The 144179-nt window shown below is 40.8% G+C and overlaps 7 protein-coding genes and 1 long non-coding RNA gene across 14 annotated transcripts in view; 3 read left to right on the top strand and 5 right to left on the bottom strand.

Annotated features, from left to right (window-relative positions):
* shoc2 (SHOC2 leucine rich repeat scaffold protein) overlaps positions 1-5027 on the top strand; it is a 12395-nt gene extending 7368 nt beyond the window's left edge. Inside the window, exons 6-9 of the mRNA XM_071503372.1 lie at positions 1-87; positions 719-856; positions 1990-2107; positions 3491-5027. The exon at positions 1-87 is cut by the window's left edge and continues 36 nt beyond it. Of these exons, the coding sequence (XP_071359473.1) occupies positions 1-87; positions 719-856; positions 1990-2107; positions 3491-3699 (552 nt within the window). The 3' untranslated portion in view covers positions 3700-5027. The remainder of the gene's footprint in view (positions 88-718; positions 857-1989; positions 2108-3490) is intronic.
* Positions 5028-9279: 4252 nt separating this feature from the next.
* On the top strand, positions 9280-11413 carry LOC139636735 (uncharacterized). The gene is made up of 3 exons (XR_011694453.1): positions 9280-9798; positions 10166-10286; positions 10964-11413. It is a non-coding gene; the product is annotated as an uncharacterized lncRNA (long non-coding RNA).
* Positions 11414-13474: 2061 nt separating this feature from the next.
* On the top strand, positions 13475-15849 carry adra2a (adrenoceptor alpha 2A). Its single transcript, XM_071505251.1, has 2 exons — positions 13475-13755; positions 13953-15849. Exon 2 carries the CDS (start codon positions 14134-14136, stop codon positions 15394-15396), a length of 1263 nt encoding a protein of 420 aa, XP_071361352.1. The 5' UTR covers positions 13475-13755; positions 13953-14133; the 3' UTR covers positions 15397-15849.
* Positions 15850-72299: 56450 nt separating this feature from the next.
* LOC139636985 (ependymin-like) lies at positions 72300-77022 on the bottom strand. Its single transcript, XM_071505437.1, has 6 exons — positions 76823-77022; positions 76147-76181; positions 75894-76028; positions 74100-74283; positions 73633-73720; positions 72300-72772 (listed from the first exon to the last, which is right to left on the bottom strand). Exons 1-6 carry the CDS (start codon positions 76896-76898, stop codon positions 72622-72624), a joined length of 669 nt encoding a protein of 222 aa, XP_071361538.1. The 5' UTR covers positions 76899-77022; the 3' UTR covers positions 72300-72621.
* A 1815-nt stretch (positions 77023-78837) lies between these two features.
* LOC139636872 (ependymin-like) lies at positions 78838-82798 on the bottom strand. The gene is made up of 6 exons (XM_071505252.1): positions 82649-82798; positions 82182-82216; positions 81935-82069; positions 80594-80777; positions 80239-80326; positions 78838-79398 (listed from the first exon to the last, which is right to left on the bottom strand). The coding sequence occupies exons 1-6, from the start codon at positions 82722-82724 to the stop codon at positions 79248-79250; spliced, it is 669 nt and encodes a 222-aa protein (XP_071361353.1). The 5' UTR covers positions 82725-82798; the 3' UTR covers positions 78838-79247.
* Positions 82799-86561: 3763 nt separating this feature from the next.
* pnpla6 (patatin-like phospholipase domain containing 6) lies at positions 86562-117659 on the bottom strand. 7 transcript variants are annotated; one of them, XM_071504011.1, is made up of 37 exons: positions 117577-117659; positions 113466-113554; positions 110421-110474; positions 110043-110130; positions 109858-109940; positions 109586-109677; positions 109328-109468; positions 108895-109054; positions 108136-108216; positions 107565-107693; positions 107328-107408; positions 106915-107050; positions 106705-106779; positions 105704-105804; positions 104971-105150; positions 103642-103719; positions 102996-103201; positions 102562-102693; positions 102260-102383; positions 101695-101808; positions 101530-101605; positions 101266-101415; positions 100960-101023; positions 100600-100768; positions 100279-100461; positions 99676-99794; positions 99124-99280; positions 98874-98990; positions 98682-98751; positions 95935-96051; positions 93812-93928; positions 91784-91932; positions 91430-91582; positions 90263-90379; positions 90049-90136; positions 89127-89266; positions 86562-88661 (listed from the first exon to the last, which is right to left on the bottom strand). In XM_071504011.1, the coding sequence occupies exons 2-37, from the start codon at positions 113511-113513 to the stop codon at positions 88587-88589; spliced, it is 4164 nt and encodes a 1387-aa protein (XP_071360112.1). In that variant the 5' UTR covers positions 113514-113554; positions 117577-117659; the 3' UTR covers positions 86562-88586. The 7 variants fall into 7 exon arrangements, with proteins under 7 accessions (XP_071360112.1, XP_071360113.1, XP_071360114.1 ...); XM_071504012.1 differs by having other exon boundaries at positions 89127-89263; XM_071504013.1 differs by having other exon boundaries at positions 106705-106776.
* Positions 117660-118312: 653 nt separating this feature from the next.
* On the bottom strand, positions 118313-122347 carry LOC139636825 (ATP synthase subunit d, mitochondrial-like). The gene is made up of 6 exons (XM_071505184.1): positions 122208-122347; positions 120863-120993; positions 119494-119590; positions 118974-119045; positions 118621-118683; positions 118313-118497 (listed from the first exon to the last, which is right to left on the bottom strand). Exons 2-6 carry the CDS (start codon positions 120982-120984, stop codon positions 118366-118368), a joined length of 486 nt encoding a protein of 161 aa, XP_071361285.1. The 5' UTR covers positions 120985-120993; positions 122208-122347; the 3' UTR covers positions 118313-118365.
* Positions 122348-124386: 2039 nt separating this feature from the next.
* On the bottom strand, positions 124387-126130 carry LOC139637097 (homeobox protein MSH-C-like). Its single transcript, XM_071505627.1, has 2 exons — positions 125606-126130; positions 124387-124949 (listed from the first exon to the last, which is right to left on the bottom strand). The coding sequence occupies exons 1-2, from the start codon at positions 126024-126026 to the stop codon at positions 124537-124539; spliced, it is 834 nt and encodes a 277-aa protein (XP_071361728.1). The 5' UTR covers positions 126027-126130; the 3' UTR covers positions 124387-124536.
* Between the last annotated feature and the right edge of the window lie 18049 nt (positions 126131-144179).

Raw genomic sequence — 144179 nt, 5'->3', positions numbered from 1 at the left:
ACATGGACTAGCATGGTTGAGCTTAACCTGGCCACTAATCAGCTGACAAAGATCCCAGAGGACGTCTGTGGTCTAGTCTCTCTGGAGGTGAGTCTTGCATAGACATAGTGTATAATAGGTTTTAAGGTTGCTAGTGCAGTATCCAGTGACTTCAGAGAAAAAGTAGAAAGTGTCAGTACATAAACTGTATATTTTGTGCAGTCAATAAGTAAGAATAGAAGTGACAGAGACATTATGTCTGTACATTGAAGCCCTCATCTTGTGTGTGAATCCTTGAGGCTAATGGCTGCTGTAATAAACACGGATGGGGTTAGGATTTTTCTTCACATCTCTGACTCATGGTTGAAAGTTTTGGGTTTGGTTTAAAACCTTATTACTACACAGACCTAGTACCTAAAAACTATTGTGACCTAAGTGTGCTGCAAATATGGCTGAAAAGTATGACCCAGTTTTTTCTCTTGATTCTTAAACATTAATATCAGTAGTTCAGCACAGTGGATAAGTGCAGTGCGATATAGCATACCAGTATGCTTTTTGAAATTTCCAATTTCTTCATGGATTTTTTATTTTTTTTGATGTCCTTTGAAAACAATGTGAAAAAACCATGTCAGGCGTGATTGCTGTATTGCTTTGAAAAAAAGATAAGCTGTGTATCATGTTGCCAAAGTTTTACTTAAGATCTGTTCCTTACTGTGAAAAAATTTCATTGTCTCCACAGGTGTTAATATTGTCCAATAACCTTCTCAAGAAGTTACCGCATGGTATTGGGAACTTGAGAAAGCTACGAGAGCTCGACTTGGAGGAAAACAAGTTGGAATCTCTACCTAATGAAATTGCTTATCTCAAAGATTTACAGGTAAAATTTCCAGACATGCAGCTCTCTCAATGATACTTGTGGCTCTTTGTTAGCAGGTTTTACAGAGTTTTGCTTTAGAATATCTGGTTTGTTTGTGTTGCCATTGGAAACACCAACTATTAGAGAGACTGGGACACATTCCATAATATTTTTATCCACATTTACTTCTCACTACGCTGGTCTTTGTTGCTTCTTGTTGCTTTTCATGGCGTTTGATAAGGCTTATTTTTGTTAGTTCAGCTTGAAAAATTCCAGTGGTAGTATCATAAATACATTGCAGCAAGCAGCGATGCACATCTGTAATATTGCAATAAATAAAGGTGGGATTATGAAAAAAAAAATGTAAATAGTAAAGTAGATATGAATGATATAAATGTGTCAATAAGAAATACAAAGTTAATGCTAGTTTGTTGGGGATAGAGTGGGGGTAATTGGGGATAGAGTGAGGGTAAATTGGTTTTGCTTGATCAGGCCAGTTTTATATAGTCTTTGTGTCATAGACAGAAATTTGTGGGGGAAATGAGGAGAAAGAGCGGGAGATGGTTATCATAGCTGGAGGCTATGGTCATGTATTTGGCTTTGGTTTTGGGGTGAACTCTGTTTTGGATTTAGAGAGCTAAAAAGATGTATTCTGGGTTTCTTTAAAGACTGATATGTTGTTCTTGTTTGTGAGCTGCTGTTAACTATATTGAAATGTGTTCTGTGATAAGGTTGATCCAGTGAGTGATATGGCAATTTTTTTTTTTTAGATTTTCAGATTTGAAAGATTATTTTCTTAGTGATAATTAGAGAGATGAGTAAAGGGTTTATGTGTTTCAGTGGGAGGGGGACTTCTGTAATATCACCGAGCAGGCAGAGGGATGGAGACAGTGGGATTCTGCAGCTCAAGATCGTGTAAAGTTTCTCAGTTACTGTCGTCCAAAAGGAGTGAACTGGTCGACAGAAAATAAACGTCAGTGCTACCCAGAGTGCATTGTGAACAGGTGTCTGTGTCAGCAAATCTCTTTTTAGACACATCCTGTCCTGCAGAGTTTTTTTTTTTTTTTTAACTTTTATGCGATATTCAAACTTTCACTGCCATGTAAAATGAATTTTCTTTATCACTGAGTCATCCATCCTGTCTCTCTCATTAGAAATTGGTGTTGACAAATAATCAGCTGACTACATTACCCAGAGGCATCGGCCACCTCACCAACCTGACTCATCTGGGTTTGGGGGAGAACCTGCTGCAACACCTTCCTGAGGAGATTGGTAAATACTTGTTTCATCAGCTGTTGTACTTATATCAGTGACACGCTCAGGGCTTCACACGCTATCACAACAGTGTCCTTTAGTGATGGTGTGGAACCACAACTGATCCAGGCACGATAATCCTGTGTTTGGAAATGGAAATTCAGACTATTGTCTAAAAACACAATCTTGACTTTTGCCTTATTTTGTCAAAACTGATTATTACTTATAGACTTATACACCTTGTATCTTTAAACTAAAGACAGAAAGAAAAATCATAGAGTCCTTTTAAGTATGCTTTAAAGTGCTCTCTCACTGAGGACCTGTGTGGAGCTGTGTGTGGCTGACGGGGAAGCACACCAAAATAAAATACCTTTCCATAATTCTTCTTCACCGTTCACGGAAACATTGTTTCCTGATAAAGGCTAAACTTAACCATCGGGATTTAAGAGCTTAACAGTCAACAGTATGTCCCTCCCCTGACCCTTCCTCCAAGTGATTGATCCAACCTGGCTAGGCTGGTTACTGCTGAGGTTAAGCTAGAGATTAAAATGTTTGTAGGAAGGAGCTAACGGTAGTTGTATTTTTAGAGTATTCCGACTGGGCCCAGAATTGAATGATACCTGTTGCGTTTTGACTTGTAATTTGTTCATTTTAAAAATTTGTGTCCTTACCACGACCTGAGCTGAGACTAGATGTCTCATGGTGGTCTCTCCAGCTTTCCTTTAGTAGCTTTAAAGATTACCCTCGACTGGTGCCATAGTTTAGCTTCTTTAAGAGCCTTATCATTTCTTTCCAGGGGTTGAACAAATAATTGATACAGCAATATAGAGAATTAGAGCTGAAATGATTAGACATAAGATTTATCACCATTGACTCTCTTTTAAAAGCAAGAATTGCAACAGTGAGGAGCTGCAGCTTTTTATTGTTACATTGGACTTTGAGTTTTGGTCAGATGATCAGATAAAACAAGGAATTTGGAGACATTATGTTGGGTCCCCAGAACTGTGACGACCATTTTTCCCCCCATCTTTTCCCCCCATATCATAGACCTAATGATAAATCATGAAAAAAAGTAGAATAATCAATGGTGAAAATAATCCTTATTTGCAGATATGAGTAACCACATCTGTTCTGTGTTATTCTGTTGTGACGTCAGAGGCCACTTCCCCCTTTCAATTGAATTGTAATCACAGTGTCATTTGTATTATAAAATGATCAAACTGCAGCAAAATTTAGTGTAACCATAGAATCGAGAGCAGTGAGGGGCAATTTCTTATTCCTAAAAATACTATTTTATTGACACACATTGCCTGGAGGCTGTTTACTTTAGACAGTTTCCCTGGATGATGGTGTCAGCTACAGTTTACACCCTAACTAACACTACCTGCTGTCTGTCCTCAGGTACACTGGAGAACCTGGAGGAACTGTACCTCAACGACAACCCCAACCTGCACAGCCTCCCGTTCGAGCTGGCCCTCTGCAGCAAGCTGTCCATCATGAGCATCGAGAACTGTCCCCTCAGCCACCTGCCGCCCCAGATTGTCGCAGGAGGCCCCTCTTTCATCATCCAGTTCCTCAAGATGCAGGGTCCATACCGTGCCATGGTCTGAGCCAAGAACAGCTCAATCCCAGTCCTACTTGACTCCAAACCCTCCACTTGCTCTGCACCCTCTTGCCTGCCGGCCCCCATTATGTGTACCATACACTGTAAAGAAAACAGACTCGCCACAATCAGTGTCGGGGCAAATGAAAGGAGGAAGAAAAGGAAAACTTTTCTTTCACCATCCTCGGGCAGAAACAAGGTGAATCTTTGGAGACTTGACTTCTGTGTTACTCCAGAGATTATCACGGTCATTTTAGGACCCCAGCCACACCCCCCCCCCCCGCTCATTTTTCATTCCGAATCATACAAGAGGAAAATATTTCCATCTCTTTGCCAAAACTGAAGATATATAAAGTTATATATATTGAGTAACTGTGAGCTAAGTGGCAAGTCTTTTAACCATATAAACCATGCTCCCATTGCCAATGTATTTACAGTAATTACAAGCATCTATTATGTGAGCAAGGATACAATTGTATGCAAAAACAAACAAAAAAAGTCTTTTGAACTTCACATTAACTGCTGCTGCCGTAATTTTAACTGTCATCTTTTCTTTTGATATTCCCTTTTTTTTTAAAAATCACCTTCTTCGAGATAACTTATGATAATTGCTTCTTGACCATAGAGAACAAAGGTCTAATGATGGTGTGTTTATAATTTTTTATTTTAATTTTATTATTTTATTTTTTTTTTTTACCTTTTATGTTTTTTTTTTTTTTAAACTGTGCCTATGTTTAGAGTGATCCAGTGGTTCATTTCTAAACACAATGTCCATGAGAATACAAAGATATAAATTATTTGAATAATTCTTTTTTTTATTACTGCTGTTTTTACTTTTTTTGTGTTCCTTTTGCTGTTGCATTAATCTGTTAAAGCAGGCGATATCAGTTGTAAAATAGGGTGATTGGAGATCTTTTTAACAAACAGCAGCAGTAGTTGTTCAACATTAAGCTAGTAATGTACACATATGAGAAATGCCAATCTTACATGCTTGGCGGATAAACAGAAAAAAAAAAAAAAAACGCAAGTTGGACTCAAAATATTGCTTTTGTGTGACAAAAAGGTATTGAAAAAAGTCAACCATGGTGATGGGATAAATGATAGGAGATGTTTTTATATATGTAAACAAATCCTGGTTGTTGCCTTGAGTGCAATTTTTAGTTCTGTTTACTTGTTTGATATTATCTTCAGTGTTGGGCTGCATAGCTATCATCCAGTTGATCATTGACCAACATATCAAGCATTTCTAAAAAGACGTTATCTGGGTCTCTGGAGCAAGTGGTGAGTGTATCAGAGCTTCAAACAAGATTTGATAATAAAACATTGACAGGTGAATTCTTCTTGACACTTCTTTTTTTGAATTTTTCTGCAGTTTGTTTTTTTTTGTTTTCTTTTCTTTTCTCAACAGGACCTCCCAAGAATCTTAATCACATGACGGAAAATGTTCCCTTGATTTAGAGAATTTAATTTTTTTTTTAATATCTCCTTTTGTCCCACACTGTCCTAGCAATGCTGCTGCTCTTATGCACTTTTTTAAAAGACATTGGCACCATCTATATTAAGACAAAAACACAGAAGCCTCTCATTGGTTATTTTGAATGGGGGCATTTTAGTTTCATAAAAGTATTTTATCTGTTTAATGGTTTATCAATTAAATATAAATGTTGAGTTTCACAGGCTCGGAATATACTAGTAATTTTCTTTGGGGAAGCTTTGTCCTGTCAAACTGTAAAAGGGTCTGTGGCTGTGGTATGGTTAAAATTCCCATATCCTGCTTTCTCCATCGCAAGTAAAATGGTTTATTGCAGTTCAGATCAGCATTGTTTATTTCAAATCTATTTACATTGAGTGTTTTTTTTCCTAAATGATGAAATGTGTATTCATTTAGTATTATTTCAAGTGACTGTACATTAAAAGTCCCAACAAACGTAATCAAACCAAACATTTTTTTCTTTTTTTTTTCTTTTTTTTTTTTTTTTTTTTAATGTGTTGCATCCCAACTCTATATTCAATCATGATTCTGTTTTGTATTGAAATGTGTGGGTCTACTATTTCTTTGCAGCAGCTTGGTGTGTTTTGTGTGGGCTGTGATCCGGTGTCCTCCACAGGAGGCCTGAGTGATGAGAGCACCACAGCTCACCTCTGCGTGGGGTCGGGTATTGGGGGGGGGGGGCAATGTACCGCTGCTTCTAATTTACCAGCAGAACCTGTTGCTGCTTTTCGTGGACTGAAACATATGCTGTACAAGACCGGGGCGGGGCGGGGGGGGGGCAGGAGGTGGGAAACGATCCACTCCCAACACTGATACAGACTTCACTCGGAAAAAAACCTGAAGAGGGACAAATCCACTGACCTTTTCGATTTGGCCCGGTGGTTTTCTCACAGATCAAATCGTTTGGACACAACGATGAGACGACACAACAAGGTGCATATTTGAGCTTAACGCAGTTACAGTACAAGACTGTCGGAAAAAGACAAAAAAAAAAATTGTAAAAAGGGCTTTCTGTGTTCATGCTCAACAACACACCGGAGGCATTGCATTCCTGGGTTTTATATAAAAGCTTTGGAAGTTTCTTTTTTTTTTGTGTATTTTATTTACTTTTAGCTGTAAACAATTGTGTGAAAAATGCCTTCAATGAGTACTCAAGGGTGAGATGTGCATTAGGTATGCAGCAAGAGTGCTGTGACCCATTTTTACATTCAGTCTCTCTGTTTTTACTTTGTTCATGTGCCATTCTGCAAGGTCGAGAATGCCAGTGTATGAAGACACAGAGGGTGATTTTTTTTGGGGGGGGGGGGGGGCAAACTGAGCTGGGCTAATTGACCGGAGAGCATTTATCAGATCCTGGAATGTAGTTTTTAATGTGCTATGGAGGAGATGGAGATCACCGACTGGCCCTTCCAGTCAAAGGTGTGACCTGTTGTCGGATCAAAGTGATGACGATGTATTGCATAGTGGTGCATCCAAAATGATCGGAGTATAATTGGTGTTTATTTTTCTATTGTCTGTGATTTTAGGCCATGGAGAGCATCGCAGAATCAAAGTCATGTCGCACCTTTTGCTTTTTCTTTTTCTTTTTTTTCCCTCCTCTGGATCATTCAGCTTCTCTTTTTCTTGCCTGGTTATTTTGTACAGGAAACAAGCATGTTGAACACATATTTGACATGATTTGGCTGGGTCAGAATCGGGCGTTTTTGCATAGAGGACTTCAATTTAGTGGCTGTTTGGTGTATCTGCAAATGCTCCCTTTTTGTATATTGCAAAGGGTATCGAAGCATTGTGTGGCAATGCTTATCCTACTTAATCTACATTGACAAGCAGCCTTAATGGTCTTTTTTATGTGTTTGTTTGGCTATTCCTTGTGTCTATGGCCACTGACTGTACTTGATGACAAGCAACTGGTCGTTACGATGTAAATTTGGGTCTAGATTCTTTCTGTCTTATTTTTCCTTTTCCTCTGTATAGTAATCTGACGTTACGGTAGACTCAGTATTACAAAATCTGTAATGTGATGAGAGTTTCACAAAAAGACAGAGTGCAATGGAAGATAATGCCATTATGCTACCAAGTGGATGTGCATTAGCTTGCGTCTCACTTGTCTTTAGCATTAAAGGGGAATTCCACCAAAACTGACTTGCATTGTTATTCTGCAGAGGCAGATCCTTTTCATCTTTTTTTTTTTTTTTTGAAGTTTTTCTTCACAAGTCATATCAGATTTGGGTCATGAGGTTGTGAGATAAAATAGGGGAAATACAATTATGTGACATCAACTTTATAGTATGAGATTGTTGAAATTTTTTAACTTTTTTTTTTTTTTTACCACATCTATATAAAAATTGCAGTTTTGGAAAGGAAGAAAAATACTTTGTGTTGAGAAAAGAAACAAACAGCTTTTTTTTTTTTTTTTTTTTTTTTTTTTTGTAGATAGTTCAGCTTGATGTTGTCAGATCACTAGTTCCTCATCTCGAGAGCACATAACCACCTGAACATACACTTTTTTCAGATTAAACCGATCCAGTTTTGGTGGAAAAGCCCTTGAATGTGAAGCTGCCTGCTCTTTCCCACTGCGTACCTACCTGAAACCCTGAATCCCACCCACAAGAACTTCCACTCACACACCCCTCTATACTATCTCTATACATTTACTTGACTGCCTTATGCGCACCAAGCAGAACCTTTATGACCATTTTGATTTAATCAACAGAGACAGATAATCACTTTTCTTTATTTCTTCCATTAACGTCAGTAAAGGGATCTGGGTCCACGGATTGTTGAAGCAAAGCTTTTGGGTCAGTTGTCTCTTGACTGGACGAGCAGATGCAGACATGACTACCTCTATGTGAGTCTCCATTGCTAACCACAGTGACCAAGATCCAGTCTGAGGTGTTTCTACCTGTGTACATACTGTACAAAGCCGCAGGTTGGCAGCAGGAACTTGGATTTGGACCAGCAATTCAACAACAATTTGTTTTAATAAGCATCCTTCTGTTGTTTTTATTTTGGTTGTATACCTTTACTAAGTATTATTTGGCAAATGAAAAAGAGGAGAAAAAAAATACACTGATTTGTGTGCTTGGTTGTAAATGACAAACTTAATCAATGCCGCCCCATTGTAAGACAGTTATCCTGAAACCAACTAGTTGCAGAGTGCTACTTTGCAAATGAGTGAAAATGACCATGTTTGGTGATGTTCTGTATGTACATACATCTTTTTAACTGTAATAAACCGATAAATATTTACAAATTTATGATGTGTTGTGTGTGTGTGTATATTTTAGTTGATGTGAAACAGGTCTGAAGTTATTTGTGCTACATCGTATCTTTTCACACTTCTTCACAGAAATCAGTATTTTATTTTTATGTCCACATCTGTCGATAGACAACGTGGAAAATTGACTTGGCTTTTGCAAAGAGGACTTTGAAGCCCAGATGTGAAAAAAAAAAAAAAAAAAAGTTGTCATTCTCATTTTAATGGCAATTATTAAAATTAACATTAAAGTTGATATTCAGTCAAAAAACTGATATGATAAATGATAAATATCTTTCATTTTGATGAGAGGATGAAAAGAAATGAAAGCTTTTTGTCATAAGTCACAAAGAACAGGTTCAGAATCACAGTGAAATGATAAGAATAAGAAAAGAAACTTGGAGCATGGAAACGTCACTTAACTTACAGCTTGGACCAAATCCTCATTATTACCAACATTTCAAAGGGAGATGAACAACTTCATCTGTGGTGACTGTCTATTTTTTTTTTTCTTTTAAAGTACTTTTATTGTTGAAAATCAATGAACACATGCGATGAGCGGCATCACTCAGACAGGGGTTACCACTGACCTGCAGCTGACCTGGACCTGATCCTGGACATATTGTTGTGAATCATTGTTTTTCCTGCACAGTTACAAAAATCTCTCTGGGAGAAAGAACCTGCTGAGAAGAGGCAAACGCATTGTTGCTCCTGTCTTGTCTGTTTGCATTTTCCATCCAGCATTTCTCACAAATAATTTACAGCTTTTGACGTTTGGATCAATGATTCCAAAAACGTGTGTTTGAAAATAAAGTTGTTTTGAAGATGTTTTGAAAATGTGTGTAGCTGCACCTCTCTCTCTCTCTCTCTCTCTCTCTCTCACCTAATCACAGATTGATCATAGCCCTCAGCAAAACCTTTTACACAGTGTGTTCATAATCCTGCTCCATTTATTGATTTAGGTTTTGGTGGTTAGTTTCCCATCACTTTGCAATACAGAATATGTAATAAAAATGTTCAAAGGGCAGAATGTTTGAAATCAGTCTTTTGTGCATTAGTTGCAGTGTAGAGTTTCCCAGCAGCGGCCTGAGCCGGGTCCCTGCTCCAGTGCAGCACCGCCCCCTGCTGGTGAACCGGAGTCTTAGAGCTGCTGAGAGGTTGCAGCTGAGCGTGTTTCTCTGACACTGACAGCATGATGACCTCCTGAGAGTCAGTCAATCATGTCCCAGGCGCATGAACGCAGTCTACCATGTTGTGTTGTTTCACTGACCCGTGGAGCCGTGGACTACTTTCCTCAACCTGCGCAACCCCCCTTTTTTTTTTTTTTTTCCAGAACGAAATCACCTGTAAAAACAAAAGTGAGTCACTTAAAAGAGAAAAGCCAGAGCGCAGTGGCCTCCGCAGCTCTCAGCGTTTTTATCTTCTTCTTCCTCTTCTTCGTTTCCCCCTGAAGCTGGGAGGCTCCTGCAGGGGACGACAGGTGTCACTGTACCGCTTTGTCTGCGCCCTCATGCATCAACAGGCGACAAGACAAGATGTTTACCCAAAAACAGCCAGTCAGTCAGTCAGGGGACGCACGGCCGCTGTTATTTCACCACCATGGACAGACAGGATTATCATGCTGATATGAGCTGTGTGTGTGTGTGTGTGTGTGTGTGTGTGTGTGTGTGTGTGTGAGAGAGAGAGTATCACAGGTGGGCGCTTTGAATATTCCCTCTCTTCCAGGTAAAAGCCAGAACCAACCACAGGACAGATGGATTTCACATCATCCATCAGGGTTCATGTTATGCGAAGTGCAAACGGAAGCCGAGGTCATGTGACACGCCTCCTTTACCTGCCGGAACAGGTGTGTGTGTGACGTCACTCTCATTTTTTTCCCCCCTTACACTTTAACGGTAATGTTTTATTTCAAATAATACGTTTAGGAGAGATTATAGGAAATAAATATATAAAGTTCCATTTAAGCCCAAGTAAATTTTCATCTATTGGAATTTAAGATAAGATAAGAAATACCTTATTTATCCCTACAGGGAAACTCACAGTTTACCCTTCATATGTGTTGAATTGTATGTCTGTCTGTAGACACATTTCCTACATGTTTAACTAACCTCTTGTACACTGACAAAAAATTAATTGTGAATTAATAAACTGAAAAAATTCCAGTTGAACACCGTCGTTATTATAACGAAACATCTTGGACCTTATTGAGTGTTGGTCAGAAGAGATTGCATTCACCAACATTTAAGAAAATGGTCTTTATTCAAACCATGCATATTATTGATTCAAAGGGAACTGCATGCTTACAGTAGAAATTGAGTAAATGGAACATCAAAGAAATATTCAATTCATAATCAAGGCCAGACAGACAGAAAAAGATGTACTTAAATGTGATCATGTGCAGTATGTATACATGAAATACTGCTTTGAAACATTTCTCAAGAAAAAAAAACAAAAAAAAAAAAAACAGCATCATGCAACACAACACACTGTGACTGCAAAATAAGTTGTAAGATTGTCCCATAGATCCTCTGATGACGTAACAAAAGCAGAGACACCTTCATCCGGTGGACACGATGCTGAGTCTTGTACCGTAAGTGTGACCACGTTCAGCACACACTGACGACGAGGACTGTACTCTGTGTACCCCCCCCCCCCAAGTTTCTCAAGAATTTCATCCTCCAAGTTGAACCTCCCAGAGTGAGTTTTAATTTTACCGCAGGAGAGAAACACAAACAGTACACTGAACTGTGCAAGTGAGAGTCAGAGCCTTTGTGGTAAGAGGGGGCTCCAGTTCCAGGAAGTCTGGAAAATGACGAATCCCCCTGATGGCTGAAATCTGAAGAAATGTTCTTTCCTTTTTGTTCCGAACACCTCACAATAAATGTTTAACGTCATCTTTATACTGTTTGTGAGTTTTACATTCTGTAACATTCTCTGTTTTACGATGACTAATAAAAGTGTAAATCTTTTGCACATTGTCTTGCTCACTGCTGCTTTATTACATTTCAGTCAAATCAAACTTAATCCGGTTTGCAACTAATGAACGAGACAGTTAAACTGTTTAACCTCAACTATCACCTGCCACATCTTAATGATGTCAGGAAATTAAACAAGACGGAGCTTGTTTTCACGGACATGATGTAGACCCACACATCATGTGACAGACAGATATGATCCGGTTAAACAGCAAATATTGACTCCTGAATTCAACCAATACACATCATGTTATGCATCTGAAACTGTGCACACACAGAGAAGGCCTGTGTAGCTTTATAAAGCATACATGTAACTACAGAATTTATGTGATAAAGAAACGATGCAGCTGATCCCCCTCCACTTTGTCTGAGAGCAGGCTGGACCTATACAGGCCGACAGTAATCGTTTAGTTTGGTTTCAGTTTAGAGTCTAAAGGCCACAGATCAACAGAATACACACAGGGGGGAGCTTCAAGACTCCCCAACAAGAGATAACCTCTTTTAGACGCAGACCTCAGCGACAGTGAGGGTGGAAAATAACCTGCACCTGCTTGTATCACTGCTCCTAAGTCACATCTGTAAACACCAGAGTGCCTTGTCAGATGTTTCCTCTGGGTAAACCTCCATCACGCACAGGTCTGGGGATCACTCGGAGGTCTGCTCCTGACGATGTCTGAGCACTCCCACCTGTGTTACACATGAAGTGAAAAGGTGGATAAATAAATTAAGTTTGGACAAAGTAATAAAAAGCCTCTGCTGAAATCCACGTGGTGTGGCTCTGGCTGCTGCTTAGCAACCGAGTCCAGCCGCCTCACTGCAAAAAGTGTCCCAACCAGGGGTTCAGCCTTTAAATAACATCAATCTGAAGTTGAGTAAAAAGACAAACTGGTGCTTCATATTTTTCAATCTCATTTTTATTTTCTCAGGAATTTTTATGGTCTTCCCTAAAATAGATACCAGCCGATAATCTCAGTGTAAGAAAATGAAAACTGATCCCAGTTTTGACCTGTGTTCAGCATCTCTTTTTATGGGAAATAAAAGTGAAGGCATGATCATGAAGAGGCAAGGTTAAGAAATACTTTTAAAAAAATGCTCAGCAGCTTTTAATATTTTTTTAACCAGACTGACTAACTTTAAATCAGGCTTAAGCGGATGAAATTGAACCGTGTGCAGCAGCTGACTGATGACTGGCCAGCTGTAACTGGGCAATTATAATAAAAAATCAGACATATTTTATTTTAATTTACTTATAAACTAACTTCCTGATGATCTTTAGAAAAACAAAAGGAATGCAACTCATTGCCACACTGTAACTGTGTTTTTCTGTCTTGTTTTTGGTAACTGATTCCATTTTCCTTGCTGGCCGTGTTTTCAAATGTTGCTCGACTGCATTTCTTCACCTCCTGTAAAGCACTACAAACTGCCTCTGCGTTTGAAAGGTGCAATGCTAATAAACCTGCCTTGATCATCTAACTAGCTCCCAGTTATAATATTATTCACTTCATCTATAGACATAATGGCCAAAGCATCTACAGGGACAAAGAAATCCCCTCTTTACTGAACAATGACACATCAACTACCACTGATGTAGTAATTGATACAATTAAATTTTTTATATCAGGATCATTGTCATGTGGTGCTATGTCAGTATTTTACATGGAAAACCCATAGAGCACTGATACATGTTGATATAGACCTACACATGTGTAGTTAATATGACAAGCAATTTCACATAATAATAATAATAATAATAATAATAATAATATAATAATAATAATAATAATAATAATAATAATATGTGTAGCTGTTGGAGCTGGTGAACCCATGCAGCTGCAGCCTGTGATGCATTCATATTATTTTTCCCTGCTTCACTTCGAAAAAAGCCCCCCCAGCTTTTAATTCCCTTCAACTCTTCCACTTCCAGCTGCTGTTATTGTGTTGTCGTGTTATGGTCCCGTGTTGTCAGACCCACATGTCCGTGGACGCGCAGTGACCCGGCGGGCGGGACATTTTTTGCAGCGTGCGGGCTATAAAGGGAGGGAGTGGCGCACTGGTGAACGCCGAGGAGAGAGGCTCCACACGCAGACAGCAGCACGGCAGCGCCCGGGATAACGTGATTAGCGCTCTATTAGGTCCGCTACTGAGCACCACTGGATGCAGCACAGGGATCACAGGGTGGGCAGAGACAGGAGACGCGGAGGAGAGGCTTGACGCTTCGGCTGCCACATGGATCTTCTCTGCTTTCTGTTGATCCGCCTAAAGAAGTTACCCGCTGACAGTTTGTTTAATGCCTGTGCGGCTCTGGCACCAGAGAGGCTGTGTCACCGCAGGTTGCCTCAGGTAAGGTTATTTAACACTTTATATGCCTTTTTTTTTCTTTTTTTTTTCTTAGCATTAACGAAGGGAGAGAGCTGATATAATGCTTGAGTTAATTATAAGAGTGGCAACATAAAGGACACGTTATAAGTGGCAGTATAAGGTGTAAGTAAATAGCATTAACAGGTCTAATTTTTCCTCTTGTTTCCTCATATTTTCAGCCCTGTAAATAATTAGAGCTTATCCTTGTTGGGGGCTTTGCACGATGAAAGAGAAAAACCCGGCTGGGAAAGCCTCAGAGGAGTGATTCAGTTCCTGCCTTTCTCAGCCCTGCTCCGTCCTTCCTGGTGGATGATATTTGTTAACCTCAGCTGAACTCAGGAAGTGGGCCAGTCTGCTCCAATGGAGTTTAACAACGAGACCAACCTGACTCTTCCAGAGGTGGCCCCTTACAGCCTCCAGCTGTCCCTGCCGCTAACTGTGCTGGTGGGGCTCATGATCCTGCTGACAGTGTTTGGTAACGTGCTGGTGGTCATAGCCGTGTTTACAAGCCGGGCCCTGAGGGCTCCGCAGAACTTATTCTTGGTGTCTCTGGCGTCGGCGGACATTTTGGTGGCTACGCTGGTGATGCCGTTCTCTTTGGCCAATGAGCTCATGGGATACTGGTACTTTGGCGAGGTGTGGTGTGAAATATATCTGGCCCTTGATGTTCTTTTCTGCACCGCCTCCATTGCTCACCTCTGTGCCATCAGCCTAGATCGTTACTGGTCCATCACGCAGGCCATCGAGTACAACCTAAAGAGGACGCCGCGCCGAATTAAGTGCATCATCGTCATCGTGTGGGTCATTGCAGCAGTTATCTCTTTCCCGCCACTCATCACCATGGAGAAAGAAAACAACGAGAAGGACCGCGTGTGTAGGATCAATACTGATAAGTGGTACGTCATCTCCTCCTGCATCGGCTCCTTCTTCCTCCCCTGTGTCATCATGGTGCTGGTCTACGTGCGGATCTACCAGATTGCTAAAAAGAGGACGCGGGCGCCTCCGGGAGACAGGAAGCAGAAGGAGATGCCAAAGACCGCCACCATCGCCGCTGCCAACCCAAAGGAGAATGGCATGGGCACTGAGGAGCGCCTCTGCCACGAGAAACTGAACGGCGAGCGGGACATCGAGCTGAAGAAGGAAGTGGTGGCAGGAGAAGGAGGAGCAGATGTGGAGAAAGGAGAGGTCAACGGGGTGGACATCGAGGAGTCGTCGTCGTCCGACCACAAAGTGAACAATCCCTGCTCGATCAAAAAGAAAGCGGCCAGGGGGAAAACCAAACTGAGCCAAATCAAACCGGGGGACAATGACGTCCAAAAACGGGCGCCGAGCACCAAAGGCAGCCGCTGGAAGGGCCGCCAGAACCGGGAGAAACGATTCACCTTCGTCCTGGCCGTGGTTATTGGAGTGTTTGTCATCTGTTGGTTTCCCTTTTTCTTCACGTACATGCTGATGACATTGTGTGAGTCCTGTCCTGTACCCGACACCTTGTTCAAGTTCTTCTTCTGGTTTGGTTATTGCAACAGCGCGCTGAACCCCATCATCTACACCATCTTCAACAATGACTTCAGGAGGTCATTTAAAAAGATACTGTGCAGGAGGGACACCAGGAGATACGTATGACGGACTCCATCTTTTTTTGTTTTTTACTGTTGTACATAAATTGTAAAGTGCATAGACCATTGTGCATGGGTCACTGGCTTGTGAATGCTCTAGGTGTAACTGCTTGAAAAGGCTTTCCCAGGATGAGCTTTAAGTGCAACATCTTCTTTTCAAAACATCCACCACCCACAGCCTCCACACCGACCACGATCACATGCAGAGAGAGGTCTAAACCGAACAGAACACCAGAGTGAAACCATGTTTTTATTGTAAATGTTATTTTTATTTTTATAAAAGAAGAAAACATTGTGAAGTCCATTATCTGTGTTGTAATTTACGACAGTATGTTATACAATATAACCCTGTCAGAATATTTGTCTCTGTTTTGATTTTGGTGATGATGATGATGATGATGATGATGACAAAGTGTGGGAACAATGTCAGCTCTTTAAAGAATAAAATCCATTACCTGAACCGGTCTCAAGGCTCCAAAGCAAGCTAAAGCATCAGGTTGGTGACTATCTCATTTTGTATGTTTCACACATATTTGCTCACTCAGGAACAAACATACACAAACAAACATACACACACACACACACACACACACACACACACACACACACTCACACACACAAACAATAGAAGCTGGGAAACAGGCGAGAAGGGCAGCAGGAGAATCAGTTATAGGCAACATTTGAGTCTAGATTTGCTCTCAGAAAAAGGTGTGAAGTGAGCGTTTCCAAAATGAAAAGCTGTTTTGATCCATGTGAAAAGGTGGACGAGGAGGATAAACCCACAAGTCCTCTTGTGCCGGGAATTGGAGACCAGAGTTTAGCCCTTCAGCTGTACTCCAACAGAAAAGTGCAAATTCACCGGTCTGTTGAATCTGACCTTTGCAAGAGCTTAGCCCTTAATGAGCCTGAATGCTATATGTGCAAATGTTCTTTGATCCTTGGTTTAATCATGTTTGTGATTAGATGGAGGCCTTTTATCTGAGATGTCAGAAAATTAAATTACATTTTTTATCTTTTTTTTTCTTTCTTTCAAGTGTGTGTTTGCTTAGGCTTTAGATTTCAGAGTCAGCTCTCGAATCAGCTGTGAGTGATGAATACAGTTGTAATGCAAGGCACGGGAAGTGGAGAAGTAACGGTTCATTTGCCGTTTTGTGTTACCACGGTATGCGTCATTAAGTAAAGACATGGAGCCCGTCAAACCAGAACCTGATTGACTGGTCTCTTTACTTTCTCTGTCTTTACTCTGGCCTCACTATCGGCTCAAGGAGAATGATTGAATAAAACAAAAGAGTGACTATCATCTGTGCAGTGAATACAGAGAATATATCTTTTCCCAGTGGAGGGAGTGTAAGTAGATGCATTCCTTTTGACAGTCAGGAAGGCAGCTGAGCGGCACTATCCTCAGAAAGCTAAACGGCTCTTCTGGTTGAGCAGAGCCAGGCGTGTGCTCGTATTCAGCCGGTGGAGTGTTTCCCCGCACGTTTACAAAATGTGTAAGTGTGGCGAGCCTGTGAGAAAGAGGGAGTGCATACGTGTGAGAATGTGCATGTGTATTTGCAGCACATGTAAACACAGGGGGTGAGCTCCCACCGGACAGACTAGTTTGCTGAAGTGGTACCGGCGCTTCATGTTCAATTTGAATTAGATGAGAAATTTTGTGGGAGACTGTGGGATACTGTCGACAACAAGATTACTGAACAGAAAAGTCAAAGATCGGGATCCAGCTAGAAAAGAGATGAAGGTGTCTGACTGATGTTCAGTCGTAAAACAGCCACAAAAGAGATGCCAGCTCTGAAAATTTAGACCAGAGGTGATATTTTTTTTGCAGTAAAGACCTTTAAATCTATTCCTGCCTGCACAGCCGGCATTTATTTTAAATCAAAGGCCAGGATCAAAAGTATCAAAATAAAAAGTCTGTCATAATACAATACTCACATTTTCCAAAACACTGGAGTTGGTGTAATCATTCCTTCTCTCCTCATTTGTTGTGAAAAAAAATCTCTTGCTATAGTGAAACTCATGATGGGGACAAAATGGACAAAATAATCCTCATTCTGTGCAAAAATACTTCCTGAAAGTGACACTGTGTAACTTATGAAATAAATAAGTACACATTCTTTCTCTTACAAGTGAAAAGTTGAATTCATAAGCAATAATCACAACCATCTTCAGTTCAGTACACTCAGGGGGTTTTCTGACACGGCCTGATGTGACCAGTAGTTTATAGTGGCTCATGTTAGCTAATAGTATCAAACTTTGGACGAGGGCAGTGTTGTTGTGTAACTCACATTACTGCGTCCCTTTGCTGAGTATGGCTCTTCAATACTTTAACTGCTCTGCTATACAGTGGCTGCTGTTCCGAGAAATTTAGAAAGGCTTGCTTTAGCTAATTATAGGTTTCTCGGTGTCTGTTCATCAAATTAAGTGAGTATCACTCCCCCAAATTTAGTCTTTTACTTTTTCATGGGCAATGTGTCCTCGTTGAGCTGTGGCAGAATAATAGTAGACTGGTACAAAAAGAGAATTTCACACTAAAACTAAAAAATAACAGTAGCTAGTCACTTAATTTGGTTAATTCGGGCATTAAAGTTTCATATTAGTTTCGGCATCTTTGCGCAGAATGTGTTCTGTGGATTTATACTCTCATTTCTTACACTACCGATGTCCATATTAGCATGCATGTTTTTTTTTTTTCAAAGACAACCCGTCTCTTGACAGTGACAGGGTTTTTTCATTGGACACTGACTGATGAATATGTGTGCGTTTGTCTTGTCTTGCCCTCCTCTCCCTCTCTGACTGCTTCTCTGTACCTCGCACATCAACAAGCAACAGTGATATCATTAGGCGGATGTGCTTGCTGACAGCCTATTGGAAGAAGCCAGCTGTTGAAGTCAGCAGACCCCTCACACACACACACACACACACACACACACACACACACACACACACACACACACAGGCTTAGCCTCTGGGAATTGGGGCATGGATCATCAGGTTAGAGTGCACATCCGTCTCCAAAATGCTAAGCACGGTGGCTAAGTGCAGCTACCATTCAAAAAGACAGGGACAAAATGTCAGCAGCCACAAAAATCATACAAGACAAACAATCATTTGCAGTTGGCAGTTGGATGATGCAGGCATGGGGGTGGGGGGGGAGTTGCATTTGACTCGATTGCCTCGCTTTTGAGATGACAGTCTTTGTTTGTTACCGTGAATGTGTACGTTTGAGTGTGTGTGTGTGTGTGTGTGTGTATGTGTGTGTGTGTGTGTGGGGGGTATTTTTAAATGTGGAGTGGATGTGGGAGGATGGGTGTGTCTGCTTTGTGCATGTGTACTGTAGGTGGTTGGGGTGAAAAGGTCATGACGATGATGAATGTTGACTGAAGCACCCACATATTACAACCTGTGCATCTTTTTTTTTTTTTTTTTCCAGAATGACATCCGCCTGTTTGAGGTGGCTGCAGTGTACATAATTACTCCCAGTGTTACTGATGACTCACTGTTGTTCTCTCCTACTTCTATTGCCTGTCTTCAATTTAGCGCTTTCACAGAACGTCGGTATTTGCAATCTAAAATGTACTTCACACCATCTCAAAGCCATATTATTGAAGTAGGATCATATGTTCTGACATTTTTTTAACAGTCGGCTCATAGTTGGCTGCCTCTTCTTTGACGGAGCACAGTTAAAAGTGTTTCAGAGGTATCATTTGAAACGGAGCCCCAGTCTCATTAATGGTTGGCTGATTAGCTGTCAGGCCTCTGGGCCTGATTGGAAACACAAAACAACACTGGGCAGCTGATATTTCCCTGGAAAATAATTTGTCTAGACAAATCTATTTTCCAGGAGCTCATTATGATCGAGAGCAATCAGCTCCCATCGTTCCAGAGACCACACAGCATTATACAACATGATTATTAGACCTCCAAGGTAATTCGTTCTGGCTGAAGAGAGAATAGGATGCAGGGTTTGACGTCCCATTGCCCTGCATAAAGAAAACATTTAGGAACTGGAACAGCAGAGGCTTGATTTCCAAAATGGCCAATTTTGTATCTGATATATGACTTTTGCAATGTGGATTAGGAATTTGCAATTGAGGCCAGAAAAACAAGAAACAGTTCTTAATCATAAACCAGAATTAAAGTATGTGTCTCTATTTTCATGCTTCTCAAGCTCGGTTTTATTGATGGTAATAAGCAGCACTTTGATTAACTGATTAATCGGCTGGTCTGTAAAATGTCATAAAACAGTGAATATGATCAAAACTTCTGAGAGCTTTTTAGTTTATGTGAAAATGTTTTAAAAACCACCAAATGTGGAGATACATCCCAGCAGAAATCGGACATCAACGTAACTTCAGAAGGATGTTGGACTCTAATGACTCCAGCGTCAGATGTTAAATTCTGGTTGGAAATGAAAGTCGGGTTGACACGAAAATCAAATGTTGGCCAGCTGATATTTTGGCGTTTAGCAGATGTTTAGCAGATGTTTAGCAGACGTTGGGTTTTGCTCATGACGAGAACGTTTATATTTCATGTCAAGATGGTGCTGGCATTTGGCTGCATAACAACACAACTTAAAACCAGCAAAATATCAACGTCAGCTGTCGTCAGTATTCTACGTCAAATTGACACTGACATTGGACTTTAGCTGTATCCCAGTTCAGGGCCGCATCCTTCGGAGGCTGCATCGGCGCTGCAACTAGGCTGTCTCATTTTGAAATCTCCTTCAAATGCAGCCAAGAAACGTGGCCTTCTTTTCCTGGGCAACGTAGGATCCAACGGGTGGATCCTTCGTGGCCCAACCTATCCCAAGATTCAAATAACATGCCAGCAGACGACACCGACAGAGAGCCTGAGGATAACGCTTTTAGATGTACCTTCTGGGATTCAGCTCAGTTGACTCAGTACAACTGTTAAAACAAAAAGCCTTAAAAACCTTAATTTTTACAAGAAAGAAAAAGTTAGATAATGCCAAGGTTGCTGGGCAACAGGAGCCACAACCATAAGGGTGGGCACAGGTAGTGATTCAAAGTGAAAAACCATAGGCAGTGGCCTTCGTAGCCATCGTAGACCGTGACCTCTGAGGGATGCAGCCCCTGAATTGGGACACAGTTATAGTCCCGACATATTTTTGTCACATGATGTCAGAACCTACATTCAACTAAATATTAATGTCTAACAACTTTGGTGGCCAGCTGCGTGCCTGCAGGGATGGTTCTCATGCAACATAGAAAGCTCTCAAAACATATCAACAATTAAAAACCAAATCTAAACCATTGTCGACCAACTGGCCATTTCTATTGAGTAACTGCGTAATTATTTCAGCGCTACATTAATAGATATTGTCTGTCAGTCAGTTGATACATCCCGGTGATGTTTTGGCACAACAGTGGTTAAAAGAGAATTATGAGAGAGAGTTTAACAGAGGTGGAAGATTGAAAAAACAACCAGCACGTTTCCAGCCCCCAGCACAGTACGTGGCTGTGTAATTATCACAGATAAAAGCAACAAAGAGTTGAACGCTTTCTCTCTGCACGATTCAGCCTCTTTGTGCTGGAACTCCCCGTCTCTCCACAAGTGGCGGGCAGCAGAGAAGAATATCTGTTCGGTGACACGAGAACAGCAAAGTGAGCGTGAGGCAGTGAGGGCAGCTGAAGTGGGTTGTTGTAGTGTGTGTAATAACTGTCTAGTGTGTACTGATGGACGGGCCGGTGGGCGTTTGAAGGAGATTATACCTGAGCACGCGGCTGTTTTCATCGCTGCGGACCTTAATGACGGTGACTTCATGAAAGCAGCTGGTTGGTGAATAGCAGCTTGTTGTGTTCGTCATGAATTTGGCAAAGTGTTTGCCTACGTGTGTGTTTTTAAAGAGACAGAGAGAAATCAAATCTGTTTTTGATGTTTGTCTTTGAACATATCGTGCTGTAACTCTCTAAGGCAAAGTGGACTGCTTCAGTTTGTCAAAATGTTTGTGGCGTGGTATTCATGTGCTGGTAAACAGATTCTTCAGGAAGCCTGACTGTGAATTGATAATGTGATTTTTATTCTATAGACAGTGCAAATAATCAAATCATTGCTAAAGGAACATGTATAGAGCTTTTTTTTAAATTTAAAGCTCTATGTGATGTGGCACCGTGAACAGAAGTCACAACTGCAGTTTGATGAAGCGTATTCTTGCAGATTACTTTGGATAATCTAATGTGCACAGGCCACATTGTTCATCACCACTTCTGTTCACTGATTAACAAAAAGCCATCACTTCCTGTGCAGTGCTACAACTTCATGCCATGGATTATAATAGACCAGAATAAGCTATTTCTAACTTGTTTCAAGTAAACTGCACACAGTGTGATGAAGCGTGACCGAGCCTGACTGAGCCGTAGTGTTTTCCACCCAACAGATGCAACGAGCCAGAGACCTCTTAGTGAGTCCAGCTCACTCACTGCTGCTGCCTCAATTAGGCCTGGTTGTAATGGATTGTTCAGTTTTGTTGTCAATGGAAAGTAGTTGTTCTAATTCTGCCTCTACTACTTATAAGCTAGAAGTTGGTGGCAAAATCCACACCTTCCCTAACATTTATTCATATCCCCTAGTCTGTCACTCTCCACTGCTCTATACCATATCCTGTCAGAACTGGCAGATGGTGATGTTGGACGGCAGCGTGTTTGATTACCTTCAGAAACCCCCTCCCCTGCACTAAGAAAAAATAAAAAATAAATAAATAAAATAAAAACAGGGAGATGTGAAATGCAAGTCGTTGCCAGTATAGATGTTAAAATGAGAGCTACATGTTTTACTATGTTTGCGTGGATTCTGATTCTGAGGTGTTAAAATATGCGAAAATGCTCAAACATCTCAGACGGCAGCAAAGTTAATGGAGGAACGATCTGATTTCCAGAGATGTGTGAGCGGTTGTGGGGCACTGTGGGGCAGGGGTGAAAACAAACACAGGAATCTCCTGTGAAACACCTTAACTTTGGCAGGAAAAACTGTGTGTTCATACAGGAGCCCATCATTCATAGTAAGAAAGTCACTCATGATGGAGGTTTTCAGGGCCTACAGGATGTGGCCTCATAAAGACGGATCAAAAACACTAGTTGCTAGTTGAGCAAAAAAGTTGCCATAGCAACAAATGTTTTGTTCAATTACTTTTCATAGTCATTGTTCAAGCTGAGGTTGTAAATTATTAAAGCGCCACACATTGAAAGTGTCATGTACCTTATTTCCACTTGCTGAGTAGACCGTGGTTTATTCCCAGAGTGCATTTCTACTGTGGCACTCCAGTGATTTGATATAATGGTGTCCATCCTCAGGCAAAAAAATCAAATCACAAATTTGCCGCATTATTAGAACAAAATATGACACTTTTTATCCTTTGCCGCTGTATTTGGATGAAGAAAAGCAGCAGCAGTGGTAGAATTACAGTGTGAATGAATGACAACATCAGGGTCACTGTTCTGAGTGGCCCGACAAGTGTGGCCACGCACAAGAGTATATTTTTTAAGTCTCTCCGTGTTCAGCTTTCAAATGCTGCTGCGTAGCCCAGTTTCTGTGGTTTGTTCCACTCCCACGTTGTTATTCTTACTTTCATCTAACAGGCAGCAGCCTCGCAGTTTCTGATCTGCTCTCCTGCAGCTTTGTCTGAGGTGTGATGGAAATTTGAGTGAAAAAAAGACCGTACTTTAAGAATGTAATTATACACACTCGTGGAGACAATTCAGCTTGTTACGTCATGTCAGGTAGAGTCCCCTTGTTATCTCAACGACACACCCACTCCCATCCATCCACACATCATCCCCCCAGCGCCCAAGCCATGTTTCTGCATAGGTGCTACAATGGTAGTTGCGTCAGTGCCTGGTAATTCAGAGGCATGGTATTTTATGTGCTGTTTAAACCTTTAAGTGCAACTAAAAGCAGGACTGGAAGCCTGCAAATCATAAAAAAAAGAAATGCATTATAGGCAATTATCAGTATCAGGGAAAATTGAAAGGGGTGTGCCAGTGAGCATAAATCCAAATGGTGTAGATTATGATCTAATATGTGGTTGTTATCATGACACAGATCCCATTTGTTTTATGGAAGACAGATGGATGGATGGAAATGTTAGTGGAAATATAATCATGATGAAAAGGAGAGGGTGGAAAAGAAGGAAGAAGGAAACAAACAGCAGGAGGGAGAGAGACAAAAAGCTCGGAAGCTCCCGGGATGATCTGAAATTGCGAAAACAAACAGCTAATAGAGACTAGAGCAAGCAACAGGTGTGTGTGTGTGTGTGTTTGGTGTTGCAGAGAGAGTGGGTGAAAGAGAGGAAGAGAGACAGTGAGCAGTGAGGAGAGTACGCAGGCCACTTTGGGGGGGGGGGGGGGGGGGGGGGGGGGGGGGTGAACACATCTCCATCTCATGTATATGCTAAAGCCTTCTCTATTTGCATGACAAGATCTTGAAACCCCCACAAACTCTGCCCTGCTAATTTCTGTATATATTACATCCCACCCAAACTACATTCTGACTGTCATCTTCTCATGGAGCAGTCCCCTTTTTGTCAAAGCTGATGTGATTCTGCCTCTTCCCATTGTTGAGAATAATCCTATTTCCCTGAGACAAAAGGCTCATCTTTCATATCAATGCCAGTGGTAAATTAGTCTGAGGCCCAGACATGGAAAATGGACATGATAGCCCATATTTATAGGTGAATTGGGTTATGTGGCCGGCAAACACAAATGGAAGAAAACCACTGGTATTCTCTCTGGATCGTTCCCAGCAAATCAGAAGGCAGCAGCCAAGTATAGTGTGTACATTAAACAGTGGAGCTGCTGGGAGAGTACGAGCTGCGAACCCCTGGGACATTGTGCATAATTGAAAAAGTCATTACAAAAACAGCTGCATATAGTAATGTGTCAAAACAGAGCAACAGCAAATCTGTGCTTCCTCACTTTGACTGACTGCCCTTATATATTTCCCCTCAACACAAAACCACTGGGCCTCATCTCATGTCATGTCTTTTTTTTTTTTTTTTTAATTAACAAAAAAAAAAACTCTTTCTCTTATTTCATCCCACAGCATGGCCTCTCCCAACTAGTGCTTACCCACAGATTGAGTTCAGTGCTCTCCTGAGAGTGTGCATTTGTAAATGTTTGAGCTGTGAAACGTGAAACATAATTGTGCAACAGAAATCAGGTGGGAGACAAATATTGCTTTGTTGAAACAAGGGAAAAGTGGCAGCTACAGCTGGACTTTGTGACCGTGTCGGCATTGTTCCTTCAAATGTAGTGATAACAAAGGCTCTTTGCAGCACATTAGACTTCATTATTACTGTTTAAATAATAGCTTGTTATTTGTGAAAGAGGACATAAGGCATTGTTACACAAACCCGGTGCTCTGAGTAGAACTGCTTTAAAAGGAGAGGGCCTGCTATTACACATCAATAGTCTAACCTCATATGCACAACCACACTGAAAGATTTTCCTCGATGAAACCTCTGCTCACTGATCTTTGCCCAGGTTGGGCTCAGCAGAAACACTTTTAAACTATGCCAATGGATTCATAGCATCTCTTCGCATCTCCTCTCCACAAAGGTCAGCCTTAAAATGGTTCTCTGAGAAAGTCTGCAGGGAGCCGGATTATTTGCTCTCTGTTTCACAGGGCGCTGTTAATCAGCACGATGTCTTAGTGCGCGTTTGTCCGTCCGTGTGTGTACGTGTGAGTGTATGTTAACTTGAGCGTAGGAGTAAGGCTCAGACTACTACACGTTTTGTATCCCGGTAGTAAGAGAGGAAAGAGTTCTGCTTCCCAGATCTGCTCTGAAGGCTCCACACTGTATTTCCCCTTTAACCTCTCCTCCATCTGCCTCTTCCCTTCACATCCCTTGTGGATATATTTTTGAGGAAACTACTAAAATACCCGCCATATATGAGCGCAGATTTAACGTCAGACTTCTTATTTCTTTTATTTAATTCTTTCATTCTTGAAATTTATCAAGCCTTTCAGCGGGGCGTTGGTGGTGAGCGGAAAAAACAGATGCAGAATGTGAAAAATGAGACAGAAAGAAGCGGCTATGCATGGGCAGCAGAGAGGTAGCAGCAGCGGGGAAAGCGCCTGGCTGTGAATACTGATGGGATAATCATTTGTGTTTCGATTGTGCATGAAAAAGCCAGTCAGCATTGGTCTGGAGAAGAGAGAAAAAAAGAAAAAGGAAAAATGGGAACCAAGCTCCGGGAAGGACGACATCCGGCGTGGTTTCTCATTTTCTCCTCTACGCGTTTTTCTGGTTTTTGTTTGTTTCTGGGGGAATTACTGAGGCCATGGGGGAGTTAACTGAGGGAAATACAGACATCAATCTCCCATAACATGCAAAAGAAATAGATACACATCAAAGTAGTGCTCTCAGTGCCTCGCTGGGCATTCGTCAGGAATTACGTGATGTGATGCTCAGAATCCACATCCTTCTTTACCACTGCATGGGAAACAGTTCACAAACTTTGCTCCCATTTCATAAAACGTTTCACAAGTCGATCGCGCTCAGTGAACGGATGTTTACATTCAGTCGTCCTTCTCCATCATCAAGGCCCTGACAGCTGGAGAGAAATCTATTTCTTACAGCCTTGATAAAACTGTCACTGAACGTATTTCCATGAATATCTCTGCTGTCAGAGGGACTTAGACTGAGCAGGTGGTCAGCTGCTGTGTAATAGTCCTGAACACTTAGCGCCCTGCTGAGTTATGATCATAGATGGCTCCTCCAGACTGTGTGTGTGTGTGTGTGTGTGTGTTGCCTCTCTACATGGAGTCTGTCCAGGGTTCAACAGTAGTCAGTTCTCTCTGGGCTTCAGTTCTCCTGAGGGGATTAAGTGATAAACAGCCAAGATTATTCTGGAACTGCCCACCCCCATCTCCTCCCCTCCCCTCTCCTCTCCTCCCCTCTCCTCCTTTCATTTGCTCCTCTCATCTCCTCCCAGTTTCCTCCTTTTAACTCATTTAATTTCCTTTCTTCCTCTCCTCTCCTTTACTTTCCTCTTTCCTGTTCTTCCCTCTATATTTTCCTTTCCTTTCCCCCTCTCCTTCCCTCTTCCTTTCCTCCTCTCCTTTCTCCTTCTTTCCTCATCTTTTCTCCTTTCATTCACACACCTCCTACCTTTCACCCTCTCCTCTCCTTTCTTTACTTTCCCCCCTCTTTCTTTCATTCTCCTCCTCCTTATTACTTATCCTTTGGCTCCTTTTATATATTTGCTGTTTTGTCTCCTTTCATTTAATCATTTCCTTTCCTTTCCTTTCCTTTCCTTACTCATTCACTTCGTCCTCTCTCCTCCTCCTTTTCCTCCTCTTGCATCTGGCGACCTCTCCTCCCCAGTGACTGTTTGACTAAGTGGGAACTTGTAGCAGAAATATGAAAACAACAAGCCTGACACAAGGAAGGGAGATATGACTGCTGCCTGGAGATAAGAGACAAACTGCCTACCATTTTTGGATTCCCTCCTCTTCACACGCTCACTCTCACACACACACACACACACACACACCCTTGACCCCTGTCTCCCGTACATATGGTATCAGGCTGGTAACCACTGCTACGTTTCAGTGGACAGGAATGATAGTATTACCAGAGGGGGATTCAATTGCAGGGACCTTGTGCGTAATTTCAGGGGCCTCCCATAGGTGCTGCATCCCTACCTCCATTACAGTGTTATTTTGCAGGCGGATGATGAACTTTCACTTTTCATTCTGATGAGACGCTGGGGAGGCGCAATACAAACAGGAACATTCACAAACAGTACAATTAATATTGCAGCGCTTTGCCGCACTAGATCTGCTGCTGTGGAAAAATGAATGCGGCTCAGTGGATCCGAGCCTTCGACGGCTACAAACAACGAAGAAGGAACGAGCAGGAAAATCAGCTTTTTCTTGTAGTCTGGAGCAGACGGGGAGTTATTGGTTGTAAACAAGGAGCAAATGAGCATGGATGGACAAGGCAATTTTAGCGAGTGTGGAGGTATGTTCTCCAGACATGTGGCCTGGGGCGATATTTGATTGGAGAGAGGTACAGGGTTTACTCAGAGGAGGGTCTGTCCATCATAAAACAAAGATAATTGAGCGAGTCAGGGACGTGAGCTGAGCCCCATCAACAGTAACAGTACGCTTGTGTGTGTGAGTGTGTGTGTGTGTGTGTGTGTTGACGTGATTGAATGAGCATATTGTTGTGATCATGAGTGTCTGTGAGCATGGATGTTGGCGTCAATGTAGATATACAGGAGTGTTTTCCTGTCACTGTGACTGAATGAATGCATGTGTGTGTGTATGTGTGTCTAAATTACTGGTGTAGAAGTAATAACAAAAGTCCCTCTAAAAAATGTACCTTTTTGGAATCGCTTTTTTTCACTCTCTGTTAGTGGTTCTTGCTGTATTACTCTGGCTTTAACTGGCTTTCTTCAAATGGATTTTGGTTTTCAGCTTTAATCTGTACCGTGCTTTTTACCTAATTTTATTAGTGTGGCTATACGTCCATAACTCTGTGAAGTAGCGAAGTGAAGTTAGTCTATTAAGAAAATCTGTGAAGTACTGAATTGGGTGTTCATGAAATGTACACCTTCACTCTGCAAGCTGAAACCCTATTCAAGGAATAATAATCAGAAGGACCTGAATTGAGGTATGGATGAACTGCAGGACTCGGGAAAAAGGATTTTTTAAAAAAAACTTCAAATTCATTTCTGTGCTTCTCTATTGACAGAAGGCAGAATAGGCAAGGCCAATTTATTTGTACAGCACGTTATCATACATGGAGGTCATTCACTGTGCTTATAATAGTTCTTTCACTAATATGCTACATCTGCCTGATTATCATCTACATTTACTCAAGTACTTAAGAAACATTTTGAGGTTGTACTTTTTGTACATTTTGTACAACTTTAAACTTCACTTTAAACTTCACTCAGCTTCAGAGGGAAATTGTGTAATTTACTATACTCATCAGATTGCTGTGGTTACTACAATTTGTACAGATCATACTACAGAATGAAGAGTTAGGTTAACATTGGCATTAGCACCCAGGTAAAACACAAATTAAACATTTTGAAACTATAAACATAAACAAATATTCTGCTATGATTAATATTTTGTTTAACATAGTTTCCCCACATAAAAAGTGATACAAAAAAAAAAAAAAAAAGGAAAACTGGGGTTGAAATCACATCCATGCTTACTTCCTCATTGAGAAATTCTGGATCAGGCCTTGTGCCCCGCCCACCACTGCTGCTTGCGCTAGGTTGAAAGAGCAGAGAGCATCAAGACGGTTAGAGGAGGAAACAGTGAGGAAACAGCCTCAGTCAGAGCCAAACTCAGGAGTTTGTTGAGGAGTGAGGAGTTTGTTGTGCACTAGAAGACACATTAGAATGGTAAGTGTAGTTATTTGTTTATGTTGTTTGTTAGCTTCTAACTGGCAGTGGCTGACACAGTGTTAGTGGCTGTGCTAATGCAAACTCTCGCTCTCTGCGCTGACAAAGGTTTGTTGACATGTGAGAGAGCAGTGAGTTTCAAGACGGTTAGTGTTAGAGGAAACAAACGTTTTTCAGCCTTGGTCAGACCCAGACTCAGATGAGGAGTCGGTTGTGCAACAAAATCAGCAACTAGCTGATGTATCAGAACTGTCAGTAGTTAGCATCTTTTATTTATTTATGTTAATCATTAACTTGTAACTGGCAGCGGCTGGCTCAGTGTTAATGGCTGTGCTAATGCAAACTCTCGCTCTCTCTACTGACAAGGTTTTGGTTTTCTTTTGCCAAGTTGACGGGATTGGTTCCATTTATTTTAGGGGACTGTCGTTGGTTCACTGCAGTCCCAAGGTGGAAAAATGCAGCCATGGTTAACAACTTATTATCATTCATCTGGAGACATACTTGTGTCCATCTGGTGAATGTTCAGTCCAATTTTCAGTCTCCTTTTAGTTTTTGTCTATTCCTGTAAATATCTGGCTCTTCAGCTGCTCCACTATGTTCACTAAACATATACAGTATATATATATAAATTTATCTGTCTGCTGTTTGGTGGTGATGAGATTGTGTACAGCAGGTTTATCAAAGCTTCTTCACAGCTGCCTGCTGCATCTGAAAACAACTCTACGAGAGCCATGAGAGAAGAAAACAGTAAAGTGGTGGACCGAAAACCAAAATAATGTGCTAAAAGATACTATAAAGATCCACAGAGCTGAAGGGAACTGCAGCAAAGGGAAATAACTTGAAAGTCTCTGGCAAAGTAGAGGTCCTGAATACTTTTCTCACCACTTTTGATTTGATATTCTGATAATTGCAGCTTGTTTGCAAGTTAAGTATCAGCATTTTGTGAAAACATGTTATTTGCATCTGATTTGTTTTGAGTAGTAGAAAATGTTGGAGCAAATTTTATAACAACTTTGTTTGACTGAGCCTTTTGCCACTTTCAGACTTTCAGAGTGACACTCCAAGCAGAGGACATGAAAAGGTCTAAAACATTTCTTACTTACCTTTCTTACCTTTAATCATTATTAAGTATAGTTGGGTGTGGTATCCTGTTTAAATTCTAGGTTTGTCGCAATACTATCCCCTATACTCCATAACATGTGTCTGTAATATGATAAAACACAGTGAATGCAAAAGTGACGGCAGCGCTGTGTGTGTTCTGAGCTGGCATGAACATCTCGTGCCATCATTTAATCCTCCAAACACTAAAATGGACTGTTTATTTTTATTGATGGTAGTAATTTGGTGGTTATGGTTATAGTGCGTTTAGGCCACAAACACACGGTTGTTCGGTGCGAACCAAACCCTAGGGTCTGTTTTGAATTTAGACATTATCATTAAACACTGTCTGGTCTGTGCTGTGAATCCACATTACCTCAGACCCTACCTATCGGCTCTCTTCTGTTTTTCTCCCAGAGATGAGTAAATATCTAATTTGCAGAAATACTGTGTCCTCTTACAACACTTTGGTCTTTGCAATATCCGCTTGCCACTTGATGCATTGCGTTTCATTCATCCCCCCAATGGGAGATTCTTCCTGTTTAGTGTTTGCTCCCAGCATTATAGCAGCCCGCACTCTACCCCATTCCACCCAATTTCCCCAAAGTGAACAGAGGAGATATTAATAAAATATCTTGTTATATGAAAAAAAAGCAACAGCCACATGAGTCACTCCAATGCTTTCCTCCTAAATGGAAAAGTTGTCATGATGCACAGAGATTGAGAGAGAATGAGGGGGAACTGATCCTCCCATAGCTTTACACAGATCGCTGCGTTCTTTTAATGGGATAAGAGGCTGTTTCATCAATTTGTGCCATTTTCATTTTGACGGATAAATGAAATTGAAACGGAGAGCAACAACGGAAAAAAAAACAACAAAAAAACATATGACCAAATCCTGGAGGAATCCTGGACTGCCTGAACACAGGTAACAGCTCTGTAAAACTTTTGCTGAATTGTCAAGTAAAGTCAAATTTTATTTATACAGCCCAAATATCATGAATCCCAAATTTGCCTGCAGGGGTTTAACAATCTGTACGGGAGAACAGGGTGATTTGAGCCTGTGGGGAAGTTGAGCCACCCCTTGTTTCTAGGCAACCATAGACAAAATTGGTCATGTGACTGTACAGTTTTGAAGAGACTACAATTTTACTCATCCTGTCGTGGAGAGAGGGCCCATGGAAGAAGTGATAAGTACAGTGATAAGTCCACAAAATTGAGATTTCGATAATATTGCGATTAATTGTGCAGCCCTATAGCCCAGTTCTGTGAGCAGAATTGCTGTTAATTTTGTTCTTAATTTTATTCTTCATTCTGTTGAAGAAAATTGGTGTTTGAGGTTGTACACTTTATGTTCAAATAAAACATTTAAGAATTCATTTGGTATTGAATTTGTCTTTGCTTTGATTTAGCAGGTGAATTTTGTTTTCCTTCAGCATAATCAATGGTGCAGTTTATCCTCATGTGGCTCAACTTATCCTCTCCCGAGGCTCCACTTGAGCCTTGGAAGCTGAGCCTTTTTATTTTAAATCCAAAGTGATTATTCCCAGTCTTGCAACACAACCTAAAATATATGTACATATTTTAGTTGGAGACTTTGCTGTCATTCCCTCACTTTAAAGACTTAAAGTAAAACCTGGCTCAGCTCCCCCTGCTCTCCCCGGCAGAGTGACAACACCCTCTGAGCTCAGATGGGTTGGGGCTCAGTTTTGGTCAGTGCAGCTTGATATGTCAGTGTGGTCCAGGAACACACATGCAGCCTGCTCTCATGTGCAACCACAATGACAGGCATACAGACAAAGCCAATAAAGAGACCTGCAGGGCTTTTTTGACAGCGCTTCGTCCCACTGATAGAGCTGCCCGCTGGGATTTGTCCCAGTGTACCCAATGACCAGCACACCACTGGGCCTGAGCCACACAACCTCCTCTCCATCAACACCTGGAAAGAGGACAGACTACATTAATCACACACGAGGCAAAACCACAACCAAAAGCGTGTTGTTCACATATATAGGAGAATTTTAAAAAAACACAGAGAGGAAGAAAGAGACACAGAGGAAGGTGGGACTCCTGAAGGATGAAGATCCAGGTCCACAACATCTGGAATGAGGCACTGACCTTCAGAAGAGGGAGAGAGGTTTCAGGACAGCCGATGGTCCAGCAGAGAGAGAGAGCCAGAGTGGAGCTCTTCATAGAGCTGGCCGCCCGGCCTTATAAAGGCTTTATAACAGAGGTGACCAAAAACCTGGTGGTGACTCTGCCTGAGCTCCAGCGATCCTGTGTGTGGATGGAAGAAACTTCCAGAGGGACAACCATCACTGCAGGGCTCCACTGATCTATGGCAGTGTGGCAGGACAGAAGCCTCTCCTCTGCTCTGTGAAAGACACATGTAAGCCACCTAACAGACTCTCAGACTGCGGGAAACAAGATTCTCTGGTCTGATGAAACTAAGACTGAACTGTTTGGCCTCAATAGGCAGCATCATGTTATGGGGGGGGGGGGTTCAACTGGTCAGGGAACAGAGAATGGTACAGAGATAAACTTCATGAAAATATCACAAATATCACAAGACTGGATGCAAGTGCAGGTGCTGGGGAGGCAGGTAAAGATGAAGCTATTTCTAGTCTTTATTTTCAACAGAGAACAGGTGAGTGGTGATAAGCTGGCTGCTGGTGGACAGACTGGAGGAGGCTGGTAGCTGACTGTGATTCCTGGAGACTGAAGGGGAAGGTGTAAGGGTTCTGGTGGCAGGCTGAGAGGCAAAAACAGGAATACACACAAGATATTACATCTTGAGCTGGAAGCGTGTAGCTGTGTATGACATGGCGATGCGGCGGTGGCTGGATGTCGCAGCGGGGCTTATAAAGTGCTGGTGATTACTTGAAGGCTGACCAGGCACTTGATTGTAGATGCTCTACCGGTGAGGAGAGAGAGAGAGAATTGAAAACACCATGCACGCCCCATCCAACCTGACAGAGCCTGAGAGGAGCTGCAGAGACGAATGGGAGAAAATCCTCAAATCCCAAAAAGACTCAAGGACATAATCACTGCCAGAGGTGCTTCACCTAGGTACTGAGTAAAGGGTTGGAATACTTGTCAGTTCTCTGCTTTGTCATTTGGGCGTAGAGTAATGAGGGGAAAATGAATTTAAACAATTTTAGCACAAAGCTGCAACCTAAAATGTAAAAAGATGAAGAGGTCTGAATACTTTCTGAATACTCTGTATTCTCTATAGACAGTTAAACAGCACTCCTGTACTCAACATTTGTTGTGGAGGCATTTTTCTGTGGTGACTCAGCAACGCATTTTCAGACAGTGTTGTTTTCGGACAATTAGATGAGGTCTGGAAGAGGAGATTAACACAATTAATTACCGAGCTGATTGTGTATGTATTGCATTATAGCACTTAACAGCCTTTGTTTAAGCAGGCACACTGGCGAAGAACACCTTATTATGTAGTGCACCAACCTAAGGGAGATGCATTTATACCTGGAAGCTGCCCAGTATAACCAGTCTCACACTGTTGTGTACTGGCCGGCTGCTGGTGCTGGGAGCCTCAGTGATTCACCTCCTCCACATGTGTTAGTGTGTAAACTGAAAGGAAAAATACTTCATAAAACATTTCAGCATCATTGAAAATATCGGTTTTGTGGTGTGTCATGAATTTCAAACGCTCAGTTTGCAGATATTATTGATCGTGTGTATTTTGGCTGCTGCTGATAACTACCCAAACATATATGACACCACACCCAAGTCTGAAATATCAACAGAAAGGGGCAGGGTTTGATGTCAGCCCCCTTCAAATGGAAGATCAAGGGCTTCTTTCAGGATTCACTGTTTCACACAAACATTCAGGGGAAGCAGTGGAAAAACCTATTTTAGGTCACTGGTTTGATCTCTAGACTTTCAATCAAGCACTTCACATCAAAACGTTAACACTTCCCCCGTCATCAATACCCACTGTCACAAGGCATGAAACCCCAAACTGGAGAGAAGCTGCTCAGAGGCATGTGGTGTAAAATGGCTATAAAATTTTGTTTATATGCAACTAATCTGCAACAGAAAGTCCGTTTTGAAGGAAACCCTAACCTGGCAAGTGGCAAAAATGTTGATACTGAACATATCAGTGCAATGTTTACAGACAAAATATTTCATTTGTTTATCCAAATAAAATATCCAATCTCGCGGTAAAATATCTGCTGGTGCAGACTACAACTTTTATGGTTATGCTTAGACTCTCTCAGCACTTAGTAAAGGTTAGGGAAACATCTTAAAGATGATCAACTGAGCACCTGAGCTAAATTTCAAGTGTCATAGCAAAGGTTCTGAATACTTATGCTTTTAGGAATACCAGGGTCCTGAGCTGAAGCTTTCTTCTTGCCCCTCTAATATTTTATCATTAGCTGCAGTTAAATTATCTGTTAGTGTAATTTAAATGGAGCAAAGGAAATGCTAACTCTAATTAAAACAACTTTGTCAGAACAAACTTCTGAACTTGTGTATTTTCTGTATAATTACCTCTAGATTACATTGTTTTTAGGAAACTGTGGATCCATAAAGTAAGAATCGATGTTTCATTTCCCCACATAAAGCTGTTTATGCTGCAGCACTGTTGAAGGAGCACAAGTCAACACTGGTTAAAAAAAAAAAAAAAAAAAAAATGGAATCAGCTTTTTAAAGAAAATTTCTTTAATTACTGAAAACTCCCCAGAGGTTGCTAAAACACGACCATGGAGCCCTCACACACATATTATATGTTGTGGAAACAGCCGCCATCATGCTCTAATGTTCATCAACTCTTTTATTATGCTCTATGTCCACATACCCACCTGTGAGTAAAAACAACAGGTTCATACAAATCATGTGTCAGGAGCTGCGCACATGAAGTCGCTCTGGGCCCTGCAGAGAGTCGGACACTGAGGTAAAAGTCAATAGTGTGGGTTGAATGAAAGAGGGTGAGAGTGAGTGACTCCATTAGAAAAACACTTCTGAAAAAGATCAAACATCACAAACTGTTCATATGAGTGTGAGAGTGAGATTGATAAAACCGCTCTGTTCTGCTTGTGTCCTTTATTTTTTTTTAAACGTGAGTCATCTCTGTCATCTGGTGGTTTAACATCAAACAATCACAGGACAACAATGGAAATTAAATGAGGACAGCGCGTGTTTGCTGATGCTTGTGACATGGTGATTTGGTGGTTTGGGTTAGACATTCCAGGTTTGCTTTTATTGCTGTACATCCATTAGACTTTGGTCAGGAGTACAGAGCATAAAAGCAGAACCACACAGGTGGAGGTGGGCAAATAAAACGTCAGGAGTGTGACAGCTCTGAGCGGCAGGAGGAACAAGCTGAGAGATGACTGCACAGTCATTACACTGTGGGTATTGATGATTGGTTGTTGGCCGTTGATGAATGCTTTTTATAATAATAATTCAATAAAAATGCTCAGTGATGACTGATTTACTGTGTGTGTGTCTGTGTGTGTATTAATTCCAAGATAGACATAAAATACAAAATCACTTCGAGATTACAAGATTACTGAAACTTATTTTTTAATGAATGGAGACATTAAGACACAAGACGTGGATTAATTTACAGTGCAAGGTAAAGGTAAAGTAATGTTAGCATAATAACATGGTGACTCTGGCAGTACATTCGCTCTTTTATTGTTCTCTCCAACACGGTGTGTCATAGCTGGTGCTGGCTTGGACGCTGTGACTCCCTGACGTGAAATATTAAATGCTGACTTTATGGAACAGTTTACTGCTCCCTGTGAATGCTGTGATGGTCAGGTCTTTTTCTCCACTTCCATTTGAACATGTTTTCGGAGCACAAACGATTTTGTTCCAAAGACGGTCACACATGCACTCCATCATCTTACAATAGCGTCCCCTAAAGCTGCTCATTCCGCTCACACATCTGGCCAGGTTTGCCCTCAACTCTGACCCAAATGCATCTACTGTCCCTGTGATTCAGATGTGGGTTCATTACCTACAACAGTACCAGTCATTATCTCTGATATTCAATCATGGACAAAGAGGAAAACAAACTGTACCAACTGACATAATCTAATTTCTATTAAGCCCAGCACTTCTCAACTTTATTCTACACACCAACTTTAAAAATGGCTCCTCTCAACATACATTCTCTGCCAATAAGATTTTCATAGCAAGCAAACCAAGGCTCCATGCAACTGGCTCATTTAACCTTCCTGAGGCTTCATCCCCTTATTACAGTTTTTTTTTGTTCATACAGTATGGCATGATAAAAGTAGTGGAAGGATTACAGCTATATAAAGGGGCAAATGTCATTATTTTTAGGTTATAACCTTTTTAAAAAATATATATAAAAATTATCAACAGAATGTGAAAAAACAATGGTTTTGACATCATGTTAAAGTTATCTATGTGTTATACTGCAGATATCTACTCAAGTTAGCATCCTCACCAGCTAGCCCCAGCCCGTCCCGTCTTGTAATAGCCTACCACTTTGTGCCTCACAGGGCGACAGTGAGCTACCGCAGCCCTCAGTCAGACGATGAAGAAGTAGTAACTGTGAGTGGACTGTAAACCTGTGCCGCAGCCACCCTCTCTCCACTCCGTCCTCAGGCTCGGCTACAGACGCTGCTGCTCTCCCTCACGTTCCTTGACTTCTGTGGTTCGTCCTCTACTCCAGGATCTACTCTAACTACAATGAAGAGGTTTAAAGCAGCAATTATAATGCACACATTGACAATTTCTGAAATACTGTCCATTTCATCGAGTCTATCCTTGAATGTGGACATTGCCTGGATCTTTTAATACTGATGTCAGAGTTATTAGTAGTGAAGATATTGATATTTCTGACCATTGCTGTGTTTTCTATTATTATTATTGATTAAAATACAATTTAAAAAATATTAAATATTTGCCACAAAATACATTGACTCAAGCAGAATTGGTAGAAATTCTGCACCACATTTCGCCATGATAACACACACACAGACCCACAAGGTGAAAACAAAACCAACCATGCTGTTGTAGCTGGTATTGATATTTTGACATTGTTAAAATTTTTCCCTTCATCATAGATTTCTTGAAAGTGCTGCATATGTAGAGTTTATCAGTTAAGTTATGAGGCAGAGATAGCACATTAGGCACATTATGGAAACAAAAGGGAACAGAAAAGGCACAATGTAACGTCTACTGAAGAAAAAAAAATTCAAAATGTCAAGACAAGAAGAGAAATCGCCTACAAACAAAGTTCGTACCTCTATTGTACGAAAACATTTTAACTTTTTCCTTTATTTTTTAATTTTTTTTAAAATTTCTGTGCCTTTCGTGGACCGAGGGCCTGGGACATACGGTAACTGACGAATGCAATCTTTTCCATCATCTTTTTAACACCGTATATCAGGCTATAGCTGACAGATTCTCGTGTCAGGCGCAGCACGTCGATATTATGGCCTCTGTGTAGGAGACTCTAAATGTCACAGTAAAATTTCAGCCATACATCAATATGAGCACAGAGCTGTTTTCCCTGGTTGTGAGAAAACAGCTACGGGAGATGAAGGCTTTTCACCTGATAGACAGCGGCAGCCCGTCACTACCTTGAGAATGAGTAAAGTTAATGTCCTAGAACATCGTCCGTGCGGTGAGCACCTCGCCGCTGAGAGTCAAGTTTTCTCCAAGCCACAAGGAGACATTTGAAAAGGGCTCAACCTAATAAAGCTTGAGCTGGGAAGACCTGCCATTTGTCAGCGGGGGAATATTTTATTACCACAGGGTGGTTTATCTACTCTCGTCATCACTCATATGCATGTGAGCCAAGGCTGCCAGTGGGCACATAATCAGAGCGATTGAGATGAATATTCAAAGAACAAGAGTGGGAAAACTGTTTACTGACGCGTCAAGTCTTTTCTTGAAATGACTGCTATTATTTAAGGATAGAAATGAATCAATAATGCTTTGACACTCAGCATTGCAGGGCTTCATTGTGTTTGAATAATGGCCCCTGAAACTCCTTGATGATTTAAAACAAATGAAAGTGCGCTTTTGATTGGACTATATGAAAACTGGGCTTTCATTAAGTTGGATACCAGCCGCTCTCATCTGAGTTCAACTTCGTAAGTTTACGAAGGTCATATTCTCGCCTCTCACTTTAATCTTCCATCAACAGTTTTATGAAAGCTTGATGGCCTGTTTTGCATAAATATTCACTTTTTTGTCTTACTTTTCACAGCTTTCTAGGACACGATGGTGCCTCAGGGTTCACCTGTATCCATCTCAATTCTGTTCAGCCGAGTGCTGTTATGATGCTCTCTCAGCCTCTGCATCCTCCTCCTCTCCTTCTAAACGCTGGCACACTCAGCCCTGGGAATTTCTCGGGGGCAGCTTGTGGGCTAATTGCCCTTATCAAAATCATGACCTGCTAAATGACGGCTGTCTTTAATCGCCTGTGCCCGAGCCAGCAGCTACTGACATTTAGTACAATTAATTAATGCAAAGACAACAGGGAATCGGTATCTGCTCCGCTTGGCTAAATTGGCTGCTTTTCTTATGCAGCACAGCCAAGTGAGGCCTCCAAAAAGGGGGAGAGCTGGCACTTGATATCTCACTATCAGGGGCTGGGCTGAAGCAATGGAGATGCTCCGAAGCTTGTTGGTCTGACAGGAAGGTAATGTTGGAAGAGTGGACATGGGAAAACTGTGTTGGGGTTGTGTTTTATCTCTTTATCTTGCAACATTTTACTCAAGCTTTATTCACTTTGAATTACAACAGTAGTAATGACTATCCACTACATGAATTTCCAGTCATAGCTTAGTAACCAGTAGTCCTACATAAAACACATGAGCAAAGTTGTATAATAATCATAATAATAGATTTGAGAAAGTTAACACTTCAGCCCCGATCGAACATTCCTGGAGAGATCTGGAGATGGCTGTCCACCAACGGCCCCTGTCCAACCTGACAGTGCTTGGGAGGATTTGCAGAGACGGATGGCAGAAAATCCCCAAATCCAGGTGTGTAGAGCTTGTCATGTCATACCCAAGAAGACTGGACCCTGTAATTGCTGCCAAAGGTGCTTCAACTAAGTACTGAGTAAAGGGTGTGAATACTTACCTCAGTGTGGTATTTTAGTTTTTCCTCTTCAATAAATTTACAAAAATTTCTAAAATTCTGTTTTTGCTTTGTCACTCTGGGGTGTCGAGTGCAAACTGAGGAGGGAAAAAATTTATTTAAACAATTTTAGCAGAAGGCTGAACAGAAAGTGATAAAATGAAGGGGTCTGAATACTTTCTGAATGCACTGTGTGTCAAAGACTATGTCCTATGTCAAAAACCTTTAGGAATTTTGAGTTGTAATTCTCCCACTTTTATCATTGTAAACTGAACATATAAAGAGTGCAGTGGTCAGAGACATATTGCTTTGAAATTCCTCCACTGATCTGAAACTAATCCCAGAATAAAGAGGAAATATGAAAAACTGTTGAGGAATCGAAGCAGGAAAAGGACTCTTCCACTTTAACATTACAACCACAGCCCTGACACCAATGTGCTGTGCAGATCAGTTCAGAAAACTAGGAAATAAACTTTCACATTATCAAGACAGCAGCTGAAAACCCTGCAACATCCAATTAAATGATTGTAAACTGTTTCATGTTGAACAGGTGTAATTAGTGATTAATGCTTCACCGCTTTTTCTGTTTGTTTCACTGTGTTCTGACTGTGTTTGCTCCTGCTGCTTTCCATCTGTCATAAACATGTTTTCCCCTCAGGTACAAATGGCCTCTCAGGTTATTTGTATTTGTGCTAGCCGTCTTCTGCTGCTCCCTTTATTCTGCTTTTTCCTGCTTGTATTTGTGCTGCCGATCTACTTTTACTGTTTTGCCAGACTCTTGGCATCATCTGCTGCCTGTTATGTGCTCTGTCTGTTCCACGGTCTCCGTCTCCCTTTTGCTGAGTGTTTTAATGGTCTTTTATTTGAATCCCAACATGCTGTCCCCCTGTGAATAAAGCTCTTTACCTCCCCAGGCCGTGTTCATCAAACAACAATTTGTTTTTTAATCTACTTGCCTGTATGCTTGGGAGTTTTTAAATGTTTTACAAATGCTGAATTCACATCTGCCTCTTGTCTCCAGACAGGTTCTTTCACCCACACAAATGCACTGTCAGAGCTTCTTTTCTGCAGTTCGCAGATGCTGCTATACTTTGATTGCCAGCAGAAAGATGCAATCATCTGCCATGCTGCATCTTGTATTTCTCTGAGCTCTTGTAGTCTTGCACAGCTAACCGAGGAGGAAGCAGCCTATCCTGCGTATATTCCACAGGAGAGGGAGACAATCCTGGTCTGAATGTTTCAAGAACCCAAAACTCATATTTCTAAAATCACTGGTTGTCAAATGATTTTATTTTTTTTTGTCATGGCTGAAAAGAAGGAGAAATGAGGGAACAGTCGAAATGTTACAAAAAGAAAAACAATCCCTGCACTGCACAATAGTAATGCAGCAGGCATGAGGTAAAGAGTTAAACTTAAGCGATGGATACGAGCTGTATAGTTACAGGACGCAATTCTCTCACATCAATACAGAAAACAAAGAAAAACAGAAAAACAAACCACAGAACAACAGACTCCGTGTAGGTATAAAAGTTGAACAGTTTGTTATAAATCCCAGGAAGACAGATGGCATATTAAAAAAACAACAAAAAAAAGAAAGAAAAACAGGACTATAACTACAAAACCCTGCTGGATGCATCCAGCTGCATCAGTCGTGGAGTAAAGAACTTAAAATTTGCTTTGATAGTGGGTATCAGGTAATTTGAATCAAAACTGGTTCTCACTTTGGGGTGAATTTGCTCAATACATTTCAAAGCAATCTGCCATTTAGAGAAAGCTACAATTTGGTGCAATGTTAAAACTTCAATATTTTCATATTAAGTGAATCAATTCACTGTTTGTAAAAGGAGCTTGTTGCAGGGACAAACAAAAAAGGGCTTGCAAGGCTAACAAAAAAAAAAAAAGGAATAATCATCTGGAGACCATGAACGTCCACAATGACAACAATAACCTGTAAATCGTCATCATATCTGCTCTGTATCTGATAACGTAATGAAAAAAAAAAGAAAATGTTGTTGTGGTGTCGTCCATCTTAACTGTATATTTGATGTTTTCCTCCAACATTGTTGTCTTTGATGATACCTCCTTCACAACTTACCTGCCTCAAGAGCCAAAGCTGATGGGGAAAAAAAAACACAACTAACAAACATGACCAGCTCTGAATAAGTCCACCTCTCCACTGTTGTTTTTCTTGATGTTGGTATTTCACCTGCAGCCAAAATGGACACACTTTTGCCAAAACCGAGACCTCCAGAAGGACTGCAGCAGTGGAGTTGGATAGGAGAATATAAGCAATCAAACACTTTCTATTGTTTTTATTTATTTATTTTTTTTATTTCATTTTTTTGTGGATTGCTTTTGCCAGTCGTGAGGCTGTTTCATACCGAGGTGTTGTTTTCTTTGATTTTACTGGCTTGTGGCCAATAACAAGAGTCAGACCAGGAGTTGGCGGAGACCAAATGACAGCTACCAGCTACATGAATATTGAACTTACATTCGTCAGGCGGCCAGAATAACATTTCTACTGGGATGATAATATTGCTTTGTTTCTGCTGGAGGGCCACGTAGGAATATTGTTTGCAAACACATTAGTTGTAACAACTTGATATGCTAAAAGCTACTAGCTGAGAGTTTGTATCGGAGACTTTCTCCTCCCTAACGGTGAGAGATTTACTAATGCAGCTGTAACGACCAAAAGCAATTTGCTTCTACATGATTTCACTAACAATGTAAAAGGATGGAAACTCGCCCATCGCAGCTACACAAGTGTCACTGGCTTTAAAACTATCTTTGTTTTCACTTTTCAACATGCAGCAGTAGCAGTAATTATCAAATTACCCACAGATATATTTTTCCACACCAGTATTCAGAAGTTATCTTAATTAGCTCAGTCAGTCTACGCTTCATTTACTCCTCCGGAGGACTGTGTACACTTCACTGCAGAACATGACTGGCGATTTAAAGGCACAGTTAATGCTGCATGTGTGCGTGATGTCTTTGTATCAAGTACGTGTGGGTCAGAAATTCCACAGCGTTTAGTCAGTATTGAGTCAGATGGATGGCTCAGATTGGAGCTCGATATGTCCAATATGGCCTTGCTGAGGATTGCTGGCAGCAACAGAGGAGACATCCAACTGCCTTTTAATTATGTCAATACATCTGCCTTTGTACTTTGGCAGCACTTCCGCTCTGTTTTCATCACTTTTGTCAGCTGCTCACCGCCTCTCTGTCCTCTGCCACTCTTCTCAAATGCTTGTAAAATAAGAGCATCTCTTATTAGATGTTGGCGCTTTCAGTCCACGAGAAACGTGATCTATGTGACACCACAGTCTACGCCGAACTCAACACATCGACGGAGACAAAAGCATTAAATTGTGAATAAAAGCGTATTTTTAAAAAAATCAATACATGTCTACACAGAAAGAAAAGGAAGGATACGTAAACGTCTCTGCTGGCAGAACAATAATGAATTCAGGTCAGGGAAGAAGTTTGTTTATTTGTCTGAAAGAGAAGAAAAGAGAAAGTTAGACTGTCAAACTTATCTCACAAACAGAAAAACAATTGTCAATCTGTCTGCTCACTGGGGACACTTGAGAAAAAAAATCAACTTTTTCAAAACACTTTTTCAAAACACAACACTTGTTTTACAACTCTTTTAAAACACAGTCACATTTCAAAATGAGAATGGAGATTAAAAGTTATAATGATATATAATTAAAGTGATAAATTTAACTTTTCAATAATAAATAATCAAGTGTTTTATTTCTAAAAAAATGTACCATTTTATGTTTTTTTTTCTATTGCTGATTCAAAAAGAAATCAGGCTGGTGGAGAACCCCACTGTGACCAGTGAGTAGGTCAGCACAATGGGTCTGTAGAGAAAAGCTTTTTTTCCCAGAACGCATGAAATCGATCCTGGAGGGAGGAGGGAGGGACAGAGCAGTGGAGTGGAGGGTGGGGGGGGTCACTCAGGCTGGGAGAGCAGGTGGGGTGGGAAACAAAGGTTCATCATGGTTCCATAAACCCAGAGAGCAAACTGAGCATGAACGCCCCCACTTACTGGCGGGTGGCTCGGTTCTCACTCTCTCGGCTGTGCAGAACACTGAATGAGGTTGCTGTGGTCTGAAAAGCTTTGAGTCTCACAGAGGTGACGATCAGAGGAGAGCTTCTTAGACAATACAGGGTTATAGTGAACTGCGGGCAGCTCAGGTAGAGGATACAAAGAACGTGTGCCGACTAACAATTGTGCAGTTCAGCGAAATCTTTTAAGTCTTTGAAAAGATCTAATGGAAGCAGAAATAGAGCTCTGAGAGGAGCTGAAAACTTTCCAGGATTGCTGTTATTAAGTAACAAGGTATCGTACATCATGTGAACAGTTTGGATAGTGTCAATAATTTTTCATTAAAGAAATAGTTTGACATCTTGGAAAAACTGATTATTTTCTTGGCAAGTATTAGATGAGAAGATTGATACCACCTTTAGACTAAAGCCACTAGCCAGTTAGCTTAGCTTAGTATATAGACTAAAATCTGGGAAATACCATCAACCTCATAGAGTCTCTGCTGGTTGAAAGGCAACTGGTCACATCCAAGAAATCCCCTGGCACATACAAGAGAAAACTGTCACTTAAAGGCTTCAACTATTGTGTGGAACAAGATGTAACGTATGAAGTAATGAGCTTTAGGGGTGTGGGTTTGCATATTTTGTTACCTTTGGAATGAGCCAGGCCAGCAGAGGAAATATTTACTCAGCCTTGGGACTGTTGGTATGTGCACCTCATTAACAACATCACACAGCTGTCAAAGCTGTAGTTTGTCCTTGAAATGTCAGTACAATAATACAACGGTAATTCACCGGCAACACTTTCCTTCAGTTTCTCCACTTTTCATGAATATATGTCAGCTCACAATCCAGCTGTGTGGTTAATTTTTTTTTTTTTTTTTTTTTAGAAAAGTTACCAAAGTGTAAACGTGTAAATGAAAATTCAGTTCCCAGTTAAAAAAGCAGCTTAATCTGAACATAAATGCCTGCCTGTGACATATTTCCTTTCTCTTCGAATCCACACGGTAATAACCTCAGTTCAGCTCGAAGGTCGTCACTGACTCGTCTGCAAACACAGAAGAACGTCGGAGGGATATCCCTATGAACTGAGGATGATGAATCTGTGTGGTTCACACTGTTCTTCCACCTCAGAGATAGTGAACTTTTATGTTAATTTATATGTAAGAAACTATAGGATACAGAAACTCATAAATATGTAATTTTAGGATTAATTATGCACTTCTGCATTTATTTTTAAATTCAATTTATGGCAAGCAACCTTGGGAATAATAATTAATTAATTAAAATCACATGAAGAACCTTCAACCTTAAGTAAGTTATTAAAATCATACAATATGTAGGTTTTTTTTTAAATTTTATTTGTCAGTAAGAACTTTACAGCATCAGTAGCCATGTAAAGTTATATTTCCTAATAATTAAACATTTGAATAAATATGCTTTCACAAACCACAGAAATCTATCAAAAATAAACATTTGCATATTTGCAGCCCTTTGAATGTTATGCATTAAAATTTCTTTGAATTAGCACACAGAGCGGTAACATCGTGCACACGTCTCTGCAGCAGAGCATTTTGTGTGTAGGCCCCGTGCACACGCTGCGAAGGCGTCATGTAGTTGAGTTTTTGTTTGCGGTGGTTTGCCTCTCTCTGTCTGAAGTCCAGTGAAATAGAGGATTCACTTCTTGAAACACTCTCTACCCTCCAGAGGTTGAGAGGTGAGCTGCTTGGCTTTCAGACTACACCTCTGATGTCACGTATACATGAATTTAAAAAATATACACTGCATATGGGATGAATATCGATGTATCGACTGTATGCGGAGGGAGAGGATGTTGTTCACTCACTCTTTCATGTCATTTGGCTTCTACACAGAATGCGATAGTTTCTCCTATATAATGTTTGCATAATGATAGAGTATATCCTAATAATGATGCATGATTTTTTTTAAATACTCCTCTCATGCTGCGATTTATTAATCCCAAAGTGAAATGTGAATCATTTTATTGCTTTGTTGAAAATTGGTTGAACATTTTTGTTTTTCTCTGCCTCTGTCATCTCTCTCTTATCAGTGCTGTTGAGTACACTTGAACGCTCTTTGTTTTCAGCTCATGAATTTTTAATTCACCTGTGCTGAACCTGAGAGAGAATATTGACTGATTAAAGCATGGAAAAAAATTGGTAAAACATCAAAACATTTGTACTCACACACATTGGATTAACCTCGCATTAGGAGCCCACACTCTCACTAACACTGAACGGTAATGAGTTGAGTTGACTGCAGGATCATCATCAGATTTCAGCAGCTGACACTCAGCTTAATGGTCAATATTCAGATTTACTGAAGACTGTTGAAATTCACTTACTGCTGGGAAACCTTGTATTATTTCACAGTATTCTCAAAATATTATCAGAGCAAAAAAAAAAAAAAAAAAAAAGATCAAATTTACCCTTTCTGGTATCTAATGATATGTGTGTTTCTGATGCTCAGTGAGTGGGTCAGTACAGCAGCATTAACCAGTAGCAATACGAGATGAACATGATGATTGATGATCATGACTAATGACTGATTACAGATGACCGTATCTCATCCTGACAGCTGTGAAATTCACATTTGTCTCTAGCTCTTGATGTCCTTGGTACCGACTTTGCAAATTTAAGACCTTTCTTACTTCATCTATTTTCATGTGGATTTACAGCTGCACTAATCTAAATTTATATCTTAATAATGGATCAAATTGTTGTGCATGATGGTAAAACAGTTGCTTGTAGTGATGAGGAGCATCTTCCAGCTCATTGGTTTGGTTTAATGGGCCACTGCTCATTTTAGAGCAGGCTCTGATGTTACCACGGCACTCTGTACTCAAACTGCATTATTTGTCTTTGATTATTTGTATGTGTTGTTTTTGCATAAGCTGGGATCTTGTTGTTGTCCCTGTGACATTGTGACATAATGTGGGTGTGGTCATTCAGATAACTCAAGTTGCTTGGTATGATTCATAACTGCAGATACTGTAGGTGTCTTGATGAATTCTGGTTAAAGATGGTTAAAATAAAATAAAAAAATTTGATGTTTTCTGTATCTGAATGTATGTTAGTGTTGTCAGCAGACAGTTTGTTTGATAGGGGTTAAGGGATGTCAGAAAGTATCTGCTTCAGTCTCCAACAATCAAACATGTGCCTGGTCATTTGGTCCATGAATAAGTTGCTGTACATTAACTGTGATCAAAAGTCTGAGCAAATCTTGGTCCATGTTTGAGGCATCGACTGCATTTATAGATGTCTGCACAAAAATAAGACTGAACCAGTGTTGTTAGTTGTGAAGCATTTGTTTTGGCCACACTGATTAAAGATGAAAAAATTATAAGAAAAACAAAAATAAAAAAAGTATTCAAAATGAAAATGATGTCAGATCTTGTTCTCAATTGCCAGACTGGCTACAAGAGTTTGTACAAGCATCAATTTTAAGACACTTTCAAACAGTACGGGGAACATTTGAATGGCAGTAATCAAGTTCTTGTCACATCAGTAGGGAATCACATCCACAAATTGAACTGGCCACGGATGGCAAATGTAAACGGCTTGATAGTGGGTCTGAAAACAGCTGGACCTCTGGTGAGATCTTCATCATGTCGCTCATGGCATGATTTCACAGCAAGTATCCTGTGCTTGGAAAAATAGATGATCACTAGGACTATAAAAATGCAAAACAGTGCATAACAGCTAAAAGCTGTGTTGTAATAGAAAACACATAGTTCATATGATGTGCTGTGTGACCATGTATACGCTTTATGAACAGCCGCACATGAAGCTCTCGATCAGAGGCGAGAGATGCAATATCAGTCATATACATTGTCAGACTCTCTCCTGGTAGACGTTCAGTGTAGTGTTCACATTAAAAAGAGACAGAAATGGTTGAAAAAAGAGCGAGAGAGAGAGAGAGAGAGAGAGAGAGAGAGAAAAGTTCAATTTTTGGCCTCTTTCTCACCTCCACACATTTGGCCAATCACAGCGTGAAGTGGGTGTAAATGTCGGATTGTCAGTTTTGGAAAGTTACAGAAACAGACGCAGTGAGTTCTGATGTTGGAAAGGTGAGGGGTTTAGAGGGTTCCCGAAGGTATTAAATCATCTGACAAGCAGTTCTGACGGACTACGTGGCCCCTTAAGAGTCTACAGACACACTAGCGGCTGTGCTTTGGCACAATAGTGCTTTTATGTAAATGCTAATGTTAGCATGCAAATAAGCTCATTAGCCCCAAGTAGAACTGAGGCTGTTGGGAATATCTTTGGTTTTTCAGGTATTTGGTTATAAGCCAAATACCTGAATGCTCACAAAGCACTAGACTAGATTGGAAATTTAAGGTGATTAGTATTCATACTGAGGGGAGCTTAAACCATGTATGTACCAAATATGTACCAATCCATCCAGACTCTGTTAAGCTAAATGCCAGCTTTATTATGGTGCTAGAGGAAAAGTCAGGTCACTACCAAAGTCATTGAGATACATCCTCAGGGAACCATGCATGTCTGCACAAAAGTTTGTGCAAATCCACCGAGCAGATGTTGAGATATTTCAGTCTGCGCTAATGTGGTGAAGCAGCAGACTGTCTTTTTTTCCCTTCCCCAACTTAGTGAGGAGGACTTGACCCCTTGGCTATTTTTATCTGTCATTCACATGTTTGAAAGGTCCTCCTCCGCGACTAACAATGGCAACTTCGTGCACGTATGGAGTGCAGATATCCTCTTCAGGCTTAATGTTCTTGCTCACATGTACTCTAACATGTCATCATTATGCAAGGTCAAAACGGCAGCTCCTACTCCCTGGATGTGCATTCATAGTGGGTCCTTTAAAGAGGTCAGGAGTTAATTGGTTGTAAATATGGCATATTAGTGAGATTTCATGGCTCTGATGCTTACATGTACCAGATCCAATGATGCATATATGAGTTCATGCCAAACTCATCTATAAAGTTGTTAACCTTTGAAAGCCAGTGCTGAGATGCGCTGTAAGATGAAAACGCACCGAGCTGATCTGTCTCACGCACTTACATTCAGACTGAAACTCAGACACTGCAGACAAACCCATTCCCCAAATTGTCTCCTCTATTTGCCGAGCTGCTTCTTTTTAAAATGCAGCTCAGGCAAGAGAACAGTCTATCTCTCTCCGTCTCTCAAAATTGAATTTGCAGGAATAAAGAATGGCGTTAACACTCCGATGAATCAAAGTTAGTCTGAAAGTGTATGGACAAAAGAGGTAAGCGGATACTTCTACCATGAGACTCTGTCTGGAAGTATCTCCATGCCTCTTTCACTACAGTTACAGGAGATGGTTTCCATGGCAATGATGCACTTTTGAGGGATAAATGAGGGGGAACTTGAAAATGAACTTTCATACATCCCCGTCTTCCTCCCACCTCCAGGCAATGAACTCCTCCTGATTGCTTTTGTCGCTGTGTGAGGAGGAAGAGAAATGTTTAATTTGCAATCAGGATGACATACTGTAGCTTCAGAGGACTTCATGCATATAGACACGTTTTCAAAATTGGTTTTCATTTGAGTTTTCTTTGTATTTAATCACGTAATGTTTTCTTGCTTTGTGCTAGTAGATCCTAAACACCTCCTTTTTGCTCTGTACCTTTACCTTGATCCTAGTGATTTTCTACAGCTTGTATATACCTCTCCATATTTCCATATAGTTATATCAACAGTGGATCAAGTGACTACTGCATGTGTTATGTGGAAGGTGTTGCTTGTAGTGACTTATTAACAACTCCTGGCTGCTATAGCGTCTTTAAGCTTGTTGTTTTGGTTTTACTGCCCACAAACAACACGTCCTCCAACCTTAACAACCATATAGGTCTTTTTTTCAGTCCTCTGATACAACCCAGCACCTCGCTGGTGAATATAGTGGAGCATTTAGCAGCTAAAGAGCTCGATATTTTTCTCAAAAGTTGGCAGAGAGAAAAACAGATCTGTAAGTGGAGTGAATATTGGACGGACTATAAGGCACACAACTCTACACGAATGCTATGAGTCTCTATCTCCTGCTTGTCTAAATATTCCAAACAATAATTAATGTTGCTTTAGCAAATTAGCTTTACCAGTTCCACAACACTGTCTTGGTTCACTTTTCGTGGTTCTCATTCTTAGCAGAGGTACACTTTGCCATCCATATGGCCAACGTCTTCTCTTGGGAGTGAAAAGAAGCGCTCGAGAACCTAGAAAAATGAGATATGGGGGAAAATAGGTTACAGTTTTTCACGAAGACCATCTATTTGGAGGAGGATGTAGTGAGCAAGGAAATGAAAAAGAATCGAGGAGAGAGAGAGTGTGAAAGGTAGAGAAAGAGAAAATAGGGAGGGAATGAGGAAAGGATCTTCACTGTGCCATCAGGTATAATTTCTATACTCCTGGCAAAAGCGTCAAAAGATTGAGAGGACAGCAAGAAAGATGAATAGTTTGAACCTGTGTGTGTGAGAGTGGATGATGGGAGGAGAAAAGTGTGGGTAAAAGAGAGGGAGAGAGATACTGGCAAAGTGGCCTTCTTGTTAAAAGGAAAAAAAAAGCTGCAAGTGGGAGAAGAAAAAAGAAAGCCAAACACAAAAGGCAAAAAGACACATACAGAATCAGAATCATGTGCGGGAAGAAAAATGGAGGCAAATCCTGCCGGCTCATAGTCACTGCATTAGCCGGCCATCATCCACCGCAGCTGACCACACACGTCTCCCTGCAGCAGCTGTCATTAAACTCTCCCAACAGGTGTCTGGGTGAGTGATTTTAACCAGAGTAAACAGAGCAAGATTAATGATGCGAAATAACACACAGGGGCCACAGAGCTGGTGGCGCAATGGTGACTGTGTCACTGAAAAGGTTATTAATGTCTGGGAAGGTGCAGACAGTGTGTCACTCTGCAGCTCAGTGTATTTTCTGCTTTAAAATATCGCTTGTCTGTGATTGTGTAATGAAATGATATATTAGGAACATAGTGGAGGAAAGTGGAGCTGAAGGAACATCGTCACCACATGACATGCACACAAGCACATATTACTCCACTTTAGTATCATTTTATTAAAGGAAAAAACCCACTGGACGAGAAAAAAATCTGTCGTTTTAGCAAAATTAATCAAAAAACTTTATCATTGTTCCCTTCGATAAACCTGCAGATATTACAGCACTGTTCCAGCTCGGCCTGATGTGTCCAAATCAATAGCAAATTTAGGATGTCATTGCTCAGCCTGCAGCTCATTACATGGACCAGTGTTATTTACAAGCTTTGGACTGCCTCTTCCCCTGTCCCCTCCCTTCCTCCCTCTCTCCTCCTCCTCCTCCTCCTCCTCCTCCTCCTCCTCCTGGATAGTATTTCATACAAATACTCCTCCACTCGGTACAACCTGCTCCCACTCAGTGTCACCAGGAGACACTTCCTCCAGAATCTGGAGCCAGCCAGTCAGCACTGTCAAATTAGACATGTTATTGCCAAGATGCCCGACTCGCACAAAGGCACAGGGCAAACTAAGATCTCAGTGTTCCCACAAGATCAAGGCAGGGAAATGTGAACTATTTGTATTGTTTTCTTTCTCAAATAAATTGCTGCTGCAGTTGAGAAATAAAATAAATTTGATGTAGCAAAAGAGAAATCGCTATGAAATCAGCAGAATCATAAGCAAATGCTACACTGCAGCACATCAACCAAAATGCGTGAGTTCCAAGAAAAGCAAGGTGCAGCAGGAAAGAGGGGTGCAGTCAGCATGCAGTATAGTAAATCCTCAGACAGAAGTTGTTTAAATTCAGCAGGATCAGGAGGCTGATCCATGCTGACACGGAGCCTGACTGAATAAACATGACCGTTTCTACTGAGGAGGAACCAGCGCAAACATCTAAATCTACATTATGGCTTTGCACGTAACCATATCTACCTGTTTTGAAAAAGGAACACCAATCTGAAACTCCTCTATGCTTCTAATTGGTGGAATATAATTGTGTGCACTTACTCATCTACTGCACTTAGTAATTCAAATTTTGAAGTACTCGTACTTTATTTATATGTGCATTTTCAGCCCCTTTCTACCTCTACTACACTACATTTCAAAGGAAAATTGTACTTTGTGCTCAACTTCATTCATTTTGACACTTTTTACAACATAATTCACTGCTCAAAGTAAAATTGGCTCCATAATGGACCGCTACAACAAAAAATGCTGCTTTCACATTTACACATCAATAATAATATTAATCCAATAATATTATATATATAATATAATGTATAGTATTATACTATAATATAGTATTCTGTTGCATGTTGAGTACTATTTTAATTTTCATGCTTAAGTTATTTTGTGACACTTCTGTCCTTTTATTCGGTGCCATGCAACACATTTAACTTGGAGTTTGAGTATTTCTCAATGGTAGTGCATGAAACATCAGCTAAATGTTAAGATCAATACCCTGAAGGTGGTTTTTGCTTTTTGTGATAGATAGTGCTATCCCTTTCCTCAAAACATTTTAAGTTGAAACACGGTAATTAAATTCCAAACGATTGATATCCACTTTGAAAAAGCAAGTCATTAAGTGACCACTGGATTCCAGAAACAGAGGGCAGATAATTATATTGTCAAATGTCAGTGGTTTGTAAGTTTGGGATTTCATGGCTCAAATATCATCTATTAGAGAGCAGAGTGAATGGATACTTTAAGGCCAGATCTAATTTTGATAATCAAAGATTAAATGAGTAATAAAATGAGTCTTCAAAGGCCCAGCAGCTCTGTTACCTGAGCTCTGTGGCCTGCTGTGTACTGAACATCCAAATGTTGTTGAAGGAGGAGGCTGTGATTCTGCCTTCTCTGTGTTTACCCACAGCTGTTTGACCAGGGAACGTCGGCCCACAGAGCGGGCTGCCGGCAGCATGCTAACAGGGGACTGGCTTATTCTGCCTTTGCCAAATGAGGCAGAACGGGGCTAATTCTATTTGAGCTTCACCACTTGAGTCAACTTTACGGCCCAATTAGCTCCGTGAAACGAGAGAAGGGTGAAGGAGAGAGGAGGGGTTGTGAGAAGGTGAGGGCAAGAAGGCAGGAAACACCAGTGTGTCCTCTTGACGGCAGACAGTGCAGCATCTTCCTGATGCTGCACTGTCTGGGCTGCAAGTCACATAATAAAGTCTCACAACTCCCACAGTAGCTACTGAACATCCTGATATCATGATTAATTTTAAGTGCTTTCAATGGACCCTGGAGACTCTCCTGGGCAACATGTACTCTGTCATAAGTTCTGCATAAACAGTCAAAACATTTCCACATTTTTGCAGAAGAGGAGCCATATCTTTTCAAAACTGACAGATGAGAATTGCCTTTTTATTTTATTTATTTATTTTTTACATTTCTTATTTTCGTATTTAGTGATTTCTGAAGACATTCTGTAAAGGGTTAATCACTGTCTTTATTATGGTCAATTCATGATTTATTTATGCTTTATAGATTGAAGTTAGAAGTCATTAATAATAACAACCTTGAAAAAAAAACGTCTGGCATGAAACTTTGCCTTAAAGGAAAACGCCTCCATTGACTTTTTGACCACTCAGCTTCTGGAAAAAAGGCTGAAGACATCTGGACCAAAAACTATTTATAAACCTATTAACATTTACAGCAGCAGGCTTGATGGATTATTGTGAGAATCTTTCATTAAAGGATTATTTATGACTGCATGTGACCAACTTTTACAGCACCTACAGTAACTATTCTGGCATTCTGGCACTAAACAGAGACTGTTAAAACCTCAAGGTTTGTTTGACAGCTAAACCTCATCTGCCAAACAGTACTGTACTGAAAAATTACTGTGCCATAAAATTAAATCACATTGATGCACATTCTGTATTTGGTCACTGTGTGCTTTGGCTCCTCAGCTGCTCACACTCCAATCTGAGATGTCGTAGTGTCCTTGAACACATAAACAGGATACGTTTTTAGAAAACAGTCCTTCCTTGCAGCTGCAGTATCTCATGATGATATTGCAGCTATGGCACAAAAATAAAGGCCCTGAGCCAGTGATGGTGTAGCTACTCTCCAGCAAGACTGTAGCCTCTGTAAATTGACTTTCATGCAGCGCACAGTTTTGAAAATAGTCTCTGCTTGCAACAGCAGCAGGCTTGCCACATAATAAAGAAAGACGCTATGACAAAAATAAAAGTAATGAATAAATTAAAGTGATCTCAGGAAGTTTCAAGTCCTTGCAGGGTGATTGCATTGTGAACTAAAAATGAAAACAACTGCCCGGCAGGAAATCAATCTACAATCTTACAGTCTTTTCTGGAAAATGATCAGCAATAATGGTAAATGCGCAATTTGCAATTAATTAGACTGAACAGACAAAAGCACTGTAATAAATAAAACAAAGGAGAAAAGTGGTCATATTTGCACAGAGCGAGTATAGATATTATGAAAACAGAGTAATCAGAGGGAGCATTTGCATGACACTGAGTCTGCTGGACAGAGACTAAAACCTTTTTTTTTTTACAAATTTTGATTTGAAAAGGGACAATGTATTCTCAGTGAGGTTTATTACACAAGGAATTATTCTCATTATTAGTGGAATAAAAGGCTCAGTGCAATAGCTGCTGCTAACACAATAGGCAATTAGAAAAGGTCAAAGCCACAGTGGCCAGGTAATGGATCAATAAATGTGACAAACATTTTGTATCACATGTATCAAGGTATAATGTGGATGTGTGTTCACTGTTAAAGACAGATCCATCCTCCTGTTTGACATGCACAAGAAAGAAAAATCGGTATCAGAAACAGAAAATTGCAGAAAATTTGTTCCCTCACATTATCAGCCTCTGTTGTTCAACCTCAGCGTTTATTCTTGGAAACTGACCAGGGCGGGGCAGCAAGGAAAATAGTTTTTCTGTAAAAGTAAGTGGTTTACCACATGAATGGTAATCATGTTGCTGTTGGTTGCCAGGCTACCATCACTTGAAATCAGAGGTTGTGGAGGGACAGAAGGGGGGTTTTTGATCCTCTGGGGGTTTGTGTGCTCCACTGTCTAGTTCTGTGCTTTGGATAATGACAGCCATGCTTAGACTGAGATTTTTTTTTTTTATTAAAAAAAAAAGCAAATAACCACCTGTATGACATTTATTTGGCTATTATTTGTGCATTTAAAAAAACAAAAACAAAAACAAACAACGCTCCAATTTCCAGGTAGGGATAGCTGAGAGGAACCCACACATCAATGACAGATTTTACGCTCCTTCGAAAAATCCAACATACCTAGGCGAAGTGTCAACCAAGCGGGGGAAGTTCAAATGGATTTTATACAGGTTGATGTGGCGGCCTGGGGCCTCAGTGAGCTGCTAATGAATGTCATCATTTAACTATTCAGCAATATCCACATTCCTCACCCTTCAGAGAAACAATATGTCGGCTTTTCCAGAGGCACAGTTCAAAAACAGAGGAAAAACTGCTGCACATGGAGGAGAACTACTATTCCTCTTGGATCCATGCAGGAGCCTTCACGCTCCGGACACATGGTTTGAAGGAAAGATGTGATGATGAAAGAGCATTCATTAAGCTTTAACAATGCAAAAAAACATAAATATCTTCTATATCTATATCAGGAAGGCATTTGCATTGTCTCAATAATGGTCCATCAACTGTAGAGGGTAAAAATTATCTCTTTTTTTTCTATCTGAACGTCAAAGAAGCATAAAACCTAAGTGAGTGGGTTGATTAAACTATCTTTGACTCACACCATTCAAGGGAATGAAACGGTCCAAAAAGGTTCATTCATCAATACCAATCACACTTTTCAAAGACTGCGGGTTCATCTCACACCCGGAGCAAAGCACAACACAAGTGTCTTTGCTAGTTTCAGACTGATGTAGTTGTCCTTTTCCTGTCCAGCACCCTTGTTGTTCAAACAGCAAATACACTTGCTCTTCTGGGCATGTTGGTCTTCTACCTACCTACCTGCTAAATCCTCCACAGTGCTCCCCAGTCATCACATCAAGTTGTCCACGAACTGCAGATTTATTGAAACTTCTCATCATGTATCATAAAATATTTCTGACGTTGTGATTAGTTGATCAGCTGTCACACTGTAGAGCTGTGTGCAGAGCGTTGATTTGCTCAGCCCTTCTTTGCCCCTCAGGGCACACAGAGCGGCTCCGTGCCTGTGCCAGGACTGAGCTCACTGATCAGTCACAAAATGTAATCAACTGACCGCAAATAGAATCTAACTCTGTATGAAACACTGTGCCATTATAATAGCAATACACCACGGCGCAAGCACACCTGGCTTTCAAAGGGAATGGAAGATGGCATTTAGATTGGTTTGCTGGACGTTACACCCAAACTCTCCCATGAATAATTAAGAGCTCGAGTACAACTCCTTTGAAACAATGTGCCTGGCGACTGTTTTTTCCACCATTAAAATAGCAAAAGTGACATGAACACGCCCGAAATGCACTAGTGCCACGGCGCTTCAGACCATACGCCGTGGATCGTTAAAACAGAGCCTTGACTCTTTGTGTCATAACCTTGAAGACATTGCCAACGATTAAGTGGAACAAACCCCTGATGTCTTGGCTGCAAAGAAAGCCTGTCACTTACACGAACATTTTAAGAGGTTTGGGCTGAATATCTATCGACCAGAGATTCTCCTGTCACAACATGACACTCAATTATCAGTCATCATCACATGGCTGGGACTCGGGACCAGGGATGGGTGTCCAGACTGTGTCAAAACCAGAGGTGGATAATGTCCACGGCTCCATTACTTGAGTCAAAGTATAGATTCTCCTACAAGTGAAAGCTGTTCAGTCAGATTTTTCTTTGCAAAATGAAGTATTTAGTTTATGTCGACACATTGTTGTAGTGTTGCACATTTAATGATTTTAAAACAAGCAACCGACTGACTGTAAACCTGCAAAATAAAAAGCCTGTAAAATATGATACAAAGCCTATTGAAATGGCCACAAGTCATTTGACCAACCACAGCATAACCAAAACAGCGACTACTACAAGCTGTCTGTTTAAAAGTTTATGTGGAATCAAATGTTACATACCCTCAACATGCTTTCTCAAGTTGGACGGTGAATTTTTGTAGGCACAAATCACAGCAAACATTTATAATGACAGGAATCTTAAGACAAGGCGCTCTGGTGAAGACTCTTCCGCCTCATTTCTATCTAACGTTGCCATCGTTAGTCACGACATGACTGACAGCGTAGGAATAGGAGGTGACTGGTTCTTCTCCTGTGACGAGCATAGGCTATGGTCAATCACATTTTCAAAATAAAAGAAAATGATTTCCCCTGAATGAATGCTCTACTTCAAAGTAACGAGTACCTCATAGAAAAGTAGTAGAGACAAAACTACAATATTTGTCTTTTAAGTGTAGTGGAGTAAAAGTCAAGTTTCCCAGATAGTGGAAAATATACTGAAGTACTCCAGTTACTCCAGTAAGAGTACTTCATTACTGTCCATCCTCGGTTAAAACGGAAGCTGGAAATCCAGGGGGCAGGGCAGTTTTGAATGATTTCGACCCCCGTCCCCCACCTGACAGTGGTTTGGTCCACCGATCCCACACAGGTTAGCCTGGTACAAGTGACTGTGGCTTAGAGAAAAGGAAAACAGACATATGACCATTTTTAAGGGCACCAAAGCGCCAAGTAAACCCCCAGTGATATCAAAAGCAATATGATGAACTCTTCACAGGAAAGAGTTGGAGGGAATGAAGTGCTAATGGAAATGTTAACATAATAGTGTCATTAGGCAAAGGAGACAGAGCCAGGCACAGAGAGGCAGGAAGACCAGGGACAGGTCTGGTTGAGCTTTTGTTAATCAGTGTTTCTGCAACGTAATTTCGTCTTTATACACAGGAGTTAAACTGGACCGGAGCAATCTAACACCTTTGATTAATAAGTGAATAAATCTGAGCGTCTAAACAGGGAGTGAGACAGAGGGGCAGGAGAGAAGCCCTTCCCACAGATCATAACACAAAGTGGTGGTTATTTTAACTTCATTGTTGCAGAAGAAGCGACGTCCCACTTATAAAGCAACACATAAAAAGCTCTGCGTTATAAATTAATTCAGGTTACCAGCTCTATGTGTGATAAAGAAAGAGCAGAGTCGCTTGTTGACCAGCAGAGAGAATGGCCAGAGTACAGTGTCCCCCTCAGGAACTGCTCTTGAGAGTGGTTTTCTGTTTGTTGTCCTCCCCCACCCTCCCAATAGCTAAATGAAATTTTCACCCAGGCTTTAGGTTTTGGGGGCCTGAGGTTCCTCTTTGTCTAAACACCATCTCACATCCTTTCCCTTCACTTTTATATACTGAAATTTAACAAATCTGTGCTTCGTAAAAATGAGTTTTACACTGTATAAAGTATTGATGTGCTTGTTTACACCACCTTCTTTCCCTTTAGGTCTCAAGTATTGAAAAGCCTGTGTTGTTTTCTTAACATGAAAAGAGAATATTTCAGTTTCAAGAGAAAGAAAATGTTTTTCACCATTTCCATCAAACTTCAAGGAGAGGGGTGCTGTTACCATCATCACTGTCGTCATCATCATCGCTGCACTTGTGCCAGACTGATCTTTAGCAGCACTTTTATAAGCAGAGTCATCTGTAGAGGAAGAAAAAAAAACAGATGGTGCCTTTGGGAGTTTAGCAATTTGCTTCTGTTTTTCTTTCCTCTTTTCTTTCTTTTTTTTTCTGCCCCACTTGAATAAATGTATTTCATTTTTGTTCTGGAACCAGTTATAAGAACATCTTCTGCCACATTTCTCTTCATTGAATTGTCAATGGAAGATGGTGATTGAGAATCATCCATTATTGCCTCCCAGTAGCACAGATCAAATGAGCACACTTAGGGGACTTTTCTGCCATAACCTAAATTGACAATATCCTTTATTCATCTAATTTACATTTTAGGGCACTCTGGGGGACATTGACCAGTGGAGGCCTGAACCATTTGCCTAATAGGAAAGTTCACCTCTGTTTGGAAAGACAGAGGAATCATGTTACATCTATGAAAAAACAAAAGAATTAGCAACAGTAATTCAGTTGTTTTCTCATCTCTGTGGATCACTGTGTGTTGAACCAGGAACAATCACAACAGTTCATCACACTGATTGAAAACTGCAGTTGGAAGATGATCAGTCTTACCATATTTTCTACTTTGTCAGGTAGCCAGTCTATGGTCAATAAATCTAGCTTGTATGTAAGTCAGTGTGACTGATTAGTGAACAGTTAATACCATGTTCTGTGCCTATGTCGTCTGTGAAAGGTTAGCTAGGCTCAGTCAAGACTACTATTAAATTATCAACAATCAAATCAAGTAAAAACATCAGTGAGCCACACTGTTGAACTGCCTGACATGTTCCTTCATCCACAATACCTGTTCATAGCAGTTATGCAAGATTTTTACTCTATTTTCAGGTAAATTGTGGTTAGACAACTAAAACACTAGTTACACTAGTTATATGCATATATATAGATATATATATATATCTATATATATGCATTTGAGAAAATAACGAGCAGACAGAGAAGTTGGAAAGTACTGAGAGACAAACTAATGCATTGTTGGTTTTGAAGAAACGTATACAAAAACGTCAGACCTTAAGAGAATCACAGCACCTGTTCCTGATTTCAATTCAAATTTTTAAAGACATTGACGTGTATCTGACCCGAGTGAGGAGAGAAAGCACAGACCCGATCCCGGCACATTGTCACTGGGAGTCTGTCAGTACTCTTGCAACCTTGGCAGATAGTCAGCCTGTGTTACGTAATGCTTGTTCTACCTTGAAACCATTTTGGCAGCGATGAGATAAAACTGTCTGGTGAAAGTCAGAATCTATTGCTCACTGTCTCTGATTGGTTACACGTTTTTTTTGCAGCGAAAACTAATTTCAAGGCAACTGTTATGCTTCCTTCTATTTCTGATCACAGTTTTCATTTCCATTTAAGGGAATCTAGCTCATGAAACCAGCAGTGTAACCACCCACCTTTTTAGTTTCGCTGAAATTGACCAGTTTTTTTTTTTTCTTTCTTTCTGTATAAGGCCAGCCTTTTAACATCATACACTTAAAAAACAATGACAGCCAACAATTCAAAAGGCTTTGGTGGCCCTGAGAAGAAAGCACTCCTTCCTCCACACTCACAATCATCCGTCACCTCGGACAGTCTCTTCCTTATATCTGCCAGCAAACACGTGGCCGCTGACAGAATCGGTGGTCATATCCTTTCTGCTCTCTCGGAGCAGAAACCCAGGACCATCTGTGGCGGGATTGTGAGTGCAGGTGGGTGATTTCCCTGTAAATGTTAGTCAGTTGGCTGCAGACCTTCAGAGCTCTGCCAGGTCTCAGCGTAGAGGATTCGGCTGAGCTATAACCTGCATATGTATTTATTATCTGTAGAGTGTCAGCTGTCCTTCTGCGTCAGGTTGTGTGTGTTTGTGTGTGTGTGTGTGTGTGCAGTGGTATTATAATTCCTAATGGACTTGTGAAGGACATTTGTATTCGTAGGAGGAGGTCTGCTTGTATTGTAGCTAAATGGGTGTTAAATTTTAATCTGACTGTGTAAACCCGGTGAAGAGATTTTCAGGGTGCATCACCCTATTTCTCTTTTCAGCAAGTCATTATGATCACACCTGGTCTGAGTAGATGTGGTCTCATTGGTTTCTGCTTTTCAGTTAATTTCAAGAAGTAGCAGTAGCACAGTTAAACCTGCTCAGACAGAAAGCAAAGTGAATTTTGGAGGCGATGCGACTGCATCCAAAGTCAATGACAAGACGTGGTTAGAAGCGAATTTGCATTTGGTGATGCAAACTGACAGACAGACGTGTATGTGAGTGTCCTGATGCACACACGATATACCACAATGTCCACTCTTTGATTCCAGCCAACAACCTGTGATGTTTGACATACCCATCACTCTTACCAAACATCACTAAATACATTTACTTAAGTACAACCTTTGCAAAAAATGTATTATCATCTTATGAAATTAGGTATTTTTCTAAACTACTAGCACCATGTAAAGGAGTTTAAATTTCACAACCACCTGCCACAACATTAAAATGTATTATTATTCAAATATTTTTTAAAAATCTCATAATATAATCTATTGTAGTTAATAACACAATCAAAATGAAAGGGTACATTCTGCATATTGAGTGCTTTTACATTTCAAACTTTAAATACATTTTGTTGAAAATAATGTTTTTAAACTTTAATTTAAGTAAAAATGTGAATGTAGGGTATTGATTCATCCAGATAACATGATCCATGTGATGGTTTTGCAGCGCTCCACCAGTGATGACGCAAGCCTGAATCATGCAGGCTAATGCACATATAAAATGAACACGCTCGTCATGGATCTCACAAACACTTACGAAGGATGTAAGATGACCCTTGCAACATTATTAGTGGGAAGTTGAGGAAGGCAGTGAACACAGGTCATCTTCACACCGGCACACCAGGCTCTGGCTCAACCCTCACCTCCTTTCCACATGGCACATAATGGCTGTACATAAAAAATACGTCAGATCAGCGGAGAACATCTGAGCAAAACCGGTTGAGAGCCGAAGCAATGCAGGTAATGGAGGCCACCCATTCTTAACCTCGGCTCCCCATTACACAGCCACTCAGTGGGCTATTTCAGCAGCTGCATGCACAGGGACAAACAAATGCACAAAAACAGAACTTAAAACGGATATGTGGGGACTGTAAAGAGTGGATAATGGTGGGTTGTGGATCTACTGGGTCCATTATGTCTTCCATCATCTGTTTGTATAACTGTCTCGGAAATGCCAGGTGTTTTTATTTTGGACCAGGGGCCTTTACTGTAGGTCGAGGTACTGTCTAGCCAGCTGAGATAAAACCCTGTCTGTTTTTTTCCCCTGTTTCATTCTTATAAACAGGAATCATTTTGAGTCTGAAATAGCCATAAAAAAGGACAAATTCAGAAAAATTCAGATGATTATTTTTATGGTGTTTTGAAATATCATTTCACATGTAAAGGGCCACACCAGGGTGTGTTTCCCTGTGCATGTGCCATAGTTTTAGACCCATGAATGTGATTTTACACTTTCCAACCACCATTGGTTTCCACATATTTCTGGATTTATGAGAATAAACAATGATTTATCATCCGTTGTTTCTATTGCTGTTGCATAATAGTGAAGACTTAATACTGCATTTTGCTAGGGTTACAACTAATAATAATTTACATGATCAAATATGCCTCCCATGAATCGCCACCTTAACGTTGTTGAAAGGGATTGTGCGTCTCAGTGAGCCTGGGTGATGTGTTGTTGGGGGCATTAGCCCTGGTGGGGTCTCCCAAGGTAAATTGGTTCCAGTGGAGAGGCCAGACTAAGATCGATTCAGAAACCCCCTGATGATTGGCCCTCTTTCGAACTGTGTCACCTCACCGGGATCAAGCCAACTATGGCACCCCTCTGGAGCCAGACCTAGGAGGGGGGCTCCCAAGTGAGCAACTGGTGACAGGGCCATGGCCCATGGGGCCTGGTCAGGCACAAGGAGCCGCCTCCCTGTGGGCCAACCACCTACAGAAGAGAAGAGAATTCCCTCAGAGCGGGGCCTTCAACGTGCACTAGGGCTGTTTGCAGCCGAGTGTGAAGAAGCTGCGATGAGGGTCAGCACCTCCAAATCTGAGGCCGTGTTCCTCTGGTGATCTCTTTAAGTTGGAGTGAAGTTTTTGCCCCAAGAGAAGGAGTTTAAGTATCTTGGGGTCTTGTTCAAGTGTGAGGGTAGGATGGAGTGGGAGATTGACAGGTGGATCGGTGCAGCGTCGGCAGTGAAGCAGGAGGCCTCCAGGTAGACCCAGAACACGCTGGAGGGATTATATATCTCATCTGGCCTGGGAACGCCTCAGGATTCCCCGGGAAAAGCTGGAAAACGTTTCAGGGGAGAGGGACGTCTGGTTTACTCTGCCACCGTGAAGTACTGGGATAAGCAGGAGAAAATGGATGGATAGATGATCAAATAATCTGTCCATTATTTTCCAAATCAGTCTGTCAATCTTCAGTCCAGGAAATGTCCCACGACACGGCTTTGTTTGACAAACACAGTCCAAAACTCAAACATATTTAATTCACCATCAGTTCACATAAAAACTGCAAAATGTTACTATAAAGACTTAAATAATCAGACGATTATCAGAGTAATTGCCAAATAATTTTCTTTCAACCAGCTAATTGATTAATTTGCTAATTGTTGCAGCTCTAATTATCACCCAATGATAATTAGAGATGACTTGGGGCTTGGATTTTTCATGACATTTAAACAAGCCTCTCAGCCACAGCCAGGACTGCCACAGTGACAATTTCACACTATTCAAATGTCACAAATTAGAATGAACAAGATATTTTTCTTTTTAAAAACTTTTCACCGGCTGACTGGAGAGCATGATGGCGTGAAAAATGTAGACACCGCTACTGTGTCGTGAGTGTGTCGCTAATCCCTGGCAGTATTAAAACAGAATCCTCCAACATGAACAAACAAGAACGATCATGCTCAAATACACTCTCTCACTCAATGCAAATATAAACAGAAACCCAGCACCATAGGCACACAGACACGTGCAAACTGGAGTCCCACACATAGTGAGTGATGGGACCTGGATGACGGATGTTGAGCCGGATCTCTTGCCACCAATGTGTGATACCACTGTCCACTGAGTTAAGGATCATAAATCAACACAGACCACACAGCGCGTGAGCCAGTGACCACACAGGTTAATGGTGAGCTGCGGAGCGCAGCGTCTAGGATCACAAACATCTGAACAGCGTGTTCATTTATCTAACAAGAGCGTCTGAGGGGCAGTCGACAGTGACTGCCACATTAAACACTGAATCTCTCCTGTCCCTGTTATTGCAAGCAGAGACTGTGAAGATGGTCGGCTGGAGGCAATGAAACAGGAGCGGAAACAGTATGAGAGAAGTGGACATTTTTTTTTCTCTCTCTCTTTTTTTAAATAAGCTGCACTTTTCAAATTATAGTCTCCTATTACCATTATAAATGTTATTACCTTCCTGATGGCTCAACCTGCCCAAAATGTTGCTATAACCTTTCTAATGGCATATCAAGAGTGAGTTTAGTTCAAATGAGTCTGCGTATGTTGTTGCGGCTGAGTGACCTTTTAAAATGAGAGCTAGAAGAAAAAAAAAAAAAAAAAAAAGCTATAATGTGTTGAAATACCAGTGTGGGTTTTGAACAAGTGAAAAAATCTGTTCAATTCCTCATGTCCAGGTTGCTGGAGATGAAAGGCTGAAGCATTAAACGGCATGTGGGGTTATGTATTAGTGTCAGCGATGTAGTAGGTGTTTTTCATTTACATGGCTATCATACCCTTACTCTTCCACACACACACACACACACAGTGACACACAAGTAATTAGACTGGACCTCTCCTGACCCGCAGTGTGCCTCAGTAATTACACATTTTCTTCTCTTTTGTACCTGTAGCTGATGATGACACAGTCTGCTCAGACTCTACCACACAAAAATCAATGAGACTATTCATTTTAGGGCCTTGTTTCTGCCTGCCGATGACACTGACATGTCTGCCTGTCACAGAGGACAGGTCAGGGCCCAGGCCCCATAAAGCGGTGTAAGCAAAATTAGGGCTGCAAATGAGGATTAGCTTCACAGATTTAATATCAACTGTCTCCTCGCTGTGAATCTCAAATGTTTGTGTGAAATCCTTTGTGGGGGAAAGTGTCATTGAAGGGTTTTATCATTAACTCAGTGACGGCTTGTGCTGAAATTAAGCCTTTTATGGGTAACTTGTGAAGTTCAGACTCATCTGAAGGCTCTTACTAGAACTTTGTTGAATGAGAGGAGAATCATCTGGAAATACGGGCTGAACAAACTTTTTTAACTAGGCTAGATACATAGCTCTAAAATGTCAGTCAGTCAAACACTTTGTCCAAAGTGAAATATCTCAATAATTATTAAGTTGCCATGAAAGTCTGTGCAGACATTCACAGTCCCCGGAGGACCCTGAAGCCGCTGGCGACCCCGACCCTTGCCTTCTGCACGACCGATCTGTGATGATGAGTGACGTGTCTTAAAATCTACTGGATGAATTGCCATGAAAATTGTTACCCTCTCAGGGTGAATCGTCCTGCCTCTTTGATCACATGACATTTCGTACTGTGTCACTGCTGCCATCATCAGGTCAAGATTTCAATTTGTCCAAAATTTTGGTTCATATTCCCCTCAGCATTTAGTGTTTAGTGTTAATTTGCAAATGTAAGCTTGGTAACATGTTAAACCATGACGGTGAACTCGGTAAATATCAAACCAGTTTGAAATCAGTATTGTAGCATTTATATTGTGAGCATGACACCATTAGCATTTAGCTCAGTACACGGCTATGCTTAAGCTGGTGCGGCTGTTTTTCCCACGACAAAGACACGTCATCAAACTGTCATATAATCGTGACTTAATCTCCATTCAGTATTGTTGTCGAAGAAAAGAGGTGACTGAAATGGAGTTTAAAAATAAAAGCAAAGCTTCTATATTTGACAATAAAAGAGGACACTGAATTATATAGTGTTTTTTAGTGTGCAAAGCTAAATTAGTCTGCTGCAGTGACTTTATCAATATTAAAATATCTATATGTAGACCTAGTTTCTAGAGACCAAATTCTCCCAGTTTGTTTGCATGTAATTAGATTAGCACCTTCTGTCAACATCTTTTGCCTGTGGCTGAATTTAATCGTATGCTTTAGGAAAAGCTGTTTTTAATCCTGTTTAACTTTTTGCTAAAAGTCACCCTCTGTGAGAAGGTAACAGGCTCAGATGGGGAACCCATGTGGGGAGATTTTCTCGGATAACTGTGGAAAGGAGCAATATGTTTTCTCTAGGGGGCTGCGTGGACATTTTGTACCCTTGTCAGCCAGTAAGCGCAACGCTAATTAACTGTGACATCTATCAAAATAAAGTAATGGCATGGTTTGCTCTGTTTGTGCCCTCCAATTTTCACCCATGGCTTTCACACCTCATTTCTACTTCTGCTCACCGTGAACATGTATAATAATACATCATGTACCCATTTCAGTAGCTTTTTCTATAAGAATTCATGTGATGCAAATAATAAATAATAATGGCCATTGTTTTTTTCCTCTTTTTTGCAGATGGCAGACACTATATATATATATCAGGTTGGTGTCTATGCCTGCGATTCAGAATGTGTATGTACATAAACATATTCATGGCCATATGCTGTTACCTGTTCAAACAAACGTGTGTCACAGAACAAGCCACTCAGCAAAGTCATAAAGTCTATTATTGGCCATTAACTTCTGCTTTTTTTTTTTTTTTTTGTTCACAAATAACAATGTAAATTTGACAGCATTTAGTGAGATGACATTTGCGAGCAGCTGCGTACAGTATCATAGCAGTTTATGAAAATTACATTATGTAGAAGTGCCCTCTCCCGCTTATTCCTCCACCCATCTGTTTTGACACAAGATTCATTTCAGTCAACATGAGGAATAAATATAGAGAAACATATCCATTGCATAAACTCAAAAAAAAAAAAGAAAAACATTGACAGATTAACATGCAAGCATAAAAAAACAAAAGACAAAAACAGAAGTCAGCCACTGCAGCCACTTGTGGCCCCCGAATGTGGATTATAAACGTGATGAATGTCCTGTGTTTGGGCTTGTGAGCACATATTGAACTTTATCAAGTTGGCAGTTTTTTTTCTTATCACAGTTAATCTTTCTGCACATTTCTTTATTATAAAGTCAAGAACTTATTTTGTTTGAACATAACGGCGTTGCTTCCCAACCCCATAAATTTAAGGTGTCACAAGATGATTAACCGCATAGGAAAAAAGAAAAAAGGAATACGCAGCACCAGTTTATCCTCAGACCTCTAATCTTTGATTTTTGGTGAATTAATCAATAATTATACCTCTAAAACATATTAAAATAAAACAAGAAAAAAACTGGTCCGAACCAGTAGACCAGGTTTCTGTGACACATCTGTTTTAAATCAGATGTTAGTTAGTCACGAGCCAAAAAGACTGAGAACCACTGTCTTATTATGACTTAAAGCAAAAGTTGGGAGTAATAAGCTCATTGATAATATGAGGATACAGCTAGCAGCTTGTAAGATTAGCTTGTCATAAAGACAGGAAGCACAGGGGAACAGCTAACCTGGCTCTGTCCAAGGGTAACAAAATACAGTATACCTACCAACACCTCTAAAGCATCTATTCAGATCCAAGAAATAGTCCAGCAGACAGTCCTCTGTAAAACAATTTGCTTCCGTTTTTGTACAGAAAAAGATATGATCTGTTGTAGGCAGATTTTGTACCCTTGAAAGGACCGGTATCCTCCCTCAGAGCTGCTTTCCACACAGTGGAATTGCTTCAGAGACGCATTTCCCCTACACCTTTCCAATGTCAGAATAGTGGCGCTGTGTCCGGCCAGTTCTGTAATTTTTCAAAACCACTGATCCGATATCCACAACCTCTCCATGTCATGGGTTTGAACTTCTCTCTCAGCTCTTGTTTTTACTTGACTATTTCTGTCACATTTAATGCGAGCAACTGTGTGCAACACCGTGAATGTCTTGAAAGGTAGGCTGGCTGAATATTTAAACAATATTACGTCTCCTGCTCTCTCTATGATGGCCGGCTTTTCACCCACCTTCTAGTGAAGCCATTTGGAAAACTTTTAACATCTGATGTCCAACATGGTCAGACAAACTAGTTCTGATCAGTCTGATCAGGTCTTACTCTCCACCAGAAAAAGAATAAACGTATTTCCCAAAATTATGACCTAGTTTGAGACAAAGTGTAAGGCAGTAATGTAAGCTCCTCTGGGGTGCGGGGTTGGAGTAAGATCAAAAAGACTAAAAAAAAAAAGCAACTTGTTGTATTGATGACAGTGGCTGACACCAATACAATTATACAATTATAAAATAAGATATTTTTTCCTAAGTGACCTATGACCTTGTAGGCCTTTCAGTCAAGTTAAAGCTGCTATGGACTTACTCAAAACATATTTATGTAGGTGCATAAAAAGTAAAATCTGCTCCGCAAATGTCTTCCTAACAGACAAATATACTGTAAAACTGAGAGAACACGAACGAATGATAAAGACAGAGAAAGGAAGAGGGGAAGAGAGTGAGGACCATGGAGGGGAGGACTAGCATCTCTCATCAGTGTAAAGAGGATAATTGGGGGCTGACCTCCTGACGTCCATCATCCTCTGCTGAATAGCAGGGTGACGGTGACTAACGCTGTTCCTGTGCACTGGAAGCAGCTGCCTCACATGCACACACAAGCTCAAACACACACCCACACAAACACACACACACACACACATACATGCAAATGCTCATACACACACATCAAAACCTGTAACCTTGCATACAGAGTCTTATAGGACCCACTCACTGGAATCATCACTCACTAATGCCTGTAATTAGGACTCTTTGATCAGGCTGAATAAGTACTCAATAAGTACACTGAGCAGTAATAAAAGAGGATTTCAAGCCATTTGTTGTGTGTGGTGGGTGAATAAGTGGGTTCATGCATGCATTTAGTGATGTATTTTTTCCTTCCTGCTACACGCTGCTCAGAGCAGAAAGTTAGGCGTCAGAGCATGGAAAAAAATGTGTTTCTCTTGAATCAAGGTCAATATTATACGACTGGTAAATGTGACAGAGTTATTGAGATATTATCCAAGACCTCGTGCCAGGCCTAAATAATGCTGTGTGTTTGTGGTTGAAACACTAAAATATATAGCGCTGCGATCAGCTGCTCAAAGGGAACATCAACATGAGACACGTTTAGGTTCAAAATAAAAGACTCCACAGTGCCCCGATGCAATATGAATTTCTCGGCCGAGACGACTGATCAAACAAGGAGACGATATTACATCAGGGGAAAACTTCTGTATGTACACTTTGGGTGTTGGCATCAAACAAAAAGCTTCTCTGTGCAGTCACCTTTTCGCACCCGTGTTTGAGATTCATCCATCATGCAATGTAGCCAAAAGTTGAAGGGTTTCTATAATGACATGACCAAATATTCTGAAATGGAAAAACATCTATCATCAACATTCCACCTACGTAAACTCTAAAGCTAAACCTGACCCCCTCAGTGTTGACTTTTTCCCTTTCACAGATTGTGTAGCCAGCTCCAATCCAGGAAAAGTACCGGCTGCTTAATAAGGCTCAAAAAATTTCCAGATGACAGTTTACATTCATTTGCAAATGGGCATTTCTGAGGGAGCATCAGTCGTGGATCAGAAACCCTGTAATCACTGGAACTGCTTGGATTTAAAATCACGCTGCATCAAACAGAGCAGCTTAAGTCATCCTGATGTTCACCAAATGCTCTGGGAGTCGACTCATTAACTCTAACATTCAAAGCAAAAAATTGAGCAGCTGGTATGTACTGAATTTGAACACTCATTCGAAAGAAGCAACGCTCTCTTCTGTGCATTAGTATGTAAAATTAAGAACTGTTCATTAAATCATTTGTACAAGATGGTCACTGATAACCCTCTGCAGAGATGCCCTGTGTAAACAGGACAATAAAATTAGTCATGTTAGCTGATATTGGCGTTTAGGTCAAAGCACTGCTGGCCTCTGAGAGCTGATTGCATGGCTTAGACTTTCAGTCTTGTCAAGTACTAACAGGTTTTTACAAAAAGACTTTGAAACATACTAAACAGCAATAAATAAAAGTATAAAAATTGTCCTCAAATCAGATATAAAATATGTTATTAAATAAATTCTAAAAAGAAGCCTCTTGCACTGTCATTATGTCTTTCTGCTCTTTTGTACAGAAGTGTTGAATGAGGAGCATCGTGATGATTGTTGATGATGACAGTTTTTTTAAAGCCTGACCAGTGGAGTTAAAAAATTTAAGTAAGCTATGATGCTAGGTGCTAACTAGGCTAGGGCTAGTTGTTTGGCGCTGGAGGAAAGAAAGTGATAGAGGACAATCGAGGAAAGGTGTAGATGATTAATCCTTTTGCACCATGAATATTCACAGGAAATTTCAAGACAGCTGTGGTCAGAACTTGTCGAGATATGTGGCTAAATTGTTGGACACAGAGTCCACTAATATCACACTGGGTTAAAATCTTTCTTTGTGTGGTTGTGAACATTTCATTACACAGCTCAGTACTGAAACTGATTCACTGTCATCACAGTCACTTCTGTACTCAGGATGCAAAGTTTACCTTTGCGTTCAAGTTCTCTGCTGTTTCAGATCTCATGTGCAGTTGTTAAATGAGTTTTATTTAGGGCCTGTTCATGTGACACTGCTGCGGATTTTAAGGCGACAGGGTTTGAAATTGCCTCAACTTTCTGCTGACTTTGTCACTGACTGGCAGTCAGGCACAAAATTAACAAATCTCCGTACAGCGTCTCCTACTTTAACATTTAGGCTCAGTTAAATCTGGTGAAATTAGAAGGTAGAACTGACTTCAACAATGTAATTTTCTTATCACAACAGGGACTTAACACTCGGTCCTGTCTGTTCCACGCAGGCCTACGTCAAACTCCCAGCATGCTCATATAAACGTGAGACTGATAATTGGACAGACTAGCGAGGCTATCAATGCTGATGATGCTTCCAGAGCAGGCTCTCATCTTTTTAATCACAAAGGACAGATGAGTAATTTTTGACGATGGGGTAAGGTAGCCACCTCCAAACACCTTGACGTTCATTATTAGGAGATGACTCACAAATCCCTGAAGCAGAGACAAGTGTGAAGAACCTCTAATGATAAAAAAAAAAAGATGCTTGTATTATTGACGTTCAGCAGGTTAGTCAGCCGTTCCTCTATGAAGACACAGAAGAGCAATTTGGTCATTTAAGAAGTTTTCAAATAGATTGAAAAAGGGGGAACAACAAAGGAAAACTTTTAAATGGTAATTTCTTTTACATATGGAAAATCTCTCATTTTTGACAGCAGAGAACTGTAACTGCAGGCAAACTGACGTTTCATCCGGTAGAAGACAGAGACTCAGCAGCATCTGCTCTCATGCAGGTGTCTGTTTAGTTATTCTATCCTGAGAACAGGTCACATATCACCTTAAGTGTAACACTTTCCACATTTCCAAGTGTTTATTGAGGCGTTTGTCACCAAATAAACTTCTCCTGTGAAGAGGCGGGAGTGTATAAACAGCTGAATGATTAATAACACAGTGTAACATGGCTGTAATCATATAAAATGAAAAAACTGTTGTCAAACACTCACAAACTCATGCCGAGTTTGAAGATTGATTTTGGCGACTGAAATAGCTGTTTGAAAAACAAAACAAAAAAATATTCACTCTCCCTGAGCTTTCACCTGCCTCACATGGCCTTGATTTATAATTTTATCATTAATAAATGTAATGAATAATACAATGTGCTATATTTTACAAATGTATTACATTACACTGTCACCATCTCTAGATGCATGTGCAGTTTAGGTTGTTTATGAATCCAAAATTTATGTTATGAATGTCCTATACATCAATATCTATTATTTATGCTGCTTAAAAATGCAAAACTAATTAAATAAAGTGTAACTGATCAGCATACAAGAGATCTATCGAAGTCATTGTTTTCAGAAAACCTTTAGATTTAAGATCAAGTTAGGTAAATGCGTGAATCAAAGCAGGAACGTCTGAGGTAAGAGCACTGCTGCCTCCATCTGCTGAAGGACAAGAAGTACTGCAGTTTGCAACGGGAGCATTTAACCAGAGGTGAACAACCATTTAAATTACACTCCAGCAACTCTCATGAACACTTTCGTTTCAAAATGAGATAAAGGTTTTAAAAACATCCATGTAACACATACTCACATGTTGCACACAGTACTTGACAGGTTCAGTCATTGAGGGATGAACATCAGTGATTATCAGCCTCCAGTATGCTTCATTTCTTAAAGGAAAGATGTTTGGTAAGGACTATATGCTCTTTCAAATATGTGCTGTTCAGTCTGTTCAATACTGCATTGGTTTTTGTCATTTTATTGCTGCCACCTCATTTCTTCATCCACCCAAGCAGTAGTGTGAAATAATAATGGCATAATATTCCATGATTGGTCGGGTTAAAGTTAAAATAGTTCTGCTGCTGCTGAAGGGAGTAGAATAAATGATTATCCTGGTGGGTTAGCCAGATGTCTGCTCTACTGGATTGATCTTCAGTGCCGGAGACCTAAAGGCATCAAAGATGGTATCTGGTCTGTTTGTCACCTGTAGTTGAGCATTTTCACACAGTGCAGGAGGAGTTCACAGGGTTTGTGAAGCCCAGAGAGAATCAGTACTGACTCTAATGAACACTGTCTATCAGTCACAGTTGCAATGAGGATGACCTGTTTTTAAAAAAGCAAAATCTGACATTTTGAGAAATATGCAAATTCACTTCCTTGGGAAGAGATGAGAATATTGATAAATATATTAAAGCTAAAGGCAAATATACAGACTGAAAGATGTACACTTCTTTGTTTTTTTGTGTTTGTACAGATTAAACAAAAGAAATATAATGTGATAATAAGTGAACTGCTGGTAAGTTTCCCCCAGTTTCCAGTCCGTACGCTACCTAAGTTAACTAGCTGCTGGTTGTAGCTTTATACTTCCCCAACAGACATGGAAAAAGTTCTTATCTTATCTAACTCTCAAGAAAACAAATAAACATTATTTCCCAAAATGTCAAACTATTGCTTTAAGTGTTTCACAATCATGTTGAAAAGCTTTAAAAAAAATAAAAAATTTTGCGTTAATAAAAAGCTTTTAATTAACTTAACATTTCCTTGAGTATTGCTATGAATACTCAGGGCACAGGGCAGGAATGCATAGGGAAAAAAAGCCATGAAACTTCAATCTTCTGACCAAAGGTTTATTTTCAAACCTCAAATGAAGTCTCATGCATCCAAAGAAATAAGGGTAATGTTCTCAATTAGACTAACATGGGCATAGCATAAGAACTTAAGAGTAACAAACTCCTCATATGCAAAGCTGAAAAAGAAAGGAACGAGCAGGAGTGAAGTCTTTAAATAACCTGGGAGTGACGAGGTGGACTTAATCAGATAAATGGGGGCCATAAGGGTGAAAACCAGTCTTTGGCTTGCCATTGGATTTTTTATATTCATCAGTCCTAACAGACAAACAAAAGATGGTGTTAAACTTTGTACTGTGCTATGTTGTACTTGTTTTTGTTTTTCCCTGTTAATTCTGCTGCCTTATCCATTTATCCCTCCAATCCAACTCCAGAAAAGTACAGTGTTAGCCAATGTTTTTAATTGGTTTCATTGAAGAGGATGACAGAGAACACAAAGCAGGGATCTGACTTCATTAGGTGTCACTGGAAGGTCACTGTACCTGATTTAATGGTACTGTCTTACCATCTTATTATTTCTTTGAACCTGCAAGACCAAACACTGAGGTGTGCACTGAGTTTTGCCCCATTCCAACAATACAAATACTGTTGTTTGACTTGTTCAGCAGTTGGCTATATTGTGGTGATCACTGGATCATTTGGGTTAAATTTTGCTGCCCTAACAAGAGCAGTGTTAGGGATTATTTTAGTGAAATGCTCCAGATGTTTACTCCTCTCTCATGGTCTTCATGGCCAGAGACTTCATGGCAGTGAAAATAGTATCTGGTGTCTCTGTCTCCTCCAGCTGAGACTTGGCACAAAAGAATGGTGGGACGAAGTCCCTGGGGTTTGATTTGTGCAAGATCCAGTTGAAAGTGCTGAAATACAAACAAAAAAATATCTTTCTAAGACTCATTGCTCAGCGTTACTTGAGTCACGTACGAAGGAACTATAGTGTTGCAATTTGTCTGTATTGAAATTTTTTGAGACATTGTGCTTTTACTGTTCATTAGTTCTCTGTGCAATATGCCAGTTGTGTTTTTATAATTTTATACAAAATTGTTGATTCTCAGATATATATATTTGTATTTTAATTGCATAGCACAAAGCACTTTGGTATGTTTTTAAATGCCTAAATGTTAAATGTATGATGATAATAATAATCAAGTATACAGTATGTGATATTGTCAGACAGTTTGGCATTTTAAACTTTCCAAAGTTTAAAAGTGCTATTGATAAATTTTGCTATTGCAACATAGTCAACATTAGCAGTAACAGCTGTTTACTTATCAGTCTTGGCATGAGCTTCAGCCACCATTGCGTTTACAAGAGGTTATAATACACCCTGTGAGCAGCACCACCTCCTCAGGGCAGCATGGATCCTACACAGCTGGGTATCGCACAGATGAGACAGTCCGACCGAGCTGGGACTAACAGGTTAACATGGTAACTTCAGTACAAGAAAAGAAATGATATAAATCGAATGGTTGCCTCCCACCACCAGGGAAAACTCTTGGTTGGAAAAGGAATGAAGTTTGATTCTGAACTGGTAATGTTTCTTCTAGACTGTTGCTGACTAATGCTAATGTTAGCAGCTTTAATGCTGCCAAAGGGTAAAGGTCAAAGGTTACGAAAGTCTTGGCACATACTGGTTCAAACAGAAGCATTGTTTTGACTGGCGGTGTTAATTATTTATCCATGTCTGTGCTCCTGTGGCTTTGTCAGTCCAGGTTCTCACCTGATGGTCGTCCATCCAGACTCTGGAGTGTAGCTGGTGTGGGTCATTGGGATGCAGCCGATCTCAGTGAAGACAGTCGAGTACGTGCCTGAAGACATGGAGTAGAGGCTGTAACAATAAACAGCCTGGCTGAGCAGTACAGAACAGTCAGCATACTGCCCACACATTATGACCCGTTCACAAACTGTCAACAGTCTTCCCTGGGACCACACGAAGCACCCTCAGCAAAAGTTGCTGTATTAATGTTGTTGTTGTGTTGTTCAGCTGATTAGCCAGCCACCAGGGATCATCTGGGTTGTATTCAGAGCTGGAAGGTGTGTGAAGCCAGTCCGGGTTGGGAGACACTGATCAAGTTACAGAATACGGTGCAACATGGGTCTTACTACTGAACACACAGCGATGAAACTGAAATAAGTGAAATAAACGAAGCCAGATTTCTTTGTGTCACGCACAATGTTCCCTCTTACCATTATGTGGCAGGTCTCCATACCAGGTGTTGACAAGCACACCCATTCCCCAGGAGGAGGAGGAGCCCAGGAATGCCTGACCCATCAGTTTAGCATCAGAGGGCACGTGCATGGGAATGAAGGAGGTGTCCAGCACCTTTTTCTTGCAAGAAAATTTACTCCAGTCGATCTCATAATAGACTTTCTGAAAGGATAAAGAAAGAACATGAATGCCGCCCTTTCACATTTCACATTTTTGTCTGTCCTATCTTTGTAGCCTGTTGTGTCTCTTAAAATACTGAAAATATGAATACAGTAAGTAGTATTGCACATGCTTTCCATGTGCACTGCTGTCATTACAAATGTGCTGTCCTCATTGTTTTTCTCGCATTAAAAGATCATTTTCTGAACACTGAACAAAACTTTCTGAAAGCTTCTGTCAGTGGTTGAGGGAGTTTTTTATTCATTTTTATGTTTAACATGTTGAAAGTGTGAATGAGTAGTAATGTGCAGGTTATGGTTTAAGGATTTCAAGACCCAAATGCAGACAAACACGAAGGCTTATAACATCTACGTAATTTAATAAACAGAGCTGATTTACAAGCTGATGGTGAGAAACTCAAGAACAGGCAGGAAATGAAGACAGAAAATCCCAAACTTAGGAACAAGAACAGAAGAACGAGGAAATATGAGGGGAAGTGATCAGACAAACAGACACAGAGGACTGAGAGCACAGAGACTAAATACACAAGGAAGGCAGAGGCAGATATTCCCAAAAGCAGGAAAACTAGGCAAAAACAGGAAGTAAAACAACCAATAGACACACAATATTAGTAAGATCAAAAATAAAACAGGAAATAATCAATAGGAAATAATAAATAGTCCAAACAAAGTCACCCAGAGGGGCAGATAATGAGAGTGAATGCTTTCCATGCACAGTGTATTGTTTAGTCACAACAAATGTGTTGTCCTTATTATGTATTTCACATCAAACCACTCAACAAAACCTTCTGACAGTAACTGATAGTGGTTAAGGTTTTCATTCATGGTTATTGATTATTCTCAGGAGTGTTTTTTTATTGTTCATGTCATTGTCAGACAATAGTAACGGGAAAATCACCAGCAGGTGGCAGAATCACAGCGTGGACATCGTGCATAGAGGGTCACAATTATTAGAATCCATATCATTTTAATACTTTGGAGGTAAACCACTGTTATCAGTTTTGAACTTGTGATATTAGCATGTTAGCCAGACAGCACGGGGCTCATATCTGAAACTTACAGAAGTACGAGCGAGAGTGAGGGACTGCGTCCTGTGATGGGAAATTACTGTTCTAGTGAAGACATTTGGTGATAAAGTGGCCAAAGCAGGTTTATGCAGCTGTTCTTTCATATCAATGAAAAGTGAACATTGTTGGGTTTTAGATAAAATTCAAATAATCAAATAATGCAGAGTATATTTAATTTTTTGTGAAACTTTAAGTAATTAATCAGAAAGATATTCAGCAGATTGATTGATATGTAACATTATTGACAATGAACCAGAATAGGAATAAGAATCGTGATTGGAGGATTAGAGTAGAGACCAACATTTGTAGTCAAGGGACACTTACTGTATTGAAAAAAGAGAGATTATATTCTGAAGAAAGAAAAAGGGAATTCTGGGAAATGTAGGGAACGGACTAGAGTACCAGTACCATTCTCACACCAAAGGTGGAGAAAACATCTGTGACAAGCCTGCTCACTAGGTATATATGTATATTAAAACATATCATGCAAAGTATTTTCAGGGACAGTTTATTAATGGTTAAATACCTGATTGAAAAGCATCAACTGGTCCACACCAAAGGTCTGATTGCCAGAAAGCCCATAGTTTCTAACCCGCATCCTCTGCCCAACAGCATCATACTTTATTGTTCCTGTCGACATGTAGACTCCGTCACCGACCATCTGGAAAAGAGAGACAGAGTAGAAAGTGAAGAGAAGGATGCTGATCACCTAACATACATCCATCCAGGAGAGATTACAAGAGAGGAAAGTTTATCTGTGAGACAGGTCAGTGACTCACCACACTGAGGCCTCCACTCATCTGCGGTGGAGAAACTGGAAGTGGAAATCAAAATTATTAAGAAATCAGTTCCATCAGTGATCTAAAAAGCGATACAAGAATAAATTTATCCGCCTAATTTGCATTTGCTAGTAAATACAGTACAATTAAATGTGCCAAAAATCTGCCATACATTTTAAATTAAGCTATATCAAAGTAATTCTATTAACACAGTCACAGGCATCAGATATAAATGACTGACTGACTCAGTGAACATATGACTGTGTAGAATAAGTATAGTTTTTTCCCCCCTTTATTTGTAACACTAACCTGCCATAAACCTATGTTCATTTACAGGAAAAATAAAACCAAAAAAAAACAGTACAATAACAATACAAAGCTCCTGACAGTTTATCTCCAGTATATAAGAGAATACGACACCATGGAGTTGAAACTTTCCACATGCTTTATTCATCTTTTTTCTTTTGATGCTCTTATAGATACTTTCCTTTCATTTCTCCATCATGTGCAAATTGTATTTTTCCTCATCTGTGCAGCACCAGTCAAAACTTCCTTCACTTGAATTCTTTGTCTAAATCCAGTTAAAGCCCACCTTCACACACACACACACACACACACACACACAATACAGTGACATCACAATATGTTTGTCACCAGCAGGGTCGTCTATACTCACCGCAGGGTTTTGGCGCCTGGGCGACAGCAGCTGCCAGCAGCAGGCTGAGGCAGGACAGCACGCCGGTGAAGCTCATGTTGAGAAGCCTTGGCAGCTGAATGAGGAGAACCTGAGAGCACTCTGGTTTCAGGGACGGACACACACCTCCATATATACCTGCTCACAATTGGCCACGCTCACTCCACAGGGCTCAACCCCCTCTGTATTTTCACCGACTGCCCCCATCAGGGCACACATGACCCAATAATTAACAACCCTCCTTTGTGAAAGTTGGTGTGACATATGACCATTGATAAGATTATGCAACGAATCACGTTTCTTTTTATGTTTTGGCTCATCACATATTTCCCTTCGCTCCGTGAGACAGCTCCAGTTTTGAGAACAGGTGTAAATAATCCCACATTGCACAGAATAAATCCACCTGCTTTTTTTCTCAGCCTGCAGGGCTGTGTTTATCTGAGGAACCTGTCAGTACCACGCTGTGTGCCTCCTCACTTTATTGTTACTTCATCTTGTTCTAAAATAGACCTTTTGGTCTTAACGTGGCTTCCTTTGTTGTTGAGTGCTGTATCAAGTCTTTTTATATTAGCTGAAAGCTTAAGTCGTCGAACTAACAAAGTGTTCAGTAAGTTAAGTAGATTTGTTCTGTGACATTAATTTGGAGTCTAAATGAACAATGTGTGAAAGGTGTGTGTATATGTCATAAATGGCCCTGACTCATAGTCAGGTGCTCCATCCTTATCTGCAGGTTCAGAAAGGCACGAGATACAATGAACCTCCATCTCAGTCAAAGTCGTTAGAGTTTCAGCAAGAATAATGTTAACAGTGATAAAGTAAATTATATTAATGATATCATCAACACTAATTAATATACATACAGTACATATACGTATGAATAATAACTTAATATGGACAGCAAATTATTTATCCACTAAGGAATCTTTACAGCCTGTTTTCAGACAACATGAGTAAATACAGGATACAAATCATATTACTACCTTCTCTAAATTAAAACAATTAAACTACTTACAATTATCTCAAAGGAAATATACTAAGCAGCTCCAACGCGGTAAAGGATCTGTTTCCACAGAATTCTGCCTCAAAAGGTACCAAAGACCATTGGCGAATCACTGATTTTAAGAGTGAAACTGCTTTATTCTTTGTATGGAGGGGATGACACTTCTGAAGATAATTTGGCTGGTAAAAAAAAAAAAAAAAAACTCCCAAATGTCTGGGTCATAAGTTAGCAGTTAGTTACTTAAATTAGCATACCTAGCTCCCAATCCCTCCCTGATGTCCTGAAAATGTGTATTAAACTGTACAAAGCATTTATATTTCATTCAGTTGAAAAGTGGAGCAATAATTGACTAAAAACAAATAAACAAAAAATAACTCGAAAACTAATTTAAAAGGGTCCTGTCTTAATAATATTACTGTTATTGTACTTCATCTATAGATATATTCTGTTTCCCTTTTACCTTTACTCTGATTTCCTAAATATTTTATTCTTATTTCTCTTCTGTTTTCTCCTCTTTCTCTTGTGCTGTGTGCTTGTCAATTCCTGACAGCTTATTAATATACACTAGAATGTAGATGATTACATATTTACATTAGTTATCAAAAATAAATCACAGTTTTAGCATTTTAAAATCACTGACATGTGGTCGTGAGGATTTTATGTGTTTTTTTACATTTTTAATGTCCCACCTCATGAGGATATATACAATAACAAGGCAGTAGAAATATTTTTAAAGAGGATTGTTTAAAAGTAAATTAGTAAGATTATTGTTTAATGAATGAATATTTATTGAGTGTTGAACATCACTGATGAACTAATCACAGAGGTGCTTCAGTATGGAGAACATGTTTGGTATGTGTGGTAAGGATTAAACATTTATATTTAGCTGTTAACATTTAATTTTTTTACTTTGTATTGTTCTTTATTGTATTTGTTTTTTTTTATTATTTCTACTGTCTTATCCATTCATCCAACACCAAGTAAGTACAGTACTTAGTGTGCTTTGAATTGATTTTATTGAAAAGGATGACAGAGATACAATACAAAACAGGGACCGGGCTACATTAGGAGTTACTGAAAGGTTCCCCCCACTTAGTTCTCACAGTGTACCTCTAATTTCCCTGAGAGTCTAGATTTGATCTTACTGTCCCAGCACCTCTTACATTTCCTTTAACCTGTAATAGCAAACACTGAGATGTTTAAGTTTGCCCCATTACAAACAACGCTGTTGTTTAAGAGTGTTCAACAGGTGGCTATATTGTGGCTTAGCAGGTTAAAATAACCTTGGAAATCATGTTAATCTAAATGGCTTTATATCCCATGATGATTACTAGATTATTTGGGTTAAATTTAGCTGCCCTAACAAGAGCAGTGTTAGAGATTATTTTAGTGAGATGCTCCAGAGGTTTACTCCTCTCTCTTGGTCTTCATGGCCAGAGACTTCAGGGCAGAGAAGAAGGTATCTGGTGTCTCTGTCTCCTCCAGCTGAGACTTGGCACAAAAGAATGGTGGGCTGTAGTCCATGGGGTTTGTGTTGCCCAACACCCAGTTGAAGGTGCTGAAATGTAAATAAAAATGTATTTATTTTTATGTCAGGCTTCATATTGGGGAGATACATGTATATTGTTGCACACAACATGTCAAATACAGCGATCAACCACCTATATGGATCAAAAAGCTTGGCACAGAATCGTTCCTATACAAATGCTGTTTGGATGAATTGCTTATCTTAATCAAGTGGCTGGCTTACAATGTTCATTATGGGTCTTTTCATATATGACAACAGAATGGGGAAAAAAATTTAACTATATCCTACTACTGCAAGCTGTCATAAGCTTAGGCTCTCCTCGAACTTATCTGTACGAGATATTTGGGTGTCAACATGAGCAGTTTCCACTGTATTTCCATTTGTTTGAATGGTGCATCTTTTAAAAAGGTTTGAATATTTCATGGAGATAGACATCATACATCTTTAGTGAAGCGACATGCTTATAAATAGTATTTAAGTAATTCTAATTATAATACAGATTTTTATATATTTTTTATTTTTTTACGTTTTGACAGTCATAATGAGGACATGACTGAGTTTTTGTTATTCGTTAGTAGCTATTTAAATTTTAATATGATTGTGATTCTAACCTCTGCAAAGCACTTTGGGAATTTTTCAAATGCTCTATAAATACATTGAGTTTTTATTTTGTATGATGGTAATAATAGTAATAATAATAATAATAATACATCATATGGGATATTGTTAGATAGTTTGGAATAAGATGGTAAGATGTTTTTTTTTTCTTCACAGAAAAGTGTTAATATAAAAGCTGACATTGTTTTGACTGGTGAGGTTGACAGTTTATCTGTCCTGTGCTGCTGTGGTTTTGTCAGTCCCGGTTCTCACCTGATGGTTGTCCATCCAGAGTCTGGAGTGTAGCTGGTGTAGGTCATTGGGATGCAGCCGATCTCAGAGAAGACAGTCGAGTATGTGCCTGAAGACAAGGAGCAGAGGTTATATGTGAGGCTCACATAATAAACAGACTGAGAGTCAGAAGCTTATTTTGAATGGAAGTGATATTTTTCTATTCATTTAAGTGGGAATTTGCTCCTCTCTTAGCATGCTTTACACAAAGAAAAACTTCATGAAATTGTTTTTACTCCTTTCCAACCTCTACTGCTACAAATAGTTTTGGTTATAGTTTCAGACTTTATATATATATATATATATACATAGATAGATGCACAATGTTTCTTCTTACCGTTGTTTGGCAGGTATCCATACCAGGTGTTGACGAGCACACCCATTCCCCAGGAAGAGGAGGAGCCCATGAATACCTGACCCATCAGTTTAGCATCTTCGGGCACATGCATGGGAATGAAGGAGGTGTCCAGCGGCCTCTTCTTGCAGGACAGTTTGCTCCAGTCGATCTCATAATAGACTTTCTGAAAGGATAAAGAAAGAAAATGAATGCTCTCTTTTAACTTGTGGTCTCTGTCTGTATCTCATCTCTGGAGCCTGCTGTGTCTTTTAATATAATGAAAGTGTGAATGAGATTATTATCATTAACTATTGTGCATGGTTTGCATGTATATTGTTTTGTCATTACGAATGTGTTGTCATCCAAAGGTCATTTGCTGAACACTAAACAAAACTTTCTTAAAGTACTTGTTGGCAGGTTGAGTTTTCATTCATTGTTATCATTTATTTTCAGCTTTATAGGATTGTTTTCTAATTGTGAATGTCATTGTCAGACAGTAGTAACAGGAAAATCACCAACAGTGTCACTGTGTGGAAAAAATGCATGAGAATATTATCAGTATTACTGTATGTATAGCAGCATTGAGAGAGGATGTTTAACGAGGTTTAATGTTTTATTTGTGTATTTTGATGTAATTCTGAAACAGGGAAGAACATAAACTGACAACAACTTTAGTAATTGAATAATCACTTAGAATTGATTTCAGTGTGAGAATGTGTTGCTTTTCTCTTATATCAGTGAAAAGTGAATATTGTTGGATTTGTCAATCACACAGACCAAGCAATTTGTGTAATAAAATTATTTGGGGCATATTAAACTTTTTTTTGTGGAATTTTAGGCTAAACAAGTGATTAATCTACGCAGTGGATTCATTGTTACTAACCATTATTGTTCATTGCAGCCCTAGCTTACCTACCTACCTAACAATGCAGAAAATTGCTGCAGTCATTATACACAAATATTGTTTTCTTACTTTGTACAAAAGCCAGATTTGCATCATTCTGTGTACACCTACATGCAGCTTAATGCTTTTAAGTTTGTGTAAACCTGTAGAGTATTAAAGGAAAGTTGTTCTAGGCTATAAGGTGGAATGAAATCTGCACTCATTTCACTACATCTGACTCTCCTCATTGTTAGGAGTAAATCATGATTGAAGATAATATTATCATTTGTGCTCAAGGGACACTGACTGTATTGCAAAAGGAAAAAGGGAAATGAAACATGTCAGTCTCAAGGCAAAGGTAGAAAAAAACGCCTGTGACAAAGCCCACTCAGTATATATGTATATTAAAACATATCATGCAATGTATTTTCAGGAACAGTTTATTAATGGTTAAATACCTGATTGAAAAGCATCAACTCGTCCACACCAAAGGTCTGATTGCCAGAAAGCCCATAGCTTCTAATCCGCATCCTCTGTCCAAAAGTATCAAAGCTTATTGTTCCTGTCGACATGTAGACTCCGTCACCGACCATCTGGAAAAGAGAGACAGAGTAGAAAGTGAAGAGAAGGATCACCTAACATACGTCCATCCATGAGTGATAACAAGTAAGGAGAATTTATCTGTGAGACAGGTCAGTGACTCACCACAGTGAGGCCTCCACTCATCAGTGGTGGAGAAACTGTGGAAGAGGAAATGAAAATTATTAGGAAATCAGTTCTGTTAGAGATAAGACATGAGAAGAAATGTATCTGCATAATTTGTATTTGCTGGTAACGACAAGTCAAATCTACCACACATCTGAAATTAAACAAACACACATGTAAAGTAATCCATCCATTCACACACTTAAACAGCATCTATATTAGTGTCTTTTCAATTGGATTACATGAATTCATTCACAAAGAAAACAACAACAACATCAATCTGCCTTCATTTCATTTCTCCATCATGTACAAATTGTATTTTTCCTCATCTGTGCAGCACCAGTCAAAACTTCCTTCACTTGAATTCTTTGTCTAAATCCAGTTAAAGCCCACCTTCACACACACACACACACACAATACAGTGACATCACAATATGTTTGTCACCAGCAGGGTCGTCTATACTCACCGCAGGGTTTTGGCGCCTGGGCGACAGCAGCTGCCAGCAGCAGGCTGAGGCAGGACAGCACGCCGGTGAAGCTCATGTTGAGAAGCCTTGGCAGCTGAATGAGGAGAACCTGAGAGCACTCTGGTTTCAGGGACGGACACACACCTCCATATATACCTGCTCACAATTGGCCACGCTCACTCCACAGGGCTCAACCCCCTCTGTATTTTCACCGACTGCCCCCATCAGGGCACACATGACCCAATAATTAACAACCCTCCTTTGTGAAAGTTGGTGTGACATATGACCATTGATAAGATTATGCAACACATCACATGTTTCTTTTTATGTTTTGGCTCATCAGATATTACGGAGATAAGAAGATATGTTTACCCTTTAATCCGAGTGTATTTTTACTTAATAGGTAATTATTTTTTCCACATTAAAGAAGAATTACTTTTGATGCACCTGGTCTAATGGTTTACAGTATTTTACATATTTATGTATTTTGTCTCTCTACTAAAACATATGTTCTGAAAATGTGAACAGATGTATAAAATACCATACTGACTTTTTGATTAATGCACTGTACTTTTTAATGTCCATTTTAGGGGGATAAAATCATAATTTTTGATATTAATGATTAAAAATGCAGAGTAATTGTATATTAATTTAAGATATTTTCTGAACATTTAATTGATTTGCCTCGCATTCAGTAATGTCCTATGTACATTTCTTACAGTTAGTGTTATTCACACCTGGAGATTCAGTGCCTTTCTCAAAAGCTCAACTAGCCTCAGATCAAGAATGGATTTAAACCCTCCACTCCGTGAGACAGCTCCAGTTTTGAGAACAGGTGTAAATGATCCCACGTTGCACAGAATAAATCCACTGGCTTTTTTTGTCAGCTTGCAGGGCTGTGTTTATCTGGAGCACCTGTGAATACTGCACTGTGTGCTTCCTTACTTCATTGTTTCTCCATCTGCTTCTAAAGAAGACCTTTTGATCTTGCCTGGTTTCCTCTGTCTTCGAGTGCCGTATCAAGTCTTTTTACATTAGCTGAAATCTTAAATCATCAAACTAACCGAGATTTGTTCCATTACATTCATTTTGAAGGGTGCGGTTTGCAGATGTCATAAATGGCCCACATCATGTGAAAGTTGTTAAATGCAATAAAATAAAAATGGAGCCATAGTCAGGTGCTCCATCCTTATCTGCAGGTTCAGAAAGTCAGTGAGATACAACGATCCCTGCTTCGGCCAAAGTCATTTCAATGACAAGAATAATTCTAACAGTGATAAAGGAAATTATATTCATGAAATAATCAGCACTAATTAATGATACAAACCATAACTTCATACAGTGACATGAGCCTTAATTGAAAATGGAATAATTTCTTAAAACTGTTTTTTGTTGAAATCTTTGATGCTCACTTTAACATGAAATGTGAAAAACTAACTGAGATGATCTGTCACAGCTTGCTCTCTATAATTTAATTACAGAGATATTTTCTGAACATTTCATTGATTTGCCTTGCATTCAGTAATGTCCTATGTAAATTTCTTACAGTGTTATTCACAGATTCTAGCTTTAGATCAAGAATGGATTTAATGGAAATTAACTCAAAAAAATCCAGTGAGTTTGAAAATCCAAATTGTTTTAGTGTTTTTTTTAAAAGAATCTCAGCAATTGTCTTGTAATGTTTTAATTTGTTAAGCACTTCCATTTTTAAGAAGCTATTAATATGCTATATTATGAGTGTAATGCAGACTCTTCCTAGCAAAACCTTGGTTCTTAACACTTCCAAATTGAACATATTATTCAGTATCATCTGGATGAAAAAGCAGTATAAATAAAGGCACTTTGAATATATTTTATGTTTAAAAAGTGAATGTGCAGACTTTTTTTTCTTTTGTTACAGTGAGATAACAATAATTAAAACAGAACAAATAAAAGAAATGAATGAACAATACCACAGCATGAAAAGAAGAGATTAAACCAACTTACACAAATGATGTAAGCTTTGAAAGAAAGGTGGTTGGAGATTCATTTTAACATCACCTGTGCATTCCACAGCCACTTCTGTGAAAACCACATTATGGAAAACTAAACACTATATTTTTTTATCGTGGTAAATCTTATCAATGTCTAATGTTTAAAACTAAACATTAGACATAGTAGATCAATAGTTCACCTTTAAACACAATGGCTGATATCGTCATTTAAATTGGGCTTTAGTACTTTGCGTTTATCTTGATCCACAGTAAATTGATGGAAACATTTCACATTGGAGCAGAGTTAAAACTCCATATTAGGTGAAAAGTAAAGAGGTATATCCAAGAGATAAACTTGCATCACATGAATGTTCACAGGTTACATCTTTGCTGATGGAAACAACAACCACTGAACACTGATAATGATGATAAAAGCTGTTTGCTCAGAGTCAGGTGCCTGATCTTTATCTGAAGATTGATTGCAGTTTATCAACAACACACAAACATAATCTACAGTTAGATACACATTGATGATTTTATTTATCCAATGAAAGAAATATATATATTTATTGATTTTTTGCAGCATGGCTCTATGGCAGTGGTTAAAAGTCAAAGAGTTCCAGTTGGATATAATTTCCTCAAGCGAGGGTGAACAGTGTTGTTTTTTCTCCTTTTAAAGGAAAATAAGGGCTCTACTAAGTAATAAGTACATATGAGAGCTTTTGAAAAATGTGCATCGTAAAATAAAGTGGTTCATTTTAGAAAAATGAAATAAAAAGTGTGCCGTGGGGTTTCTGTTTTTCTTCTTTTCTGTTAACTCATCACACATCCTAACAGTCTCAGACATTTTATAACAATCTCAACACATCTTAACAAATGGACAGATTTAACACCACCTTCCTCTTTCCTTCCCTCTTACATCCCACTCCTCCACTTATTTGTCCAGCTGATTCTCCCATAGATCTGTCTCCTGCGTGTGAATCTGAACCACTGACTCAGGTCGCAGTGATTCGCTGAATAGTATCTCATGACTTGTGACGTAGAGGCTGAACTTCTGCACCTGTCAAGGTAAAAATACTCCTTCAAAATGTAAGAATTCTCAATTATTTACAGATTAAAGGTCCGGATCCGGATAAGACGGACCTCGGCTCTGTGGCACTGTCAGTCTGTTGGTCCACACTGAAATATGTCACTACTACCAGATGCATTGCTGTGGAATTTGGTTCGGACTTCCACATCCTCCTCAGGCTGATTTGGAATCCCTCAACTTTTCATCAAGCGCAAGCGTCAAGTTTAAAACTTAAATCCCTTAAATCCCTTCAGTCCATTTACTTTGTTTGTTTTTCTAATTAATGCTAATTAATGTGTTAACATACTAGGTAGGTAAATAAGTGTGGCAGCCTTCCTGGCTGTGCCTTCTGACAGGTCTGCCTTGATATCAGCACAAAAAGGATTCAGGTCTTACCTGAGGGTGAGCATAGCTATGGCTGTGACCTGTGTTATATCAGCTTTCATTTTCATGTGAAGTACACACCTGCAAAGTTTCATGCTATGGTGGTGACAGAAAATGTCCACAGACAGGCAGATAAACACAGTAGGTGTCTCTAGGAGCACACTTTGCCATGATGACACTAACACACACACACACACACACACACACACACACACACACACACACACACACACACACACACACACACACACACACACACACACACACACACACAGACTCCCAAGGTGGAAACAGTGCCAGCCGCACTGCTGTGGATGCTGGTGAGGCAAACATGGAGTTTCTGTTCCTTGTAGCATCCCATGCCTAAAGGAAAAGCAAACATCAGCTGAGCAAATACTGATTTTTCTGCTAAGAACCAACCACTGGTGCAATCTGTGAAGCTCATAACATTAAAACGTCAAACAGAAAAAAAAACCTCACACAATGCTTTTTAACATGATGCATATTATATTTATTTCCCAATATGCATATGAAATTAACATCTCTTTTTTATTTCAATTCCCTTGGCATATCAAGGTGGATGGCAATTATTTAACCAAACATCTTCTGAGCAAGGAATACTTCAAATATTTCAGTGCAAAACAGCTAAAGCCAAGTTAATTAAAAGAAGACAGCCCCCACCCCCAAATTTAAAAAAAGAAAATCATTTCTTAAAAGCCAGTAGTTAACATGTATAAATAAAAACAGGAAGCAAATCTGGTGACCATCCATCAAAACAGAATGGATTTTAAGAGAGGAAACCCTTTTTTAAAGTTTAGGTGTTGGTTCCCTTGTTCTGCAGCTAAGCATTAACTTACAAATTTCCACCTCATATACATATATGAATATCAACATTGTGTGTATTATAATATAATCTTGTTACAATTTCTACATTAGGTCCATATTAATTCAGTGTTAATAGTTACATGAGGTGAATTTCTATCCACTTGGAGTTTAGGTTTACTCAGGGTTTCTGTGTATTATTCATGTCAAATTGACAATAATTTGTTGTCATTGGTTTTGTAGATTTCTATGACAGTTCAGTCTGAGATTCACTGTCATGTATGCCATATTGTCCGCCAGCAACTTTCTTGAGCTTTTTTTTTTTTTTGGGAGTTATACGCAGGAACCCTGAGTACTGTATGTGTGACGTTGTGCAAACAGAGACGGGCACACACTCGATTGTTGTGTAGTGTCAGTCGAATGGTCGCTCTCTTCCCCACAGGCACGGTTTTACTGTGAGCGGATCGAACACTTGTTGAAAAGGCTTCGTCTTTATCTGGCATCATCTCGAACGAAAACAGCTGAAACACAAAATTTCGAGAACGCAGACACCATGTCACCCACTCACTGAAATCATCTCATTCATCCCTTTCCATTACACATCGTCTCCGTCCCCCGTTCAGTTCAGTCTACCGACACCACATCAAGCTCACTCTGCTGCACCGTGTGTGAATTTTAAATACATTAAAGTAACTTGGCTCTCGGTTCCATTTCTTTTCTTCCTCCTTATTTTCTTAAACCTACATTTTAAAACTTTCAACAGCATTCATTCACACATCTTTCTCTTTGAATATTAATCCACCCTCGTCCTGATTCCTAACATTGGTCCAGCCTCTGTTCATTCAACATAAACTCTACTTTGGTGCCTACATGAACATCTGCTCCTCCTGTAGCTTCCCCTACCTGACTCCCTACTTCACATCTACTCTAAACTTAGCTAACGTACTAACTACAGTTCTACCATCTTTATTGCTTACTTTTCTTTTCAGTGTACTGCTATTATTTCAACAAATCACAGCTTTGTACTCGTGTACAGTCATTGTAACACACGCAATACACACACACACACACACACACACACACACACACACACACACACACACGTCCAAACAAGCGCACGCAAGAAATGAATGGACCGCAATGCGTCAAAACGTCTATGATGGAGTGCAACAAAGCTGTACGTACAGAGACGTACATGCAGATTTGGAGATACTGACGGGACATGCAGGCGTTTGAATTGGTGAATTGGAAGTTTACAGTGTACATGTTTTGTTGTGTTGGTTGCTGGGGGAGTCCTGGTTTTGGCAGGTTTTGGAGTTGGCAGGCAGGTATTCTGGCAATGAACTCAGACTGGTGTAGAAGGGATGAGAAAAACACTGAGCGACACGAACCTTCAAAGACCATTCTTATTTGGGGCTGCACATAATCATTTTTCAAAAGTGATGTCAGAAGGTGAACAGATGAAGCCAGTTTGAGAGCGAGGAGGAAGCCACTTGATGCAAAGAAGGTTCAGCAGTTAAGAGGATGAACTGTGATCCCCTCCAGAAAAACAAAAACAGTATTTCAGAGTTTCAGAAATTTCAGGAGCTGAGTACGACATCCACGTCTCTAGCCTTGATGAATTTATGGACCTGTAATTTGGACCCTTGTTCTTGCTTAAACTCCCTCTTCTTCTCAGTGTGGCCCTCTGTCAGCAGTCGGAGACTTCAGAGGTGTTGGAGTCACTCGTGAGTTTCCTACGTTGCCTCACAGATTTCTCCTCATCCTGCAGAGCAACACAGAGCGCTGAGAATGTAATGTTTTTATTTTTAAAAAGCTGAGGAAGAGTAAAAAGTGTATTTTTTAGGGATTATTTAATAGCAGATTATTATACACATTGTGGGACTGAGTCAAAATAAGCTTTTGTCTTAGATCATGGTAATGACGGACCATGTTGGAAAGTGCAACACTGTGGCACATTGATATGTTTTTGCACAGTGATGGAGATTGAGAGCGATGGAGAGGCTTTAGATACACTGACAATACTTGTTAGTAGGATTCATTTATTGTTGGGCTTGTCATGGGATTTGTGGGCAATAAGAAAACTATGGGATAACCAGATTGACTAAGTTAGGGTTAGGCATGTACAGTATGTGTTTTTATTTGAATACATTTAAAGAGCACATTTTCTTCGTCAGGTCCTGATTATTTATGTTTTTTTGTTCTTTGTTTTGTTATTGCGAGTGCTTACAGTCTGGAAGACTCCATTCTGCCCCCACTCTCCAGGGGAGTGGTCCTCAGGCTCCTCTTCCTCCTCTTCCTCCCCCTCTTCCTCTCTCACTGTGTCCATCCCGTCTTCCTCATACTCCGTCAGACAGTCTGACTCCTCTGCTGAATGGAAAGATTTAGAGGGGATATTACAGAGAGAATTTATTGTGTGACTGACCCACCAGGTTTTGATGGCACCCATAAAATATCAGGAACAGCTTTCAACTAGAATTACCGCCTCGCGGTTGTCGGCCTCCGCCAGTCAGCCAAGTTCCAGATAAGATGGTCACAATCTCCCCTTCCTGAGTTACAACGCTGAATTATGGCCAAAAGTGTTAAAGCAGAACTTTATGACGTCACAGCTAAGTTGACCTTTGACCATTTGAATATAAATTATCTTCACATTTGATCCTATTAGATAATTGTGTTAGTGTCATAATTAGTTTATTAATTTCTGAGTTATGGCCAAAACCGTGTTTTGTGAGGTCACTGTGATGTCGACCTTTGACCACCAAAATCGAATCAGTTCATTCTTGGGTCCACGTGAATGTTTGTGCCAAATTTGAAAAATTTCCCTTGAGGCATCACAGAGATATTGCATTCATGAGAATGGGATGGACGGACAACCAGAGAAAATAATGGCTCCGGCCCTGGCTGTCACCTGAGCAGAGGCACAGTGAAACACACTCGGTGAAAACTATGACTCCTCATTTATAACGGACTAAATCCAGCGTGATCCTGAAGGGCAACTATGCATCTAGTGGAGGAGGCCGCTGCAACAAGGACTTTTAACATGATGTGTTCAAGGTGTGTACTTTGTACACTGTGTTCAAAGTAATCTAGTACTGTCTGATATCATGAGAAGAAACATTTTAAGCACTTGAAAAATTAAAATGACCTCTCACCTTCTGCTGCTACATAGCTCTGGACTGGCTCTATCCTGGATACAATCTCTGCGAGGTCAGTAAAGTCAGCTCCTGGACACGTGCAGGACTGAGGCAAAAAATTCAATTCAGATTATATACAGCATGGAAGTAATAAGTCTGATGGTGAACATTTATGTAGGTATACATCAACCCTGTCATTTATGCAGTAAATGTGTGTATGTGCTTTTCTTACGTCTGTTCTCTTGCTGTCATTGTAGTCGGCTGAACGGTGGTCCTTCAGCATGTTCTCGATGATGTCCCCTCGGGCCCAGCCAGTGAACACTAACTTGCCATGCTGGAAGCCCACATCCTGAGATAGAAGGTAGTTCAAACAGAAACATTAACATATATAAATAAAGTGGGTAGACACATGTTTTGAATAAGCCTGTACTTACTATATAGTGCACTAGGGCTGGGCGGTATGACTTCAGATCAGTATCGTGATTATTTCAAACTTTTACCTCGATTATCATCGTGAACATGTAGTCTGGCACTTACCTGACTCTCTTTCTTTGAGCCATGCACTCTTCATATTCGTCATTGTGATTGTGGTCCAAGTGATTAACAGATTGGTGGTGTTGCTTTTGATCGCTATCCGTGTTGCACTCCCCACGGTCTGAGAGTCATGACTGATAAAACCCAATCAGGAGGATTGGCAGGTGTCTGCATCAGTTTTCTAAAAGTCTGTTTCTACCTGTCCACGCTACAGCGCAACCCACTTTTTTCAAACTAAAACTGGCCCAGCAGCATTTCCAATAGTCTCTGTAGGTGCTTGAAAACTCTAGACTCTGGACGCTGGATGTAAACGTGGCAGAAGTGATGCGTTTTAAAACTAAAACGTATTTGTGTGGACGTAGCCTGAGGCTAAGTGTTTGCACTCATGTTTTCCATCTTGCTGGTTTCGATTTGAGTAACTGCAGACTGATGTCAGTTGGACGAGGTTGTATTTTTTTAAGAGGACAGTTCATGAATGCAAACATTGGGGAAAGTATTCATAAACCACATTAACCAACATAAGGAAGATTAAGTGTGTGAGAGGTTCTAATTGTCGGTTTTGATACCGCTTCAGTTACTTGCCCAGCCTTAAAGTGCTCTACATTTACCCCCCACTCTTTTAATTGAGTGTTCACATTGTATCGAGGTCTCTAATTTTATGTGCTATGCAATGCCTACAACAGATAATGATGATTAAGAAGTGTCCTAAATCTCAATTAATTGTTCACTATAGAGTAAAGTACTGACTGCCTATTATACACATAGGGACTAGTGAATATGTGAATGAGGGAGTGATTTCACAGACAAAAAAATGCACCATATTCCTAAATAGTTAAAAACGGGTCCTATTCAGGAGGTAACTCACATAGATCTCGTCAAACTTCCCAAAGTCCATGGTCTTGAAGCGGTCGATGGGTGGTCTGATGTACTCGCAGTAGGCACTCTTCTTCACCACCTCTAACTGCCGCACGCAAGACACGTACGCCAGGCGAGACTGGATCTCTGCCATGTCTGGCACCTGCAGAAAATAATCACATGTTGGACACAAGATAGCAGAATTGACCATGTGAAATATTGCTCAATCTGCTGATTGCACAACAGAACCATCACTGCTACATGTTAGTCAGAGGCGTTAAAGACTCAGATGTGGAGCTCTATATTTTAAGTTGCTGAGCCCTCAGGAGTTACCAGTGCAATGTGCTGCCAACCCATTCTGTACCTTTACTTTCTCTGCCCAGGGATTGATCCGTTTCCACAGCAACCACCAGCCAGACAGGCAGTCGCCATAGTTACAGAGGTCAGTCTCATCTTGGCTTCCCACGTCGATGGCAATGACTGTTCTGGCACCCATGTTCCTTGCAATGTCCGCTGTCGGAGGCGTAACGTATCCACCAACATTCACGCACACATATGCACAGACGTACAAACACAGCACGAAAAAAATCCAGCAGCAGAGGTGGTAAGACAGTGAGTCCTGGTTTCAGGATAATCTCTGTTTCTTTAAACCTTCATTTAAAAAAAGGAGCCACAATGTTCAAACAGACTTGCACCACAAAAATGTCGGTGTTTTAACTTGTCAGAGCATTTTTATGGCAAATTAGTGAAAGCGATTTAAAAAAAAAAAAAAAGAAAAATGTATGCTATCCTGGCCAACAAGCACAGGGCCTGAAGTCAAAGCCTTTCTCCCGGACTTGTTACGTGTTAAAAAGAGCCTTGGGGCATTGAGCATTTTTGTGGTGCTGAGCCTATTCAAAGACAGAAACAGGACGACATCCCACAAGCCCAAAGCACTGATCCAGTGTGCCAAGAACAACTATAAATGCAGCTGATCGAGCACAAACATACTCTTTGAGAGGGAGGCAGAGTAATAAACTTCAGAAATGAAGAATGCTGATTTTACAAGGCTTACTATAATTGGATCAATCTTTGGGCCCAGAAAACACAATATTTCACAAGCTTCTGACACGTGTGGGTCTCAGGAGACAATAAGACATGATTCCCTGACCAATCAGAGAATTGCAATAGCTCAGTCCAGAGCTTTGTGAAATATGGCCGTGTTTCATCAGTACAGAGTACTGTCTCTATCATACACACAATCAGACTCAGGGGAGTTTTTGTCTGCACACCATAATAAAAGCCAAAAATAGTTTATGTCTCACCAAAGTCTTACTCAGTATGAAAATTACAGGAATGTGCAAATTTTGTTTGATGCAATGTTAAATACTTTGAGGTAATGAAGATGTACTTAATAGTCCACAGACAAAAAAACGTTCCCCTGTCCTTTTTCTAAACAGACTCCACTCAAATACTGATTTCAATAGTTTCATCATAATAAAGAGAAATGTAGGGCTGGGTGGTAATGGGTGGCTGAAATATTAATTATGATATTTTTCAATATTGAAAAATATATATCAGAAGTTTGGACAGCAGAAATGTGAAGAAATGATACAATAATATTATCAAAATAGAATTCTGCTGAAAGTCAATAAATGATAATATCAAATTATCACCCAGCCGTACAGAGTCTTCATTTCAACCCAAGGGGAACCAGACTTTAATCTCAAAGCAGACTGGTGTCCTGTGCCTCAAAAATAACTTAGGGATTATATTTTACGCTTTAATTATTGGGAGCTTAAATATTTAATTTCGACTTGATTAAAAGATCACGTTAGGTGAAACTCATAAATGTCAAAAAGTTCAAATGTGATACTAGAACAAACCCCTCCCCCCAATATTTATTCTATCTGACGCCAGGCTGTTTGACAGACGAATGTCATATTCCCCTTACACAATGTTGTATTTCTTTTATATTATTAATATTTTATATTCTTTTAATATTTTTATACACCCACAACAGTGCAATACTGTCTTTGTTCAAAATGCAGATTTTTCCCCATCTACTAAAACAGAACATTTCAGGGTTTCACTGATCTCACTCAGTTTTTACCATTATTTTGTTCTGCTTGGTAAATTAATTTAGTTTGTCTCACCAGATGGATTACTTAAAAGGTCAGAACCAGTTCCGAATTCAGATGGGGAAAACTCAGCAACACCAGACTTCCCTCCACCAGAATTAGGACGAGCTCACAACTATATACTTACACTGCCTTTAATAATTGCTATCTTGATAAAAACCCCTCCTAAAAATCATCCAGATCCCTCACTCCTTTGTGGGACAGGAGTTGGGTGGACATTAAGGACTGTACAGTAAATTGGTGGAGGGGGGAAGGGTACCACCTCTACTTGCCTGGCAGGTTGTTGATGTAGCCACCGTCCATTAGCAAGTTGCCATCTTTGGGGTCACAGAGTGGCGGCAGGTACCCTGAGAGGGTCATGCTCGCCCGCACATAGCGCCACAGAGAGCCTGGCACACCAGGGAGGGAAGGAGGGAGGAGGAAGGGGAGGGGGGGGAATAACAGCTCAATATTGTTTGCTAAACGTTTCAAGTTAGTGTTGACAGACCACAATCCCAACACCAGCGGGACGCTGGCTAAAGGAAGGTAGCCGATCCCTGCAAAGGCTAGGACTGTGGCTCTGCTCACCTTCGGACTCTGTTGTACACCACTGCAAACCTCATTACCTCGCACAGAGACCCTGTGACTTGTGCAGAAGGTAAAAAAGTAAATGGCAACCATCACAGAGAACCAAGGCTGTTTGAATCTCCAAACTATGTCCCCACAATAGCACTTTGAGACTGGTAACCATATGAATTATCTTCGGTTTCTGCAAGATCCAACAGATACTGTTTGGTGAAGCTGAGACTACTCATTATAAAAAGAGCTTCAGTTGCAGAATATAATGTCAACGTGTCAAGGGAAGGATCAACAGCACTTGTTGAGACAACGTTTGGAGATTCGTCACCGTGAACATGGCAGGGAAGCACCAAGCCTGCTCAGTCCTGCAGTACAGCTCAGTGGCAGCAGGGGGCAGGAGCAGGCCGGGCACTGCATGGGTTGGAAGGATAAGGGGCACCGCAGAGAAAAGCAAGGGGTGCAACTGTGCATGGAGTATAGATAAATGCTGAGGTAGAATTAATAACTGACTTTTGAGGAATTACTACCACCTACAGTTTTCCACTTCTGTATACTATGTTTATGTAACTTAAGGGCTTTCGAGTTTGCACAAGGGGCTAAAACAGGCAGGATCCAGAACACATACCCACCAATATTAAAAAAAAAAAAAAAAACCCCACCAAAAAAAAAAAAAAAAGCTAATACATGCAATCAATATATATTTATGACAAATATATAGAGAGGCTCACAGTGTCTAACACTGGCATGCACATAAAAGCAAGCAAAGCCAAGGGAGAGGACAGTGGCTGTTTAGGAGAGACTGAACATGTTCCTGTAGGTAGAGGTGATTGAAATGAAACAGAAAGGAACATGGGAAACAAGCTGCAGTTCAGTCCAAAGGAGAGAGACATTCAGGCCCACGGAAACGCGCAATGATTCACGACGACAACAACAGCAGACAGATGTGATGTGATGCTGACATCGTGCAGCCCTTCACTCTATATATATATATATATATATATATATATCCATCCATTAGGTAAACCGCTTGTTCTTATAGGGTCACGTGGGGCTGGAGCCAATCCCAGCTGCAATGGGCGAGGGCGGAGTCGCCAGTCTATCACAGGGCTGACATATTGAGACGCACAACCAGTCACACTCACATTCACACCTATTGGGACTGTAGAACCCACAGTATATATATACCTGATCAAATGTACACCTGATCTCACACTGAAAATCCAGCGAAATCCAAAACCAGTCAAGTCTGATTGGCTGAGCTACCTGCAGGTTAACTAACTGTGTTTTCGTAAAAAGAATAAGCAAATACAGTGGTGCATGAAGACATCAGTGTTTACAAGCCACATCCAGAACTTTATAAGGAGGAGGAAAATTTTTGCCAAACACAGAAGGCCTTAAAAAGACAGACCATCATGCACCTCTCTATGACCATAGATGTCCTGACATGCGTGTGCAACACCGCACATCCCATCAGAAAGTGAAGATCAGAAGACATATTCAGAGGCAATAAGCCAGTTGGAGAAAGCCTGTTGCGTATGTAAATAACAGCCAGTGAGAGGGAGAATAAGATGTGCTATTGCTCGTTATTTAGTAAAATGTAAAGGGACTGATTGCATCAGCCCCAAGATATATATTGGATAAATATTGCATATATATTGAAATTAGTCTTTCCTTCCAAACCATGGGCTTCCAATGTCCACCTGGTCAGGGTGGGGTTAGTTACGAGTGAGAACTTGGGAGGGAGAGGACAAGAAAGAGGAGGAGGGTAGCCAAGAGGTTGACTGTCGACTTAGGGATGGGGGAGGAGGTTCTGGTGAGCCGGTGTTTAAAATCTGACCTGGGACATTGTTAACATAGCAACCATCCACAAGCAAGTGGCCATCCTTGGGGTCGCACAGGGGAGGTAAATAGGGGGTGTAGGAGGCGCTGGCTCTAACATAGCGCCAGACACAACCTGTCGGGAAATGGAGATGGAGAAGGAGGAACACATCAAATATGGGCCGGACTCCACGTCACAGATGGAAAAAGAGAGAATGACAGAGAAAGACATGGAGATATAGAAGGAAGAAAACGAGAGGAAAAAGAGGGAGAGAGAAGAAATGCCCGCAACTAAGAGAAGAAGAGTGCAAGAAGCTGCCTAGAGCAAGACAGAGGAGGAGGAATACAATGTCAACAAAATTACTTACTTTTGCCAATGGTTTCTAACCAAATGCACTAAATTCTAGGATGAGCCAATTTAATATAAAAAGGACTAGTACTACTCCACAGCCAATTTAATTCAACAGTTTCAAGGCTAATTAAGTAAAGATAAACAACTTTGTTCGGAGTAATGGCAAGATACCAGAATATCAAGGCAATATGCAATACAATTCAAGCTAAGTAAACCAATCAATAGTTGACAACAGACATGTGTAATTTAGCTTTATAACCTAAAAACAGTGATGCAAGGTTCATTTGATGTGTTGATTAAGGATATTAAAAATAGTATTAGCGCTGTTAGATGACTGGCTCAACAAGCAAGGTGGGAGGAAGACACGCAGAGAGAGAACGAGAGGGAGAGATAAAGAGGAAGAAAGAGAGATCAAGAGATAGAGACCTTCACTTTAAAAAGTGCTGAGGGCCTTAAACTAAATTCTCTGAACTTGTAGAATGAGGAGAAAACTGCAAGGGAAACTGGACGAGGTTTTACAGGAAAGCTTTTTGATTCCTGTTTCACTTCCTGCCAGTCTTCTCAGATCTCACCCTTGGCAGTGTTTCCAAATGGAGAAGACCAAAGGATGTAATGCAAGCCTGTGACACTGTGTACCTGTACACTCATCAAAAAAGGCACACAGTTACGCTTCTCTTTCAATGCCTGTAGTCAAAGTGACATACTCAGAGTAGCACCACGCTAACGATGTTTGACAAAAAGCACACCAGAAAAACTACAGAAAGCACAGAGTGGAGGTGAGGGAGTGAGGGAAGCAACATGGGATGTCATTAAAGAGCAAGGAGGGGGAAGGCAGGGTGGAGTGTTCTGGATCCTACGTGTTGACGTGGATATGGGAGGGGAGTCAGCATTTTGGGGTCAGTGACTACACAGGTTATTTTGTCTATGCCACGTCTCTCTATGTGCAGAAAGACCAGATGTAACGGATATATCTAGGGCATAATCGGGAGAGACACAAATGTGATGGAAAAAAAAAACAAAAAAAAAAAACAATGGAAAAGCTTCGACTTTATTAAGCGTGTGAAAAGGAAGAAGAAGAGAAGTTTAAAGAGATACAAAGAGGGGAAAAAAAATCAAGATGTAGACACAGTCAGAAAGAAAGAAAGAAAGAAACTAGAGGAGGAAAAGTAAAAGAGGCAGATGATGGGAACAATGAGACTGAGAGAGAAAGGCTTTGCTCCAGCAGTTAGTTCATACACATGCCAAGATGCAAACATAAGCATTCAATGTCTAACTTCAGGACTCAGGCCTGCAAACCCAACCCCCCCCCAAATCCAGTAATCAGCCTGAAGTCCAATAATTCAAAACTTTACAATGAAACTAGAAATGTCCTAATTTGATGCACAACATTGTAAATTACATGGCATCGCACCGAGAAGTTAAACTGCATTTAAAATAGATTTAAATTGGCTGGATTTGTGGGGTTCGGGGGGGGGGGGGGGGGGTCATTTCAGACTACACAGATCTACTTTAGCTAATGTTAGTGATGGTGCATTTTTTATGCAGGTCAAACAGAACACATTTAACCATTATATCAAGTCTCCTAAGCCCTGGGCTGCAACATACCAAGTGTGTGTGAAGGTAAAATAAGTGGTTTGCAAGTAAAGTCAAGCAATGCATCTGACTTTGATGGCTGCAATGTATCTAGGCAGTCCATTTTAATAGTTCCCTGGCACCTCATGTTTTATATTTATCTATATATATATTTTTAATTCTATTTCTTATTTTTGTGGAACTTCAATTTGTTTACTTCCAGCACGACTCACAGGGTAGGGCAGGGCAGTTTTAGAACACACTACCTTCAATTTAGCCTTAAACCATAAATCTGAAGGTTTGCAGTCTAGTTACTCCAGGTGATCCATCAGCCAGCAACATTTTTGTGTTTTGCCCCAAGTGTCTACCAATACAATATTTATAGACTTGTTGTATAAAGAATAAGAGACATTACTGTGCCTTAAGAAACTTCTGAGGGCTGATTCGAGTGCAACAACATGCCAATATATTTACACAGGTAGCAGTTTTAGTCACTGAATCATTTTACTTCTGACTGACTGCTGCAAGCATCACTCACTGTTTAATTACTTTTGAAACAGGTATTCAGGATAATGCCAATTTCACACATTAGTTCTCTGTCACTCAGAGCAGTATTATTGGTTTGAGTTGTGTTAAATGTCGAGAAAGACTTAAGCGATTACTCATGCCCTTTATTGTGTATGGATGTGTGCTATAGCTATCAAATATACCTGGTAAATATACTGTAATAGAAGTACTATGAAAGTACTGACTTGAGCTTATCTAAAGCTTTCAAGCCTATCAAAATTATATCATCATATAGAGGGGTGTCGGCCCCTGCAGTCAGCTCAGCTGTCACTCACCATCCTGATGAACACGCATGGCTGAGGCTGTGATGTCAGTGGTGACGTTAAAGTACGGCAGCCACAGGTCCTGAGGACACAAATTTATTTCAGTCTCATGAACCTCAATTTTGTTTCCCCAGTGACTTTACCACAGTGGTAAATAAATTCTCTGTGAACTTGAAGAAATTTGTTTGTACCACAGTCTCTCACCTCAGCTTGCTTGTCCTGGAACACTTTATAGATGCTGGTGTTAAAGGCAGAGCCAGAGAACATGGAGGTGATGGGATAAGTCAGGTCCAGGACGGTTTTAAAAACTGAGTTCATTGCCTAATAAAGAAAAAAAAAAACAGAGGAATCAATTTAAGAGTCTTGTTTATTACTAATTCTTTATTTGAATCATACCATAAGGTTTTTGTTCCTGTTTTCATGACAGAAGAACTGCTAGAGACGTGTACTGTACCTTGGACCACTCTCTAGCTCTCTGTTTGGTTCTGACAGCACTCCTCTCCTCAGCGTACAGTGCACCAATGAATGAGCCAATCGAGGTCCCACCCACTATGTCAATAGGAATCCCTGCTTCCTCCATGGCTTTGATCACACCAACATGAGAGCAGCCTCTGCACGAGGGAAGACAAACACGTTAGACTCCCAAGCAGGTACATTAGAATGACTGCTCATGGTACTGAGTGGTAAAAAAGAATCACTGAAGATGTTCCTTTGGCGTAAAACAGTAAATGTTCATAGTATTTAGTTCAATGAAGACACTGAAATGGGCATATTTTTCTTTTTTGCAGCTTCACTTTGTATATTTGGGTGAAGAGACAGGTGAATTTACACATTAGAAATTTGCCCCTGTATTATCTTACATAATGGTAAACTGAAGGGGAGTTAAGGGCTGCTGAGACATTACATAATATCAATGTTCGATGTTAACCAACATTGCTAATACTATATTTCAAGATGCTTAACTCTAAACACAAACTTCTCTACATCTCTGGTAAACTGTTCTCACCTAGCTCCACCTCCTCCCAGTACCAGGGCGATGCTGTTTCCAGTCAGGACTCGGGCCAGCCGAGAGAAATCACTGTGCCTGTCTGCAGTTTTCTCAAACACCTTTTCATATACCTCCCTCTGCACAAACATAGAAAATACACATGAAAATACAGCGACAGCATCAACTTTTGCATTAACATTTATCAACATAAGACTAGTGTTCTTGCACAGTTTTTAAGTTGAAGTGACATTGATTTACCAGACTGTCCTTTCATGACTCCATTATTCATTTACAGGTACAAAGGAGTGGCTGATCAGTTTCATTACCCACTAGTTCGTATGATTCTAGCTGGTATAGTGTACCATAATACACTAAATGTAGCATACTAATGAATAACAATTTCATAAAAAAAAAAAATAATAATTACTGCCTCGTGGTTGTAAGCCTCCGCCCCTCAGACTAGTTTCAGATTGTGTGAAATCTTGTCATAATTGCTGTGTGAAGTCTTGAGTAATGAGAGGGACGGAAAGACAACCTGAGAACAATATGCCTCTGGCTCTGGCTGACAACAGCGTGGAGGCATAAAAACAGCTACAAATGACAGCACAGTTTGCTTCATACCAGTTTGCTGGGGCTGCGTCTGGAGAAGACCCTGCGAGGACACTTGAGGTGCAGATGCCCAGAGCACCAACTACGCATGTTGAGCCACTCGACCGTCCTGGAGGGACCCGGCCCATCCTCTCTGTGCAGAAGGACCAGCTGCTTCAGAGCCCGGACTGCTGTGTTCTCCAGCATCTGCTCCAACTAAAGGACAAGAGAGGAATAAGAAGAGAGACAAAGACAGTAAATGTACTGTATTATGGTCAGTCGTTACTGTCATGTTTCTCCCTTTCCCATTCTTTGTATGCACTCACACACTCACACTCACACACACACACACACCTCTCCCAGGGTAGGCTCCTGGTCCCCCAGGCCGACGATGAGGATGCAGTCAGCCTGGCGGATGCAGCGCTGAGTCCACGGGGTCATGCTGTTGTCAGTCTGATACAGGACAATCCGATTGATGTCCTCCTGCTGTGCCAGCCAGCCGGACAGACGGTACTCATGGATACTGATGGATAGAGAGGAGACGAGGATACTGAATAACCTTTTAATTCACCAGAAAATTACACGTACGGTGACTCATAACGATCGATACAAACAAACTCAGAGGGGAAAAAATAATGGTTGCAGCTGGGAAACCTTTATGAAGATGCTTGATAAGACTGAGAACTGAGATGATTCTCTGATGGTCAGACTCACCTGTCCAAAGCAGAAGCACCCAGACGCTCTCTGATGATGTCACTGGTTAGCAGCAGTGTGGGCCCTGCAAGTGTCCAACAGAGAGTGTATAAAATGTATGAACACAAAAAACTGTTAAAAGTGTAAAACTTACACTTGTGTATTCAAGTCTGTTTTACTTTAACATACTAACAGTGTTTAATTTAACCTGCAATACAAGGATAAGGATCAAGCATTATGACTGAGTTATAAACAGGATGTGACTAAATAGAAATCCAACGCTCCCAGAGGGATGTTTTGGAGAAAATTAAAAATTTGTGGGCCTACCAATGGCACTGAGGGCATGGCTGAGTTCCAGGTTGAACGCATTGATCGGCACCTCATCGCACACAGGCAGCACAGCGACAGTGGAGAGGTTGCTGGCAGGGTTGGTTACATCTGCACTAGTTGCCATGCTGGGCAGACTCAGGGCTGAGCCTGGAAGACAGAAACACAGTGTGTGAAGGGAGTAGTAAGATGTGCATTAGGCTGAACTCATTAAGACACGGGGACGTTTGTGTGCAAATTAAGAGATCCTCCTCAACACCTCACCTGAGAATGGCCCACGACCCTGCTGCAGGTTTCCCAGAATCTTCTGGCCTAATAAGTGGATCAACCTCGTCACCACCTGAAACAAAGAAAACAAGCATCAGTGTTATTTCATCTGAACACGACGCCTCAACCAGACTATGAGGTTTCACTGATGAAGTCACTGACCTGTGGGTATCGTCTTTTGATGTTGTTGAGTGTTCCCTCGGGCAGTTTGACCAGCTCCGTGTCTCTCACAGCATGGACAGTGGTGGCTCTTGGCTGTCTGGTCAAAGCCTCCACCTAAAGTAAAAGGCAGCAGACAGCAAGACACTGTTTAAGAATTCAAAGTACTAATAGCAAAATCATTACTTCTAATTACTACTAATGGCAATAAAGATGAATTGTCATCAATATTTAAAGCAAGATAAATGAGTTTTGTCATTTCACTCATAACTACGCACAGTTCTATCAAAGTTGATTAAATATAAGGTGCATTTTTATTTAAACTATTTTAGGATTAAAAGAAATATGAGACTTAAACCTAACTGTCTAAATGACAACCCACTCGGATGGGTAATCAGATAATTAGAAACAAAAATTTGAAACAAAAACTGCACTACTTGCTCAACAAGCTCTGAGACTAAAAGCCACTTTTAACTTTAATAATTTCCATCTCCATTTCATTTTGACAGCTGAGGTTCCTTTTACAAACAGTCAGAATAAGATTAGGGGGAAACAGCCTTGTTCTTACCACACCAATGAGGTCTCCTCTGCCGTATTCCCCGACAAGTTCTTTCTTGCCATTTGCCTTGCGGATGACTGAACGCAGACGTCCATTCAGAATAATGTAGGTGCAGTCTGACTTGTCATCCTGTCTGTAGATATGAAGAGAAAAAGCACAGACGTCACAGTAACTATTATATATTAACTGTAAATGAATAAACTGAGGATATGAACAGTATTGTGATGGTAAATATACTTTGCACAAAGAAGCAAAATATGTCTCTACATCTTTCTCAAAAAAAAAAAAAAAAAAAATCATCAGTAGAGTACCTGTAGAGGGCTCTCCCAGCCTCCACAGCCATCCAGTCAATAGCAAAGTCCATCTGCCTGACAAAAGGGGACATGCGGATGGCCACTGTGTGGGCTGCACTCAGCACCACACTGGGCTGTTCCCTCATGATCCTGCAGGTGGCAACACACAGCACAGGCACAGATATGAGAAACACTGGATATGCAGTACTTATAAGAAGATGTGTTGTTGCAAAATTGAATGGCTCCTGCAAGTATGGAAGATCCATCAATCTGTCCAGTGCGTGTCAATATAAATTTTAAAGGTCAAAGATTGTTTAATTGTGTAATTGCATTGTAGATCATTGTTGTTTTATTAATGAGAGCTCATATGCGATGTTAGACTCAGTTGTATTCCTGCTTGAATACAAACAATTGTCAGTCTTCCTCATCCACATCAAAGACAATGGGCTCACTCATAGAAATCCGACTTTGAGATCTTGAGGTAAGTACAGTCTCGGACGGCCTTGACGGTGAAGATGAGGGGTTCTCCAGTAAGAACAGCAAGTTGGCCCACCATCTCCCCCGGGTGGGTCACAAACAAGCAGACAGCTTCCTGCTTGTTGATCATCCGCTGGTAGACATGCAGACAACCAGACAGGACAAAGTGCAGACTCACGTCCTTCGGGAGCGAAAAGGGGAAGAGAGAGAGAAAGCAAAAACAGGGGAGGATAAAAATGACTTGGTTGTATTATTTGACAGATTCAGTTTTTGCTCAAGTGATTGAATTACAAAATGTATTATATATTATTACTGCACTTGCTACTCCTATAGTACCACTGCCCTACAAAGGCAAAACCCACCGAATTTTCCTCTTGTAGTCTGTAGGAATAATCCAAAGGCAGAGTGCAATATCTGCATTTTCTGAGTACCATGCAGATTCTACAGGGTAAAACAATGAGCCTAAAAAGCCATAAAACCTTCAGCTACACAGTTTTCAGTATGAAAACTTGAAACCTTTTTTCTCAACTTCACTGCTGCTGTAGTTACTGCACTCTGCCATTGTAGGGCAGTATACAGCTAATGGGGTCAAAGGGGTCCTGCATGACTTGCGTTCAGTACCTGGTCTCCCTGTCTGGCTAAGACAGCTCCAGCTTTTGCGTGGTGCAGAGTCACTCTCCCATTTAACAAGGATGGGTCCTGGGTTTAAGGAGGCAAATAGAAAACAGATAAAGGTCAAGCAGAGGTCAGAGGGTGCAGGCAAAGTGGAGGAACAATGTGGGTGAATTGTCTTCATTCTCCTTTGTTCAACTTCGGATGAAAATAGATAAATAAATAGATAAATTCTGTAATGTCTTCGATCATGCTCTGAGCTAGTTACACCAACAGGATGTTTTGTAATATTAAATGTCACAATGCCAACTAAGAGACACACATAGAGGGTTTACAACATATTACATCAAATGTATGTGCACAACTTTGGATGTGTTGAGAATTTAATTTTTGTCACCACCCTAGCATCCACTTCAACTGGACTCTGATTTGTCGAAGTATTTTTATAAGCTTATTGCCTCTACTGTTAGCTGTTTTTTCTTATATATTCCCAAACACACTGGAGCAACTCATGTCTCAGCCTTTAAGAGACCGTGGCTTCACACTGCAGCCCTCTCCCTCCTCATTTACAGACTGAGCCCAGCTCCTCTACAGTGAGCCCACTCACTGACCTCCTTTCCACATCATAATCAGTCAACAGACGCTCCAGGGAGCTTTGCCACAATGTGTTCATTCATGCAAAGAAAGAATAATGCAAATAGCCGATTACTATAATTTCTTAATCCATGACAATCCTACAGTATACACAGTGTTACTAGGAGAGCACTGCACTAACTGTACATTTCAACCCTGCTTTACTACTAAGCAGCTGAAAAATATGATAATGTGGAAACTGATTTGATAAAAACATTTATCACAGTAGAATGCATCCAGTACCAGGGTCACAGCCAGCAAGAGTAACGGTTCAGGCAGACATATTTCTTAACTTGTATTGTTTAAAGATAGGGAATGATGACAAAATGTAAATGACTTTAAATGTTGTACCATGTCATTAAGTATTTTAATTTATATACTTTTCAGATTTTAACACAAATAGGGTGCACAAAGTACATGTCTTTAATTTTTTAACAACTTGAAAAAAATATGCTTATTAAGGGTTAGTTTTCACTCAATAGTCCTGTCTGGATTCAACTCCCCATGGAGCCCTAGATGCAAAAATGTATATGTATTTGCATTTTGGAAAAAACAATAAACATATAAAATGAAATAGCCTATGTTTTACCAACAAGTTTGTTATTTTTTTCTATTTTTCATTTGCTAATAGTTTAAACAGACTGACTACACAACTACATGGTAACAGAAACACTATTTGTGAACAAACACAATAATTTCACAAACCTCAATCCTCATGAGTTTGAGGACCTCTTTCTGAGCTTCTTCAAACAGCGCGGCACTGGATCGATTGGATACTGGTGTAAAAATGTTGTCCACTCCCGGCTCCTCCTCTGGATACAGGTAGATCCCTGAGGGAACCTCATCCACTGTCACCTTCCTCTCCCGCTGGTCCTGGGACACAGACTGTAATAATGTACATATAAGAAAATATCTGATGAGTCTTACTCTGAAACAGGAAATCTGCCCCTGTGTCTATGAATTGTCATGACGACATAATTAACGAAGAGTTTTGCTTTCAGTCTCAACGTCAGATAATATCAAATGCGGAGCTGTGTTTTTGACATGCTGAACAATGAACATCACACTTACATGTTCAAAATGTATATGGTGTTTTGGAACAATACAAATATTTTAATATCACACAAAAGGGAGCAAAAAACAAATTGTCAAGATTGGTGGATCTTCTTCCTTGTTCAAAGATTCACTGATAGTTGACAAGAAAAAAAACATTTTAGAAGCTCAAGAGAGACACTTTTATATATTTGGGTACACAATAAACTGGATTAATTTATTATTACTTTATTATTATATATATATATTTACTTAATTATTCATGCCATAGCAAATTTTTAATCTTTGCTTTTAAATGCAACTTTAGCTGCTGCTGCAATTATCTGCAAAAATCTATGTCAGGGAATCAATAAAGTCAGCCTTATCTGATCTACAGTGCACTGACCCGAGTAAAGGTGGGAGGAGTGTTGCCATCCTCTGCAGAGACAGAGATCCGCCCCCTTTCATACGCCATGTCAAAGTCTGATCTCAGACCTTTCTGTATACCTGCACAGACAACATATGGATAGCATTCTTCAGTCTTATATCAACATTTAGCTGTGTTTAGGTGGACAAACACACACATCTTAACCCCGGGAGGTTTTCATGTTTGAACAGAACAGACAAATAACTTTTTCCTCATCAATAAAAGAGCCAAAATCTGGTGCATGTTTCAAAATCGTCAACAATTTACAATCTACACTTGGCTTCATAAACCAGAAAAAAAACAAACATGTTGGATGTAAAGATTTCCATCAAAGAACAACGATACTGTGAAGATGAGTCTAAAAAGATTAAAACATTCTTCTTTAAGCCAGGGGCCAATCATCCTGCGCTCACTTTTCAGAGTAAGAACAACAGTAAGAAACCTAACTTTGTTTTAGTTTGCCCTCACTTCATTCCGGCACGCTAGACTTTCCGAGCGTGACTTCACCACTGACTATCACATGTAAACATCCGTTAACGTGTTGTTACCTGCAGATGGTTGAAGAAGCTTTGTCTGCCTATCTAACTGCACTGTGCTTCACTGGGAAGACAACAGAGAGCAATCTTCTCAAGCAGCTACACTGAAGTTAATAACCGTTCAAACCTGTCCACAAGAAGCAAGCTAAAGTGGTTCGTCGCTTGAATAAAATGCTTTCCTCATGACTGGTGCGAACATGTCCACAGATTTGGTGCGTGCAGTGTACTGTAGATAGGTATGACATCAGAAGAGCTGAGTGGGGTCGCTTTAGGTCACACATGCTCAGGCCTTCTGTGTAGTCACGGTCACATAGTTCAGCTAATCATTTTTCCACTTTCTTAAAATAGCACCACATAGCACAGTTAAAATATATCCTGTTTATTGGTAAAACTAAAGAACATTAAGAAAACATTATCTCTGTGAACAGGAGGGAAGTCCCTCACCAGCAATGTCCACAGGCATGGAGATCGTCCTGCTCAGAGTTGGCACTGTTGCTCCATCTTTCCCTTGTTCTCCTACTGTAAATAAATCAAAATGTGTAGCATTCAGCAGGTAACAAAAGACAAAACTAACACTTGTGGAAAATGGACAGTCAGAATATTTATATGCTTTGATGGAGTTAACCATCTTTTTAGGTTTTTTTTGCCCCCAACCTGCAGCTTCCCCCTTAATGGCAGCTTCCCGATGCTCCTCAGGCACTGTCAGGCTGCCAAAGCGCTTGCCATGGCGGATGGGACTGGTGCGAGTTGGGTGGGGCGACTGAGGTGGCAGACGCGAGGGCTGCATTTCCTATAGAAAAAGCGCAAGTGGTATGTAGTGTGATTTGTGTGACGTACACAGTATGTTTGTGCGTGTGGTGGGAGAGTGGAAAGAGAGACACAACATTAGCATTGAGTGACTCAAATCATAATAAAAACAGTGTGTGTACTGGGCTAATGATGCAGCATTCCTGATAAATGCCAAACCACATTACCCACAGATGTTTGCATGGGACTCTTTGCATGCATGTGTGTGTGTTTGTGTACATGTGCATGTGCATGTGCATGCATCCATGTGAAAAACTTACATGGCTGAAGAGCTCATTGGTGAGTCCCAGATAGTTGTGCAGGGCTAGGACTGTTACTCTTTGGAGACGAACCATGATAATCTGAACAGATACAACAGGAAGAAAACAGGAAGAGAGACACACACATGCAATCAGACAGATGACTTTATCAAAACCACTTCATGTTTTTGAGTGCAAACATTTCTAGCATATAGTGGAGGAAAACTAAATATATATGAATATCTATGTACAACTCACCTGTACTACTCGCACCAGGCTCTCAGGGTACTTCTCAAATATAGAGAGGAAGGCCTCTACAGGTAAACGGAGAACAGTGGAAACCTCTGCAGCCCGTGCTGACACCGTTCTGTAAGGCTTCTGGTGGCCCTGCACACAAAGATGCCACAGATTTGATTTTCTCAGTCTATTTGTGGAGGGAGAAAGCTTTTTATAGACTGTAAATTTGTATGTTTGTTCATGTGCAAAATAAGAAATCTTTATTGTTACCATCATTTTAACCTTCCTCATTTAAGACAGTTTGATATCACACTGATTCCCTCTAATTCATGCAGGATTTTAATTGAAATACAGCTAAAGATCAGTGTATGAGTCATGTGTATGCCAGTAAAGGAGGTTCGGTGGTGAGTCAGCTTGTGAATGTGACTGATGCAAGGAGAAAGGAATTTGTGTCAGGCAATGATTAGGGCCCGACCTCCACACCTTATTCCTTAAGGTGTGTAAATTATATGCACGTGTGTCTGTGTGCACAGGTGTGACACACCGCCTTTGTCTGTGCAGATTTGTGGGTGAAGTAAGGAGTGTGACGTACTGTGATGACATCCAGGATGCTGAGGAGGCTGTGGACGCTGTCTCCTGGGTAAACCTCCTTCACTACACTTTCTTTACCATCCTAGAAGCAGAGGTGCACACATCAAGCAACACAAACTGTATTACTGCCAAATGTTTTCTTAGAACTTGAGCAGCTACATTCAGGTTTACAGATATAGATAAAGCCTGAGCAGAAACCTCTGGCCATGTTCAGACCTGGCATTAACATCTGTCTCAGGTGATCCCATCACAAGTGAACAGCTCTAAGTTCAGGTGTGAGCACACCCAAGACACATTGAAGATGCATTTGATCTGATCACTCTGAGCACATTCAGAGGTGGTCTGGGCCACGTTCTTTTAGCAGTGTGAATGCAAATGCATCCTGGGCCACATTGAAGGGCCACCTCCTCAGCTGAATCTGATATCATGTTAAAGGTCCTTGAAACAGGCTGTAGGATACTTATTTGTCATTATGAGAGAAACCTTGGCTTACAGCCATGCCCCCCCCCCCTTAATGAGATTATCTGAGTCAAATGTTAATAGATGCTAATGAGCTGTTAAAGCCAGAACTCCCACAGTTAAGCCGATCAGTAGATTTTCTTCTCTGCTTGCAGGAATTTGCATCAAGTTTTCACTGTAACACCTATTAGAATATATATTCCTAGAATACACAATAAAGTGAATAAAGTGTCACATACAGAAAACTCTCAGGTAAACAGGATAAATGGGTTTGCATGCACACACACACAAGCTTGCGTACCATTCCAGTAAGGCACAATTCTAGTTTTCCATCCTGAACCACATAGATGCTGCTGTCAGGCTGGCCAGGCCTGAAGACGTACTCCCCTTGTTGGAACTGCAGAAACACCATGTGTTTACACAGCTCAAGGAAGAGCGGCTTCTCAAAGTGACCCAGCACACTGCAGTGAAGGACAAAAGAGAGGTTAGTTGGTTAGGAGGTGAACACACACCTGCCAGCAGGTGTACATATGAGCACCATTCACCTGTCAGGCTTTACATACTCATAAATGTGGGTCAGAGCACACACATCGAACAGGCATGTGTGTAGGAGCACGTGATTCAATGTTTTGTTACCAGTGCTGACCAACTTGGTAATGTGGGCCTTTCAAACACTGTGCGCTACAGTACACAATAACACAGTTACACAAACATCATACAGAGGATGAACTTACCGGACATTTTTGAGCATGTACAGCACCTCGGAGGGGAGGTGGGAGTTGGCCACATCAAATTCGGTGAGGTCTGCCTCCAGCACTGAGGGAGGGGGCTCCTTAGCCTGAAGGGTGGGCACCTCCTTCTTAAAGCGCAGGATCCTACACAAGTGAGAGACATGGAGACGGCAGGATGAGAAGAAGAGATGGGATAGCGTGCTAACCGCTAACTGCTCATGACAGGAATGGGTGTTGGGAAGAGTGAGCTTTTTGATGTACTTTTTGGCAATGTTGAGCATCTTCTGCTTCTTCTTGAGGCGTGGTCGAGAGGACGAGGATGTACCCACCAGGGAAGAGGTAGACTGGGAGACCTGTTGTGAAACGTGTTGGTTTAAATGTTATTCCCATTGGTATGGTATTGTTGGTGCATTACATATCATGCTGGAAAGGTAGACATGATAGATGACTCACTGTGAGTCAGAGCCAGCCCACGGTAACTATAATTAGTGGCTTTTGAAATGTTACCATTTGCTGTCAGCAAACACACTCACCTTACGCATGATCTTTCGCCCATAGAACATGACTTTGTCCCTCTTGCGGAAGCGGTATTTGGGCGCCTCCTGAGCCTCCAAGTCTGTTAAATATAAAAAAATGAATTAGTTAAGTTCTCATTTTTCCTGATTATGTATATATGTTCCCAGCACATGGTGACAAAGGCATCTCAGCATTTACTGACTTCGAAGCTGGATCCTGCGCAAGATGAAGAAGATGAGGATGGCGATGAGAACTATGGCGATGCCTGCACCAATCACCATCCCCACCATCTGAAGAGACAAGAACAAAAGGGGAAGAGAGTTGATGTGTGTACAGGGTCAAAAGTTGAATAATTACTGGCTGCAGCACTGAAATCATATGTATTTGAGTTTAAAAAAAAAAAAATTACTTAATTATTTCATCTGCTTGCTTGTGCTCTTTTTTAATTTTCATGTTTTCTAACTTAAGCAAAGGTGAAACTTGTATGGCAGTGATACAATCTCCTGCTGGCACGGCCCAACAGGAGCTCAAGTAAAAAGCAGTGAGAAAATATCTCAATGAAACCTCATTGCACACTCACCATGCTCGTCTGTAGTTCCTCCTCCACAAATGTCTTGATGTTATTGAACCCGTCCTAATGTAACAGAAAGATACAGAAACACATGACTAATCTGAAAGAGGAAAAAAAACTACCATATCACAACTTCTACAGCCAGCATGCAAACTGTTAAGAGGCTTGCCTGATAGCTGCTACCTCCTACAGTATATTCAGACTAAAATGCTGTGTGAGGCTTGGCCCAAAGGCTTCAATTCCACTGAAGTGTAATGGAATGTGGGAATTAGGTATTTCTCCCCAGAGGCAGGAATTTCTGGGCATCAGTGCCCGGGAACCAAGAAGAGAAGGGAATGGAGACGTAGCATTTTTATCTGACCTTCTCTCTGCTCATGTCCGTACATTTGGCTTCCAACTATGTTTCCCAGGTCTTTACTTCCAATTTTCACTCTGTTAGAAACTGTATACGACACTGAGCTTTGCTGCTCTGTTCCCTGTTTATAATAACTTTGCATAGACTCAACTATTTATAGACTCAGGATTCCAGGTGTAAAGCTCGAAAGGCAACATGAGTTCACGTGAATGGGAGAGATGGACAGATGGACGGATGGACAACCTGAAAACAAAATGCCTCTGGCTTCGGCTGTCGATAGCACAGAGGAATCAAATTCCCATCAGGCTGGTCTGGTCTGGAGTCCATGTGAAAGGCCACAGTCTCCAGTTCACACTGTGTTGAATATCAGGCTGAAGAGCTCCCCTGACCCCTTGCTTACTCTAGTGATGGGGACAGTCCAGTCAGGCTCTGAACAGTGTGTCCAAATCAAAACCAACATGCACCTCTGTGTTGTGTGGTTGTATTCATTTCAGTCAGAGATGTATGTTAGAAACAATATGCTCTGCTGCTGTGAGGGGATGAAACTTCTCTACATACAGACAAGGCCCATAGGCTCCGAAGAACATCTAATGAAAAGTGGTTGACCTGGAAGAGAACATGTGACTAAGCATGAAAGAAACTAAGAAAAAAGAAGAAAGGAAATGTCCTGGCGCATCGTCTTCCAAACAAGACATGGTATGAAGTTAGTACATGTGTGGGCTGTGTCTGGTGTTTGCAGGGTGTGATTTGTGAAAAAAAAAGGTTAATATGCCAGAATTAAATCCCCCTTCAGGCTAGCTTCAGTTAGCCACCTAGTTAGCTTCAGAGCGCGTCTGCTGGAGTAATCCTGACGCAGTAACACATAATAAAACCCCAGTCATCACCAGCAGACGCGGAGTAACAACCATACCGACAGTGTGATAGAAGTGAGAGCAGTTTTATGGTGCTTTCTCTGTGAGGGGTCCATAAACTTCAGACTGTGAAGAGGTGCTTTTATAAAATTCAGTACAATTAACAAAATCTTTAAATTTGTCTAGAATGGTTTACTGGTTAACCAGTAAACCAATAAACCAATGTGAATAAGCATCTGCTTATTCACATGACATCTACTATACTTCACTTTATAATGCAACGATTTGCTGACTAGAGTAATACAGCTGAAAGCAGCTGTACAAGATGGCGGACTGTGCGCTGTTTACGTGTAATGTTTATGCTCTCACATACGTTGACTCAGATTGTGCAGTGATAGGACCCGCTGTAAACGCTCCCTGGTGGTGTAACAGAAACTGATACCAATACTGAACCAATAGAAAAAAGTCCGGCCCGCCTATGGTGTAACTCATCATTCACTCAACTCACAGACTGAGGAATGGCGCTGGCCCGTGGCCGGTCCACACAAAAACAAGCAGCTAAACAGAAGAAGATCAAAGGAACCTACTCAGAGAGAGCAGAGTAGTTTTACTTCTGGCTTGATTAAGGAGAGTCTTTACTCATCAAAACCAGACTGTCAGTGCAGGGAGTGGAAAGATCCTGCAGCCAAGATAAGCTTGTTTGTTTTACTGCGTGTGTGTGTGTGTGTGCGCATATGTGTGTGTTTCACTAGCTAGCCATCAGATATACTATTGTAAGAGCAAGAGTAATAGGTTTTTAGTGTTCTGGCTGACAGCCACTGGGACCACATCTCTGTTATCAGTGGTTATTGATTAGTGTGTGAAGAGCTAAGAGTTATTTGGCAGTAAAAGGCCTAAGATGGACACTAGGGGTATTGACAGTGGGGCTGTATGGTGAGTGCACGGGCAACACGTGCACACAGAAATATACTTTAGCTGAAGGCTTCAAGCAGTACGCAGCTGAGTTTGTATATCAAAGCGTGAGTCTGAAAAGTGCACGTGTATGCAGTTGTGTACAGTTTTAAGGCGAAGGCTCGTAAAATGCTAATAGGCTGAGTGCCATAAACAATGGTTCACATGCTGCTCTGCATATGAGAACATTGTGTCCTGATATGATGGGGGAAATTATCTGTTTGCTCATATCAGAACAAAAATAATATGGTGCATCTCTATTTTTAAGCTAATACATTTATTTAAGTGTCTCCATTTATTTCCTTTTCAAATGAACTCTTTCCCATCTAAAATATTGTTACCCAAACTGGGGTAATTGGGTTCAGGTTCCCTACATTTTGTTATCTACAGCTTTGGGTCAAGGTCTGATTTGTGTTGTTAAAAGTTGTTTGAAAAGTAGGTGAAGCAGCGTTTGGTCGGAAACAAAGAGACAAAGACAGAGAGCATGAAGCTAATGGTCACCAATAAAGAAAATAAGATAAAAATTTTATGTCAAGGGAGACTGTGGCTGTCTAAACTGACCAATGTTGGGAAAAGTTGAAAAGGCAGATGGTTTGTTATTATGAGCTGCTATTGTGCTGTGTGCTTCTCTATGGCTGTGATTGGTGTAGTGTTATTGTCACTAAACATGTTAGCCAAGAGAAATGGTTTACCGGCTGTTATAAGCTACGGGCAGGTCATTGTGCCTTATTCTGTGTTTGGCCACTCGGGCTGTTTCCACATTAGTTTTTTTATTTGTGAGAAATCTAACAGGTAGCAGGTTTCTGTTTGCTAAACTAAGCATTTCTCTAAATGCTTTGCTTGACTCCATGTGTTTTATCATGATGCAAATAAAACAAACTAACTGAACAAACTGACCTCGGGGTTGTCTCCTGGGACCTCTTGTTCCGAGGTACTCTGTCCCATTGTAACCCTGTTTCTTCATAGGGATGGTCCATCAACGGCCACTGGAAACAAAGACAGATATTTCAACATTTCACACTAGGAAAAGCACTGGTGTAAATAATAAATTTAATGATGGCTGTACAGTGTTCCATTTTATTCCATTTAGCTGCTTCACTTTCAGGGTTATGGTATTGTGCATGGTGGATCACTGTCACACTATCATAGCTTACTGGGACACTTAAATGGAGCAGGGCAATTTTTAATGTTAGTAGCAACACCTGTTCTTTTTCTATTATAACAACCAAAATATCAGCTGTGAAACAAACCTTTTAGAGGCAAGAGGATGCTTATGTTCACACGTGCATAAACACGTACAGAAATGTAAATCTTGTTCCTGACTTTTCAGCTGCATCCGTGGAAAGATGCCCACCTTACTTGTAGGAACTCAATATCATTAAACATCCGCTCACCCCTCGGGACTCAGAGGAGTTTATGTGCAGCTTTTGCCCAACAGCTGGCTATTGAAGCCTTTCTCATTCAATGTGAACTACAAAATTACCTCAGCAAACGTTTTACTCCTATTGGGACAATGTCTTATTGTTACTATGGAAATGCGTGCAAACAAACAAACACTAAACTGCTCTAAGCTACTGCAAAACCAGTGAAGAGAAACCAGCAAATGTGGTTAAACGAGAAAGAGACTATATGAAGTTGCTAGCACCAATCTTGCCTAAGGGCAGAGAGGTCCCTTAGTAAAGTGTTTGTGTTCTTAGGTGATTGCACAAAACCATGATTAATCTCCCCTTAAAAATGATTTAACACTAGAATTACAGAATAAACAAATGAATGCATCCTGCAGTAGCAAGCTGCTGAGGACAGTCGGCCAGGCTTTTGTTTCTGTCACACAGCAGACTCTCTAGGTAACAGACAAAAACCTATCCAGATGGTAACTCCTTTCCCTCTTTTATCCATCCATCCCTCTCTGTTTACCTCCCTGAGGGATGATCTTCTTACTGTTCCAATAAATTGGTGCCCCTTCCATTGGAGATTTAGACGGAACATTTAAGGTAACACAATATGATGTGTGTGTGTTTATGTTGTTATGTGTGAATGTATGTGTTTTCACCAGTATACAACTTGATGGCTTTACAAGGAAAGCTGTGGAGGATCAGAACATTTTCTCCTTTGAGAGTCCCTGAACTGCCAGTCCCTTTAACAAACTGCTGCATTAACAAAATACTGTATTTTTGTTTATTGTCTTCCTTCCCCTCATCTACTCCTCTAAACACTCTACTGGGAGCAGCCGAGTATAACCAGAATCCTCTGATGCTCAACACTGAGCTACTGCACTGAAGTAGCAATGTCTAAAGTTCACCAAGGCCGGCAGCATACCACCTCCCTGCCCACATCTGCCTGCACAGACTGATTCAGCTGACACAGGCATATGTGCTGTAGCTGGGACAACAAGCATCATTCACTGTCGGTGGTCAAATAAACAGCTATGCTAGCTTAGCTCGCTGAGGTCCACCAATTTCCCACTCCTGCTGTAACGACTCTAGCAGAAAGCCGAGCTCGAGGGAGGGAAAACAAGACGGCTAACGACACAGACTCCATGTTTGCTGAAGGCATACAAAGTAGGGTACAGCACAAGCATGAAGAAGCATATAAACAACCCAGCGTCTCATGGCTAATAGACAAAATTTCACAACCATTTGAGAAAAGGCACCGGATAGACTGTAAAGATAGGCTGCTAGATGATTCATCAGATTAATCTATAATGAATAATGAAATAACTGTGTTGAAACAAACTGCACTGACGCATTATTTTCCTTAGTGTTTAATGGCATCGTGTTTCCTTATGGCAAAAACAATGCCCATCAGAACTTCCAAGAGTCGAAGCTGACATCTTCAAATGTCAAAATACTTTGTCAATTGTTTTTTCTGTTGACTAATCAATTAATCAACAAATCATTTTGGCTGTAATCTGAGGTTTGGTTACAAATAAAAACAACTATGTTTTGCACTGACTGTGTTGACTTCTGCTATTTGCACAACACATCTGTCAGTGATGCCAGTAATGTAGCAGCATTGTCCTGGCTACAGATAAATTAACAACACACAGACTGGCATCAGCTGCATCTTGGGTCTAATGCATTTCCTGTGTAATCTATAACATCAGTGACTGGGAGGGGGTGACTGAACTGCTGTATAGCTGAAATTCAATCAGTGAAAGGCTGAGGACGGAGTGTCATGTTACATGAAATAACCCTAAGGGACACACAGTTTCAAGACCATAATATAGAGTCTTTAGCATTAATATTGACTATTCTCTGTTCAACACTTATTTATGACTTCATTCTCCTATATTTATTCATATATATTAGAAATCGTGACTGATAATTAATTAATGGAAATACGTGTTGGACACGTTCACCTGACCTGCTAGATGTCTGTCATGTTAATGTTAGCAAATTAGCCAGCCATAATTTTCAAGTCCTATTCTCTTCTGAAAGCTGCCTGTTCAAACATTGAGCCTGGCTTGTGGATTTGCGGATGTGACAGCTATTCTTGCCCCTGGTGCTGTAACACATTTCTTCGTCTGTGTATTGTGCAGCAGCCTCTGTAACAAAAACTTTCACCACTCCAGATACGAAAGTTGACCAAAACTTGTTGCTACACAAGATGTTTGCCTCAGATCATCTCTCCTCGTCTCTTTATCGCCTTGTTGTGTGGTAATAATGCTGTAAGAGAAGCACAGGCCCGCTGTCCCCCAGAGATGAGACAGTAGCCAACCTCCTAGCAGTGCCTCCCTCAGCGCTGGCCTACTCCCATTGTTCCCTATGAACAATGGAGCTAGTGTGACTCCACTGTCCAGGGGCAGACCTGGGCTGACTACGAACACAACCATGTCTGTTTTCACCTAACACAGCACACACTGTAGGCCATGAGACTGACAATAACAATAACAACCCTGTAGGGTTATTAGTCCATGAAATTTGTTTGGACTGTAGGCTGGATATAATGATACAGTTTTTATGAACAGACAATGGCTTGGAAGACGTTTAACAAAAATTTACACAGACTAAGTTGAGACACAAGCTGGGTTGTCCTGTTTGACTCTGGGAGTCCAACCAAACTGTGACATTTCACTTCACACTTCACCTTTACAGACACATTTCTTGTGGGTCGGGAAAACAGGCGTTTCAGAGTAAATGAAGATAACAGCAGCCCTAACACAAAGTGCAGCAAAGCACTAACCAAGGTGAACCCCGAGGACGACATCAGCTCATGTTTCCCTCCAGCCAAAATAGTTTTGCATATCACGCACCCACAGAGGTGTTGCCTTACTGACCTCTCGTGAAGCGCCTGGCAGGATTGTCTGGTTGTGTTGTAAACACACCAAGCCGTGGACAGAATACTAAAAAACTCCCAATAAAACCCCAGGCTGGTCCGAAATGAAGCATACTGACACCAGTAGAGGGTGTCCTGATGCAGAGGCGCACCGTTAGCTAACGGGCACATGAAGCCTATAGGCGACGGGCTAATGCATAGTTAGGCCTTATTGTTTATACTCGGACCAGGCTGAAATGACTAACATCCACTTAGAGAAACACTGCGCGTTTAGAGTCATGTTTGTATTTGTATTTTGTTAGATTGGTGCGGTTGAAAACAGCGACACGACACGGTTCTCCGCCGTCCAGGGCAGAGGGCACCCGGCTGGCTCCCCCATCCATAACGTAATCTCTGCTGCTGGCTAGCGCTAATGTTAGCTAGCTGTCGAGGCGGCCCATGGCGGTTTACTGTGGGCATCATCACGCATGCGGAAGCAAAACAACTTCAAATGCTGCGACGACAATGGTTTGTGGTAATTTCTTGTTGTCTCGTTTTGACCTCCGCAGGAGTAATCTGACTAAGCTCCACGGTTATTGACACACTACAAGCGGATAGCTCCTGTTTTCAACACCGGGTTACTCGCCAGCGGTTCAGGAAAACCCCTCGGTAAACCACGCTGCCGTGAGCTACAACATGTCGTAATGAAAACATGCCATTTAATCATAGCTAGGTTTTTAAAAGAGACATTTACCTGAGCTGATGATCCCCAGTCAATCGTCACTGACTGTCAAATAACATACAACGGAAATCATCTTCCGTGAAGCCCCTCCTGTTTTACTTCCAACCAATCAACAACCGAGATGCTGTGACGCTGGGCCAATCAAAGCGCAAATACGGGTCGCGGTCCCGATGTCCCGCCCACTTTTATGTAAATAAATACTCGGCGTCCAATGAGGATGGAAGGAAGCAGCCAGGCGATCTATTACTTGTTAACGATAATTATTGACATTTTACCCTAATCTCCTCCATAAGATGCTGCACTTCTGTTGAGATGAGTAAATATTTAACCCACAATATGTGTTAATGTGTAATTCAAGATTTATCATTGAATGCGGTGAATAAGGTGATTACGTCAACTCTTATTTCACACACCTCTGTGCTCAGATATCTCAAAACTGCAGCTAATTTAATCACTCTCACTACGACCCATGCCTACTACAGAAGCACCTCAGCTAACACTTATCTTCCGTTCTACAGTGGTTACAGATTTCACTTGAGGAAAAACTAAAATAACACTATGGTGTGTCAAAATGTTAATAAAATAGTCATTTCATTTTAAATCAGTCCAACCACTGAGTTCACCCTTCAAAGTAAAACTACAGAAACACCGCCCCCTCCTGAGCACTACCTACAATATCACAAACTCACTGTTATTCAGATACACATATTTTGTACAAACATTTATCAAATAATGAAGTCATCAAACATTTCTCTTTAAAATACATAATTTTTATTGTGAGGTGATAGTCCAGTAATAGGATTACAGTTCGGAAATGGGCTTGTGGGGCCAGTAGGGATGTTTGGCCTTGTCCAGCTTTGTCTCAGGGAAGGTGCTGTTGAGGTCCTCAATGGTCATCTGATCGAAGGGGATCATGTTCTTAAATTTATCCAACTAAAATAACACACAAAAAAAGAACAGAGTGAGAGAAAGAAAGAACAGTAAGGTTTTTTTAAATGCAATTTCCACCAGGATGTTCACAAGGTATTCTAGCAACTGATGCAATTACAGTCTTACCTCTTGCTCATACTGGGCAATGCGGGCCTTTGATCCTTCAATGTAGGCCAATGCATTTTTGTTCTGTTAAGAGAAAAGTGAAATAATTATGTTTAGGTTTAAAAACAAGAGCAACAGCATTCTAGCTGTGGAATCTCTCTTCTTTGCATATACAATGTCTGTTTTAGCACATAATTTGGTTATATTTGGAAAATCTGTGCACATTCACAGTTTTCACCTTAGTTACAAAAATATAAACAAAGTACAACTGTCAGGTTTTATTTGACATTCACAAAATTTAAGACAATTTTCATTTTCTTAAATTAAAGCTGAATTTCATGCAATGAATGGATCTGTTTGTTGTAGTTACTTACAGCCTCAGTCTCCTGTGCATTGATGGAGTTTGTCTGTGTGTCAACAGGCTGAGGGATCTGCAGGGCTTTGAACTGTGTGTAAGAGGCACATATGAGTTACCACTGAAAGACAGATCAACAAATGCTGAAACTATCTCATGAAATATCCATCAAATAAGAATATTGTTGCAGAGGGAATCCTGTATCTTGCAGGTTGATACAAAGGAAAATCAAGCTGTACCCTCCCTCACAGTTGCTCAAACAAAAGGCAATTCCATGATTTCTATAAGTGACCAGGTAAAATTGGTCAGTCAAATCCACTAGATTCTTGCCTCCACAATGGATTCCAGGAGATTCTTTCTATGCTGAACCATTCATCTGGAATCAGGAGTGATCTTACATTATCTGGAAAAATCACAGAGCAACTGGATGCTCCTATAAAATTGTCCCACCTACAATTTAAGTAAAATTTGCTATGGGGGTTTCTAAACCCATGCCTTGCTGGGTGCATACATAATTCTCCCACAATGTTTGGGCTCACCTTCTTCTCAAACTCATCAACCATGCCAGCTTTGGCCACTGCACCCCTGTAGTAACTCCAGTCAATGGCTGCAGGAGTCTCTGGCAGGGAGGCTAGTCTGGTATAAGGAGAGAGGATGAAGTTTGGGTAGTAAGACAATGACAAAGAATAAAATTTATACCAAAAGTTAGCAAGACTGAGCCAGTGTGTTCATGAGTTGATTAAAATTTAAGACAAAAAAAAGATGAACTAAAGGGAGCAGCTTAATAGCTAGGTAAGTGTGTATAAGCCTAATACTCTAGAAAGATGATCAACTTTCAAGGAGACCACTTAATAGCCCCATGCAGTTTACTGATAATGAGGACCTGATAAGTTGCAGGAAAGAAAGAAGCAAAGAATAAACTGACAGACAGACTCATATGCATGCCCTGCTGTGGAGAGCAAATTACCAATAATTAAATACTGACTATTGCTGTGTGGTGATACAGAAAGGATCATCCACACAGAATAAACTGCACACTGTAAATAAAGATATCATATGCATAGACGCCCTTGTGATTTCCTTTCAACATATTATAAAGCCTCTCAGCCAGGTGAACACAGACACATAAGCCCTATTCAGACCTGGCATTAACAAGCGTCTGCTATGATCCAATCACAAGTGGCCAGCTCTTAATTCGTCGGTTCAGACCTGGCTTTAAAATGCATCTGCAGTGACCACTTGTGATTGGGTCTCACTCCCCCGCTTGATACGCAAATAAACAGGTATGCAGTTTTGTTTTTAGCCAATCTGACAGACAGGTCTGTTGTCAATAGGCATCTGTGTATGTGTGAGTGACAGCGCAGGGCACGGAGGGGGTTGAGCTGTGAAATACGGGTGTAGCCATCAGAAGTAGTGATGAAACTGTGTAGGGACTGCTTAGACCGTGTCAGAGGAGTCAGTAGAGTAGGCGCTCCTTGAATGTGACCAGGATGCATTTGCATTCACACTGCTAAAAGAATGTGACCACGTGTGTCCCAGACCACCTCCAAATGTGGTCTGAGTGATCAGATCTCAAACGTGTCCTCAATGTGTCTTGAGTGCACTCACACCTGAACTTAGAGCTGTCCATTTGTTATCAGATCACCTGGGACGGATGTTAATACCAGGTCTGAATAGGGCCTTACACTCCATAGCCCTGATATGTCCCATCCTCTCAGTGCATGGAAGATAACTTCACATCAGGTCTCTTTGACACATTTCTTAAATCAATGTTATCTTGCTTATCATCACTAAACTACATATTTAATTGCACTACTGAGAGCATGAGTGAAATTACCATGCTAAAAGACATAATTTGACTTATGTTGATCATTTCTTTCTAATGCCTGGAGATGGTGTATAACTAACTTGGCAGAGATGGCATCACTGCGAGTCTTCAGTGCGTTGAACATGCCCCTCTGGTTGGGTGGAATCCGCTCGGCAAAAGCCAACCAGTCAATGGTCTTCAGGGCTACACGACGACCTGCCATCCTGACTGTCTGAGAGGCAGAGGAAAATGATGTTTAGTCCAGACAAACCACAAACGAAAAGCATCAGGTTACATTTGGCTGAATATACATATTTTTTTCTATCTATAAATATAGTATAATATATAAGGTCATACACATACATACTCTTTTCTGAGTTTATCGTCTAATAATGTTCAGTTTTCATGAAAACTGTTGAAGAAAGTTCAAGTTCAAGACGTAATTGCTGATGGATTGTATTTTATCATAAGAAAGTTTTTCTACCTTTTCGTCCAACCCATTTCTATCAGTGAGGGTTTTCTAAATTTCATAAACACCTCCCAGGATAATGCAATACAACTGAACAGCTTCCAAAAAAAACGTTAGGTTGAATCAACACCTCAGTTTTAACACAAACTGAACATTACAACCTTGCTGAAGGAGGATTTATTGCAGGACAGATTTAAATTTCATTTGTTTTAACTAGATGGACCTAATTAATCAGACACAGACTGTTTATGTCCAAGGTTATATGTAACCACTGATAATATATGCATACGTGACAAGTGTCATAATGGAGATCCGCCTCTGCATATACATCATGTTATTTAGACTATGTAGAGATATGCATGGAGAGAATTACTGCTAACACAGTAATTAGATGTACATGACCTGAAGAAAATGTTCGCATTTTAAAAAATATGAAGCCTACAGATAGCAAAGACAAACAAAACTCCTATTTATTGCACTCTGAGATGTAATTTTATAATGCATTAACTTAATTCACTTTTAATGGCGGATTTCAGGCTCTGTCCGATGATGAGACAATATTAGGTCTGTGTTAAGCTAAACATTAAAGCAGCGTCGTCACGTTAAATTAAGTGTGAATAAACGCCATACGACTGCGGCAGCAAAATGACAAAGCATGATTTAGTAACTAAGAGAGAGAGAGAAAATAAAACCACAAATATGGCTAAAACTGATCAATGACACCAGGTCCTTGACATTTTGTTCAATTCAAGACCGCTGCAAAACCGGCTAATGGTAGCTAGCAGTGTTAGCTTGCTAGCCAAGGTCAGAGAAATCTCTCTATAACGCCAGGGTTTAATGACACCGAGAAAACGTAGAGTTCACATTTACATCGCCTGCACAGTGATAAATGTTTAGGGTGAACAAATAGCTATTTAAAGTGTTTCAGTATTTTAAGCTCTTTCAATCAAAACGGCCCGCTCCGCTAACGCACTCACCTCGCTGCTCCGAGTGTTTTCTGTGACAGGACGGAACAGCGGAAGTGACACTTCTTCTTCGGGTCCTGGAGCGGCAGCGAGTCCGCCAGCGCCCTCTGCAGGGCGGACAGAGGGGCTGCAGGGCTCTCCCCCGCCGGACAGGTCTGACATGCACAGCTGCTATATCTGCAGCTTCTGCAGCCTTATGGCACTGTGTGTTTCACTGTAGGCCTATATCTGCCACCGAGTGTTTAAATGGGATGCAATGATGCAAATATACCCTAAAGCAAACTATAAGTCATGTTTGTGGAATTTTATTTTGATAAGAGATACGTTTGCTTTAATTGGGTGCAAAAAAAAGGGGCAACGACATGAAAATGGGAAATTAGATTAAAAAATATAATGTCGTCCAATACTGGCTTATTTAATTATAAAAACTAAGAGTGAAAAGGAGTGAAAGTGTGGTCCACAGCAATGTAGTGTAGGCAGTTAATCATACACAATGAAACCACTTTCAAAATCGTCAGGACCAACAAAGACGGTTTTCCCCAGTTTTATTGAGCTGTAAATTTGTGCTCATCTCACCACATTTCTGAAACTTTATTTATGTGTTTCTGGCATGACACAGACTACGGTAGGTTACATACGTGCCCACAGCTGCGTTATATCTGACTTAGTTGAAAAAGACTGTTTTTTAAATGTTTTAATTTTGTAACTGGAAAGTAGCCTAGGTATGTGTGTGTGTGTGTGTGTGTGTGTGTGTGTGTGTGTGTGTGTGTGTGTGTGTGTGGGTTCAAGTGAAATAGATTTCTCAACAAATCTGTCAAATAGCAAGATACTGTAAATTGGATTAAAATGTATTTTCACCTAATGTGTTGAAATTTAAAACAAACGTGTAGCTACCATCCCAAGGAGCAGCTACACAAAGTGTCAAGACTTTAACAGAATTGTGGCTCACTGAAATGACCTCATTCGTTTCCAACCAAAATCTATTAGACAATTTACCGTCCATGTGTTTTATAGCCTAAGTAAATTGTACTCTATATGCAAATTTGAATCAAAACTGTGCAAAGATAATGGCACCGCATCGAAAAACTGCATGGCCCAATTATTAACCAATTTTCAAATTAGATAATAATAATAACTAGCCTATGTAAATGCAGGTCAAAGGTTTTTCTGGCAGCCATGGTTAAATCTTGGCATGCTTACCAAGGAAATCTAAAAAAAAATGCAGAAAAAACAAAAGAACAATAATCTGCAGATTACAATAATGTATCCTGACATAGTCTATGCTACCTTTTGTAATATATAAGTCATATTTCTTGGAGGAGCACTGCATATAAACCCCGAGAGGCCTAAAATGTAAACTACTAATGATTCAGATATGAAAAACAGTGAAGCTTTCAGACCATGTATAATGTTTATTTACTAAAATCAGTCTTTACAAGTAACTGAACATTTAGATAAGGTGATGTATGTACACAGTACAGATACAAAGATATTCAATAAATATCACTTTTCCTGCCGCTCTTCAAGCGAGGCTGCAGGGCTTTATGAACACTACACATTTTATTTACATTTACAGCAAAATTCCTCAAAGAAAATCTATTATCACTCCCACAAAGGCCGCGCTGAGAGTAAGAGAGTATCTAATACATGTGTTTTCTAAAATATCATTTTGCTCCATGTTTACAAAATATAGGAATTGTGACAGGAACCGCTGTAAGGGAATACAAACATTCAAACAGCAAGTCTGGAAAACTGCAGTTTTACCCGATGATGACAGAAAACAGTCAATGCTGAATGAGCAGAAAAACTTCAAGTGATACACTGGGCTTAAGGCACTGACACCATTTAAGTACTTTTCTGTTGCTTTTAAGCATTTTTTTTTTCATTTTTGCTCCGCTTCAGTATATTATTGCTTTCATGTCTGGACACACATTAAATGTCCAGTTTCCCAAACTACTGCGGAGCATGGTGGATGGACTGGAATGAGATATTTAAGGCATGTCGTGTAAAAACCTGACATTTACATTTGGAGTGTTGCCTAAACAGGCCTGTGAATCCAGAAGCCACTGGACACGATCTTAAAATGAGGACAGTAAGTAAACGCACTCAGTCCGATTACGCACACACTTGTTTATCAAAATGTGTCCCAAATTTTGATTTTCTTAAATTCTGGAGGTTAGAAAAAAAATCTCTGAACTCCAAATTGGAAATATAAAAATAGATGTAAAAGACGCACCATCCGCATTTTCGTATTGCAACCAGAGGATCAGATCATTTTTCTCTAAAAACCACACACACACACACACACACACACAGACACACACACCTAAACACAGGACTACTAAGACAGATAGTACATCCCATAAGTGACGGGTCCACTGAACAGTCCTGGGACCGGCAGACTGGGCCTCGGGAAGGCGTTTGACGGACCCCATGTTGGAGAGCCCATGTGCGCTCCGATAGGGAACGGCAGCGCGAAGGCGGGCAGGACAGGCTTGGAGGCCAGCTTAAACTTTTCCAACTCGGCCTCCTGCAGTCTCTTGGCTTTGGCCCTCCTGTTTTGGAACCAGATTTTGACCTGAGTCTCCGTCAGGTTGAGAGAGTTGGAGAACTCGGCTCTCTCGGCGATGGAGAGGTACTGCTTCTGGCGAAACTTGCGCTCCAGTGCCAGCAGCTGAGAGGTAGTGAAGGGCGTGCGAGGTTTCCTGTTGTTTTTGTGTTTCCTTAAAGTACACTGAGTTGGACTGGAGCTGCCTGTTAGAGAACAAATTGAGAAGAACAATTGCTGAGGTCAGATTAAATCGAAGCGTGATCATCACAGGAGGTAAATATATGAGCCTCCGAGATTAAAGACAAACATGATGCGGCTGCAATAAATTGGCTTTTCAATACTTTGCAGACAAATTGAGCTGCTGTGTCAACCTGCGTCACAAACTGATCACTTTCAGTCGTGCCATCGCGAGTTTCACCGTTAAAAAACACTAGTCATCATTTTTAATATCTGCTTGCAAACAGGCTATGACCCGCAAGGTTTATTTATTAGATGGATAATTATATAGGCTAAGAATAAAAGAAAAAAAACATTCTGGCAAAGAACTAATGCAGCAGCCAAATGTGCGCTTCGCATGCACAGTGGCACAGCAGTCTGTCATAATGCTTCTGCAGTTTGTTAGACACAGAGGGCAAAAGGCAAGACAGAAAATTACGCACAGTTTGTGGAACCATGGGACAACATTAATATGACTGTGACACAACAGCTACAGCACGGTTTTGTGTAACTATAGCCTAATACCACATGTATAGCCTGTTCTTGCAGCCCCTATTTTTGACAGTAAAAATGATGAATAAATGCAGCTTCTCTTTGTTTGGGAGCTCACAAAACTCCTGCAACAGCGGAGGGCCGGACTTACGAGGAGGAGTAGAAAAGGAGGACGTCTGGAACCAAGTGCTCTGATCCTTCTCACAAAACTGCGGACTGTCCTCGCTGGAACTACTGGAAACACCCTGCGAGCTCTCCGCGGAGCCTTTGCTCTCCGCGTAAAAAGTCCTTGGAGAGAACTGCGCGCCCTGCGTCGTCTCGGGCTTGGGCAGGACCAGAGCTAAATCTGAGGGGGGGTAAGAAGTCCGACAGGTGGTCTTCTTGGAGATCAACGACTCCACGCTAAACGGGAGGCTGCTCCGCTGCAGTTTGTATCCTTTCTCAGTGGTCATGTCTTTAGGCTGGAGTTCCTCTCCCTCCGTGTCCGTCTCCTCCTTTTGATGAAGCTGTTTGGCGTCTTGGGACGGCGACCCCTGCGCAGGATTCATCACGATACAAGGGGATGGGGCCATGCACCTCCGTGTGGCCCGTTCAGAGGAGTGGAGCAGCCGAGGTGTACAGTGTCCAATGTGCGTCTCTGCGCTGTGTCAGCGGTGCCCGGTAGCCTGTACGCGCTGGACGGGGTCGTCTATAAAAGGACAGGGGCTGTCCCCCCTCCCCGCTCCCACCAATCAGCTCGTCAGGTTGGGTTCGTGACGTCTGCTAGTGCGGTTTTGATTGGCCCGTTGCCTTTGAAGGGAACATCAAGAGGCCTTTGAAAGGAAGGAGAAGTTAATCATACAGACCCCATGCGGCGCAGGGCTATTGATGGCTCTCACAAAGTAGCTTAGACCAATTTTAGTGCAATTAACCAGTGGGGAGGACTCTCTTGACCATTTACATCCATTAGCCGGGCACTCTGTCGGTACTATTCACTGAATTATCCTCCTACTGTAAAGCTGAGCAGCAACTAAAGAGTCATGTCAATATCAAAGTGATACCTTTACCAAAGAAGAAAGAAAAACCAAAGAGACAAGTGTGTCAAACTCATATCAGGTTGGAATTTGCATTTGGAAATAAACAGACTGTATCCGCTGGAGTCTAAGAATGAAAACGAGTGAAATAATTAAACTGAAAATGACATCAGATGAGAAAACGCCGGCAGCCAGGGCAGAAATTGGTTAGGTAGCCTGTGAGTGTCGGTCACACAGCATTACTGCAATTTAAGGCCTGTCATGAGCTCTTCTCGCTGCACAATAGCCTCAGTTGAGAAGCAACAGGCGTTTTCTTTCTCCAGGTCATACTATTTGATAAGCCAGACAAGTTGTGTTTTGCAAGGCGCCAGGCTCGGCAGGATGAAAAAGGAAGATACCTCGGGGAGAAAAGGCAACGGTTAACTCCACTTAACCAATTGTCCTCCAAATATTTCATAGTCCTGTGCATGGAGCTGCGAGGAAGCAGGCGCTGACAGTTAACTGTTTCACGTCTGAAATCAGTCACAGCCCGTTTAATTCCCTGTGGCATCTTTTATTAAAATGATCAATAATTTAATTTCTTAACACCATCGTGGACACAGGGCGACAGGAGAAAAATAGATTCTGCTAAGTCTGGAGATAATTAAGTCGAGGCAGCTTAAATGTGAATTTATTTGAAGGAATCATAGGACTTTTTTTTTATTTTTTTAAATTCATTATTATGCTCAGTTATTAGTATTTACAGCGGCCTATACGACCTGCTGTGATTACTACAGGTTGCTTTTCAAGACAATTACTGGCAAATGAAGTCAGTATTAGTATCAGTGCTACAGTATAAATTTAGTGTGTTACAGATAAAAGTCCTGCATTCAAAAGTTCACTTGTGTAAAAGGTACAGAAGTATATTTCTCAGAAAAATGTACTTAAAGTGATTATTTTGCAGAATGGCCACACGCCCTGTTACATTATCATATTTATTACAGTACTGCATAATTATTACAGTTGCACAAACCCTAACCCTTCAACCAATGTTACCTACTTTATAAACTGTTAGAGAATTAAGTTTATAATAAATAATGATATTTTAGCAGCTGATCATGTGTTTTAACAATAAAGTCAAAGTACTCAGTGACTAAGACACATGTAGTGGGATAATAAGTACAACATTTACCTGTGGTGTGCAGTGAAGTTGAAGTATAAAGTGACATAAACATGGAATAATCTAGAAAAGAAAAGAAACCTACAAATTTTACTGTATTTAATAACTGAAATTTGTCACTTTCTTTGTCTCATACTAATTATTTGCCTCCAGGAGGCTCAACGCTTTGCAATGGGAGACGTAAAATCCCTCAAACTTCGTGATTCATAATCTAAATTCTTCCCTTTCAACACGTCCAAGCAGCAGGGTGCGGCCTCCTGGACTTCATCAGTCCAACCCAACACAAGACCTCACTGAGCAATAATCAACACGACCCAGTGATAGCGGTCAATCCGAGGAGCTAAGACCCCGACCCTTCCACCTTCTTCTACGCCACTAAATTACTTTATTAGCCCCCTTCGTGCTTAATTATGTTACTGAATGAAACAATGAGTAATTAACCCATCAGACTTGCCTTGTTCAGTAACCACAAGTAATTGGTTATGTATTATAGCCCTGTCATATGACGGTCACACAACTGAAATACGTCTACAACAAAAAACAGACAATTGTTGGACTGATAGACTTCGTTACTGAGATCACTGATGGTCGGCCTCTTGACAGCCCTCAGGTGCAAAGAACAATTTACCCCTCATCAAGTGAGAGGCCCAACTTTTGGCTGATGATTCAGCCTGAGTAAATCCTGATGTTGGGTCCGCTACTTCATTTCCTATCTGACAAAGCCAGCCCTCTGTCTGCTCACACAGTGGGGGCCTCTTGTCACCCACCTGGTTTGGGTTTAAATCCCAGCGATGGTGCACCCCTTCCCTCTATCTCATCTCCATAGTGTCGTGCAAAAAAAGGGATGAGAGTCGGGCCTGTGGAGTGCACAGACCCATACAGGCCTTCATCCGATACAGGTACACCCAGAGATAGAGCTACACAAGAAGTACAGTTACCTCTCCTCCCCTGGTGTTTGGTCCAGTGTATTTAGCTTCGGGCCCCCTCTCCCCTACCCCAAAAGACATTTTTGTAACAGCATGCAGGCGAGTGAACTGTGTCAGAAGGTGTTAGTGAGTTTGAAAGCAGATCTGTCCTTCAAGGTCGGTGCGAGCGCCATGGGAAGCGCTTTCCCCTCAGCTGGCACCAGAAATGAGAACTTTTTCACATGTATGTGCGGGGGCCAATACTCTCATGCATCGATGAAACCACTTAAGCGGTTCATAAAGTGCACGGGCCAAGTGGCGACACTCTCACAAGCCATGTGAGAAAACAATTTCACGTGCTTTTAAGGTGATTCCCTTGTCACATTTTTGCCTCCCTGGTCTGAAGATGATCCAGTCCGTCTCTAAATGAGTCAAGGCTGTGCAGCAGTTGATGAACTCAGACTCTGCGGGAGCTCAGGTGAGCTGGCGTCCGTCTTCCATCAACAATGTGTGAATTCCCTGCTGTAGCGAGGCCCTCCGACAAACAAACAGATCATTTAGGGGAGTGAGCGAGCTGTGGAACCCAATCCCTGTGAGACGTGTCGACAGTGGCACAAAGACCTGTAGCTACAGGCCTCAACGAGATGGACACTTTGCTGACACGACATGAGCGCAGAGAAGATAGGGACAAGTGAGTGTACTATTCTCAGCATCACTTTGCCCTCACTTCTTTTTTTTGTTGTCTTACATCGGCAGAGGAAGGCCCAAACATTGTGGTAAAGTTGCGCAAACAGCAGTAACATTTCTGTGGGAAAATTTAGAAGCAGTTAACCATCTGTCTCATTATTATTATTATTACTATTATATTCATTTTCTGTCTCTGTCAACACCTTGACTCGCTCGCCTTCCTCACATAAGGTGACCAGCTTGGCAATCTTCATTTAACAGCAGTTTAAATAGCAGTTCTTTGGGTTGCTCAGCGCTGTGGAAAAATATCTTTGACCTTTCATTTGACTTAACAAGTTGATCCAATCCACATCAGACTGGCTTCAATCCTGCACTTAAACGCTGGTTTGACATTTTCTGCCAAAGCCACTTCCTCTTGTGGCATCCGAGTGCTCTGTGTTTGAATGTTGGGTAATGAGGGAAATATTCTTGCCACGCTGAAGCGAATGGAGCAAATTGCCTTCATCATGGCTTCTCTTTTGGACTATAAAAAAGCAATCAAAGGATGGAGTGTCCTGCGGCGTCATAGTTGCTGTTTTTGACTGAAACCTAAACACAACAGGGTTTATTTCATTTGTCTGTGGTGGTGGGAGCTGCATTTTGAACTCAAGCTGAAATTAATATTCGCTACTGATGGCTACATTTTTAAATAATATCTTTAACACTGCTCGCCCTTCTGGTCTCTTCAAAAACAGACGCTTCGGTTGAGAAGGTTCCTCCTGAGCTCTGCTGCCAATAGAAATTGTTCAGAGGAAAAACCACAAGAGGTGACAATGCAGTTGGCAATTTCGTCTGGCTTGCCGTCGGCCATAGAAATGCACATACTTGAGGAAAGTCTAGAGACAATGCGAGTGGGCGAGTTAAGTTGAGGACTGGGGATGAGGAACTCTGTGTGGCTACTCTGTGGTCTCATTCACAAACCGAAAAATGTCGCCACAATCTCATACGCTCTTAGCAGCCAAAACTGTGATGCAGTGTATTTGAGAAAGAAAAAAAAAAAGAAACAAGGCAGCAGCATCAATTTTCTCTTTTACTGCTGGCTTCAAATCCCAGTGAGGCCAAAACCAGTAACTATTGTATAAATTACAGCAATTTGGTGCACATTATATGAAATCTTGTCTTTTTCACGTCATAAAAATATATTAGGTGGTATTTAAACTATGTGAGGAAAAATAGAAAATTTGCTGCCAGGAATTTTCTTCTGTTGTGTTATTTCATCATTACATTTAATGAGACTATAACTGAGATGGTCTTTACGGTTGAATTCACAGTACTCACACTGTCGAATTCCTGTCAAAGTGACAGGAAAGATTTATTAATAATTTGTAGATGTAACATTTTGTTGCAGAGAAGAAATGGAAACAATAATCATCATTACAATAATGACAAACACAAGTTCCACTTGATCTGTTTTTTTACAAGGTAAAATCTTGCTCTCATTCGTCTAAATGTGGCGCAGCAAGTATTGATTTCTTTAGAGAATTGGTTCCAGTTATAAAGCCCTTTATACCAGCTCTTTCATAAAATTTAAATCATGTTATTCGTTGCAGGACTTGCATTTTTTAAATTTGCTAAGACCATAACTTCCTCTAATTATTAGTTTCAGCCCTCATTGCTTCACCTATCTCATCGTATAAATCTGTTGTAAGTGGAGGAAAGCACCGCAGATCCAAATTGGCAATGCTTGTCTGATAGTAATAATGTTATTGCATGCATGAAAGGTCAGAACAAATGTGCGTGTTTGAATGTCCTGAGATTACAATTTCAAAGTCCTCCCCATGAGAAGTCGAACAATGGGGAGGGTGGGAAGTTTAAAAAGCGGGGTCTCTTTCAAATAAACAAGCATGGGTTGATCCTGAATAGGGCTGCTACCGAGCAGCCGGATTGGTTCTCAGAAGATCGAGAGCAGGGACTGTGCAGGCTCTCCTCCACCTCCTCCTCCTCCTCCTCCTCCACCGGTTCCCAAACAAACTGATGTAGTAAACACAGACAACCTGATAGAGCCTCACAACTGTAATTTAGCACTTTGTTCCATTTCTTTATCCGAGCTTTTATCTCTTCTGTGCTCGCCTTTCTCTGCTGCTGAACAGAGCGCGGACGGGAAAGTAGATGGGGGGTAAGAGCTCCCCTTTTTTGTGCTATTGCTTAATGAGCCTGAAAATACAATTGCAGTGATCTGACTGTGAAGGTAGCCTGCAGGCTAGTGTAAATTAGCAGGGCAAGGAAGCCCAGAGGGTTGAGTCTTGCTGAGCGGCCAGAATAGAGAGGTGTGGTGAGAGGGGAAAATCCTGTTAGGGCAGCGCATGCGGAGGAATCACGGTGCATTTTCGACCCGACTGAAGCCGGCGGGGACACTTGTTGCATCAGTGAAGCCCAGATGTGTGAGATTTATTGAGGCTGCACCACAGCCATGAGTGTTGGCATCCATTATGTGAGTTGTCAGTTGTTTGTCACATTTCAAACCCATAATTCCAGTTAGTTCCACACAATGGCTCTTTTGAGCCGCTACTACAATCATCATTCAATTTAATTTTCTATTCTTCTGCAGGTTCCAAGGCGAGGCAGCGGAGGCGAGAGTCTCCCACATTGCATATGTCCTCTCAGGAGCTGGAGGTGCTCTTTTGACCGCTCCGCTAGGCATCTGCTGCCCACAGCCTGCCCATATCTGCATTCTAATGCACATATCCTGCTGGGATGTTAACTTTAGGCCCTCAGTAATTGATGGCTTCCACACTTCAGCCGAGTCCCCCCTTCTTCCTTCTCCCTGCCGATTGTTGGTATATCTCTGTGGTTTGGGGGTCTTTCAGTCAACCATTGTTCTTTTATGGAGGAATTATAATAGACTAAAGGACAGGGAGAAAAGAGAGAGAGAGGAGGGGGCAGGAGAGGGGAGGGGATAAAAAGAGAGTCGCTGCTGATATTTAGTGAACTCCGAAGGGGGAGTTTTCATTCTCATTCTGCAAGTTTGGCACATGCCTTCTGTTACTAAGTGGCAGTGCACTGAAAGAGCGCCTTGCATTTCCCATTCTGCGGCTCTGCTAGGTGCCTAGACTTACAACCCTGGCAGCTGTTGGGCCTTCTATGCAGCTATAGACTCCTCTCCACAGGTGAGCTCCCCTACCAAACTCCCAGTCTCCACTTCGCTCAATAGGGCCTTTCTCAAGTCTTTTATCAGTGGGGAGAGGCTGACTTTATGTGTGCCACTCACAGAACTGCAATTCATGGTCCTCGAGATTGCAATTAATGTTATTCATTGTGTTACACATGCAGTTCAATTCAACATCAGGATGATTTATATCTTGTTTCAGCTCACTTGGATGCAAGATGTTCACATGTTCTGTCTTTTTGAAATCTGTGTAAACAGTTACTGCGATATCCGCAAACAAACACGAGCATCGCAGAAACAGACAGCGTTGTTGTCGTGGCAGAGATGCTGAACTTTTTCCGAGGCTTATCTCAGATAAACAACGGACGAGAACAAATGTGGAAATACAGTACAGCACATTGATTTAAAAAACACAACTTTCATATTTAATTTCTTTCAAATTTGCCATGATATAATGTTGTATACAGTATGTGTTTATATGATGGGGAAGCCAAAGTGGCCAGTGGTTGAGTCTGTATTTCTATAAGGCCACAGTTACTTTAAAAGCTATCGGCTGGATTGGTAAACCACTCTAAATGATGTTGTTGTTTTGGTTTGGGCATGTTTCAGCACCTTTTTTCTTCTGAACTCAGTGGCAGAATACTCTCTTGTTTATTTTCTTCTTCTCCTTTTTTTCTCTGTGATGCGAGCTGTTACATATTACTTCTGAGGTGTGGTGCCTCTTCCCTCAAAGGCCTCCACTGTTTCCCCCAAACTGCTGCCAAGCTGGGCTATCTATTCATTTGGTTACTTAAGTGTAATTGCTCCCCTTTGAAGCCTCAGAGAGGCAAATCATTTGCTTTGGCCCCGGGGCAGTAATGGTCACCGAGCCAGCGACCCCCTCCCAGTCCGAGAGCGTCGGAGAGACCGCGAGAGGCCAGCTCCCATACGGAGAAGAAATAATATGGCCAGGGCCGCTCAATTTCACCTCCCTTTTCATCCCATTCTTTGAAAACTTTTTATTAACAACAGCTTTCTCTCTCATACCAGGGCGCCAGGAGAGGGGAGGAGAGGAGGCCGAGAGGTGGGGAGGGAGGGGCGGGGGGGTGGTGGTGGTGGCATGAGAGGATATCAGCAGCAGGGGAGGAGGGTGGAGGGGGGTGGCTGTCCCCCTGTAGATGTCTGCTGGATTCTCACACACTCACATGCACATGCAAACACACACACACACACACACACACACACACACACACACACATACACATCATCAATAGTGACAGGTCAAGGAGGCATTGAGAAAACAGTCTCCCCCTTCCCTCTCTCCCCCACGGTTCACACTGCTAAACAGGGACTCATGTTTCATATGCCACAGGCCTCAGTGCTCACACACACACACACACACACACACACACACACACACACACACACTGTCAGTGTGTTAGCTAATATGAATAAGTAACTCTGCATCTACATGGGCACATGCTCCTCTACATAAACACATGTATCTGTATACGTGCTGATCTTATTGTTCTCATGACAGTGTATTTGACTTGTTGCCAGAACGCCCCCTTTCTACCTATGACAGGCCGTGGAAATATACAGCAACATGGTACACAAAGACCCCATTTAATGCTGAAAATCACTCCACCACTTACTGTAATTGTCACAATTCTGAGCACATTGACATTGTAATCTCATAATAAGGTAATGGAGGCTGAAACTGTGTACAGGAGTGCGATTAGAAGGGTGCAGCTTAGAAAAAAATGGGTTAAAATGTCAGGGGATAGCATTTTCTTGTCAGACAGAGGGACTGCATATTGTATGTTTGTGTTTTCTGGGGATTTGCATTGATGAAACCTACCAGACAAATTTCAAACGGGTACGGTTCTGTTTTCTGCTTCGTCTCTACGGTATTCTCTAACTAAAAGGATCGTCGTCTTCGTGCAACAAGTAACTAATTTCACAAACAACACATATAGCACAGCATTTGGATGCTGTCGTGTCAGCGTGAGTCAGTGAAACCTACCTTTTAGAAGGAAAAAAAGATTACTTCTAAAGAGCCCAAGTTATCTTCAAGACACTGTGGAGCCAAATCGATGCGGACAGGCGTCCATAAAAAGCCAACCTGCTTATGAATGCTGCGTTTTACTTGTATCATTTTGACTTTGAGGTTTTTAAGAGAGTAGCATTCCCTGCAGTCAAGCCAGATGGTAACAATTCTTAGACATATTACGAGCTGCTCTCTGCCAAATAGCATACCTTTGGGCTATGTTTTCAGTGGGCTATAAAAGCCAATAATGTAATTTTGATCTATTTTATCAGATATCACCCCGGCCCTGGCTACGTTTATATAAGACAAAGTTTAAAACAGGACAAGACTTCTCTCTGTTTTGCTTTTCACTCTATAAGTGCACCATTTTCAATATCTGACCCGCTGTGTGGCTTTGCTTGTTTGACTTCTGCACTGGACTGAAATGTGGAGCGGGCCAAAACGGTGAGGTTAGCCTCCATGTTGTCAGGCATATGGCACTGGGTACATGTAAAAATACACTTTACTATAGGTGCGTGGTTGTCCACAAAATGACTTGTGCAGACCAGCACAGAGAGAATAGGGGATTCTTTGTGGAAGCACTTAAAAAGCTCAACCTTGACATCTCTTAATGTAGCGATGACACAGTAGCAAACTATCCCAGCGCTGCGCCACGCTCCCCTGTGGGCTGCCATCAGCTCCGTGACTCAACGCTGACCTTGTGTTAACTTTCCAGCACTCCTCCAGACCCACTTAGGAAATCTTAAGGGACTGTCACACGTTTCAGTATTCCATATGAGCTGCCATAACGCTAAACACACCTGAAATTCTGCGTGAGCCTGCATAAACACGCACACACTCTACAGAGCAGCAGAGCCGAGGGATTTTAGCCCATCTGCGGGCATTTCTCTCCCATAACGTCGAAAGAATGTAATTGCCCCAGAAAACAACCACAACAAGGTGGGACGATCAAGGACATTAGCTCAGGTTTTCCATTGTGAAGCCTGTTGTTTTCTTCTCATCTGATCACATGCACAACTGGAGGCCTGCTGTGTGGAATTACTCGCACTAATGGCGCTACACACTTTTGTTGCAGGAAATCGGACAGCCGCACTGTAACTGCTAAAACGGTGATTAAAAAACCCAAATTGCATCATGATGTTGGGCAATTTAGCAGGGAGAGAGGGGGGAAGAAAAAAAAAAGCGCTCCAAATGAAGCGAGTGGGATTATTGACCAGTTATGGGATGTGTAAACTTGTCTCATAGAGCTACATACAGGTCTATTGGATTTCTCTGGAAAAATAAGACTTAAAATAACTCCTCCAAATCTGAAGGCAGCCAGTAAAGTCTAATTAAAGATTGCAGTATTAACTCTGTAATTTGCTCGTCTGTGGGGTCATTAAGTATCTCCCTGGCTTGGTTTAATGAGATACAAACTGCAGTTAATGAGACAAATAGTTAGCTGTAGTTATGCCTGGCTGACTGTTGGCTGTGGACGCTGCGAAGACTATACAACTCAATTTGAGATTTCTTTGTACTCTGAAGGTGAGAATCACTGGCTGAATGATGTGCATTGTGTGTGTGTGTGTGTGTGTGTGTGTTTTAGATTACTGTGTTTAATGATAATTGAAGGTGGACTATGAATACCTAAGCAATGAAAAAACAAAAAGAGATGATATGCTTGATTAAAAAGAGAGAGAAGAGCCAATATTGCATCAGTGCCACTGAAAACAGGGAAAAACAGTTTGTGATCATATAGCTGCACCAGCTTTTCATCATATCTGACCTTTTTAAAAACGTGGTCTTAATTTAACATCAGAGGGAGAAAAGTACTGTGTGTTATTCTGAGGTTTTATCTTCTTACAGTCATATCCCCTTGTTGCTTGTGGTGCTTGTTAAAAGCCATTGTCGATAACAAACACAATTTTCCTATGATAAACTGAGTAAGACAGGAGAGCCTTATTGAGCGGTCTGCACAAAACTGTCTTTGTCTCTCATCTCCAGCGGCCGGTTACAAAGCCGAGCGTCCGACTGACGACTGAAGTTTGAGTTAACTAAACATTTTTTCTCTTTATCCCCTTTTCTCTCTGTGAATTTGTGGTTGTGTGCAATCCTTTAACGAGCTCCATCTTTGACCTGGGTTGTATGTTTCCAGAGATGTCATGTCTTGTAAGTCAAGGAAAGACTTTAATGTCCACATGATTTAACATTAAAGGGAGGGATTCCAAAAACGGGGCTCGGTGCCAGAGAGGTAATAATATCCCCGTAAATGAGAAATTGTAAATGCTAAATACATCCTTCAGATCATGGGAATGGACTGGGAGTAGCTCTTCGAATCCAGATCTAGGAGGCTTCTGTGTTGTTTTTATGCGTAAAACATCCAGAATAGGCCAATTGTAATCAGCATTGACTCAACAGTCTTTTCTCACTTTCTATTTCTAAATCTGAACATTTAAACGTCTATCTAAACACGAAAGCTGACGTAATCGCTGAATAGGGATTTCACTACCTCTACCCAAAATGAAAGGTCCTATATTCAGCTTTTTTTTGTTTTGTTTATATTCCACACAATTTAGGATCCATGTTTTTCCTCCATGCAGGTCAGCTCTTTTTTTTCTGTAAATTTGTTCTGCGTGTTTTCTGTTAAAACACATGACTTATGTCTTTATTCTTAACTTCAGATCATAAGGATGAAAAGAAAGAGAGAAGGAAAACACGCACGCATGCACACACACACACACACACACACACACACACACACGCGTGGACGGACTTTGTGACCGTAAGTGACATGCTTGCCACGGCATTGTTTGAGGTTTTTGCAGACCTGTAATCAAATTTGGGAAGGTTTGGAAACCTATCGTCATGGTGTGCTCTCCAAGATAGAATGATGTCCAGTAAAAAAAAAAAAAAAAGAAAAAAAAAAAGGAGGAAATAGCCTCGCACACGCTGTGCTAGACTACTTTTTTTTTATAAAGAAATATGCCCCACAAAAAGCAATTTCCATGCACCATGAAAAACGTTCCTATGACAAATACAGTTGTTATGTCCTTAAAACTGTTTGTTTTGTCATATTGCTCCAGGGTTGTGCTTTTTTCTGGAAACGCTGCTTCAATTAAGTGTGATGGAACACATGTGTCCCTTATCGGGGGCCAACATCTTCTACTGTTGGCCTTTGAAACGACACCGGCTCCACGGGATAATTGGGTTTTAAAGGGGGATTCTCCCGGGGTGCCGCTTCTTGTGCCTGCCGGCATGGATCAGCTGACGCCCGCAGTGTCTCTTGACTTGTTTTAAGTGATCATAAGTGGTTGGGCATGTAGTCGTAGCTGCGGGGACGATAGTGATCCCAGGAACCAGCTCTCTTTTTTATTTGGGGCCCCTGGCGCACAGACAGGCCCCTCGTAGGAGTGTGACTGAATCTGATTAAATTATATGGTTGTGACTAAGTGCAGGTTCATCACTGAAGTTTTACACTTTCTGCAGAGTGGATGATCGCGATGGTGGTGTTTTGATCAACATATTGGCCTCACATTAAAAAATACAGAGTGTGAGGGTGTTTTTTTTTCTAAGCTTTAATTATGATTAAAGCAAAATTTACACATGCTCACACACACACACACACACGTTAACTTATGACTCAGCTGCTGCTCCTCCTGCCCTTCACAAAGAGTCTGGTGATCTCCAAACCTCTGTCAGTGGACCAGTGTTTACTGTTGTGCTCCGTTTGCATCACGTCACAAAAACAACAATTTTCAGCCGTACATGAACAAAAGACAACAAAAGACTTCATATTAAAAGCTTGTGACAGCAAGGTCTTTTTATTTTTTGCTTTTTGACTCAGAAGCACAGGGAAAAGAACAAAAGTTTATCCTCCTCGTTGCAGAAGATAGGTTTGCTCTCGGAGGCCATTGTGACAAGGCAGGCAGAGCAGAATGGAAAACTGATTCCCTGCAATCATCTCCTGTCGTCTTTTGTCTACGCTCGGCACCACTTTGGCCTACACCCCAATCATCCCCGCACAGACTGCTCCTTTGAACAGATGAACTCATTTTAACCCTTTTTGATTTTGTTTATTCCCCTACATGTTTGTATATGCTTGCTCAGGGTAAGAAACGCAATCACTGCGTTGCACCGAACAACCCGAGTGCGAGCTGCTCACAGATACACATGCTTTGACTTTTTTCAAAGTAATTTCAGTTAACTATGGAGACCTCCTAAAGTGCTCTCATAATAACACAGGACTTAGAATAAGGTTTTTACACCGGCAGAGTGAGAAGCTGCCGGGGGCTCAGAATAACAGCTTGAGCCGTCAACAGGAAGAGCGTGCTTCATGACTACAGTCCAAGAGCTTTAATTGGCTGTCTGCAGGAATTTCTGCTGTGGCAAAGTAATTGACCCACAACTCCCTGGTGCTTTATCAACACAGGGAAATGCCACTGGGCCGATAACCAGCCAGCCTTGTAAACCAATCTATAACCAATGGCCAATTTGAAACACGTGTTATTGGCTATTTTACGACAGGTCCCGTCATCTAGTTGACTGAGATGTTTTTGGTGCGTAACGCATACCTTTTCAGGTTTGCACAGCAACACTTTCTGATTGACAAGTGCAGACATGGTGGTAAGAGTCGAGACAGTGTAAGGATGTTGTATTTACAGTGTATTGGAATTTCTGCACTGGAAAAAGAGATTTTCAAAAGCAACAAATTACTTCGCCTATTGTGAGGGTAAAGGCTCAGCTCACCAAAATGTTTATATACATATATATACTTCCTCATGTGTAGTAGTGCTGTATCTAGCTGTGGCTAGCTTTTCGAAACCAGGATAAAAACAAAAACATTACAAAGATAATAACAAATACAATAAAAGTTGCACAGAGAACAATCAAATTACAAGACAAAATGCATCTGAAACAAGTGAGTTTTCAACAGCGTCTTAAAACTGCTGTTGAGTCAGCATTTTTTGTAAGTAAAGGAAGATGGTGGGGGCTGTAAAAATGAAGTTTACAATGGAGACGGTGGCATTTAGATCAAGGAGCAGCAAAACAGTGCAATACAAGAACCAGCATGCAGTAAGAAAGCATTAGAAACCTAGTTTCAGTTTCAGTACTGTGCCTCACATGAAAGCCAGACTAGACTTTATCAAAGCTTTCAAGGCCCTGTACCAGTTGTATACTCCCGCTGTATCTCCAGTGTATCAACATCATAACATCATACTGCGTACTACTTTTTCCAAAACCTTAGAGATAAACAGAAGTTTGGATATGGGTCAGTAATCATTGGGAAACTCTGGATCAAGGCTTGGCTTTTTAAAAAAAAGTGCCTGAATAATCACATGCTTAGGCAGGAACACAACCAGCGCTGAGGCCGGAGACACACTGGATGCGTCATGTGTGCGCATCCAGTGTGTCCACGGTGTCCATGCTAAGAGTTCAGAGTGGACACACTTCCCTGCATGAGACATGCATCAGACTCTAGCGTCGTAGCTGCATCGTGATCTAGGGATTTGGCGCCTGGCCTAGTTTTTTGTGTTTTACATCAAAAATTGAAAATACTTGCTGAAAGTCATTTTGACATTCTACCAGCAAAATTACACAAAACTCACAGGTTCCACTATAGTCTCTATGTTTAGGTTAAATCTGAACATGTCATAAACATTATAAATATTAAGATATATATATTTTTTTTTAGCAGCTTCATGTCGACACAGTGGCATTTTAGACAGTTTTTCAAAAAATAAATCAGAAATTGATTAAAAAATGAAGAGAAAGCCAACATTCAAGTATCCTGCAAACTCTACGTAAACAGATCAGCAACAGCAGCTGCAAAGCATCCAGCGTATCTCCAGTGTATCAACATCATAACATCATAATTCAGTCAGAAAATGTTTTGTTCCCTTTTTTTGTAATGTGGTTTAACCGAATCTTGAAATTTAACCTCTTTATATTTTCTCGTTTTAAAGTTCCTCTTTAGAGTTTGTTTGTGCAGCAGTGATGTAGCCTCTGTACCTGAGCAGGGTTACTGATGATTGTTTCAAGATGATTGATTGTTTTTTTTTAAAGACTGACTACATGCCACTTGTTAGTGAGATCAGTTGATTGTTGGGTTTTCTTTTTCATGGTATTTGTTGACAGTAACAGAAATCTCAGACCTACCTTTGAAAACCATGTTGCTACGTGACATTTTGGTTGGATTTTTATACTTTTCATGTGAAAACATTTAAAACAGTACTTAAGTTTCATAACATGTTACTTACAAAAAAAAAGCAAGAAAAAAATAAAGCGGTGTGGACTAAACAGGCAGAACTAACACATTAAATTACCAAAGGCTGTAAATGGCCTGTTGGGCCTACCTGAGCGACTGCTCCATGTTACCATTGACACAACACATGAGGCTGACATGACTCGATGAAAAGTCACATCTGAAAGGTCTGTGCTCACAGACCTGGTATTCACTATGAGACTGAGCTCTCCCAGTTGACTGCAAAAATTATGCCATAAAATCTCTGAGCGAGTGTGACAGGTCGTGATCAAAACCAGCTGCCAATTAACTTAATGACTGGATCTATCACATTCAATTAGAGGGAGTCTATGAGCTGTCAATCCAGCTTGTTAAACAAAAACACAGGCGGAGAATGATCACTTTAGGAGGCATGTCTCTGTCTTTGTGATTCTTATCTGACGGGCCCTGTGTCCCATTTGAAGCAGTCGGCCCTGACAGGTCCCACGGATAAACTGCTGTATGAAAGGGGTCACCTCAACCTCTGGAATCCATCGTCAGCTTTCTGTCTTGAACAACTGACAAATGGTTTCAAACAGCATTCAGGGAGCTTTAGAAAGGTATTCCCTGATGTGTGTCTGCAGAGAGAACAAGAGAAAGAAACAAAGAGGCAGAGAAAGAGAAAAAACGAGATAGAGGAGAGAGATCCAAGTGAGATAAATGAACCAAAACAAAACAAAGAATGAGAACCACTTTCCCTCAATTGGCTCCTTACTTTGGCAAAGGCCCTACTGTAATCCCCCAGAGGAGCTGCTATCTGGCAGGAGTTTGCTCCATGGTCAGTGTCTTTAACCCCAGATGATAACACTTAGCCCGGCCATAAAGAATAGGCCCTTTAACTGATCCATTAGCGTCCGCTCCCCGAGAGTGGACCCACTGGTGTCTACTGAAACTTACCAGGAAGGCTTGAAGGAAAACAGCATGGCAGACATGCAGTGAGATCAAAGACAAACCTCCGCTCCCTCTCCTCCCTCTCCACCTCCCCATCCAGCTCTCTCTCTCTCTCTCTCTCTCTCTCCCTCTGTCTACTAAGAGTGTATCCACTTTATACATGAAAATGCATCTTTTTCTCCCCCTTTGTGATTCCAAATTGACTTTTGATTGGATGGTACCACAGATGTTTCCTAGCAACCGAGTTACACGTCGCTAAGATCTTTACAAGCTAAGACATTTCTAAAGTTTTAATGGTAACTTGATTTAACTTGAAATCTGTAAATAGCAAACCTGTCGTTTGAACCGAGCTTGTAAGAATGACAGAGATTTAGTAATAGATTTATGAACAGCCACCAACCTCTTCTACATAGGACCAAGACCCCCACGCTGAAAGACAACGGGGGCCATGTTAATTGCAGTTGGTAGTTTTCTGCCTCTTTTAGTCATTTTGTGTCCTTTGTGGTCATTTATTACCCCTCTGTGTTTTGCATTTCTGCAGTTGTTTTGCACCTCTGCAGTCATTCGATTTTCAACAAGAAATATTGACAGAGGTTCTGGCACAGCCCCCCCACCCTGACCCCTTGGACCCCTGGGCCTGTGCCCTGTGATAGTACAGGATGCAACCCAAGCCTGAAGTTTTGCTGTCAATCTGTTCTAATATGTTAATTGGCAGTTTAACTGTAAAGTGAGGAGGACAAATAGCTGATGTAGACACAGGTGTTGTCAATAAACTATATTTGTGTTAGTTTTCAACTACTTTCACAATCATAAACTAGTAGTTTGATCGGTGTCTCAGCACTGATAATACTGTTTGACAAGACTGTCCTTACAAAAAAAAACAAAAAGTATATGCTGTTTATTCAAATGGCTGATAGAATCTGTACTTTTGTGCACTATGAATAGCAGCTGTCTGAATATTTAAACCAAAGTTATACTTTCCTCAACTGCACGCACGCACAAGTCTGCTAGGGTCTGCATAGTGTACATTTTGACTCTGGTGCAGACGTCTTGTTATGTCCGCACTGCCACTTCACTCCACTGAGAACCATGGTGCTCCTGAGCAGAATACGTAGATGACAATCTACTGTGCATGTACGGCGCACATCCTGCAAGCAGAGAAAAAGTGCACTACTGGTGAACAACTACTCGTCCATGGTGTCCACTGCAGTCCGTGTACGTGTCTGCAGGTGAGTATAACTTCAGCCTCAGTCTGTCTCCCAGAGACAAAGGCAGTTTTCTTTTAACCGTAACAACAGTCTTTTCTTAACCAAGTAATTTTTGTGCTTAAACCTGACCAAACCCAACCATCGTCGTGAAGGCAGACCAGAAAACATCGCATTAATAATTATTGTGCAGGCCATCATGTATTTTGTCATTTAGCTTGGACGACTGTTTGCCTGTTTGTCTAATAACAGAAACAGACACATATGCAAATAAAGATGAAGTTATAGAGATGTAGTTATTTTCCCATTGTTTTGGATTTTTTTTTTGACAGAAATAAAAAACAAAACAATCTGACAGTAATAATACTGATGTTGTTTTCACATGTAATCTACATTGGACGTAGTCTAAACTTCCTCTTGCTCTATCTGTCAGATACTGCCGCTCCTCTCCTCCCTCGCCTCCCCCTCTTTCACTCTATCTCTGTGATTCTCCTTGAAATTCCTCCTCAGCAGCCTTTCCTCCCTTTTCTCCTATCGGCATCCTCTTTACCCCGTCTTTTCCTCTCGTCCTTCTCCGACTCTATCATCAAAACCTCTTCCTCTCCCTCCCTCTGCCTCCTCCCAACATCCCCCTCTGTCTCTCTCCTCACAGGCCTTTCCTCCCTCACTTTACTACTAACCTCCCCCTGTCTTCCTCCCCCGGTGTTTTCAATTTAGCACCACTATGAACCAGTTCAGATTGTAACGCTATCAATTAGTCAGCGACTCCAGCACATTTATTTAATGGGGCCGAGAGTGAGCTATGGTGATTTACAGGCTGCGAGGGAGATGTAAGGGAGAGATGTGCAGACATGGGCTGATATGGGTTTTTTCAGGTCTGTGGGAACGGAGCCTATGTACTGTGTACCTTGAGGATTCGGTCCTGCGGTTTAAGGTCCCTGTAGTAATGCGGTGAAACCTCCATAAGATGAAAAGGTCTGGAGAGGAAGAAAAGAAATGCAAAGGAAAAAGAAAATGTTTGAGATTTTCTGGAAGGCTAAATGCCCCTTTTCACATGTATTGGATTTCAACCGCAGCCTTTTTTGTGCAAGAGCTGCATTCTTGTTATAAACTATGGAAATGCTTTCAGATAAAAAACAGAAGGTAAAGGTATAAGTACTGTATATTGATTTAGTATTTTTCTTTCAAAGGGAAAATGCAACTTAAATCACCATCGCTGATAAAAAAAATTCCCAAGAATAACATAACTTTTTTTTTTGTTAAATTTGTCTGTTTGGTGTGTTTTTCTGAAACTGGCCAAAAGAAGATGATGTAATGTCACATGGAAATATTTCCAGTGCAGCTACAAGAGTTTAAGCGGAGAAACACTGATTTAAAACAACATTCATAGTTTTGATTTATGTTTGGCTAGAATAGAATTTAATAAAAACTC

This window comes from Trachinotus anak, unplaced genomic scaffold (genome assembly GCF_046630095.1).
Source record: "Trachinotus anak isolate AG129_WGS33_773 ecotype Australia unplaced genomic scaffold, CSIRO_AGI_Tana_v1 ptg000019l, whole genome shotgun sequence".
NCBI lineage: Eukaryota > Metazoa > Chordata > Actinopteri > Carangiformes > Carangidae > Trachinotus > Trachinotus anak.
This window is presented reverse-complemented; position numbering and strand designations above follow the sequence as displayed.

Coding starts and splice junctions, on each gene's coding strand:
- adra2a (XM_071505251.1), top strand. CDS start 14,134: ATGGAGTTTAACAACGAGACCAACCTGACTCTTCCAGAGGTGGCCCCT.
- LOC139636985 (XM_071505437.1), bottom strand. CDS start 76,898: ATGAGCTTCACCGGCGTGCTGTCCTGCCTCAGCCTGCTGCTGGCAGCT. Junction 76,182..76,822: donor CCAGGCGCCAAAACCCTGCG/GTGAGTATAGAC, acceptor TTCCACTTCCAG/TTTCTCCACCGCAGATGAGT. Junction 76,029..76,146: donor TGAGTGGAGGCCTCAGTGTG/GTGAGTCACTGA, acceptor TCTCTTTTCCAG/ATGGTCGGTGACGGAGTCTA.
- LOC139636872 (XM_071505252.1), bottom strand. CDS start 82,724: ATGAGCTTCACCGGCGTGCTGTCCTGCCTCAGCCTGCTGCTGGCAGCT. Junction 82,217..82,648: donor CCAGGCGCCAAAACCCTGCG/GTGAGTATAGAC, acceptor CCTCTTCCACAG/TTTCTCCACCACTGATGAGT. Junction 79,399..80,238: donor TCTGGATGGACAACCATCAG/GTGAGAACCGGG, acceptor TTTACATTTCAG/CACCTTCAACTGGGTGTTGG.
- pnpla6 (XM_071504011.1), bottom strand. CDS start 113,513: ATGGGACAGAGTACCTCGGAACAAGAGGTCCCAGGAGACAACCCCGAG. Junction 90,380..91,429: donor GGAAGTTTGACGAGATCTAT/GTGAGTTACCTC, acceptor CTTCTATCTCAG/GATGTGGGCTTCCAGCATGG. Junction 88,662..89,126: donor AGAATGGAGTCTTCCAGACT/GTAAGCACTCGC, acceptor GTTGCTCTGCAG/GATGAGGAGAAATCTGTGAG.
- LOC139636825 (XM_071505184.1), bottom strand. CDS start 120,984: ATGGCAGGTCGTCGTGTAGCCCTGAAGACCATTGACTGGTTGGCTTTT. Junction 118,684..118,973: donor ATGCACAGGAGACTGAGGCT/GTAAGTAACTAC, acceptor TTCTCTTAACAG/AACAAAAATGCATTGGCCTA. Junction 118,498..118,620: donor TTGCCCAGTATGAGCAAGAG/GTAAGACTGTAA, acceptor GTGTTATTTTAG/TTGGATAAATTTAAGAACAT.
- LOC139637097 (XM_071505627.1), bottom strand. CDS start 126,026: ATGGCCCCATCCCCTTGTATCGTGATGAATCCTGCGCAGGGGTCGCCG. Junction 124,950..125,605: donor CTCCTTTTCTACTCCTCCTC/GTAAGTCCGGCC, acceptor GTTCTCTAACAG/GCAGCTCCAGTCCAACTCAG.